At 44.3% G+C, this 120,948-nt stretch overlaps 3 protein-coding genes across 7 annotated transcripts in view; 2 read left to right on the top strand and 1 right to left on the bottom strand.

Annotated features, from left to right (window-relative positions):
• Nucleotides 1–30,671: 30,671 nt before the first annotated feature.
• MRRF (mitochondrial ribosome recycling factor) lies at nucleotides 30,672–83,552 on the bottom strand. Of its 2 annotated transcripts, XM_069476748.1 has the most exons (7): nucleotides 83,522–83,552; nucleotides 78,685–78,896; nucleotides 69,896–70,051; nucleotides 65,973–66,091; nucleotides 59,807–59,898; nucleotides 39,253–39,412; nucleotides 30,672–30,832 (listed from the first exon to the last, which is right to left on the bottom strand). In XM_069476748.1, exons 2-7 carry the CDS (start codon nucleotides 78,866–78,868, stop codon nucleotides 30,755–30,757), a joined length of 789 nt encoding a protein of 262 aa, XP_069332849.1. In that variant the 5' UTR covers nucleotides 78,869–78,896; nucleotides 83,522–83,552; the 3' UTR covers nucleotides 30,672–30,754. The 2 variants fall into 2 exon arrangements, with proteins under 2 accessions (XP_069332849.1, XP_069332850.1); XM_069476749.1 differs by lacking the exon at nucleotides 78,685–78,896 and having other exon boundaries at nucleotides 83,522–83,539.
• A 77-nt stretch (nucleotides 83,553–83,629) lies between these two features.
• RBM18 (RNA binding motif protein 18) lies at nucleotides 83,630–105,084 on the top strand. Its single transcript, XM_069476750.1, has 6 exons — nucleotides 83,630–83,746; nucleotides 86,944–87,072; nucleotides 94,780–94,906; nucleotides 98,047–98,133; nucleotides 100,129–100,214; nucleotides 102,870–105,084. Exons 2-6 carry the CDS (start codon nucleotides 86,960–86,962, stop codon nucleotides 103,027–103,029), a joined length of 573 nt encoding a protein of 190 aa, XP_069332851.1. The 5' UTR covers nucleotides 83,630–83,746; nucleotides 86,944–86,959; the 3' UTR covers nucleotides 103,030–105,084.
• An 8,915-nt stretch (nucleotides 105,085–113,999) lies between these two features.
• LHX6 (LIM homeobox 6) overlaps nucleotides 114,000–120,948 on the top strand; it is a 25,611-nt gene continuing 18,662 nt past the window's right edge. For 2 of the 4 annotated variants that reach the window (XM_069474621.1, XM_069474620.1), the window contains exons 1-4: nucleotides 114,000–114,300; nucleotides 115,461–115,532; nucleotides 115,910–116,092; nucleotides 116,437–116,558. In XM_069474621.1, coding sequence (XP_069330722.1) covers nucleotides 114,217–114,300; nucleotides 115,461–115,532; nucleotides 115,910–116,092; nucleotides 116,437–116,558 — 461 coding nt within the window. In that variant the 5' untranslated portion in view covers nucleotides 114,000–114,216. Of the gene's footprint in view, nucleotides 114,301–114,533; nucleotides 114,661–115,460; nucleotides 115,533–115,909; nucleotides 116,093–116,436; nucleotides 116,559–120,928 lie in introns of those variants that run through there. The other 2 variants (XM_069474622.1, XM_069474623.1) reach the window with 2 other exon arrangements.

Below are 120,948 nucleotides of genomic sequence, written 5' to 3'. Positions count from 1 at the left end.
CCCACTCTCTGAAGACAGGAGCGCTGGCTCTGTGGGAACCCCAGAGCCCCCAAAACCGAACCCGCTCCTGGCCACCCTAAGGACAAGGACTGGGTATCTCTTCAGGACACCCAGCACCCACACTCCAGAGTGACCTCACAGCTCTGTGGTTCTTTCCTGTTCCCATCCACCTGTCCCACAAACTCCAGAAGATGGCGTCTTGGCCAACCTCCAGACAGGCCCCTGGAGTCCTCCACTCTCAAGGAGCTCTCAGACGATGAGGGGACGCTCAGGAACAGAAGACAAAAATGGGGAAGAGCGCTGGGAACCCTCCTGCAAGGACTCACCTGCCCAGCTCCTTAGGAGGATCCCAATTCCCAAGTGCTGAAGGTCCCTAAACCACACCTGGCCCTGCCGCTGCCCAGCTGAGGCTGCGCTTCTAGGATCAGGCCTCGATTGACACGGTGTCTCTGGGCTGCCCACCCCCATCTTATCACCTCTTCTCCGACAGACCATTCAGCCCACCGTGTCTGCACCCCAGGTCCCTCTGACGCTCACTCACTCACCAGTTCACCCCACCCTGCTCTAGCTCCTTACTCCCGCTCACTTCCTCTGCCATCCTTCGGTTGTCATGCCAACCAAAACCATCCTTTTGGTTTTCTCTCACTCTCTTGGCATAAAGGGACACACAGACCTGGGTTTACACCACACTAGCTGTGTAGCGTTGGCTTTGTTGCTTAAATTCCTTGGGCCAGAGTTCCTTTGCTATAAAATGGAAGTCTTCTGTGAGGATTTTTTTTTTTTTTGAGACAGAGTCTCACTCTGTTGCCCAGGCTAGAGTGAGTGCCATGGCGTTAGCCTAGCTCACAGCAACCTCAAACTCCTGAGCTCAAGTGATCCTCCTGTCTCAGCCTCCCGAGTAGCTGGGACTACAGGCATGCACCACCATGCCCGGCTAATTTTTTTTTCTATATATATTTTTAGCTGTCCATATAATTTCTTTCTATTTTTAGTAGAGATGGGGTCTCGCTCTTGCTCAGGCTGGTCCCGAACTCCTGAGCTCAAACGATCCGCCCACCTTGGCCTCCCAGAGTGCTAGGATTACAGGCGTGAGCCACCGTGCCCGGCCTTTTGTGAGGATTTAACACAACAATGGAGGTGAAAATGCTTAGCATCCAAGTAAGTGCTCAGTAACTATTAATACTACATTTCCTTTTCCTCAAAGGCTACCGCCTGAGAGTTGGGTTAAGAGACTGAGAGGAGAGAACTGATCTTTGCTCTCCCCCTTCCTTCTCCTTAAAAGATCTTCCTGCCAGGGATTCATCCAAACAGAAGCCCTTCTCTGCAGGAGTGAAGATTCTACGGGATAGTGATTCTCAACTGGATCGTGCTTTAGCCTGGGAGGCATTTAAGAATCACCCAACCGCATGCCCATGTTTATTTTGGCATTATTCACAATAGCCAAGATATGGAAGCTACGGATAAATGGATAAAGAAAATGTGGAGTATATATACACACTGGAATACTATACAGCCTTTGAAAAGAAGAAAACATTCACAAAAGTGTGTATGGAACTGAAGGACATTGTGCTAAGTGAAATAAGCCAGGCACAGGAAAACATATGACTATATGATCTCACTTATATGTGGAATCTAAAAAAGCCGATCTCATAGAAACAGAGAATAGGAAGGTGGTTACAGAGGCCGGGGGGGGGGGGGGGGGGGGGCGGGAGGGGAAGGACAAGGATGGGGAGAGGCAAGATGTTGATCAAAGGATACAAAGTTTCAGCCACACTGGAAGGTTAAATTTTAGTGACCTATCACACCGCACGGTGACAATCAATAATGATGTATTGTATATTTCAAAATTGCTAAAAGGATAGATTTTTAAAGTCTTCACCACAAAAAAATGACAAATTGGTGAGATGATGGATTTGGTAATTGGCTTGCTTGAATCTTTCTACAATGTACACCCAGATCAAAACATCACACTGTACCCCATAAATATACACAGTTATTAATCAATTAAAAATAAATTAATAAAAAATGGAAAAAAGAATGAATAAAAGCAAAGAATCACCTTTGGGTATTTTCTTAAATTACACACACACACACACACACACACACACGTGAGCACATGTACACACGCAATGAGATGCTGATATTCCCTTCTTTCCGTGCCATCATGAGCCTCATTACTGATGGAAATGAAAAGTAATAAAAAGAAAGTGAAGAAACACTGAGACAGACCTTTTATATGACAAACCACCCCAGACTCACAGGTCTGCTTAGATCTCAGCTGTGGACATCTGCCCTCACCAGGTCTCTTTTTGCTGGAATCTCACTCCCCTTTCCTGAGACGCGCGCAGTTCCCGGATGTGGACTCCTCCTTACTACTGTCCACTAGGAGTCTTCTAACTTTCTCATTCAACCCAACCTAATTCAACGTAACTCGACCCAGCTCAACTCTCCTAAATTCAACTCAATCCAACTCAGCTCAACTTATTTCCACTCAACCTGCCCAAACCCAGCCTAACCCAATTCAGTCGAATCCAACTCCACTCAACTCAACCCAACAGACCCAACACAACCCAACTCGCTTTAACTCTATTAAATTCAAGCCAAAGCAACTCGGCTCATCTCCACTCAACCAAACCCAAATCCAACTCCATTCATTCAACCAGACTAAACTTAATTCAACCCATCCCGTCTCAACATGACATGACACAGCTCTGCTCTGTTCTATTCTACACAAACCAAACCAACTACACTGAACCCAACACAACATACTTCAGCTCAACCAAACCCACGCCTGCCCGGCTCCGTTCTTCTCCCTTTGTGTCTCCTCCTTCCTCCCAACACTAAATACCTTCCTCCCACCCCCACATCCCCACCCCCAGATTTCCTACCGTTCCCTAAACAGTGAGACGTACAGTTAATGCCTGATTTAAGAAAGAGGGGGAAATTTTCCTCTGGACTTTCCAACTCCTTGATCTTCTCCCAACCCTGCCCACATCCCCATACAGGTGGTGACCTTTATTCATCCCTAAAGTCACCATTTACCCCCACCCTCTAATGAAGCCCCAAGGCCATGAAGCCTCAGGCCTGTGCGGGCTCTCACCTCTGCACACACTGCGCCCAGGGAGGTGAGGTCTGGAGCAGATTTAGATTGGGGGGCAGGGAGAGTTCCAGTCCCAAAGGAGATTTGGTGGGCAGAAGAGGGACAGCCAGACCGGGCACCTTTCAGGGAAAAGCAGAGTCCGGCTTGACCTCCAGGAAGCCAAACACTCTGTCCCTGGCTTTTCAGCTCTGTCTTCCCATTCTCTACTGCCTGGTCCGCCTCCTCCTGCCTTTATCTCTCAGCTCTGGTCTCCGTATCTCTCTCTCTTATTATCTCTGCCTCTGTCTGTATATGGCCCGGTCTCTTTATCTCTGCCGTGGCCTCTGTCTTCCGGTTTGAGCATCTCTGTGCTGCTATCTCCCTCTCACCGGCTCTTCCCTCTCTCTGTGCGTGTGACTCTATTTCTGGTACAATCTGCTTCATGTTCTAAGCCTTTGCTGGGGAGTTGTTTCTCTGGAACAAAAATGCCTCTGTCCCTTCATCCCTCCACCCTTTCCCCACCAAGGGAACGACAGGTGAGCCCAGGCTGCCAGAGAACCACTTTGAGGCTGCTGGACTTGCCCGAGGCCTCCTGGGCCCAGAAGAAAAACAACTTCCCAGCCCAGGACATCGGCACCAGATGCACTAGGGCTGGAAGGGTATTTGGGCCAATCTTCACGTTTTATTGACAGGGAAACTGAGACCCAGAGATCGGAGGAGGCTTGTCCAAGGTCATTGGCGGAATCAGAGTGAGGCCCTCCTGAGGCTGGAGACCCCAAACTCTGAACCCAGAGTGGGGAGATTTGGGTATCGGGCTGGCTGGGAGGTGGGTGGGAGAACTACAGTGCCTGCCCCCAGAAGCCATCTCCATGAGCAGCAGTATCAGTCGTGCCCTGCCATCGCCAGCTCAGAGCAGTGCCGCCCTGTCAGTCTCTCTGTCTGGCTCTGTCTCTGTCTCTGGCTCTGTCTCTCTCTCATAGTAAAATGTATGCTCTGGAGGGTAGGAAGGAGGAGGGACAAGAAGCATTCTGGATGTCCCTCTGGGAAGAGTCATCCACCACTGACCCCAACTCTTCGCACTCCTGGGGTCGGGACCCCCGGCACAGTTCTGAGAGCTCCAGGAGGAAGCTGTCGTAGGCCCAGGGGAGAGGAGGAAGCAGGCATTTGGCCTACTGCAACAGAGCCGGCCATGAGGGCCAGGACTGGAGTGTGAACACACTGCATCTAGAATCCAGCCAGAGCCTTGGCCGCAGGCTCCCTGCCCGGCCAGGCCCAGCCACCAAGACTTTCCTGGTGGTGGTGAACCTTTGGCGGAGGGCCAGGACTGCATTCCTCCCCGGCCCCACCCGCCACCAGCCTCCTGGTTAGTCCCTGCTGCAGCAGGAAACAGTGCCCCGAGGCAGGCGAGGGCCGGGAAAGGACCCCTCACAGTTCCCGCAATGGGGCAGCCCCTCCTCCAGCCCAGAAGCGGGACCCCAGCTGTCCCCTCTGATCTGGAGGTGCCTCCCTCAGAAGCTCAGAGTTCCCGGGCAGGCAGGCGCAGGCCCGAGCCTTCCTCAGAACTCCAGGACGTCTGAAAATAGAAAAGGAGAAGAGAAGGCTAGAAGGCTGTGGTCTGTGTCTTGGGCAGAGCAGAAGCTGGGAGGGGGTGGGGTGGCACAGGAACTAGGCTCTGGGCCCGTGACAGACGCCACCAGGACTCCTGACCTGACCTCCAGTTCCCCCAGCCCCTTCTCTGAGTCCCCAGCCTCCCTCCGCTCTGCGGGCCTCATGTCATTGGGCCCAAACCTCCATTCAGCAGGCCGGAGACTGACGCCTAGAGAAGGAAGGAGTCGCCCAAGGACACAGAGAAGAAGCCAGAATACAGGCTCCTGGCCCCAGACCCAGGTCGTGCCCCAGCAAGCCCTCAGGATGGAGTCTGGGGCCCTGATTTCTGCCCCATCTGCCCAGGAGGTCAAATTCAGACATCCAGACCCCAACTCTGAGACTGCCCTGTTTCTCAGAACCCACAAGCCCAGCCTGAGGGCAGCCAGAGAGAGAGAGGCAGCCCTGAACCCGGGCTCCCTCCGCGGGGCCTTGAGAAGGCCAGGCCCTCCCTGCCCCAAACCTCCTGGCCTGCCCCTCCGCTGACCTCTGCCTGGGCCGCTTCTTCCTTCCCCTTTCCCCAGCACCCCCTCCCCACCCCAGCCGGCCCAGCAGTGCTGGGGGGAGACAGGGAGGGGACCTCAGCCCGCGCCTGGACCTCAAGGCATGCCAGGTCCCAGTCTCCGCGGCAGCTGTGTGAGGAGCTCGTGTGCAACCAGCCGTCAGGCCGACTTCATTCGTGGACACAGGAAACTGGAATCTGTCTCCCTGGCCTCTAACTGGCCCTGCCCCGGGGCCCCCACGTAGGTCGTTTCCTCTGCCCAATGGCTCCTCAGGGCCGGGCAGGCTGCGATCACGATCACGTTCTCTGCCAGCATAAGTGTGTCAAGAGGCTGTGAGTGCAAGTTCCTCCAAGAGCACAAGTCCTGCCTCCGCCCTTACCAGCTGTGCGACCTTGAGCAAGTCACTTCACCTCCCTACATGGCCGAGTCCTCCTCTCTGTCATGGAGATAATTACATGCAGGGTTTTGAAGGAGAAACGAGATACCGTGGCGAAGCACCAGGCACAGAACCTGGCATTAGGAAACACATTAACTGCCGTGTGAGTTGTATTTAACTCACGCTAGTTTTGAGCCCAGGGCCTCACGAAACAAAACAAATGTGATTTTGGGTGGGCCGCAGCTATATAGTCCTAAGGTGGGGGCTGGCCGTGCCAGACAGACCAAAAGTGCGACTCACGGTGTGAGAGCTTCAGGTCTTGCCCTATCAGTCAACCTGGAAACTGAGAACGACCACAAGGACAATCGATCAATCAATCAATCGGTCAATCGCGCCAACATGGTGAAACCCCATTAAAAACTCCCAACACCAAGGCTCAGGTGAGCCTCCCCAGAGTACTCCACACATGCTGTCACGGCGATGCTAGGACAATGGCACATCCTGATTCTGGGGGCAGAAGACAAGGGAAGCTTCAGCTGAAAGGAACCCTCCGGACTCTGCCTTGCACATCTCTCCCTTTGGCTGATCGTAATCTGTATCCTTTCCCTGTAATAAACTATAACCATTTTCAGTGAGTTTTGGGAGTCTTTCTACTGAATTATAGAACCTGAGGGTGGTTTGGGGACGCTCTCGACCTTGAAGTTGGTGTCAGATGTGAAGATGATCTTGTGCGAAGACTGCACCCTCCAACCTTGTAGTAGGCCCAAACTTAGCACACCTTCTTATGTGCTATTTCAGTTAACCCTCGCATTGACCTCTGAGGTAGACACTATTATCATCAACCCTGTTTTATAGATTGGGAAAATGAGTTAAGTGACCCGACCAAGTCACACAGTTATCAAATGACAAAGGTGAAATTTGAAAGCAGCAGCCAGGCACTAGAGTCCACTCCGGCAAACACCGCGCTACACTGCCTGACTAGGGGAGATGGGGTCAGGGGAACCAGTGACAGGTGGAGCTTGGGGGTTTGCAAGGGGCTGTTCCCAGAGGGGTTCCCTGGTAAAGAGGCTGAGCTTTGTCCTGGGGTCAACGGAGAGCCACTGATGGTTTTAAGCAAGGAGTCAGGTATCCATGGGTTCTAGCAAGGTCCCTCTGGATGCAGCGTGGACAGTGGGTCGCAAACAGGCCTGAGCGGGGAAAAGACTGAACGTGAGGCCGCTGCAGCAGACCAAGTGAGGACGACGATGTGGCCGGACTTGGCTCGTGGTCTTGGGGATGCAGAGCAGGGGACACATCCCATACCTGCCTAAAATGTAGATTTGGCATGACTTGGGGACAGACTGGATTTACGGCAAAAGGGAGTGGGAAGAGCCAAGGGTAAAACCCAGGCTTCCGGATTAGACAATAAGGATGCTAAGTCCCTGAGACTGGGAAAGACAGAAGGAAGAATAGATGTGGGATAGGACATACCATCATTAATGGTCCCAGAGTCCCAAAGGAGTCAATGCCCCAGAACAGAGTCACCCCCAGCCCATCAATTACCAGGACAGCGCTGCTACCTTCAAGCGAAGTGGCACCCGCCCTACCTCAGGGTGGCCACCAGGTGGCAGCATAGGCCACCTTTTTCCAGGGCTGACCGGGAACGCTGGCCAGAGCAGGGAGAAGGGAGCATCGCTGCGGGGATGCAGATTGGGCAGGAGACCACAGAAACTGCGCCAGGGGCCCGCAAAAGCGAGTTCCTGCCGTCAAGAAAGGCCCGATCTAGGAGGCAGGAGTCCTGGGTTCTAGAAACAGCCGGTGACCCGGAAGCAGGTGCCTGGCCCTCTCTGAGGCTCAGGGTTCTCCCCTTGAAGAGGGCAAGCCCTGCAAGGAGGCCAGAGCTGGGAGAGAGAGTTCTAGTCCATTCCCTGGCTTTCCATCCCCCAGTAGCTGTGGCTTTTAAACATATTTTTGGAGGCAACATCTTTTCTTACAAACAAAACCCTAAAAGCCCCCACCCGCAACTCCATCCTGCTTTATACTGTGTGTGTAAAACAGAGAACAGGTTTATACTGCTCTGCTCTGCTTGGAGTGGAAGTTGGGGACCCTTGCACGCCCACATAGAGGATAAAATCCAGACCCCTCACCCTAACATAGAGGCCCCTACCACTTCTGCGTCCTCTCCCACTATTCCCTGCAACCCCGTTCTCCCATTCACACCAGGCCATCTTTGCCCTGGGCTTTCCCTTGGGAATGCCCTTCCCCCCACCCCTAGATTCACACCTTCCTCACCCCTTAATGTCAGATCCCTTGTCACCTCTTCCAGAAAGGCTTCTCCAAAGCCCCTGATGGGAAGAGTGCCTAGCACCTGCTGTGGCCACACACTACAAACAAGTGAACAGCACCTCTCTCCTCCCTGATCCTGAGCACCTCCGGGGTGGGGACCACGCCCGATTCCCCCAAAACAGAGTGTATCCAGCCTCACCCAGCTGGGAGCTGACAGACCAGCCTCTGCCCCACCAGGCTTTACTGAACCACACCAGTGGATAGTTCACATTTTCTGGGCCTCAGTTTTCCCCTCTGTATAATGGGTGCTGCCAACATGTAATCAGGACTATGCATAGGATGAGGATTAGCTGTGTAATTTGGGGGGGGCCCAACGCAAAACGAAAATGTGCAGCCCCTTGTTCCAATAGTATTAGACACTTCAAGATGGTGAAAGCAGAGCATTAAACCAAGCACAAATCACACACCCATAAAGCCACCAGTGAAGGTTGTGCACTACACAAGGGGTCTGGAATCCTGCCAACTTCTGCCCAGGTGTGGGACTTCGTCAGCCAAGTTGCTTTTTCCTTCACTCAAGATCACTTGCTGCTGGTCACGCCGGGGTCCAGCAGGGCCACATCCTCCCAGAAGGGAGCACCTTTTCCCGAGTCAAACACAAGTGCAATACTGACCAGCAGGCACCCTGCCCGGGACTTCACAGCCCCACCATGTGAAATGTGTTTCCAGTCTGCTTGTATAACGAGGAGAGGGGGCCAAAAATTGGACACAAGAAATTAGAGACCAGGGATTCGCACAGAGCCTAGCACACAAATGTGGTCCACAAATGTTTGATAAATGAGTAAATGAGTGAATAAATGAACACTTAAGACATTTAAGCAAAGGCGTTGCAGAATTACAGCACTGAAAGAGACTGAGAAATCATTAAATTGGGTTTTTCAAACTATGTTCTTCAAAGCTGTAGGGACCTGCAAAGGTATGTTGGGGACAAGACCAGAGGACATGGGAAAGGCCAGGGCTTAGGGATCCGGTCCCCTGCCACCTTTTGCCCTTTATCTCGTATACTGGGCTTCCATATGCAGAAGCTTTTGTTTGACAAAGAATTCTGCTAGCTCAGGAAGGACAAGAGACTTGCCCAAAGTCACACAGCAGGGACTGGGCAGAGGGAGGCAAAGAAGAGGAATCGGAGACAGGAGGTCAAAGTCAACCTGGAACTTGCAGATGAGAGCGGGAGGCATCACATGCAGCGGAAGAGTGAGCATCAGAAACCGGAGTTTTATACCAGAGATGTGAAGTCAGGACAAACGGGAGGGTACAGATCAGAAGTGGCAAACCTCAGCTCAGAGCAAAGACATTCAAGGTCAAGTTGCAAGTTCAGAGGCTGAAGGTGGAAGCTCATCCATTGCCCTGTTCATTCAGCCAGTGTTTACTGAGCACCTACTATGTGCACATTTCCAGGCCCTGTGATACGGCAGTGAGCAAGACAAAGTCCCTGCCCTCACAGGGCTCACATTCTTGAGGTGAGGAGAAGACATAAACATTACTATTATATAACAAAATAAATGAACCAACTCGAGATAAGCGATAGGAAGAAAATTAAACAGGGTGAGGAGGCACTGCTGGTAGGTGGGCTAGTTCATGTGGGGTGGTCAGGGAGGACCTCCCTGAGGAGGTGACATTTGAGCTGAGCTCTGAATGAGATGGGGCCTGCCCCTGCTCCAGCAGCAAGGTGGGGTGTGGGGGGCGCAGGGAGGGGGAGCCGCCTGCAGACCCACACTGCCATGGTGAAGGCGGGCTGGGCAGGAAGTCTGGCCCCCTGTAACTGTATCCCCAGGAAGGAGGAAGCCAGGAAGGCGCTTTCAGCAGTCGTATTCATCAAGGCCGCTGCTCTAACCTCCCCACCCCCCAAGGCAGGACCAGAAGCTCCTCAGGCCCAGATCCACCTTCAGCGGCCCAGGGAGGAGACAGCGAGGGAGGGAGGATGGCGAGGGCGGGCCCTGGATTCTCTTCCAGACAATAAATGCTTCCAGGTTCCCGGGGAGCAGTCCGTGGGTCACAGCTGCATCTGATCTCAATTACCCCTGGTGTAGGGTTCCCGGCCGGGCGGGGGCAGGGTGGAGGCCATTTCCCCGTAATAAGAATCCCCTGGCCCAGTGGGTGAAGGCACCTCAGGGCAGGTCCCCACAATTTCAGGATGTAGAAAGGGGGTTCTCCCCAGAAGGAGAGGTCTGGCTGTGGGTGGAGGCAAGGGGCTCTGCTTCATAGTCATTTTGCTGTGTGACCTCGTGCCACTCACTTAACCTCTCTGGGCCCCTGTGGGAATGGTAAAGATTCAAACTGTTCCTTTCCTACCCTTTTCCCCCAAAGTGACAAGAGTACAGTCCAGGCCAGGAGGGCAAAGCTCAGCACTGTGGGCTGGGCTGGAATGGGATGGGATTGCTAATCCCTCACTTTTCTTAGCCCTCCTGCAAATACATCCCCACCCAAGATTATGGTGCCAGCATGGTCAGGATTTACATCTCGAGAAACAGAGCAGGGACAAGCCCCCCGTCCCTCAGCCTGCTTGGGCAAGTCACTTTACCTCCCTGGGCCTGGTTCTCTCACGCCCACTCCCACAGGGATGAGAGGATTCAATGAGTACCAAGCGTGAAGCCAGTTCACCCTGTAAGTGATCATTTGATCGATTCTGCAATCAACAACCACCACACAGATGGCCGTACCTCTAAGAAGGGGGGGAAACACCTGGGTTTGTAGAAATTCTGCATGACGGGGTTTTTGTTATTGATGACTTTGAGCAAGTCTTTCCCCTTCCAGGCCTCAGTTTCCCCATCCATAGAGGTGCCCACAGACGATGTTCCACCCAGAAGAGGGTCTTTTAGGCCTTGATTGTGGGCAGCCCGGTTTACACCAAGGGGCATCGCTCAAGTCACACAGGCAGGTTCCCTTAGCAGGTAAACCCTGCCCCCCCCCCCCCCCAATGCGGGGTCTCACGTGCACCTTTTCTTCCCTGGACGCGTGCCGGCTTGGGTTCTCAGCAGGGGCGGCCAACAGGACGGGAGAGTGAGGCGTGCAGCACGGGGTTCCCTGGGACGCGCTCCCAGCAGCTTACGTCCATTTCCTGGGCTCGGGCGGCGAGTCGGGATTCGAACCCGGGCCTGGCGGGCCTAGGGGCGGCGCCGATGCGGGGAGCGGATGCCGGGGTCAGCGGAGCGCCGGGCCGCGCTTCCTCGGGCCGCCCAGGCCGCTCGCCGGGCGCTGCTTCTCCTTTTATGTCCGCGGGGCCGGGAACAATGCGCCGCTTCCTGCCGCCCGCCGGCCGCTGCCTCCCCGCCCTGCGGCCCCGCGGGTACACGGGGTCGCGCCCGCCAAGGCCGGGCCATCGTAAATTACTGAATTATACGGTAGATTAAAAAGCGATACTTTATGGAGAAAAATAAAGAAGGCACTGTCGGGGGAAACTGAGGCTGTTTTAAACAGGGCAGCCATGGATATTTTAACACAAGGTAACAAGAGCAAAGATTCAGAATATGAATCACAAATATATACATCTCAAAAGTGTATACAGTATACCACCAAGTATATGTATTACACAAACACATACTCTGTGTGCACCAATGTACCTGTATATACCCCATGCATAAGCCCTGCACACACATATCTGCAATACTGGACCGTATGCATACATGGTATACAGTATGTATGTCCACCGCATGCATATCTAAATCTTTCTCTATAACATGTATCACCTCTACACATACATGTGTCCTGCTGTGTGCCCACGTGCACATTTAGGTGCCTGCGCCTTAGATGTCTGTCATTACCCCATGTACGTGTACAGAGCCCTGTGCAGCCCCGTATATATCACATCCCTCAAGCATGTGTTTTCCTAATTTCATAAGCCACATGTAAATGTGGTACATCCAAAGACAGCATAATACATGGATGTACATGCCTTGTGTTGTGTTATCATGTTAAATACGTATGCAATGCCCAGGTACATGTATCATTAACCTTATGTAAATGTATGTGTATACTATACATACCACACCTACACGTCTCTCTCACACACAAATATACTACATGCATATTTCCCACACATTCTCTTGTAGCTGTCTTATGTGAACCATAGTATTACTGCAAATAACAGCAATAACATTTACCGAGCACTTACTACGTGCCAGACACAGTGCTAGGTGGATTACCTCACTCAACCCTTAGCACACAAGCCTAAGCAACAGGTACTGTGCATTTAGCCTGGACAGTACCTATTGCAGCTGAAAGTTCACACTGCAGTCAGGGTGCCTGAGTTTCGGTCCCAGCTTCACCATCATCTAACCTGTGGGGGGCTTGTTTCCCCATCTTTAAAATGGGGACGATCATAGTACTTGGTTTTTAAGATTGTAATGAAGTCAGCGAGATAATGATGCATGAGAAGCGTGTAGTACGGTACCAGGCATGCAGTACCTGTTCAGTAAATGTTAGCTGTGATTATTATTGTCCACTTTATAGATGAGAAGTCAGGCTCAGAGAGGTTAAATGACTTACCTAAGGCCACATACCCCATAAGAGGAGGCGGTGGCCTTGATCACAGGTCAGTGTGACCACACAGGTCAGTGTGACCACACCATTCAGGCCCTCAAAGCATTCCACAGTACTGTCTCCGGAGCTCATGCCCCCAAGTCACACAATGGGAACAAATAACACACGCACACACACATGCGCACACACACAGAGGCTCATTCCATGCAGACTGCATATGCTCATATCTTTAATATCAATATATGCATCGCATAGCTCCCTAGTACCTACTGCATAGACATAAATTCATTCAACTTCTATATAATCAACACCTCTCGCCCATGTGCCAGGCTAGGTGCCGGGAGTACAGCGGTCAGCAAAACAGACTTGCTCCTTGCTTTCATGACACTCACAGACCAGCACACACCACATATATAGCCTGTACACACGGTGCTGCCGCGTGGACATTTTCCGTATGCAGGTAGCAGGAACATAGAGCCGTGTGCACGAACCACCCGCATGCCTCACTGAGGAATTGGCTGCGCTTAATCCACATAGACACATCTTATAGCACTGACACTTACCCAGGATATGTCTACCATTTGTACCTGTGCCCCACACATACAGAGTACGCACACAGCAAATGCATGTGCACCATGTACACCTCCTGTGCGTGGGTCATTGGCACCCTCCCAGTGTACGCACTTTCCTTAAGTCGTTTGCCCATAACCTGTGTACACATATTACACACACCCAGCCTGTGTGACCACTGTGTACCTGCTCCCCTGTCTACCCCACGCAGGCAGCTTAGGCGGCCCAGGCCAGCAACTCTGGGTGGGTCTGGCATGAGGGTGGGGGTCAAAGAGGCAGAACCCGGACCCCCATCGCAGGGGAGAGAAGGTGGCCCCTGGCTTCACGGCTGGCGGCCAGGAAATTATAGTCGACACCAAACCAAAGCAGCCTCTTCGAGGGCCAGGTAATCAGGCCTCTCCCGGATTCGGCCTGACAGCTTAAATGTTCTAATTCCGCCGCCAGGGCCCCCACTCCCCGACTCCGGCCTCGGCCCGGGCCTCAGCCCTCTGTGGTAATTAGACCCACGTTTTCATTACCCTGAGATTAGACAGGTCCCCTCCAGCCGCGGGATGCCCACAGCTGCACGGGAACCATCCCCCGCACGAATGCATTTACCTGATTATGGAGTTTATTTTATAGCAATTGCTCCAAAGCACTGGAGGCCCCCTTCACCCTACCCCCTGCTCCCCAGGCCCCAGAGGCCTCCACCAACCCGGGACAAGTGGTTTCTGCCTAATGTACTGGCGCTACCTCCCCCAGGCCCAGTGATCCTAGAGGCCCCACCGGCCCCCAGCATGGACTGGGTCCCCTTTTTGAAAATCACTTAAGGAATTTGGGGAGAGAGGGAGTTAGAGAGGACAGGGGAAAGCATTCCAAGAATGTTCTTCTGGGTTGCAAATGGGGGTAGTGGTGGAAGCTTCCTTTAGAGATCTTATTTCTAAAGCTGTATTTCATTTATTCATTCAACAAACACGTATTCAGTCCCTGAGCTAAAAGCAACACTATGGATGGGTGAGGGTGTTTGTTCATTTGACACCAACTGTGTGCCACAGAGGAATGTGTGTATGACCACGGCCTTGCTGGAGATCACAGTCTAGAGGGGGAGATGGGCAATTTTCACAGCATGTGATTCATGCTTAGGTGAGGGCTGCAAGCCCTGCAGGAAGACACAGAGTTAAGAAAAGGAGCTTGGGGGAGGGGGGCATTTCATGCAGAAGATACAGCAAGTGCAACAGCCTGCAAAGAAAGAGGGCCTGGCATGTCCCAGGAACTGCCAAAAGATTAATGAAGCTAAAGTTTGAGGTGTGAGGGGCAGAGGTATCACTTAAGACTGGAGGTAGGCAGGACTCCAATCCTAAAGGGCCTCGAATGCCATACTAAATAGATTGTACTATATCCAGAAGACATGGGAGCCATGGGAAGGCTTAGAGCAAGGGAAGGACCCATTGAACAGCATGTATGTCTTGAGCATTCACTGTGTGTAGTGGCTCCTCTTATCCCCACATCAAACCAGGAGGCCAATAATCCAGGCCCACAATCCCTTATCCACAAGAGTGAAATTCAAAAAGCTTCGGTGACCAAGGTGAAAAAGGTGCTTCATAATCTGATGCCAAAACTGACCTGAATTAGAGAGGCTGTCTGGGGTCTTCTCTTCACTAGCTAGTGGAAATATTCACATGTTTTGTTGAAAAAAAAATATGAATGAGTTTGATCATAAGAAATGCCCCAGACCCCACTGGGAGGTCATGCAGCATATGGGCTATGATGTGTATTAGACTTTAGAATCAGGAAAACTCTGAAACCCATCTGACGTCACAAGTTTTAAAGAAGGGACTCTTGACTTTTAATCTTTATTTCATAGCTGAAGAACTCGTAAAGCTAGGTTGAGTGCCCTACTCCAGAACAACCGCGAGACAGACCCGGGCGGTCTGGCCTCAGAGTCTGACTGCTGCGGCACACAGCCTCTCTTTTGGCTTTTGATGCACTCAAATGGGGTCCAGGCCTGGCCCAGGGGTGAGGGGGCCCCTGGGGACGAGAGGAGGCGCCAGCATTGCTCAGCACTGAACCTGGCCCCGTGCTAGCCCTGCAGCTGCATGCGCGTGGCTGGCCCCACTTCAGAGGTGGGAAAGCAGGAATCAGAAAGCGGCCTCGGCTTGGCTGAAGTCCTGCAGCAAGAGGGGAGCGGAGCTGGGAATGGGGCCCAGGTCCGCAGCCACCAGACCCTGCTCTTTCTACCTTTCTGGGGACCAGCAGATGAAGGCACAAGCTGGGCCAGGTGGGGCGAAGGAAACGAACCCCAGTAAAAGGCAGGTCCAGGTCAGGAGCCCCAGCCCCAGGCTGTTGGGCAGCACACGCGCTGTCCTCCAGGGTGACAGCCCCCACCCCACCTCCACCACCACCAGGGCTGCCTCGACCTCCCTTCTGGGCCTCCATTCGGCCTCCGTGCCCCGCTCCCTGCAGAAAGCCTGCCCCGATTCATCCGAGCCACACTCTACCTCTTGACATTCAGGCCTTTGGATTACGCCTTCTTGACTGTCCTCCATTGACTGAGAGTGTCTTTAGGCCATTTTGTTCACATGGCCCCACCTGCCCAGAGATGTGGGGGTCCCCCCTGGGGGAGGCTGGGTGATGCTAAGGGACCGAGAACCAGCTCTGGAGCCAGACCAGACCAGGGACAATGATTAGCTGTGTGACCCAGGAAGGTCGCTTTACCTCTCCAGATCTCAGTTTCCTCAACTGTGAAGTGAGTGTAATAACCTCCCTCATAGGGCTGTGAAGATTAAACGAGGGGATGCCTGTCACATGCCTCAGCACGCGGCCTCCCCTCATGGCAGCTGCTGCCACATCACTCCTAGCTGCCTGGTGCATTGTTGGTGCTCAGTAGGTTCTGATCACCCCTTTCCCTGCTACAAGGGAGGCTCGATTTGAAAAGAAAAAGAAAAAGACAAAAAGCCCTAGAACCCGGCCTTCCAGACTGCCAGGCTGTGGGGGTGCCACTTACCCTGCCCCAGGTCCCAAGGCTTCCTTCTGGGGGTCCTGACTGTGCGCGCGTACGGAGCACACAGGGGTCCCTGCTCCCTCTCCAGGGTTTCTCGCCCCCATGCGCTCGCTTGTGCCAGTCCTGACACCTGGTACTCCTTCTCTGTGCCCCGTTATGCACGTCTGAATTCTGCGATTCATTCATTATTTACTCAATCCTTTATTCATAACAAATGCTTTGTTGAATGTCTACTTTGTCCCAGGTACTTTGCCGTAAGTTAACCCTCATGACAGCCCGGCAAAGGAAGGAGTGTTGTCTGCATTTTACAGAGGAGGAAATGGGCTCAGATGGGTGAAGTCACTGGCCTGAGATGACCCAACTAGCAAGTGACACAGCTGGGATTTGGCACGGACCTAGCAGCCTCCAGAGCCCAGCTCTGTCCCCTCCACTCTGCACGTGCCAAGGCACCGGGTCAGAAAGCAGGTGTGACGGGGCCAGCAGCCGTCTGTGCCTGGGTAGGGAAGGAGAGGAGGCCGGTGAGGTGGGTGGGGACCAGATTTCGACTGGGTTGGAGGGACAGGTTCATTCTACCAGGCAGGCCCAGAGGGAGGGTAGGCAGGAGGGGAGCTTCCCAGGGGGGAGTTGCGACAGAGTCCAGGGCAGCCCTCCTGCTCGCTCCCCACCCCACCAGCCCCCTTGCCCAGGCCCGTGTGAGAATAGGCCTGTGGTGACCCTACTATCCGTGACCAGACGTGTCAAGACCACTGCAGCAAGGCTGCAAAGAGTTCAGAAACCAACCCACCCCCACCCTCCTCCTTCCAGGGGCCACAGCTGTAAGCGGGCAGCCTGGGGGTCTCAGACCACTCCCAGGGGCCAGCTCCGGGCAGCATGCGCATCTCAGAGCAAAGGGGCAGGTGCGGTCAGACGCAGAGAGCAGGGAAGTGAACGCGGAGGCAGGAGGAGGGGCAGGAGAGGAAGGGAACCAGGACACACAGGGAGACAGAGAGAGATGGGAGAGAGGAATGCTCGCAGAGACCAGACAGGAAGAGCCCAGACACCAAGCCAAAGCAGAAGGCAGACGCATGGGCAGCGTGGGTGGGTCCAGCCGGCTGGGGAAGGAGGGACCTTCGTCCTCAGGGGCAGCCAGAGGAACAGCCCCCAGCCCCCAGCCCCCAGCCCCCAGCCCCCAGCCCCCAGCCTGCAGCAGGAGACTCTGGCTTCAAGGCTGCACGATTCTGCCTCAGTGACTACCAGCACCTTGGGAGCCCCTGCTTCAGGCATCTCCACGCCGCCAGCCTGGGGACCTGAGAGTAGTCACGGGGAGGAGCCTGTGCCCCGGTTGTGGCAGCATAGATGCGCCTCACTTGTGCCCGCGGTGCCTACGGCCCTGGCCACTGCGGTGTCCTAGCATGTCCATGATGGTGACAGTAGCTCCAGCCCCTGACTGTGTGTGCATCCACCTGTCTCCCTCGGGGTCTGTGACCCTGTGGTGTCTGTGTCATGTCTGAGTCTACATTTGGAGCTTTTATAAAGGAGCTGCCCAAAGGAAGTGAGCCTTGGGCCGCGCAGGCTCTGTCCCGACTGCCCGTCAGCTCTCATGCCGCCCGTGGCAGGCGAGGGCTGCACGGCTGTTAGCCTGGGTCCTCCTCCTCCCCATCCTCCTCCAGCCTCGTGCCTGGTGCTGAGTCCAGGCCTGGACAGTGAACCGCGACAGCTGCCAGGAGCATCTGGAGGACAGAGCAGGCTGGGAGGCTGGAGGCTGCCTTCTTGGAGGGGGAGCTACAGGAGTGGGGACCAGCCCACAGAAAGGTGACTCAGCAGGGCACTGACACCGGCTGCTGACCTCAGGAGTCGTTACCAGCCCACGGGAGAAGAGGTGGGCTGTGGGCCCAGAGCACAGGGTCAGGGCCGGGGAGGGTTTCTTCAGGAGTCACAGAAAGCACCTTCTCAGCTGTGTACGCTGCCAGAGGGTCCCCGCAGGGAGGGAGCTCCCCACTCCCGGGAGAGAACAAGCAGAGGTTGCCATACCACTGGACAAGAACGTGGTGGGAAGGATTCAAGCACCAGATAAAGAGTGGTTTAGGAGGCTTCTGAGGCCTCATTCTGCGTGGTGAAAATATCCAGCCCCTCCACCCAGAAAAGAAGTAAGGAAATCAGGAAAGTGACGCAGGGACAACTGCCCCGGGCTCCACACTTCCCCATCCGCCTTGGGCTGGCATTTGGCTTTTCCTGATTGCCCTCGTAGCCACAGCTCCCGCCCTCCAGAGGGAACAATGACAGTGATGATGATGCAACAGCAGCACTCACTGGGTCAGGGCTGACATACAGCAGGAGGCACTGTCACAGCCACACCAGTTGTTAAAAGAGTAAAACATGTCCATGGCAGATGTTAGGCAGTCACTGCCCCAAGTGTCTTGAGCACCTCCCCACCCCAGCTGCCAGGGCAGTAACTCCACATTCCATTCTCTGCCCAGAGAGAACCTGGCCCACTCTGAGCACCCGTATGCCTCAGTTCCCCTGGAGGAACACCATCCTGAACAGGGTGCCCTGCCTCGGCCATACAGGCTGCCCACCGCGGGGCGCCCCCGCCTCCAAGACCCCTCGCCCAAAGCCTGAGCAATCAAGACTCTGCCTCCCTGGGCTGGTGCAAGTGCCCGCCTCTTCCCAGCCCCTCTCCTCGCTGCAAACCCAGCTCATTTGCATGTGGATCGTGCCTGCCACCATGGGTGCTGGGGTCAATTGAAACTCAAGAAAAGAGAAGAAATTTATGCAAAACTGTTGATTGCATTTGTATGTAATGAAATCATCCAATATTCATCTGACTATAGAATCTAATCTGAGAAGAGAACTGAAGGACATGAGTGTCACTGCAAAACCGTAATGAGCCACTGTAGTGATTAAAAAAGCTCTTGAGCCTTCTGAAAATCCAGGCAGAAATAGCGTCTAATCAACTCTGAATATAGGAGGCGAGATTGGGCTGGCGCATTGCGCACGGCCCGCCGCGGCGCTGGGGGTGCGTGGTAAACCCTGGCGGCCGCGGTCTGGGGGTGCCAATCGCCCGGCCACAATCAGCTGAGTCCTCGGCACACAAAGCAATCGCTGCCTCTCGCCACGCAGAAAGAGCCCAATCACAGCTGTTGTGGAGAGCAGCTTGAGGCTTCTACACCCACCGCAAAAGCCTCGCCTAAGGCCTCTTCTCAGTCCCTTGCTCCAACAGAGGTGGAGAGGGTTTGGGCATCTGGGACTGCCAAACCTGGACACAACTGCGGCCCAGCCAGCCCCAGGCAGGGCAGGGTCTGTGTCTCTCAGAAGCCCTGGCTGCTCATGGAAATGTCACCTCCTCCATGAGGCATTCCTTGACCACCCCATCTAAATTGGCACCCCCTCTCCCCTGACCCCCCTGCCACACACTTCTCTAACTCCTTACCCAGCTTTGTTTCCCTTCACAGCGCTTAGCTTCGCGGGGCATTGCGTTATTTCTTTATCTGTTGAATGTCTGCCTCTCCCAGGTAGACTGTGAGCTCCACGAGAGTAGGGGCTTTGTGTTGGTTTATGTGTCTCCGTGGAGTGTGGAGGACCATGCCTGGCACTTAGTAGATGCTCAACAAGCATCTACTAAGATGCTTAAAGATTTGCTGAATGGATAAATCCATTTCAGTGAGCAGCCAAATGTATTTATTTGTTCATTTGGCAAATACTTGTTGAGTGTACAGTGTGTGCCGGGCTTCGTTCTGGGCATTGACCATTCAGTGCGAGCAAGACAGTCCCTACTCTCTCAGAGCTCACAGTCTGGGCAGGACACAGACATTGAAAATGTTGCATAAAATCAGATGGGATGGTGTTGGGGATAGTCCAGAGGCTGTCAGTGGTACTAACCCAATCTGGGGAGATCAAGGAAGGCTGCCTGGAGGCAGTGGCATTCAGTTGACAGCTAAAGAATGTACAGGAATTAGCAAGGCCAGCAGGGTCTGGAGTGTCCCAGGCAGAGAGAATGAGTGGCCTGTGCAAAGTGCCTGCAGTGACAGTCATGGGTGGGGAGCTGAGAGAAGCCAGGGTGGCTGAAGCCAGAGCCAGGGAAAGGCTGGAGTGAGATAGGGTCAAACCTTGCCAGTAAGGCGTGGGGTTAAAAATTTTGGACTTTTTCCAGGGACGGCAGAGAGCCTCTGAAAGAGAGTGGCCCGATTTGCATCTGAAGAGTTCACCATATGGCGCAGAGGGCCAGCTATGGCGGAACAGACTGGTCAGGAGGCTGTTCAGTCATCCAGGCTAGGGGGAGCCACTGAAGGTTTTTGAGCAAGGCCAAGTCATGGTAAAGGCTACGTTTTAAGATGATTAATCTGACAGCAAGAGATAGAGGAGAGAAAGGGAAACCAGGTAGGAGCCAGAAACCAGCCTGACAGCCATTCATTCATTCGTGTATTCAGCATTCAACAGACATCTCTGTGTGGAAGTTGTCCTTCTCCGCATTCTAATTTATAGTTTCCAATCTGCTCTGGGTTTGGATAGCAAGTCACCTGCTACTAACATGGCTTTTAAAGTTGGAGTCGATAGGTCCTGAGCATCCAAGGGACTCTGTGGATCCTGAGGCTACTTTTCTTGGCATGGACTTTTTGACATCAAAGGGTCCTTGTGGACCGGGTAAGGTGGCTCACACCTGTAATCCCAGCACTTTCGGAGGCCAAGGCGGGAGGATCACTTGAGGCCAGGAGTTCGAGACCATCCTGGGCAACATAGCGAGATCCTATCTCTATAAAAAAAAAATCTAAAAATTAGCTGGCTGTGGTGGTGCACGCCTGACTGAGGCGGGAGGGTCAGTTGAGCCCAGGAGTTTGAAGCTGCGGTGAGCTATGATGGGACCACTGCACTCCAGCCTGGGTGACAGAGCAAGACCCTGTCTCTAAAAAAAAAAAAAAGAGAGAGAGAGAGTCTTTGTGAATCATTTGCCTTCTTTGGACCTTAAATTCCTCATCACTACAAAGAGAGAGCCCAACTAGCTGATATCTAAGGCCCTTCCTGGCTCCCCAAACCCTGCAATTTTATATCCCATGATGGCATAAATACACCTCAAAGCCCAGTGGCTTGAGACTCCCATGGCAAGGGCTGACCTGCTGTATGTCAGATTCCACCAGGCAGCCAGAGAAGCAGGAAGCAATCCAGAGATCTGGGTTCAAGTTCCACCTCTGCCACTCACTTATTACGTTGTCAGTGAATGAGTTCTTCCCCTCTCTGTGCCTCAGTACCCCATTTGTACAACAGAAGAGTTGCCTGGAATCAGAGAGCGCTATGACATCTCCACCACCTAGACACGAGACACCCCCACCACCTAACAACTCAGATGTGGGTCTTGGTTCCAACACTCACTGCCTCCTGTGACCTTGAGCAAGGCACTTAGCCTTTCTGAGTCTCAGTTTCCTCATCTGTAAAACAGGGGTAATGAAATCTAAGGCCGAGAGGGTTATGAGACTTCAATTAGATCAGGTGGCTCAGGGGCTAAGCACCGAGTAAATGTCCCATAAATGGTGGCTGCCTGGGTGTGGGTCTGGGACTGATGTCCTTTCTTCTCTCATCTCTACAGTAGCTCCGTTTTGCCAGCAACTGGGATTTACCGGGGGATGGTGGAATACTGGAGTTCTTTTAATCTGTGGCTTTGGGTGGAAGGAGCTAGATGCCTCTCTGCCCCACTGGGGAAGGCAGGGGGACACTGAGGGAGCTCTAGCTGGAGGTCTTGTTAGCAATGTGGCCCCAAACAGCCAGCTCTATAATAGGGCCCTGGCCACAGCAAACAAGACCTCCTCCTTCCTCTCCAAACATTTTTGAATAGCAGCTCTCTGCCCGCCTTCCCCCAACACACCTAGATTCCCATTCTAGAATCCACGCTTTGAATTTCAGGAGCCCCGCCTCCCACCTCCCCACCCCCTATTTGATTGCATGTGTTGAATCTGAGGTGTGATCAGAGCCTTCCTGGTTTGCCTCCTACTGTCGGGGATGGGAGAACTAGGCACCTCTGGGCACCACCTCTGTGCCGGGAGTCTCTGCCCTCGAGGGGATGGGAAGACAGTCCATTGTGGGAAGACAGTCCATGAACATCACAAGGGGAAACACACAAGGTGGAAAGTGCTTAGAACCCTGAGAGTTTGGTACAAGAAAAAAAAGGGAGACCACATCTGATTAGTGGATGAGTTCCTGGAAGACTTCCTGCAGGAGGTGGTGTTTGCACTGGGCCTGGAGGATAGCCAGGATCTCTCTCTCTCTCTCTCTCTCCTGGAAAAAATTTAAAAGTACCAGGGGGAAAAAAACCAGAAAATAAGGGTAACAACCACTCCTATTTTCAGAGCCCCAAATTAACGTTATGTCAAGTTTTCATATATATTTACATACATACACACACACACACACACACACACACGTCTTCCACTTACTCCCCAATGGAAATTACGAATTTAGTATGTATCGTTCACAATCCCAACTTTTAAAAAAAATTTATAATGCAAAATAGAGTCCAGAATAATTTTTAAAAGAATTGGTTTGTGCCTGTGCAATTCTAATTTATACAAACGATGCCATACTGCATATATGACCCTGCTTGCTTTTCCCTCCACCCATTATGTTCTGGAGGGCGTGCGGGGGGGCCTCCATTCTTGTCAAAACACATGGCCCCAGCTCACCATTGCACCTATGGACACACCACACTGATTTACCCCCAGAAGGGTGGGGTTTCCCTGGGTGGATGTAATCAGGGGAGACATTCCAGGTGGAGGGAGCGGCAGAGGCAAAAGCACAGGGATAGGAAGGCAGGGGGTGTGGTGGGGGCTGGCTGGGCTCCAGGGCCGGGGAGCACAGGGCCTGTTCAGGGGGGCAGGCGAGGCCCCAGGCCGGGAATCTGCAGTTGGCACACTGGACATCTGGGCTTGTGGGGACAGGCTCCCCCCACGCGGAGCCACCAGCATGCCCTCAATAATTCCATTTATCCACTCTCCAAGTCCTCCCTGGGGAGGCTTCTGTGACTCTTTCCATTAATTGTCTCATTAATGACCCACTGAAGTCAAGTACCCATTGTTCTCCGGGCCTGGGGCAGCCTCCCCGGCTTTGTCCCCCAGGGGGTTTGTAAAAGTCTTTCCTTCCCTGCTTTCCTCTGGCAGGCGTCCTTATCTAGTCTCCGCAGCCGGCAGCTGATGCGCCACTTCCTCCACCCACACCCTGCGCCAGCCCTGGGGCTGCCCAAAGCCACGGCCAACCGGCCAACCGTGCTCTCTCCTCCCTGTGTCTCTCAGGCTGCTGCAGTCGGCCAGCTACATCTGTGTGTCTCTTTCCACTGTTCTTTCTCTCTTTCTTTCAACGGTGCCTCTGTGTGCTTCTCCTCCTCGATTTTCTGTGTGTGTACTTCTCTGTTTCCCTCCATGTCTGTCTCTGGCAATCTCAGTGTCTGACTTTGTAGGTGTCTCTTTTGGAGTTATCTCTAGAGATGATACCGTCCTCCGTGAGTGGCTCTCTGTCCCCACAGTTCTTCTCTGTCTCCATGTCACTTGCCTCCCTCATGCCTGTCTTTCTGTCTCTATCTGCGGGTTTCTGTGCTTGTGTGCGTGCATGTGTGTGTGCATTTCTGCCTCCCTCCCTCTGTCCCTGTATCTCTGTCTCTATCTGTCTCCCCTTCTCCTCTCTCCGTCTCACCTCCCGCACCGTCCCTCCTCCCTTGTGGGTCTCTGAACCCTCCTGATTGACTATTGTCCCGTTTCCAACCCCTGCCTCGCCGCCACCGCTCGCGCACCCACGGGGGCCCTGACACCCACACGGGTCAAACCGCCTCCCTCTCCTGCTTCTCCCCTAGTTACAGCTCTGGCTTCCCGTGGATGACAGCCTCGGGGATGGCAGCGCTCGGAGTAGGCGTGGGGTCCCCTCGCTCCCAGACTTTGGGATTCAGGCATCTGTAAAGTTTAAAAAAAAAAAATGGAGAGAACCACCAGAAGGTGAACAACTCTTTATTTTTCTAAATGAGGATTTTTTTTTTTAGAACCACCAACTTCTTATCATTTCATAATAGAAAGAATATTTTAATACCAGAAACAAAGGTAGGAAGAATAAGATCTAAGAATATACACCGGTCTTTTAAGTTAAATAAATTTAATTTCATGAAAACATCTACTACACATCGCTTTTATTCATTTAGCCCCAGACAGGTGGAGACTTTGTCAGGGACCAGGCCCGGCTGGAAACCCCGATTCTGTGCCACGCCCGCCTCCAGCTCCCGCAGAGAAGCGCAGTGAACCCAGGGTAGAAAGGGCGAAGCCAGGACGGGGCCCAGCGGCTCCCACTGGCCATTCAGCACCTCAGGGGCCCTTTTCAGCCCCACTGGTCTCTTAGTTAAAATAATTCTTCATCTTTTTTTTTTCATTCTTTTTTACCCAGTTAACCTGTGCCTGGATCTTAGCTAAAATAATTTATAAGGCTGCCCACCTACCTGGGGAATCAGACCCGAGACCCCCTGGGTTCCAAGTCTTCCTGTGTGTGTCTTAGAGCAAGTAACTGAGCCTCCGTCCATCCTCACCTGTGCAATGAACAAAGTAACAGCCGGCTCCCAGAGCTGCCCACAGCACAGGCGGGGTCCAGCGCTCGTTAGCCACTGCTACCATCAGCACAGAGGGGCTGTGGAGCCTCATCTGGGACGAAGGCAGCTATTTGGGTGGAGGCCAGGGCCTGGGAAGGCAGAGAGTAGAAGGGACTCACGTCCTGCCCGGCCCGCAGGCCAGCTGTGGGCACCCCCCGCCCCCGTCAGGGCCAGCAGTCAGCCTGGGGAAGGGCTGCCGCACTGGGAGATTTAGGGGCTCTGGAGCCCAGCGAGGTTGCTTTAGGGAAGAGACCTTCTCCCTGCCTCTTCAGGGCCCCCACCCAGCACGCTCTGGCGTCCCAAGCCCAGGAACCAACATCCTGCCAGACACAGACACCCTCCGGGGGAGTGAAGGTGGAGCTTCTCATGTGGCATTCGCGGCTGCAGGTGCCAGCGATGGGGCACCCGGGTAGGAAAGGAGGAGTAAGGTAGATGCAAAGACTATGGACACCATGTGGTCCACAAACTCTTGAGGCAGCCTTAGCAGCAGGGTTGAAGGTCCCCTGGGCAAGCTGAGGTAATTAGAGAAACTTGGGGTTATTGATGTAAATGTGACTTGGTTTGTATCAAGGCCTGGCAGGCCCGTTACAATTGGACAAACACTTCCTCAACACCTGCTCTGCGCCAAGCACTGTGCTAGTCAGAGGATGCAAAGACTAAATGTGCAGGGGACTTTCTTGCCAAGGTCATAGGCCTCTGAGGTGGGGCCAAGTGCTCAGAGATCCGGGCGAAGCCGGCCTGGGACATTTGCCACGTCCCTTCCCTGGTAAGCACCGCTCCAGGGTGTGCCCAGAAAAGAAAGGAGAGGACCTGGTGACTCACTGGATGAGGGGGTGAGGGAGAGGGAGGCAAAGTGGCTTCCGATGTCCCGGTGTGGCACCCGGGTGGATGGCGAGGCCTTTCCCTGAGGGAGGAAAAGCAGGAAAGCCAGCAGGCCTGGGCGTACCCCACGCTGGGCGGCTGAGTGCAAGATGCTCGAGGCACATCAAGGGGAGATGCTCAATGGTACAGGCAGGTCCAGGGATCAGAAACATCAAGATCAATACAGGAGTGAGTCCAAGGAAGGACTCGGGACTAAGAAGGGCTTTGAAGGCTAGGTAAATTTGCCTGTGGGGTGAGGCAGTGCTTTAAGGGAGGCAAAGAAAAGAGCCTAAGAAAAGGCTTGGAGGTGGGAGAAAGCAGCAGAAAATTTCAGAAAAGCTAGTAATTCCATTTAGCTTAAGCACTGGTTGTATCAGGGTAGCCAGGAGAGAGACATCACAATTAAAGAGATACATCCAGCCCGGACTGCAGAAGTTAACTGAATGCCTGGGTGAAGAGTTTACGTAATTTGGCAGGCAACGGGGAGCCATTGAATGTTTCTGAACAAAAGAGTAATATGATAAAGGCTGTATTTCAGGTTGATCTAACTTAACAGCACAGGATGGATTAAAACAGAGACCAGAAGAAAGGAATATTAGAGAGAGACCTAGATTGCTAGGCACGCCTGTAGTCTCCCAGCTACTTGGGAGGCTGAGGCAGGAGGATCCCTTGAGCTCAGGAGTTTGAGTCTAGCCTGGACAATATAGCAAGACCCCATCTCAAAAGGAAGAGAGAGATCATCACTTATTTGTTCACTTAACAAACACCGAACCTCCTCTATGCAGAAGCAACCCTTCTCCTCAATCTAATTCCTAGTCCCTGATTTGCTGAGGGTTGTGACACCAAATCACTTAGTGTTAAAACCAAATATACAGAAAAAGTAGTAAGTAAAAAAAAAAAAAAGTAAAAAAAAAAAAAGAAAAAGTAAACTAAACATATCACTGTTATGAATAAATGTAAATGAGCTTAAGTCACTGATTAAAAGAAGTTTTATATGTACATAAAATAGAATACTATTCAGCCTTATAAAGGAAATTCTGATACAGTCTACAACATGGATGTACTTTGAAGACATTATGCTAAGTGAAATAAGCCAGATCATTTTTCTTGCTCCCTGGTTCTCTGATGTATTCTAGAGAAGTCTGCCAACGTCTCCAAAAGAGCTACCATTTCTTCAGTGTTTATCACATGTCAGGTACTATGCTGTTTTACACGCAGTCCTTTATTACTGTTTTATGAAAGCAAGACTTCTGCTTCTCTTACATCGCCTTCCAGGCCCAGAAATATGCTAGGTCCATTCTGAGTAAGTGTTCCGTGAAGACTTAGGAACCAAGCACACTGACAAGGACCCACATCAAAGTTAGATCTGGGTTTGAAACTTCACTCTAGCACTTACTAGCTGTGTGACCTTTCTGAACCTCAGTTTTCTCAGACATAAACACAGTAGTAATACACCAACAAGGATTGTTCAGAAGTTTAATTGTAATAATACATGTAAAGTGTCTAGCATGGTACCTGGTCACAGTAGGCATTCAATAGATTAGTCTGAGGTTGAGGAAGACCAGAATTTACCAGATAATCTTATGAGTCTTTTTTTTTTAAAAATCATCTTTAAATACAAATATCTTCCAATGCATTTGAAATTATTTTTTTAAATGTCATGGGATAATATTAATAGTAAAATAAGTTATGGTAGGTCCCCATTATGGAATACTGAATGGCAATGAAAGAATGAATTGTATCCGTATGTACACATGTGGATAGATGGTCATGATTGGTTTGCAGTTAAAAAAGAAATAGAAAACTTCAGACTATAGACAGAATAGTTCCCCTCCCTACTTTTAAAAAACTGTATCTGACTACAGGAGGCCGAGGCTGGAGGATTGCTGGAGGCCAGTAGTTCGAGACCAACCTGAGCAACATAGTGAGACCCCCCTCTCTGCAAAAAATTAAAAAAAAATTAGCTGGGCATGGTGGCACGCACCTGTAGTCCTAGCTACTGGGGAGGCTGAAGCAGGAGGATCTCTTGAGGCAGGAGTTCAAGGCTGCAGTGAGCCATGATCATGCCATTGCACTCCAGCCTGGGTAACAGAGTGAGACCCTATCTCTAAAATAAAAAATTATATCTGCACAGAGAAAAGTCTGGAAGGATATACACCTAATTCTAAAGGTGACAGGGTCTCACTCTGTCACCCAGGCTGGAGTGCAGTGGTGTGATCACAGCTCACTACAGCCTCAAACTCCTGGGCTCAAGTGATCCTCCCGCCTTGGCCTCCCAAAGTGCTGGGAATATAGGAGGGAGCCACCGCATCCGGCCGGTGAAGTTTTTTTTTAAATTTTTTATATTCCAGTTCCTTTTGTCATTTCCAACACACACACACACACACACACACACACACGAAAAAAAATAAAGGGAAAAAAAGTTCTCATTCTCTTTGGTCTGACTTTTTCATGGGACTTTGAAAGCTGTCGAGCTGAACAGAAGAGGTGGTTAAATCTTCTGGTAAGTGTGAGAATTTCCATACCCAGCTTTTTTGAAAGAGAAATTGCAGGAGAGAGAAAGGAGAATGAATTGCTCCGGCATTACTCATTACTCAGCATATCCAAACAGGTAGTCTCATTCTCGTCCCTGCCACTACGGCCTGACACAGAGGGTAACAGAGAAACTCTTTGATAAATGTCAACTGAAATAGAGCAATCAGCTGAAAGCCATTTGCTGAGCTGTCTGACTGCCCTGGGCTCGAGGTTTTCCTTTATTCATTTATCATGAGATACAGCTTTGGCCAACAAACACACAGGAGAGAAATTGTTGACATGTGGAAACCAAGTACAGAAAATCTTTCATTCCCCCCCACCCCCGTCTGTTCACCAAAGAAGTTTTTGTTTATTTAAAGACTACAGAGGATTTGGCTGTTAAGAACCAAATGCCTTTGGAGTGGAGTTACAACATAATTTATCATTTCCTCTGTTTATTAAAAAATCCTGCATCTTTGAGAAGCACATTTGCAGGGAGTGGGGGATTTCGGCCACTCATAAAAGATTGCTGCAGAGCCCCCTTCATGTGGCTTCCCTCAAAAGAGGCTCCTTCGTTGCTATTTCTATACCTGTTCTCCCCCCAGCTGCGTTCCAACCATGTGATGGCCACTAAGGGCTGGCGAATGAGGTTTGAAGACAGGTAAGCAAGGCAGGAGATTGTGCTACTTTCATCTTTGACCTAATTCTGACCTTGAACCCTCACGGCTGTTTCACAGCATATTCCATCAGGATAAGCAGAGGGCAGAGTGCAACCCTCATTACCTGTAGCACAGGACAGTCTGGGGAAAGTCAAACAGCAAAGAGAAGTTGGATGCTGCTTCAACAGAACTCGCCCTGGCCCTGCTGCCACCAAAGCGGGCTCCATTCTGAAGGCAGATACCAGGGAGAACTGGAAGGAACTTCCTATCTTTCTACCAAAGACATTATAGATAGCAACTTAGTTCAGTGCACTATGCACCCCTCAAAGACAGGGGTCACATCTCACCCATTTTTGTGTTCCCAGCACACAGTACAGTACCTGACAAACTGCTGGTGTTCACTAAATGCTAAGACAGGGAGCAGGATGCAGTGGTTCCTTCTAGGTTGCTGAACACGTGGAGGTGCTGGGAAAGTGGGGAGCCCAGAGAAGGCACGGAAGCTCTGTGCTCCTTCCCCGTACCTTGCCCTACGTACCTCTTCCTCGTCTGTATCCTTTATAACATCCTTTATAATAAACAGTCAACGTGTTTCCCTGAGTTCTGTGAGCTGTCCTAGCTCAAACCCAAGGAGGCGGCCAGGAACCCTGGGTTTTAGCTGGTTGGTCAGAAGTACGGGTGACCCGGACTCATGACTGGCTTTGAAAGTGGAGGCAGTCTGTGGGGCTGAGCCCTCACCCGTGGGATGTGACACTGTTCTCCAGGTGGATAGTGTCAGAATTGAATTTAATTATAGGCTACCCAGTTGTTGTGTGCGAGAGAATTGCTTGGTGTTCCACGTTGAGTGTGACAGTAGGGGAAAAAAATTTTGTTTTTTTCCTTTTACACTAGTGGGCAGAGCACAGGCTTTAGAATCAATTTGAATCCCAGCTCTGCCACTTGCTAGCTGTGTAACCTTGGGCAAGAAACCTCACCTCTCTGGAAATGACACTGACCATGAAAAATGAAAACCTCTAACACTTAGCAGCTTTGTTATTTTGGGCAAGTTGCCCAATACTGTCCAGTCTTAGTTTTCATACCTGTAAAATGGAGCTAATACATATCCCTCAAGTTCACTGTGAAAATTACAAATAATGCCTACAACAATATCTAACTCATGATGTCGATATTATGAATCAATGAAAAATTGGAGGGGGAAAAAACTAATTTAACCCAGTACCCAAAGATGAGCCACAACAAACCACTTGTCTGTCAAGCAATGGATGGTATTACATTATCAGGTGATTGTTGAGGACGAGGGCAAGTGTGGAAAATGACAGAAAGATGGTGTTAAGACCAGAAAGAAAGAAGAGAACTCAGCATTTGCTGGGTAGCTGCTGTGTGAAATTTATTCACAGCACAAACAGAAGAATGCCTACTATGCTCCAGGCATTACGCTAGGTTCTGAGGATATACAGACTAATTAGCAGAAAGAATACTTAGGGTTCAGATGAAAGCAGTGGACTGTGCTATGAGAGCCAGTATCAGGGGTCCTAGGTGAGGTGGGAAAGGAAGACCTCGCAAAGGACATAATATCCAAGCTGAAACCTGGAGGTGAACAGGGAAGGAGTAGAAGAGTGGGCCAGGCAGAGAAAAGCACATGCGTGAGGGTGACCCTGAGGCAAAAGTACTGTTCTGGTTGCTTCATATGCAGGTCTTTAGCTATCAATCCAGACCAATTCTGTCCTTTCTTTTGTGGTTGGTATTCTTTCCAATTTATTTAGATTTCATTGTTTGGTGAAAATGGGCCTCTAGCAAAGATGTCCAGTCACAGGTGAAGGCCCACATCAGTTCAAGCAGAGTTCAAGACTGGGGACAGGGCCTAAATGAAAAGGAGGCTCCTGAGATGAGGAGCAGGCAGTACTAAGCCTGCCAGTGGTCCCAGTCCCTTGGTGACATCACAGTCAAGGCAAATCCCAAGTAAAGGCCCTCTGGCAGTGTAGATATTCTCTGAGGGCCATCCACGCCAGGGGCCTGGAGCAGAATGGGGGAGGGCAAGGGGTAGGAGGAAGAGAATGAACAAGTCTGAGTGTTCCACTGGAAGGCTGGGCCTCACAAGGACAGCCTTCCGTGTGGATGGGGGCTGGGGGTGCCAATTTGCCACCCATGGGATTCACTCTGGAGTGCTGCTGGCCGCTGGTGGACTCTCATCCAAGGAGTTCTTTGGTCTTCACTGCCAGATGCCTGTCCAGCTCTGCAACTGTGTCATCGGCCATTTGGCTGATCTGCAAGAACACAAAATGAAACAGCCCGATAAATGGGTCTAGAAAAGGGTAGGGGGATAATACTCCAGAAATATGAAGAGGTTATCTGAGAAGTAGTAATAGTGGTAGCAGGCACTCTACTAAGAACTTTATATATACGTTCTTATTAATTAATTCCTAATAGCAAGCCCATGAGATAGATACTATTATCCCCATTTTGCAGATAAGAAAATTAAGGGAGTTAGATCACTTATTCAGGACATACAGCTGGCAAGTAGCAATATTTAATCCACAGTAGTCTGATTTCACAACCCAAAACTCTTACCTATTATCCATACAAAGAAGCCAGCCTTATCTGTCCCTTAATGTGCCTCTAGAATTTCCTACACCTCAGACATCTTGCTATATAAAGCCCTCACCTCATGCAAATTGATAATAAGACTATTAAGATACCAATAGTCAAGCAGAAGAAGAAATGCCTTGAAAAAAGACGAAGTACATTTCGTCAACAAACATGGAAAATTCAACAGACACTGAAGAAATGCAAATTAAAACAATATATAATTCAGGTATCATAGTTAGCAAACTTTGATGTTGTGTAATTTAATTGTAATATTCAATGACAGTAAGCTATGGTGAAATGGATAAGCTCATATATCATTGATAAAAATTCAAACTGATGCAAATGTTCATACCATTTAAACCCAAAATCTCTCAACTAGGAAATTATCACATGAATAAGATCTAAAAACTTTTGCTATACACAAAGATATTTATCTCGGCTTAATTTTTAATAATGAAAAATCAGAAAATCTAAAGTTACAGAATGGGGAAGTAGTTGAATACATACAGTCATTAAAAATGGTTAAGACTATTTCTTATGTATAGGGTATAAATATGAATAACGGTCTAGTATATATTTCTGAAATGTCTGAATGGTTTAAACAAGCATAGACTGCTTTTATAATCAGAAAAAAATTTTTTCAATCATGGTTCAAGATATTATTTATAATATGGAAACATGCTGATGTTATCCTTGAACTAGGGAAAAAGCAGGATACAAAATTGTATATGTATGTAGTAGAAATGATCTCTAAAATATGTAAACAAAAAACCTGCATATTTTTAACAACTGGAAGGAAACTTACCAAAATATTAACAGTGGTTATCTTTTAGTAATGGGAAGACAGGCAATGTATTATTCGTGTCTATATTCATTACATCCAGCTTAGGACCTAGCACATAGCAAGTTCTTAGGAAATATTTACTATGTGAATAAAGTTTTCTGTATTTTCTTATATTATTCAAATTCTCTACAATAAACAGGTACTCTTTCTAAGAATGAAAAACAACACAATTCAGTAGGTGCTGCAGCCTTCCTCCTATGTCTAATGGGACCGAAGGCAGGAAACTTTGAAGGCAGCAGTCTGATGCCCAGCATATGTGTGCTCAGTAGCATGGTGGCTGCTTGACATCTTTATGTGCAGACCGCAGGCCTTGGCTAGGAATTAGAAACTAAATACATTTAGAGTGGAAACTAAAAAGGACTGGGAGCAATTGGTCCCAGGCAGAGGCACAGCCAGGCTCTTACCATGGCAACTGCGCACGTTTCAGCTGGAAAAGCAAAGCTCCTAGGGCTGCCAGACACTCTGGCAAAGGGGCTGGCCTCAGACTGGCAGCTTAGTCCCTCATCACTCAGCTAGCCACAAACCCTTGAGATGCTTCTGCCTCTGCAGCTGCCTGGCATGGGTGTGGCGTGGTGCCTAGCAGTGCCACGGCACCTGCAGGCTGGCAGCCTGGGACAGCCAGGAATGAAGGCTACATGCCTCCTTTGGAAAAATGGCTCTGATGCTAGTCTGCGGGCAGGGATGGGGATGGGAAGAGGGAGAGTACCTAGGGTAAGAATTTGATAATGTGGGTTCTAGGCTAAATTCTCAGTGGTGCCAAGAAGTGGGAAGTATAAAAAAAAAAAAATTCTCAGTGGAGTAAAAATATGCAAGTCATTTTCCCACTTTGAGTCTCAGTTTCCTCATCTATCAAATGAGAATACTAGTCCCTTCCTTAGAGAGTAGTTGTGAGGTTTAAACAAAATCATGAATATACAAGCACATTTTAAACTGGTTATTTGCTACACAAATACTGGTTGTGTTACTATGATTTTTACTATTGCTTCCTGATTTCTTATCCAATTAATCAATCAATGAAAATATTTACTTTTTACCATAATATAGGCACAAAGTACCCTTGAAGACAGTCTGCCTGCAAATTTATCTTTTCCATAATCATCAGACTTCTTAAAATATCGATGATTAACACCACCACTACCAACAACGGATTCTACTTACTGAGTACTTACTGCACGCCAGACACTTGACTAAAATTTTACATGCATTACTGCACATAATCCTTATAACACATGAATACTATTAGCTCTCTTTAACATATTATAGACATTAATTTTACCTGATTAATGAACATTGATTTTACCTGTTTTGTCCTCTGTTACGTCATTCAAATCCAACTACCTCACATAACCTCTATTAAGCAGGTAGAACAGGTAGTATCCCCATTTTACAGAGGAGTAAACTAAGGCACAGAATGCTAACTCATCTGCCCAAGGTCAAGTCAGTGGTGTTGCTGAGCCAAGAACTCACCACTCTGATGGCCAGTGTGATGCTATTTTCTTTGTGGCGGTCCACAGCGCTGGCCTAGTCCTTCCTCATTCCAGGCATGCTGTTACAATCATTAACGTCACAAGGTTGAAGAGAGGAGTAGGATAAATACATAGGGTGAACAATTACTGAGGACCAGCAACCATATGACCCACTTTTAAGTATGTTGCATTATTTGGTCTTCATATCAATGCTGTGAGACAAGCACTACTGCTCACTTTACAGATGGAGAAAACAGAGGCTCAGGAAGGTGAAGCCTTAACAGCTAAGATGCAGAAGAGCTAGGATTTTAATCTAGGACTGTCTGACTCCAAAGCAAGAGCCCTTTCCATTATAATATGCTGCCTCACAAAGAGTATAACATCATCATCAACATCATCATTGTCACCATCATCACATTTGCTACTTACAAGTTCAGGAAAATGAAAGGCAGGGACAGAAAAAGGCGGATGGCAGGAGCACAGAGTACACCTCTGGGGCAGGCCTGCGTATGCGTCATCGTTCCCAAGGCCTGGCTCGGAACACCCACTGCCTCACTCAGTTGGTGGGGAGCCCTCCCTTCCTTCAACTCCACCAGCACCGAGCTCCCCCCATTTCAGAGCAGCTCTGTTTCTCAGAGAAAGGCAGCAGTGAAAGGATCTTGGCCAGAGTCACTGATGGCTTCTGCCAAGTGCTTTAATGTTCAGCAGGCCCATTTACAGCAAACTAAAGTGAAGGTGAAACAGCAGGCTGGCAGATGTCAGAGTCCTAAGTGGGAAGACACTAGTATTTCTTTAGCAGAGCTGGCCTGGACTTGGGGTTGGGAAGCTGGGGGGTTGTTGAGGGAATTTGGGGGTCAAACATGATTGCAGGGATAGGACCTACAAACGAATCATTTCATTCTTATATACCAAAGATGAAAGAAATATTTTTATAATAAAGTTTTTAAAAGTCTGACCTCGGCCGGGCGCGGTGGCTCACGCCTGTAATCCTAGCACTCTGGGAGGCCGAGGTGGGCGGATCGTTTGAGCTCAGGAGTTCGAGACCAGCCTGAGCAAGAGCGAGACCCCATCTCTACTAAAAATAGAAAGAAATTATATGGACAGCTAAAAAATATATATATATAGAAAAAATTAGCCGGGCATGGTGGTGCATGCCTGTAGTCCCAGCTACTCGGGAGGCTGAGACAGTAGGATCGCTTGAGCCCAGGAGTTTGAGGTTGCTGTGAGCTAGGCTGACGCCACGGCACTCACTCTAGCCTGGGCAACAGAGTGAGACTCTGTCTCAAAAAAAAAAAAAAAAAAAGTCTGACCTCAAAAAATTTTTGGAAAATAAAACAAGAAAATCTTGGCTGGTCCAATGGTAGTGGGTTATCAGAACTTATTAACATTAGTGTTACTAAAGTTGGTATATAACCCCCCACTGCTAAATTTGACTGCCTTAAAAATAAAATCAAAATTGTTCATAATCCCCTCACCTGAAATGACCACCTTTAATATATTTTGATGTGCATAAGCTGCCAACCCTATGTACATGTAATGTTTCTTTATAAAAATGAAATGACAATACTATTGTATAACCTCTTTAAGAAAAATTCCAAAAAAATTTACCATGTCTATAAAATATTTTTATAACTGTCTTTCTATATAGATTCCAATGAATATAAAACAATTTATTTTCCCACTGTCAGAAATGAGACAGTGTTCCAGTTTTCTACTATTACACCTAATACATCAATGAACATCCCTATAGATAAGATTCTGGACAATTTGTTTTGGATAAATTCCTAAGTCACTGAATCAGAAATGTATGGATTTTGATACATATTGCCATATTATACTCCAGAAAGGCTCTATAAATTTATACAAAGAAGAACTTAATCTTTTTACAGAATGTGGTAATAAAAGCAATAGTTTCAAGATAAGCAACATTTTAAGCTCACATTAAAAATTATAGCTTCAAGTGTTAGGGGTCATAAAAGGCAAACATTTTTTAAAAAACACACACATTCTAAAAACCCTGCAAGTGATTTAGGCAGTACATAGCAAGAACCTTAAAAATGAATTCCCTTTGTGCAGTAATTCCACACTTGGGACTCCTATCCTAAGGAAATCATCTCAACAAAGATTCATATATAAAGATATTCACTGCAACCTTACTTATAATAACAAAAAAAGTTTAAATAAACCAAATGTCCAAAAAGAGGGCTTATGAAAGTGAATTATGGGTATAACCACAACACGGACTATTTAGAAGCCTTTAGAAATGGCTGTTTACAAAGTTTTTCAAGGCACGAGAAAATGCTAATGCCTTTAATGACAAACAGAAAATTAAAAGCTGAATACAAAATTGTATATATACTATACGTTCTCAATCATGTTAAAGCTATATAGTTAAAAAAAAAAAAAAAAGAAAGAAGAAATATTCCAAAATGTTAAGAGCAGTTGCCTCTGTGATGTAGGATTATTGGGTGAATTTTTCCCCATTTTTTTAAACAGTCTTTTGTACTCTACATTTTCTACAATGGGCATACATTACTTTGATAATGAGGAACAAAAAGTAAATAAATTGTTAAAAACTGTTTGACGAGCAACAATCAGCTATAGCCTTGTTTATATTAAAAAAAAAAAAAGCAAAAAACACACACTAAAAACTCCAGTTTGGTACTTTCTGACAGGGAAAAAGAACAAAATGAAGTGTATACAAGGCTGTCCCCTGAATATTTTCCTGCCCAAACTTTTAACCACATGACAGTAGATGAAGTTATTAACAATAATGGTAAGAATTAACATTTAAATGTTATCTTCAATAAAGATTTTTGCACTGGAAAGATATCTATGATATACTACATGATATATAGTATGATTTTTCTTCTTGTAATATACACATGCTTAAAGAGATAACTTGAAGGTCTGCGCTAAAATGTTAATGGTCATCTCTAAGTGATGAGATTTCAATGACTTTCTTCATTCCTTTTTAAACATGCATTAGTTTAGTATCAGAAAAACTTAAGCTATTTTCACTTTGAAAAAGTAATAATAATCAACAGGATGAAGAACTGAAGAAAAAAATCTAATCTGAAGAGGATGGTGAAAAGCCACTGCTAATGAGTGAAGCCTTCCAGCAAGGACTTTGTCAAGAGTGCTGGTTATCTGATCATTCTTCCTTTTTCAAGGAGTGGTGGGCTCTGGTCCCTGAGGCAGATGCCCTGACTTGCTGAGTGAGGAGTGCCTGGCAGGCCCTAGAGGTCCCGGGCTTACCACCAGGAAGTAATGAAAGGCAAACTGTCAACTGTAGAGAGGAAATCCCCTAGGAGACAGACAAGGAGCTGGCCCAGCTGGAGCCAGGGCCCAGACTATTACGAGGCCTGATCAGTGCTCAGCAAAGTCCAGCCCAATCTACGAACTTCTCTTAGCTGATGCAGGGAAAGAGGAGGGCAGAAAGATGGCAAGAGGGGAGGTGCCAGGTATGCAAATGGTGCTTTTTAAGCATCCCAGGGAAAACCCTTCAAGGTAGAAATTACCAATCCCTTTTCACAGAACAGTCAGACTCTAAGGAGTCAAATAAGTTCCCCAAGGTCAAAGAACATGAAGTACAAAATTATCTTTTTCTAACTCTGGTGCCATTACAGGGGTGTATTATAAGGTTTCTAGGTCATTATCTTCCACATTTGCGTTTGTAGAATTACCTGGGGAGCTTTTTAAAAATAAGACATTCCTAGGCAGACCTACTGAATCAGAAAATGCAGGAACAGGACCCAGGAATCCACCTAAAATTCTCCCCAGGTGATTGCTGTGGCCGGCCTATAATTAGCATTCTAACTGTTGGTCCAGAAGAAGGGGAACAGCTAGTCAATTTATGGCCTCCTCGAGGGGTTCCCTAGTGGCTCTCCTTGCCTCTCACTCCTTCACTCCCCATCCTGCCTACACTCCTATTCAATCTTCCTAAAATAATGCTTTCATTGTGGACAAATAGGCTTTGGGAACTATCAAGCCCTTTATATTACATTAAATATTACTAATTATATCCCCTAAATACTGGTAAATTCATCTTCCTATTTCATTTCCCACTGGTACTACGCAGGTTCAGGCCATCAACACTTACTGGCTGGATTTCTGCAGCAGTCTCCCTGGTCTCCCTGCCTCCAGTCTTGCCCGCTACAATCCGTTTTCTACCTGGCTACTAGAGTCATCTTTCATAAATACAGATGTGATCTTCCCATTGTCTGGAAAAAAATCTTTCAAGAGCATTACTGTATGAGAATCACCTGAGATGCATTTAAAAATGCAGCTTCCTGGGCTGGGCATGGTGGCTCACGCCTGTAATCCTAGCACTTTGGGAAGCTGAGGCAGAGGATTGCTTGAGATCAGGAGTTCTAGACCAGCCTGAGCAAGAGCAAGACTCCAGCTCTACTAAAAATAGAAAAATTAGCCAGACATTGTGGTTCATGCGTATAGTCCCAGCTACCCAGGAGGCTGAAGAAAGAGGATGGCTTGAGCCCAGCAGTTTGAGGTTGCAATGAGCTACAATAATGCCGCTGCACTCTACCCAGGACACAGAAAGACTCTGTCTCAAAAAAAATATAGTTTCCTAGTCCCCAATCCAGATTCACTGACTCCCTCTCTGTGAATGAAGCCCTAGATACCTGTATTTTTATAAGCTTCCAAGTGATTATGGTACTGTGGTAGATTAGATATTGTTCAGCAAATATTCACTCCCTCCCCCAGACCTCCATGAACATATTTACTCCTTCCCTACACCAATGATACTGGGCTTGGCCTGTGTGACTTGCTTTGGCCAACGGGATGCGACAACAGCAGGTGCTTAAAATGTGCTCAAGTGGTTGGGCTCATGCTTTTGGCACCTGCTGTTACCATGAAAATATGCTCCGGGAAACCTGCTGACTTCCAAAGACTGAGAGATATATAAAGCAGATTTGAACCCAGTCCAAGATCTGGAGCCACTGAGCCCACTGAGACCAGTCTAGAACAGCTATACCCCAGCCAGCCCACAGAAATGAGAATAAGAAATAATGCTTTGATATTGTAAATCATTGGGTTTGGAGGTAGTTTGTTATGTAGCATTATTGTGGCCATAGATGATTAATATACATGCATAACCAATGTGGGAACTTCCGGATATGTTAAAGTTCAAACTCCTCAACCTGGGATAGATACAAGACCTTCTATGATCTGGCCACTCTGTTTTCTCTATTTATTCCCTAATGTCAACCTAGATTCAAGCCCCAATAATCTAACTGAACAACATTCTTTTATATCACTGTACCTTTGCCCATGTGGTTAATCCTTTCTCCCTTGTCTCTACTCCAATAGCTCCTTTAAGAGTTGTTTAAGTGCCACTATGCAGCACACTGAAAACAGAGGGGAGAGCATTGGCATATAGGCTCTGAAATCAGTCTGCCTGTGTCGATCCCATTCCTACCATCTATCAGCAGTGTGACTTTGGGCAAGTTATTTAACTTCTTTGAACCTCAGTTTCCTCACTACCTCCCTTACACAGTTTTGTAGAGATGCGGATAAATGAAGTAATATAAAGTGTTCAGCACAAAGCCTGGTACATAGTAAAAGGTCAATAGTATCTCATCCTCCTCCATGGATCCTTCCCAGTTTCCAGCACACAGCTAGGCCTAGAATAGATATGCAAGTTGATGCTGATCATGTGAATAAAAGACTTAGGGCTACTCTGCTTTAACTGTCCTCACTTCAGACATGAGCAAATGATTCCATGCGTCAGATACACAGACACTACTACATCTGTTGACAATAGTACCTGTTTCTCTATGAGCCTAATGGTGTCCTCTGAGGTCTTGTCCTTTGACTTCTTCAGCTTATTCATCGCATTGGTGCGAACCTTCCTTAAAGAGTCTTTGGCCTTGTTGGTGTGCTGTTTGGCCAGTTTCACCAGCATTTCCCTGTGCTCCCTGGTTACTCTGATAAGAGAAAAAAACACATGCAACAAAATCATTCTATTTGTTGTTAACTGTCAGTCAAGAATTTAACATCACTCTGTTTACCAGTTCAGCAGTGTGTAACTTTGCTCTCTGTCAGCTGATCTTCATAGTCCTGACACATGCCATGGGCACGCTCGAGGTCAAGAAGAATGCCTGGCAAGTTAGGCTAGGAGAGCCCCAGTCAGACTATTGTTTAAAAGCATGAGCCAGGGCGTCTAGGCCAACCTGGGCTCAAATTCCATGCCCCTTATGAGAAGCAAAACTGACTTCCTCTCCTAAGAGTTCCTGTCTGTCTAATGGGGATTGTATCAGCACCTGTCTTAAGGGGTGATATAAAGATTAAATGAGATGATGCATGTAAATCATTTAGCACTGACCTTGGCACATTTTAAGTGCTCAAAAAAAGGAATCAATGATTAGCTATCACTCTACCTCTTTCTCACCCATCTCTAAATCACTCAACATAAAATAAGTAGCAAGCTTCAGAATCTTCACAATTATTATAACAAATGACTTGTTAATCATCTCAAAACTGGCCAGGACACAACATGAGTCCCAACATAACATGTGAGAACCACTATACCAGTTAACTTCCATAAGGTACCCACGAGAGTGTCTAGCACATTATAAATGCCTAATAAGTGTCAGTTAACGACCTCATCATTAACAACAATGAACATATCCAGGGCCTACAATAAACCCCTGGGATATGCACTTTATACACTGATCCTCACAACCATATGAAGCAGCTATTATGATTTCTATTTTATATTTAATCATCACAAAAACCCACTAAAGTAGCCCAGCATGTTTGCTCTGCCTTCCTTTCTTCGTCATATACAAACTGAGTTATTACCTACAAAACCTGTATTGGGTGCTGAGGGTAATATGATGAACATGACAGACCTCTGTCTGGCTCATAAGAGACAAGACACATTTGCAATAGGGTGTCAGAAGTGCTGTGGTAAGGGAAGTCGGGAAGTATGAGGTGCCACAGGAATGCAGAAGACGCTCAGCATACTTACTGGGAACTGTCCGAGTTTCAGGTGGGTGCAGTAAGGGGAGACTTTCCTGAAGAAATGATATCTAAAATGTCATAGTCCTTAGGTCTGTTCACTAGCATTCTGGTTCTCATCCTTCCAGGCACATAGTAGGAATACATTTCCCCACCCCTTCTGAAGTCAGGCTAATAATTCATGTTGGCCAATGAAATGTGAGCAGAAGTGATGGGTGTCGCCTCAGGACAGAAGCTTTAAGAGGCGATGCGTGCTCTACCACATTTGTTTCCCTTGGCCACAGTACAAGTTGAGATAGAGCTTCCATCAGCCTGGGTCCCAGAGTGACTATGATAAGCAGCGCCCACCACGCAGCATGAGTAAGAACTAAACTTCTCTTATTATAAGCCTCACAGGTTTTGTGATTGCTTGTTACTGCAGCACAACCCCTCCTATCTTGACTAATATATTATATCACACTAGGACCTGAAGAGTTTAAGTGCAAGTTGCCAGTACTGGCACAGCAAGGGGGAATTTCTAGAAGGAAAGAGCATGCATAAAGGCTTTAAGCTGCAGAGCCCATGTTTCATTTGAGGAATTGGCGAGAGTACAGATAACAAAGGGAGTGACAAGAAAAGAGGCTGGGAAGCGATTTCATGGAGAGTCTTATAAGATTATGAACTCCATTTTACAGATGAGGAAAATGAAGCCCAAAGAAGTTTGGTATCTTATACAAAGTCAAACCCAGTCAAACCTAGGCTAGGCTGTCTCAAAAGCCAGCCTTATCTCAGATGACAAAATTCCTCCACCTCCAGGTCCTGAAATGGACATGCTCATGCTTCCTGACCCTCAAATCAATGTGGTTCTTGCCAAGGAAGGAAAATCCCAAATTCTGGGTATATGTTCAGTGTGGAATAGTAATGAGCAGCTGTTTAAGATTTAGTAGCATCTACCTGATGTATCTTCTCTGATGACAAAAAAAAAAAAATTAAAAATTTTTGAGAAAAGATAAGCTCTGAAGCGAACAGTTGTGTTATAAATAAATCCTTCTGGATTCAGCTACTTGAAGGTATTCTCAAAATAAAAATGACCCCAATTATTACCATTATTAAGCTCCTCTATGCCAGCTGAGTACTTTAAGTATATTACCTCATTGATCCTCACAACTCTTCAAAGTAGAGCGAATATCTCTGTTTCCAATGAAGAAACTGAGGCTCACAGATGTTAAGTGACTTGCCCACGGGCTTGAGTGACAGAACTGGGATTCAAATCCAGGTCTTGCTGGCCTGTATTCTTTCTACTACTCCGTGCTGCCTACCCCTTGTAATCTATTTCAAATAAATCATGCACTGCTGCCATTATTTCTGCTTCCAAGTAGAAAGCTTTTCAAAGCTAGTAATATGAAGCTTGGGACTGAAAAGGACAAAACCACCATGTCAGGAGTTTAGGGATTTGGATCAGATCTTGTTACTTTTATGGTTTTTAATTCATTGAACAAAAATCATGCTGACATGTTTAGGTCTCTTTTTTGTTCTGCCAAAGCATATGTCAGTATAAGGAAGGAACAGGAAAATTAAAACTTGATCCACTGATTCAAAAAACTTAATCCTGCTGAAATACTAAGAGGGGCAGAAAATAAATGAATCTAAGTCTGTAAGAAACCTCTTAAACTTCTCCAAATAAACCTTATTGAAATAATTCAATCTTGTATTTCATATGTAATTTGAAATAGGTATTCCACTGTTTAGAAAACCCTTAATAAAAGAAAAAACTTTAACCAACTTTTCTTTTCACATTGTTATATATATATTTTTTCTTATTTCGGCATATTGTGGGGGTACAAAAGTTTAGGTTATGTATATTGCGCTTGCCCCCCCACCCCCCTATTATATTTTAAATGGAGGAAAAAAACATACATTTTAAAAAATATAAAATGGAACTCAAAAAAATCTTAAGTATAAAAGGCTGTATAAAGAAATCATAAAATACATAATTTGGCCTTAGTAAAATGAATTATTTTGTATGTATTAATGCAAAAGTGACATTACTATACTATTAACACCAGTTTTTACATATAACAGTGTCCAATTATTATTGACATTGCCAAGAGTATTTCCGTTTCAGGATGCAGATACAGAGGCAATAACCAAAAAGATACTACAAGGCAATGGAGAGGGGAGTGCAGTGGTGGGGGAGGGGATGCTGGGCAGAGCAAGGGCTGAGAGGAAGAAGGGTACGTGTGTGCTGGTTCAGGGTGTTGAGCTGAAAGGTATCTAAAATGCAGGATCAGAAGCAGTCAGGGTGATAGCAAGGCACTGGTATGAAGTCCGACCAGTTTAATTCCTACAACTATCACTCAAAAGTTGACTATCCTTGGGCAAGCTACTTAGTATCTCTGAGCCTCAGTTTCCTTATCTCTAAAATGAAGATAAAAAAGACACCTTAGGCCGGGCGCGGTGGCTCACGCCTGTAATCCTAGCACTCTGGGAGGCCGAGGCGGGTGGATCGCTCAAGGTCAGGAGTTTGAGACCAGCCTGAGCAAGAGTGAGACCCCGTCTCTACTAAAAATAGAAAGAAATTATCTGGCCAACTAAAAATATAAAAATTAGCCGGGCATGGTGGCGCATGCCTGTAGTCCCAGCTACTCGGGAGGCTGAGGCAGTAGGATCGCTTAAGCCCAGGAGTTTGAGGTTGCTGTGAGCGAGGCTGATGCCACGGCACTCACTCTAGCCAGGGCAACAAAGTGACACTCTGTCTCAAAAAAAAAAAAAAAAAAAAAAAAAGACACCTTACAGGGTGACTGGGAGAAGCACACATAACAGATATAAAGTATTAATAAAGAGAGCAGCATATAGTAGCCTTAAACAAATGATAGTGTTTATGAATGTTTTAATCAAACACACTTAATTATTTCCTCATGAAAGAATGAGGGCGTCTGTTTCAGAAAGAAACATATTGTATTGTGGAAATATTTTCATTCCTTTCCAAACCAGTGATTAATACATCTGATCATCTCCACCTCACATTCATGGGGTTCTGTGAGTGTACAGTGGAGTTTACATTCCAGGCTTCTGAACTCAGCCGGCTGGTTCTGAGCACCCACTCTAACTTGGTATGCATTTGCTCATCAAGCCCTGGTTGAGCCCCGCCCCTGTGCTCTGTGCCAGATCCTGGGCCAGGCTGAGGAGCTCCAGGGAGGAGGCAGGCCTGGTCCAACTTTTCCAGAGGCTCAGTCAAGTGGTGGGGACAAACCTGTCAGCTCCTACTTAGGGTATGACTGCTGCTAGGACAGAGGGATGGACCTGCTGTGGGAGGAGAGTGCAGAAAATACAACTTTTCTGCCTTGAGATTTGGAAACTGCCTTGGAGATACACAGTAACTTGTTAGTTACAGAAGACAGATGGAAAAAACCATGATTCTCTGTCCGGGAGAAGCATGGTAGGAGTGGTAATGGTGGGAGAGTATTAGGCTGAAAAGGGTACATTGGGGTCAAACATATTCTGCAGGCCTGGACTTTTCAAATTCTTTTTTAGCCACAAAACCCTAGCTTCAAAAAAAACCAAGGCAGAGGCTCCGTTTATAAAACAGATAAAAAGAGACTACTCCAGTTGGTGTGGGGAAGAGCATTGGCGCAGGGGTGGTGCTCTATCTCAGGCTTCAAAGCTCAGCTCCACCCCTACTTCTGGGCCTGCCACTTTACAGCCTGAGTGACCTTAAGCAAGTTATTTAAACTCTCTGAGCCCTGGTCTTCTTATCTGGAAATAGAAATTAAAAAAAAAAAAAATAGCACCTCCCTTTCAGAGTTACTGTGAGACTTAGAAGAGATAATACATGGAAAGCATCCAGTATAAAGCCTGGTAGAGAATAAGCACTCAGAAAATGTAAGCTGACTTTCTTCTTGTTATTCATGTTCTAGGAACCCCTGAAGCATATTCGAATAATGAAGAGTTTATTCATGAAAGTTTTCATCAACATAAATGACAGGGCAAAGATCTAAGCTACAGCAAGATGACTTTTTGAGATCTGACTAGTAATTTTTAACATCTCACATACATTTTAAAATCCAAATGCTCCCAGAATATAGCCCTAAAATGTTCTCTTTTCAGGATTCACTCATTCATTTGATTCATAGCTTCATTCAATAGTTATTTCTGGGCACCTATTATATGTCAGGCACTATGGCAGAAAGAAGGAAGATAATATCAAATACATGAATTTACAGTCTGGCAAGGAAGGCAGTCATTAAACAAACACATGCCAAATTAATCAATAAATTATAGTTGTCATAAACACTATAAAGACATATAAAGTTCTATGAAAATAATTAACAGGGTATGGGAGTAAGACCAACCTTTTCTTTGGGACTCCAGGAACTAAATGTGGAGATATCTCTTTTTCCCCAGGTAAGAAGGATACAGCTACTGAAGGATCCAAAAAGGCTAGAGTACAGAAAGTAGAGGGTGAAGACTATCCCAAATGAGAAAGCTGGGGAGGTTGGCAAGGGCAAGACTATGCAGGCCCTTCTATGTCATATTGAGTCTAAACAAAATATGGAATAAACATAATAGAATATTATTCAGCCTTAAAAAGGGATGAAATTCTGATACATGCTATCATATGGGTGAATATTAAAAACATTATGCTAAGTGAAATAAGCCAGACTCAAAAAGATAAATATTGTATTAATATGATTCCAATTAGATGAGGTTCTTAGAGTTGTCAAATTCATAGAGACAGAAAGTAGAACAGTGGTCACCAGGAGCTGGGGAAAGAGGATTGAAGTGGGGAGTTGTTGAATGGGTATAAAGAGAGTTTCAGTTTTGCAGGATGAAAAGCATTTTGGAGATTAGTTGCATAACAATGTCAATGTACTTAATGCAACTGAACTGTACACTTAAATATGACTAAATGATAAATTTTTTCATGTATATTTTATCACAATTTTTAAAAAGTGAAAAAAAAAAGAATTCTAGTAGACTGTCCTAAGAACAACATGGAACCACAGAAGAGTTTGGAGGGAGAGCAGAGGAACTTGATCATATTCGTATTTTGTGTAGACAGCAATGTACAAACCAGATTTAAGCACATGGCAAGAGTCTGCCCAGAAGCCTCTAGGCAGGTAAATGGGAAGCTCAGGACCCACCCTGTTGCAGCTTCTTGGCTGGTGAGGAAGCCTTTTCCGCTAGGGTCAGAGAGCCTCCCAGCATAAGGCAGGGGTTTTGGCTTAGCTGGCAGGGTCACACTTTATACAAACTCTGCCAGGCAGATCTTCCAGTAACATCCTGGATGGGGGCCTTCCTGCAAAATTCCTTGAGCATGTTCCCATGAACAATGAGCAGAGGGCATGCCCCACTGGTAACTCACACAACAGAGCATCCCACTGACTGATATGATACTTCCTATTGTTTCAATGAGAATGGGACAAATGTACAAAGCTATACACCAGGTGCATATGAGAGGAAGCTATGCTCAGCTCAAGCAATGATAGCAAAAAACAATTATAATGCAACAGACATTCCACTTCTTTGGTCACTTAGAGGGGGCTTTAAAATGTGGAAAGGACATGCTTTTAAAAAGCCAAGAAGACCTGATTGCTGGAATCCCAGCTTGGCCACTTGTTAGCTTCAGAACTTTGAGTATGTTACTCAACTTCTCCAAACTCAGTTTTCTCATGTATAAAATGGGAGTAAGAATATTACTAAGAAGGTAGAAGTGAGGATTACATGAAATGATAAGTGGCAGGGGCTTGGCACACTGCCACTGCATATGCACTCAGCTTAATACAGGGTGGCTGTATTATTCTTAGGAAAGAATCTCCAGGACTTGGGGACAATAGAATATGAATGGTGAGGGAGAAAACAGTCAAAAAGGATCTAGTCACTTGGAGCTTGAGCTACTGAGTAGATGGCCAGTAGAGAGGGACAGAATGAGAACAGAACAGAGCAGCAGGAAATGGGGCCAGTGGGGACCACGAGTTCTACTCCAGCAGCTGGGGGAGAAGGCTAAGGGAGAAGGAAGCTGCAATTCCAAGGAATGGCATATCAAAGCACATTTGTGACAGTTCCTATGAGAGAAACCTTGCCCCCTCCTCCCTGGGCTTCTGGGACTCCCCACACCGCCCCCCCCAGTAGGAGCACTGGCCTGCAATCAGCAGCAGACAGATGCCCTGCTTTATTGTTTGCTGAAGGGAGCTGCCCAATGCCTTCGGGCTGCTGTCCCTGAAGGAAATGTTTTTGTTTGTATAGCCCAGCCAGATTTCCTATGCTTCTAGGTACACCACCCCCACCCCCGTTCCACTGGCCCGTCTTCCACCTACGTCTCATTAAGACATCAGACCTTCTGTAGGTATCCTTCTAGCCCAAGGAAGTCACACATTTTGGAAGGACCTCTACCTCCTGTGGTAATTTTAGTTCTCTCTGGGGACACAACTGACCACCTGCTTTCAAAGGATTGCCCTGCAGCGGAGGCCCGGTTAAACCAGACACGCCATCCTGAAATAAAGCCCCGCATAGCAGAAAGAGAAAGGTAGTTGTGGTCAGGGGTCACAGCTCCACATCTGCACATGAGTGACCTTGCTTACGTCACTTGTGGTCTTCTTCCCTGTCACCTCAAAGGATGGAAACCCAAGTCCTGGGATAGGAGTCCTAGGATAGGTAGACACAACTCTTGCCTCAGCTGCAACTTACATGCAAAAGAGCACAGGTTTGGTGGTCAAAGCAGACCTGATTTCCAATCCTAGCTCTGCCACTGACAAGCTGAGTAACTGTGGACATTAACTTCCTCTCTGAACTGCAAGAAAACTGTCTAGTAAAGCACTTAAGAGAACAGTCTCTGAAGCCAGACTGTCAGGGTTTGAGGTCCATATCTACCATTTCTTGGCTATGTGGCCCTGGGCAAGTAATTTTACCTCTTTGCCTCAGCTTTCCCATCTGCCAAATGTGTATAATACCATTTACTTAATTGGACTGTTGTGAGGATGAAGCAAGTTAATAAATGTGCTGGTACATGGTGATGTGTATTATGTTATTATTTCCTCAACTGTCAAATGAGGGAGACAAAGATGCTACCTTTCTCTACAGTGTTATGAGCAAATGAGATCTTTGCATATGTAGGTAGTGGACTATTTTAAGTTGTCTATGACATCGGTAATAAAAATAATGGTGATGCTTCCTACTGGGAGAAAGTATAGCATAGTGGCTACAAGCCCAGGCTGTGGAGAAAGAATGCCTGTTCTTTCACCTATTAACTGTGTGACATTAGATACAAAGAACCCCATTCCTGTGTGACTTAGTTTCTTTGCCTGTAAAATAGGGATAACAACATACTGACCTCAAAAGATTGTTATGAATATATTATCTAATACACAAATAGCACCTGGGACAGCAGTGAGCACACAGTGAGTGCTCACATTCATTTACTCCATGAACACTGATTGCATTATTGCATGCTTACTATGTGCTAGGCCCTGTTACAGGCGTCAGGAATACAGCAATGAACAAAACTGACAAAGCTCTTCCTCTCTCTTCTCAAAGCGTTCATATTCCAGGGAAGGAGAGAGAGAGATAGTAAACAAGTAAGTAGATAAAATGACACATAGTGCTATGAAGAAAATAAAGCAAGAGAAGGAGATAAGGAGGGACTTCATTATTATCATGGTAAGGGCCAACTTATATATGTCTAGTCATCTGACCCCAGTGTCATCTGCTCTCCTTCAATAATAAGATAACTAACAGTTGCGGGGCCCTTTCCATGTGCCAGGCTTTGAACTGATATTTTCCCCATGCATTAGCGCAGTGAATTTTCACAACACTCCTATGACATTAGTGGTAGTATCACCTGGATTTTACAGATTAGAAAAGCGGAGATTCATAACCTGCCGAAAGTTACACACCAAGTTCCTGGGAGACCTGGGATTTGACCCCAGTGTAGTCCTACTCCTGAATTTCAGGCATTCTGCTATACTTCTTCCCTTGTTGGTGCTAGACAAATCTAGCAGCTATACTAAGAATAGCATTGTTCTCACATTAACACCTGCTTAGATATACAATTCATTGCTACTGTTCCAGCTCCCCTACACATTCCAAGAGCAGTGGGGAGAAAGAAAGGGAATCTATGGAGGAATGCAATGGAATAGTGATCTGACCTGTGGTAGGCAACTGCTAGGTACCGTAAATAGGTGCATGACATAAGAGCGAAGAACTGGGGAGGGGCAGGAGAGGTCCTTTTGTGTGCAATGTTTGGATAAGTGTCGGTGGCAACTTTCTCTTCAGCCCATGCTCAGCTCTGGATTCCTAATTACACATCTTTGTGTGTTTCAGTCAGCATGTCTGTGCTGGGAGGGGGCCTCCATTCCACACACTTGGGATCTGCAATAGCAAGAGGCACTCCTAAAAAGCCACAGGCTAGGTGAGAGGCAACACTGAACAGGAGAAGACGGGCAATGCAAAAATTGTATGGAGGCTCACCTGGGGCTGGAAGGTAGAAAGAAACAGCACTAAAACTAATCCAGGAGAATGACTGGCCCTGTAAAAGCAGCAATGGCAAGCAGACGGTGGGAAGAAAAGGGCTGAAAAAGCAGCTGCAGTTGCTCAAATGCAGTTTGTGGCTGCCCCAGCTCAAGTCAGGTCATTAGGCATTCATCTCTGAGTTGTTTTCCTTTCAAGATCCCTAAAGGTCTGTATGTGTGTGAGTCGTGTAAGAAAAGGGTATTACCAATATTTCCTGGAATGTGAAAATTATGCACACTACCCTGTAACAAGATCCACAAAGCAATATAGCAGCTGGCACAGGAGGCCAGAAAACTGAAAGGAAGTAGGTTCTATGTCAGCAGCCCAAGGAGCAATGTGATAATACAGCAAGAATATGGGCTTTGGAAGCAGACGGATTCAAGTTTAAATAATGGCTCCTCCACTTACTAATCTGTGACCCTGAGCAAGTTACTTAAACTTGCTGATCCCCAGTTTCCTCATCTGTATTAAACTATCTCAAAAGGGTATTCTAGGCAGACAAAGAAAAACAAAACAAAACAAAACAATGAGATCACCATGAAAAAAATGTACACAGTAACTCTTGCAACACAACAACAAAAAAACAAGCAACCCAATTAAAAAATGGGCAAAGGACTGAAATAGACATTTTTCTAAAGAACATATACAAATGCTCAAGAAGCACATGAAACGATGCTTTATATCATTAGTCATGAGGAAAGTACAAATCAAAACCATAATAAGATACTACTTCACATCTACTAGGATGGTAATAATAAAAAATAAAAATAAGTGTTGGTGAAGAGATGGAGGAATTCGTATTACTGCTGGTGGGAATGTAAAATGTGCAGTCCCTGTAGAAAAGTTGGAAAGTTCCTCAAAAAATTAAACATAGAGTTACCATATGACCCAGTAATTCTACTCCTAGATTTACATCTTAGGAGAGAATTGAAAGTATGTCCACATAAAAACTTATACAGTAATGTTCATAGTTGCATTATTCACAATAGCCAAAAAGCAGAAACAACTTAAATGTCCATCAGCTGAGGAACAGATAAATAAAATGTAGTATATCCACACAATGGAATATTATTTGGTAATAAAAAAGAATGAGGTATTGACACATGCTACAATGTAGATGAACCTTAAAAACACTATGCTAAGTAAAAGAAGCCAGTCACAAAAGACCTCATATTGTGTGATTCCATTTATATGAAATGTTTAAACCAAGAAAGCTATAGAGACAGAAAAGTATTAGTGGTTGCCTACAGCAATCCCTTGCATGAGGTTTTAGGAGGTAAGTGAGGAGTGACTGCTAGTGGGTACAGGGTTTCCTTGTGGAGTGATGGTGAAAATGTCCTAAAATTGTGGTTATAGCTGGTTGCACACCTCTACAAATATACAGTACTAAAAACCACTGAGTTATACATTTTTCAATGGGTGAATTATATCTCAATAAAGCTGTTGAAAATGCCATTCACCTACCCAGTTCTCATCACTGAATAGTACTTACCCGCGGTAGAAAGCTTAATGACAGGCAGCATCCCTCATGGCAGTGAAGATAATGTTCCCCCATAACAGTTAACAATCACTATGCAGAAAAGGTCACAGGAGTACTCAGTAACGATGGCTGACTTGATAATGACAATTTAAAATACCATTAACTCTCATTTACTGAATTTCTTTTCTTTCTTCACTGGTGTCAGATCTGCACGGCAGGCCAAAGGCTCTCCCTGTCTACTCCTGCTGCCTCTTCCCTTTACCTTTCACAGGAGTTTCTCCCAGTACATCTTCACAAAAGTAAACATTGCTATTGTCTCATTTTCCAGATGAGGAAACCAAGGCTCAGCGCTCTGAGAGTTGAAATAACTAGCCTAAGGGCACGTAACTCTTTTTACAGTTTTCTTTCAGGGTTTTTCTGACTATAACCTTGGCTCCTTTAGCTATTAATTCTGGCTCTCCCTGGCTACACACAGCCACTCCTCTGCATTTAATGCAGCCTGGGGACCATCCTACCATGCCTTACCCAGCTTGCTCTCTCCCTGGAAAAACCTGGTCATCATGCATGAGAAACTGCACATCAGCATATGACAGGGAAAAAACACTTGAGAAAGAGAATTTAGGCTGGGGGAACTGTAACTCAGCACTTTTTATCGTTATCTGGGAAACTGCCTGGTCTGATGCTAAGTAGAATTCTCCTTCCTATCATCTCAGAACAAAGTCTGGGTGAAGGAGCCCAGTCCAGGCATAAGGTCTATCATCCCCAACATTGCCCAGAGGGAGCTGATGATGGCAATTAACCAACCATCATGAGGTCCTGGGAAAGAGTTCAGTGGGCTAAGGGTGCCAAGGACAGCCAAGGCCCCTCACCTTTGTCAGGAACATAAAGCAAATCTCACACTACAGGCAGGACTAGTCACTGGATTTTCTTATTTGGGATACACCTTCCAGGAGGTCTTGTTCACCATAATTCACATTCAAAGAACAAACCAAATGCTTATTAACAATCAAACTACAGTATTCCTGAGCAACTTAAATTCCAAGATAATTACAACATAATGACTCAACTCCTCCCACCTCTAAAAATGGAGGGAAAGATAAGAAAAATATGAACATGGGCCGGGGAAGGGGGTTAGTGGGAAAGAGAGGGAAGAAGAGCTTTAAAGACTAAAAGAGAAATCAGCCAACAGAAATAAAATATCATTGGTTTTACTCCCAACTAATCAGAAAAAAAGGATGTTTCCAAGAACTTAACCAGGGGGAATTAGATTTAAAAAATACTATAAGATAAAGGAATTAAAATTGATTAAGTACCTATGATGTGCCAGGTCTCACACTATGAGCATCACATATCATATCCTTCTACTCCTCAAAACCACAAAAATTATTCCCATTATAGATAATGAAGCCAAAGCTTCAAAAAATTTAGCAACTTGCCCAAGATCACTGCAGTGGGCATGGAGGTATGATGCTCAGATCACCCCCCAGAAGAGCCTGCTTCGAGGGGCACAGATGCCTGACAGTTTCCAGCTCCCACACCTTCAGATCCACTGTGACATTCGTGCTGAGGTCACGCCGAGGCCAAATTCCCTGTGCTGCTCCCAGCCAAGAACCATGCATGGCAGAGGTACTAGAGCCAGGCCACTACGCCCAAATGGGCCCCCTGTGGGGGCAGTCTTTGCTCAGGAACAGCCCCAGAGCTGCACTGCAGTGTCAGTCTCCTCCCCGGCAATCTTCCTCCTTTCCATTCTCCACCAGTGTCACACCTGCACCCTGTCTACTTCTGCTCCCTCTCCCCTTTGTCTTTTGAACATCTCCTGCAATACATTTCTTGCACATCTAATTCTGTTCTGGCCTCTGCTTCTCAGAAGACCGAAACTGACATACCCAGAGAATGACAGAACAGGGATTTGAACCCAGATCTGTCTAACTCCAAAGCCCTTGTGCTTTCCTTTATAGCACAGAGATGGACTGACTGATAAATAAATCACGTTGCTAAGTCCAATGATCAAGTCTCAGATCTTACCTTCCTTGACCCATCAGCAGGACCCAGCAGAGCTGATCATTCCCTCCTCTTTGAGCCACTCTCCTCACTAGGTTTCTAGGACCACCCCCCTCCACCACCAACTCTCACCCCCCTCCACCACCGACTCCCCCCTCCACCACCGACTCTCCTAGTTCTCCTCCTACCTCCCTGGCCACTTGTTCTCAGTCTCCTTCGCTGGTTCCTCCTCCTCTCCCTGACCCTAAACCCTGAAGTGAAGTGTCCAAAGCTCAGTCCCCAAACCTCTTCTCTTTATATCTACATTTAATTGCTAAAGTAATCTCATCTAATTTCATGGCCTCCCAAATTTCTCTCTCTAGCCCACACCTGTCCTCTGAACCCCAAGTTCATATATCCAACAGTCTATCTGACCTCTCCACTTAGATGCCCAGCAGCATCTCAAAATAAATATGGACAAAACCCGCTCTTCCCTTACACCCACCCTGTCCTCCCACAGTCTGCCCTATCTCAGTAAATGGTGACTCCACACTTCTAGTTGCTCAGGCCAAAAACCTTGGAACCATCCTTGAGTCCTCTCTTTCTAAATCCATATCCAATCCATCAGCAAACCCTAGCAGCTTTTCCTTCAAAACTTATCCAGAATTCAATCATTTCTCACCAACTCACCATTACAACACTAATCCAGGCCATCATCACCTCTTGCCCAGATTACTGCAATAGCTCCTAACTGGTCCCCTGCTCTCACCCTTACCTCCCTATAGTATAATTCTCAACATAGCAGCCAGAATGATCCTTTCAAAACCTAAGTTGTATCACTTCCCCTGCTCAAAACCCTCTAATGACTTCCTATTCCATTCCAGGTAGAAGCCAAAATCCTTGTAACAGTCTGTAAGACCTTACATGATTTGGCCGCCTCACTGCACTCAGACCTCATCTTCTACCTCTCTTGCCTCATGTATCTGCTACAGCCACACAACCCTTGTGCTGTTCCCTGAACATCCCAAGCAGACTCCCACCTCAGGGCCTTCGCTTCCTCTTGCCTTGGTGCTGGATACAGACATGATTTGCTCCCTCACATCCTTCAGTGCTCTGCTTAAATATGACCTTCACTGAACCCTTCGTGAACACTCTACTTCATATGGCACCACCATTACCACCCCTTCCATGGCATCCTTCATTTCCTTTCACTGACTTATTTTTTTCCACAGAGAGATGAACTAGTTAAATGAACTTCAGCAAGTTATTTAACCTCTTAGGCTTATTTTGCTCATGTATTAATATAAAAAATAGGAAATAATAGAATGAAATGAGGGTCCAGAACACAGTTTGCACTCAGTAAACAGTCACTTTGCTTAATATTATTATTGCCATGTAGTGAGCCAGGGGAGGCATTCAAATACAAATAGGGTTTCCTAAAAGAGCGATGTCAAGTTTGGGTCTGAGGACCAACGGAAGGGTCACTTGAATATGTTGCAGATGGTTGTCTGGTCCTGAAATATCCAGGTCCCTAAGAAGCTCAGCACTGTTACAATCAAGCACTCAGACAATCAAGCCGCAATAGTGACACCAAGGTCCCCCCACCACCACTTCCCACTGCCAGCAGAACAGGAAGTAAGGCCTTAGAAGGTCATTATAACATGGTTAGTAAAAGAGAAAAATTAAAATCAAGATATTTGACATTTGGGAACTATTAATGTTATGTATAAAATGCAAACACTACATAGCCTTTAAAAAGGGTGAGGAAGAATTCTCATCAAAGAGAGCAATGATACATTGTTAAGTTTAAAAAAACATGTATAGAACAGTATGTATAGTATAATTTCATATCATTTACAAGAAGAATGAGAGAGATATAGACATATCTTGACTTTGCATAGAAAAAAATCTATTTTTTTATTTTTTTATTTTTTTTGAGATGGAGTCTTGCTTTGTTACCCAGGCTGGAGTGCAGTGGCACAATCATAACTCACTGCAGCCTCAAACTCCTGGGCTCAAGGGATCCTCCTGCCTCTGTTTCCCAAGTGGCTGGGACTACAGGCATGCACCCAGCTAATTTTTTTCAATTTTTGTAGGGACTCACTATGTTGCCCACGTTGGTCTTGAACTCCTAGCCTCAAGCAATCCTCCCATCTCAGCCTCCCAAAGTGCTAGGATTACAGGTGTGAGCCACTGCATCTGGCAGAAAAAAAATCCAAAAAATCAAGGTACTAAAAATGGTTCTCTATGGAGAACAGGACGGAGGCACTTTAATATTTTATTTAATTCTATTTAAAATAAAACCAATGCAGACATTGATGAAAGAAGAGGAGGACAATCAAGGAGAGAGGCAACCTCAGTGGGGGATGAGTCAATCATATGTACTATTATCTCTTAGGTGAATTCATAATTTCCTTGTAGCATTTATTTAAAGCCAGACATGAACTCTGCGATCTCAAACCAAAGCAGCCCTATTCTAATTGGTGTGGTTTTCCAATTGATATTTGGTAAAACAGTGAGTAAGGGAATGTGTGTTTGTTTAGTTGTTGGTTTATTTGTTTGAATGATGATGTGAATAAGGTGGAGGCAGAAATCTGGTCTGATCAAAATGAATTTCTGCTCAAAACTTTTCAGGGCCTCTGATTCAGATATGAAAGACTAATATCCAAATACAGCTTCTATCAGGAGATAACAATAGGAAGAAAGGGAGTAACAAAGACCCCAATTCTTACCTTGCTTCTGCCACTTACTAGCTATCTGATATTGAGCATTAACTTCTATGACCGTCAGGTCTCTCATCAGTCAAAGGAGCCCAACAAGTCTCCTTCACCCTATAGTGCTATTACGAGAATTTGGGAAAAATCTGTAAAGCATTCAGCTCAGCACCTCCAGGCCCTTCACATCTAGTGTAGGTGGTTAATAAATGGTACCCAAAATGTGATTACATAAATAGGAAAGAAAATCAGAAGAAACTATTTCAGTAAATTTCGATTAATAGGAATGTTCAGGGAATCCATCCAGTTGACTGACTTATTTAAATAAAAGAACATTGCCAAAGGAGAAAACAAAAGCTATATACATTGTCAGCAGGGAAAGATATAACCCAGAGCCTCAAAAACTTGCACACAACCACAGAGAGCTGATTCTCAGAGGCTGTAAAAAAAGGACTTTGTGATAAAGACCACTCAGGCTCCAAGTCTGACCTGTTACTGATTTAGGATTTACCTTCTACCTACTTCTCAAAAAGATCAGAGGCAGATTATAGTAAGAGTCACATACTCAGTAGACTCATTTAAATAAGAATATAAGAATCAGAGAGGTGTAATGAGGGTGAGGTAGTAACCACAACTGAAAATAAAACTTCTGGGCATCCAGTGTTAAGGCAAAAAAGCAAATTTGCAGACTATCATTAGGCAGAGGAAGAATCATGATCAATCAGGAAAGGCAACTTTTCCTAGAAGTAAACTCAAAATTTTATAATCAGAAACTGATCCTAGTAATGTATGCTTCTTATTCCCCCTCCCCCAAAACAAGCTTTGCTGTGTTGGCTTCCTCCTCACAGCTTTGTCAATTACCAACTGTGTGACCCTGAGCCAATGCCTCACCTCTCTGAATCTCAGTTTTCTCATCCCTAAAAGGGAATGATGCTACTACCTATTTGTGAAAGGGAATGAAGGAAATAGCAACATTTGCTAGCATTAATTGGATACTTACTAAGCAGCAAAAGCCTCATGCACATTATCTCGCTGAAATCTCCCAATATAAGGCAAGTCTTGTAAATTATTAATGTCATTTCACAGATGTGCTATGAAGATTTGGAGAGGCTCAGACAGTTGCCATTGTCACAGAAGCTAAAGAGAAGTGCTGGAACTCAATTTCATGCTTATGTGATACCCAGGCAAAACCGAACCATTATACTTTCCCGCTTTCCCTGTATGTGTCAGGCACCCCACCGTTCCTGGTACAGAGTAGGTGCTCAACATATTAGTTCCCTTGCTCACTCATTCCTTTTCTCCTAAAATTACATATATACAAAGCTAAAAGTTCACTGAAATAATATTAGTATTTTATATTTATATATTAAATAGTTTCTTTATGGAAATCACACTATTTAATCTATTTTCTGTTTATCTCACTAAATCTCTGCCTATCATTATGTACTATTTCACCTATTTTACAAATAAGGAACTACAAGGTAGCAAGCAGCTAGGGCGATGTGCCCAAAGTCATATGGAAGTCACTGCCAAAACCAAATAAAAACCTCAGCTTTCTTACTTCTAAATCAACCTTTATCCTCTCACATGACACAGCCTCCATAATAAAGAACAGATCATTCGTTTTTTATCTGGAAAACTACCAAACATATAATTCAGAAAGGGGCCTCACTGACCCTACCACCTTGTCAAAGGGAAGAAAGTATATAAAAAATGAGGTTTGCAGGAGCAGACGGTTTTGGTCCATCAACTTTTTCTTAGATTACACCCATTAACCAAGCTAAAATAATGTAAAAATAATGTAACAGATCCGCATGTCTTTGGAAATTCAAGTTAAATTCACCGATCCTTCAAACTCACACACGTTGCACTAAAGGTGATTGTTAACTCCTCTGGGGCTGCAGCAGTGTGCATTATGTCAACCAGATCTTTTAAAGAAAAATATGTTACAAAATTGGTCCAAACTAAGAATCCAAATCAGCAACGAGCATTTAGCAGCACAAATTCATAGACCCACAGAATTCTGGAGCTTCAGAAGGGACCTGGCAGGCCTCTTCATCTGGTATATGAGGAAACCAAGGCTCAAGGAGGTTAAGTGGCTTGCCCAAGGTTTCATAGATAAGAGAGCAAGAACTAGAAAATAAACCTGCCGTCTACTATCTATTATACTTATAAATCTTGCTTCCAGTGTTCATGAATACACTTAGCACTTTCCAGAATTACTTATCTACACAGAGTATACAGAAGAAAAGTAACAGAAAAACTCCTAGAATTCAAATCCTGACTGCCACTTACTGGCCATATGATCTTGGCCAAGTCGTTTTTCTCCTGGTATTATTAAGAATTTATCTTGAGGCCAGGTGCAGTGGCTCACGCCTGTAATCCTAACACTTGGGGAAGCCATGGTGGTAGGACTGCTTGAGAACAAGAGTTCAAGACCTGCCTGAGCAAGAGTGAAAATAGAAAAATTAGCCAGGCACGGTGGCACACGCCTATAGTCCCAGCTACTGAAAATCTTTGTAATTCAGGTTTTTCATCTATAAACTGAGGTTTACACAGTAAGTTTCACAAGTAAGATGGAGGCTATATGAACAAGAGGCTCCATGAAGGCCAACATCAGGTCTGTACATTCCCAGCACAGAGCCTGGCACATACACGTTCTCAGAAAATTCACTGAGCAAATCAATGAACTTACCAAGCAAACAGCTACCGGACTTGAACTCAGTCTATCTGGTTCTTAAACATTAGTTTATGTTGTTCTCAGTTGATAAGATTCCAAAGTGCAGTGTTAATGCAGCCTCACACAGTACTGAGCACACAATGGAATAAGACAACCATTTTCTGGCCTAAAGGCAGGAAAAAGTTCAGTGGGGAAAGTTCCTGGACTCTCAGTGTTGAGATTAATACATTGTGTTAGCATTGGCACATTGTAAAGCTTTGGAATCAACTAAACCTGGGTTTAGGTCCCAGCTTTAGCACAAGCTATGTGGCTTCAGAAATATTACTTTACCTCTCTGAGCCTAAATTTCCACACCTGGAAAAAACCCTAATTTACAGGAATTGTATGACAAATGAGGAAATATATGTAAAAGAATGCAGAATGATGTGCAGTACAAAAAGACACTCCGTTTCCCTTCTAGTTATCTGGAAGCTTCATTCATTCATTTCACTTATGTCTTTGCTTAAATGTCACTTCCTTCCAGAAGCTCCCTATCCATAATAAAGTCCCCAAATCTCTCTTTCTCCTATCTTGCTTATTTTCTTCACTGTCCTTATCATCACTTGCCGTTACATTATGTATTTATTTTTCTATTTACTGTACCTACTAAATTAACAGGTAGGCCCCAGGGGACAGGGACTTTTTATTGGTTGTTCATTTTGTTTACTGCTATATCCCAACAATTAAGAAAGCACCTTGCATGTAGTTAATGCTTATAAATATTTGTTGAAAGACTGACCAAATTAATACAACACTTATCTGGGCCTTGCTATATGTGAGGCACTGTGTAGCATCTATTCTATGCTATGGAATCTGAGAAGATTTATGTCTCACCTGGACTGTTGCGGTTGCCTCCTGTTCTCTTTGTGTCCACTTTGTCCCCCTATATTCTATTTGTTAATCAGCAGCCACAGAGGTCCTCACGAAGTCAACATTGGATCAGGTCATTCCCCTGCTTAAATCCCTACAATGGCTTCCCATTACAATTGCAATGAGGCCCAGACTCCTTACTATGCCCTATAAAGCCTAAACCATCAGTCAATGGGGTAGGTCCAACCTCCTCTCCTACTACTCTCTCCCTGTGTTTTCGACACATTGGTTTTTCTCTTTCTCAAACCTGCCAAGGTCTTTTCTCTTTTTTTAATTAAAAAACGAACATATATTTTTATTCATTTAAAATTTTAAGTTCTAGAGCCAGGTGTGGTGGCTCATGCCTATAGTCCCATCTACTTGGGAGGCTGAGACAGGAAAATCTCTTCAGCCCAGGAGTTTGAAGCTGCACTGAGCTATGATTGGGCCACTGAACTCCAGCCTGCGTGATAGAGCGAGATCCCGTTTCTTTAAAAAAACAAACAAAAAAAAAAAACCACCAAAATACTTTAAATTCTATATATTTAATTAACAATATTCTGTCGTCTAAAATTCCTCAACAGCAAGGATTAATGTAAAGATAGCTACTCAAGGAATATGAGTTAGAGATTACAAGTGTCAAGGTCTTTTCTGACTCAGAGCCTTTGTGCTTGCTATTCCCTATGCCTGAAATGCCCCTAGGCTGGCTCTTCCTCATCATTTAGCTCTCAGCAAAAATGTTACTTTCTTAGAGTCCTCCCAGCTAAAGCTGTCCCTGCCACCATCACCCTCATCAAGTCAGTCTCTTTTGGATCCCATTGCCTTTTATTTCCTTACAGTATTTCATTATCTGAATGACTTTATTTAATTTGTTCAATTTTCCCAACCAGAATGTAAACTACAAGAGGACAAGGAAATTCTCAAACTTACTGCTGCATACCCCACATCTAGTACCTAATACGCACTCAATAAATATTTCTGAATCAATAAACTAGATCTCAAAAGATGTTTATCAGGATGAAAGGTACAGATAAGGTACCCTATCACCCTAACAGTATAGTAGGGTGTTGATTTCCATCCAAGGACAACCACCCCATTTCATCAAAATATGAATTTCAGCCAAACTTACTTGGGAATGGGTACCCGAATTAGAGTCCCTTCCACTTCTGGGTTCAGATTCATTCCACTTTCTCTTATAGCCTTGATAGCTGCAGCTGTACACTGAAAACCAGATCAAAAGGTAAACAGAATTAGTAAATAATTATTACCAGATGCAAGCCCTCTGTCGATAACTGGCAACCCATCTTGGCAGAACATGGAAACATTTAGTTCTGTTACCAGTAAGATCAGGAAGTTACATTGGTGTAGAGTGCTTTGATCAAGCTGAATAGCAAACTATGTCCACTCCTGGTACCAGTGTACTGCAGGAGGAAAAAAAGAAAGAGAAGAAAAACTAAAAAGAAAACAGCTCTGCTTCTTTGAAAAGATTTCAATGGTTTGAGGCAACACAGATCAAAACCACAATAAATCCTCAAGGGAGGGGGGCTGGTCTCTGCAAAGAGTGGTGTAAAGACAGATGAAAGATTTCATATGTTAAAAAATTCCAGTTGACATTTTACACTCAAAATATACCAGTGCCGATTTGGAATGAGTAAATAAATTTAACTCATTCACATCTACACTCCCACCAAACTCACTCATGTTTTGGAATGAGCAATGACTCTCTGCTGGCGTGTATGTTCAGGAGAGGGAGTATGGTATAGTAGTTAAAAGCATGGGCTTTGAAGTAAGAAAGATCTCAGTTCAAATCCCAGCTCTGATAACCATGTGACCCTGGGCAACATACTTGGCCTCTCTCAGCCTCTATTTCAAAACCTGAGACCACGGGGTATCCAGACCTCACAGAGGTAGTGAATTAACATAAGCAATGCATCTCCTCTGGGCCTGGCACACTGTAACACCCAGTTGAGAACAGTTATTGTGTAAACATATTATATACATTTATTATATAAAGGTAAGAATACATAAAACCCTCAAACAAGGTAGAGTTGATGGCATCATTTAGCTGAAGTACTGCTTTCCTGCCCAACATCCTTCAGGGGCTTCTCTGACAGGTTTGCTCGCTAATATGCCAGTTGACATACTGGTACACTGATTTCTCAAAGTGCCTCACCTCATACTCAAATTAACATCATAACAACACCTGGAATGCAATCCCAAAGGATAAGAAGAAAGCAGTGTGGAAGAGAGATACATTTATTGGCATGACAATGTGGAATTCATGAAAACAAAGACTGACATTTTCAAAAGAATTTTTAGGTTTGACTGAGCCAATTCATGGGACAGGCCAATTCTTGGCCTTGAGTTCCTCCCTAGACTTCCTGATTTAAATGAATGGTGGTTGATACACACCTATTTCACTTTTTCCCAGTGGTGGGACAGAAGGATTGCCTGAGGCCAGGAGTTTAAGACCAGCCTGGGCAACATAGCAAGACTCATCTCTACAAAAAATAGAAAAATTAGCCAGGTATGGTGGCACATGCCTGTAGTCCTAGCTACTCAGCAGGCTGAGTTGGCAGGATTGTTTGAGCCCAGTTCAAGGCTGAGGTGAGCTATGATCATGCCTGTGAATAGCCACCGTACTCCAGCCTGAGTGGGACCCTCTCTCTAAAAAAAATTTTTTTAAATGACTTTAATTCTACATCTATATGAGGTATTACTGTAAGGTTAAAAAGACAAACCAGAACTTCCACATACAGATGAATAATCAATACTCTTGGGAGGCTGTACACAGAATCTAATAGTGAGGCCGTTGCTGAACACATTGACTGCCACACAAAAAAAATCAGAAATTTTCCCTTGGGGCCACACTGTTTTTTTTTCCAAAATAGAATAAAAACTTCAATTGTAATTTAAAGGTAAACATAAATAGAAAAATGAAATTTATTGACTTGTATTCATTTAATCCCATGTTTTTAGAATTGTCAATATTAACTGTAACAATAAGAACATGAACAAATAGGATTTTACATATGCTTCATGTGGCCCTGGGGTCAAAACTAGAGTGAGTTAAATATAACTCTCATGGCAGTTAATGTGTTAAAATAGTAAATTCTTAAAATGGTACCTCTGACCACAGATTATCAGAGCTTGAAAGGATCTGGGACCCAAGCACAGCTCCTTCATTATGTAAACAGGGACTTGTAGGATAAGGTCACATCCTTATAGACATGCTCTTCTCTGACCGTCCAAGAGAGATGGTGTGAGTACCCCAACCATCATACTTCCAGTTACTGGCAGAGTTAAGAGAAGACTGAATGGAGATTCAGTCCCATGATGTTACTTTGTCTATATTTTTTCCAGATCCCTGAACTCAATAAATTCAGTAATTGTGACATAGGGGATTCGACTTTTTTTTAAATAGCCAAAAATAATTTGGAATTAGGTCTGGTGTATAAAGGGTATAGCCAAGGTAAATAAAAGAGCTGAATAAAGAAATGAAATTGATTTTCCTTTGCAAAAGAACTGCCATCTTGTTAATCACTACTAAACACTCCATCACCACCATCTCCCTTTCACAGTCTGGCACGTATTTCCACACAACCTTCTCCTGGAGGCACAAGAGCACCACTACTGACACCACCAAGTTGGGCAGGAACTATGTCTCAATATTTACATCTTCCCGGTACAAGGCAGAGTGCCAGGTACATAGCAAGTACTCAGTAAAAGCTTTCTGAATGAATATATTAATGATCAGGTTCAGATCTATTAGAAAAACTCATCTCCTTTACCTCATGTATATAACCCCTCAAAATCTTATTTTAACTTTTCTGTCTTTTCATATGCAGAAAAAAATGTGAATCAATCAATGTTTCACTTCTCAAAGAAACCTACTGAGAGAGGTAGTTCTAAGATATCCTAGATGTGTATTTGCTTTGACATGGTAGAACACAGAACCTCAAGGAATTAGTCATTTTCCCAACATGAGGTCTGAACTATTCATGGTTCAGACAAAAAGGGCATACATTCCTACAGAATTTCCATCTCTTGCCTTAGGCTTTATACCCTCACGGAAGGGATACTCCACAATATCCCAGGGCAAACAGATTGCTCTCAAACGACAGCACTGACCACCCGGTTGTGGCTGCTCAGAGTAGTGTACAGAGAAAGAGCGTAGACCCCATCTCGGGTCAGGCAGGAAAGAGTGTTGTGATCAATTAGCAATATCTGCCATTCCTATTCTTAAGCTAATCTATGCTAAAAAAAAAAAAAAAGATAAAACTTTTGTACACAGGTGAACAAATCCTTGAAAATTTGGATTCAAGTCAACTCTGTTAGTGCCATATCAATTACTGACCTTCCATTTTCTTTGTATCTCAATGAATCCCTAGAATGTAAGGTGTACAGAAACAGAAACCTAGTCTATCTTAATCACCAATGAATTCCCAGCACCTCAAATACAAAGTAATAATTTGCAAGGACTCAAACAATATGTGTTGAGTTAATGAATGAATGGTTAAAGGAACATAGGCTTTCATGTCAAACAGAGCCAAGATTTGCACATAGCTCTATCACAACGGTGTGAACCTTGGGGAGATATTTTACTTTACTGAGCCTCAGTTTCCTCATCCATAAAATGGAATAAATAATGCCTAATTTTACAGAGTACCTGTGTTGATCATATGAAACAAAACATGAGAAAGTGACTGGCAACACAGTAGACACTCAATATATGTCAGCTCTCCTCCCTCCACAAGAGCAATAATGGAGCCTGCAGAGTTTTGTTTTTTTCATTTGCTTTGCTTTGTTCAAATCATGCTGTGGTTTTTATTCCTTCTTTTCTTTCCCATCATTAACTCTAGCTGCAGGCAAGTTTATGGAAGGCAGCAACTATGTGTATCATTTATCAAGCAGGACACATGTTAAACAAATGCAACACAGTTTTCTGTCTTCAATGCATTTGAAAAGATTATGCATGCAAATCTGCATCGTGTCACTACAGCATGACACAGAAAGGGCTCAGATTTGGAAAGAAAGCCAACCGTATGTGAAACAGAAAGGAATTACATAAACACAGAGAAGCTTAGCATTTTGAAGCTATGAACCTGGGTACTCTATAGACGGCTTCTAAGCTGGAGGAAGGAAATACTTAGTTAGAGCTATTTGTTTAATATATACACTCAGTGAAATAAAGGAATTCAAAAGACAATGTAACTCACACTTCCTCACTCTGTCCCTATAAATAAACGAACCTCTACTGAGATGCCTGTAAAGGATTTTTTAGGACTCATGAAATTTCAACTTGGAGAAATGGCAAAGATGCTTTGGTTGAAAAATGAAGATATACTCTAACTTCCTAAGAAAAAATTAAGCTGTTAATATGTCCTCCTGCCTCATAAGATGCTCTGGTAGCCAATCAGGTGCTTCTTCTGTGAATGCCATTTGCTATTTAATAACAGAAGTGGCTGGCTCTAAAAAGCAATCTGCCTGATGAGATCCTCAAGCTGTGTAATTAGGAGGCTATTCCCTAAATTGGCCTGCAGTGCCTAGATGAACAAGGCGGAGAGGCCGCAGTGGTTCAGAGGGGGCCCACAAAGAGAAGAAGTGACAGTTCCTTTTCATCCATTTCTCTGCTCCTCAGTAACATGGAATGAGTGACTTCCTTTTATCAACCTAATGACAAATATTTATCCATTCAAGAAAAATTTACTGAGTTGCTTCCATGTGCCAGGCACTGTGTTTGGTGCTAGATACAGTGAACAAGTTAGACATGATCCCTACATTCCAATACAATCTAGTAAAAGCGAAATTGAAAATAAACATATAAATAAACGTATGACTATTAATAGTAATAAGTGTAATAAACAAAAAGAATTCTCCTGTATAAGAGAGCTTAATGCGGAGAAATCAGATGGAATAGATTAGGAAGGCTTCCCTGAGAAAGTGACATTTAAGCAGTGATCCGAAATACAAGTAGCAAACAGCCATGCAAGAGTGTTCCAAGCAACTGAAACAGTAAATGTGGAGGCCCTGAAGATGCAAAGGGCTTGGTGTGTCTGAGGAGCTGAAGGGCCAAGCGTCAGAGCAGTGTACAAGGATGACAGAGGCACAAGACTGGAAAGATTGGAGAGGCAGGTAGAGGCCAGATCATGCAGAGCCTTCTAGGCCACAGCAAGGATTTTAGATTACTTGAAGCCACTGACAAATCTAAAGCCGATCATTATATGAGCCAATACATATTTTCAAAAACTGGCTGCAGTATGGAGAATGGAGTGGCACAAGTGTGCCTGGCACATTAGCTATCTGATTTGAAAGAGTTTATTCAAAGTAAGGGCCTCCCCTTCTATCTCTAGCCTAGTTTGTCAAATCCAGCAGGTCCAAATTTGGTTTATGTTTCTGGGATAGAACTACTTAGAACAATCAGAACAGGAAGATTCCTTCACCTCATGTTAGCAGATAAGGAAACAGAGGCCCAGAGAAGCAACTTGCTCAAGATCACGCAGCTAATTGGCTGTAGAGATGGGACCATTCCAGGTCCTCTAGGACTCCCATCCAGGCCAATTCCTAGTGGACCAATAAGGAAAAGCTCAATTATATCTTTCTCAACTAGACTTAAAATCATAAAGCCTCAAGGTTGCAAAGACCTAATGCAACCTACCTTCCAGTCTTGGAAGCACCGTGCTCCGTGCAATACCCTACAATGGCCAGTCTAGTTTAAAAAAAATTCTGGGGGAGGGGGATCTGCTCCAAATACTAATACAGAGGTCACAAATTGGTGACCCTCAAGCCATATCTGGCCCATTAATATGTTTTATTTGTCTCACAGTCTTTAAAAAAGTGAATTAGTCATCAACATTTAAAGAACAAAGACCTCACATAAAAATCTGGGTCACTATCTTCTTCTGGAAATAAAAATTGTAACAGCAGGTAACACTGATCACCAGGCTCACATTTATGCCTGGCAATGATCAGCAGGAGCTGGGCAGAGGCACCTCCCTCAGAAAGGGTACAGGCTCCCCAGTTTACCAGAGCTCTCCCACGTTGGCCAAGCAAAAATCACTGCATGTCCATCATTGTTTTCTTAGATGGGGCCTGTTTCGGTATTCAAATTATTTGCCTAGCTTCTCTAGTATCTGAGTTTAACAGAAAAAGAATTTAGAAACACAAAGAAAGTTCTTCCTCATCCTTAAGTTCCCTTTATTATGTCTTCTCTCTTGTCACTTCCACCTCACCTGACCCAGCCTCCACCATTCCAAAAGAGACTACGGAAAGGAATTTTAGCTAGGCCACCTTACCTCTGGGAAGCTGGCCATATTCACCAAAATCAGCTGTGGCGACTTCATGGAGATCTGGCTTATTTGGTTTAAAGCAAGCTTCCCATCAGCAGTTACCACAGCAATATGATCAAGGGATCCTAAAAGAAAAACAGTTTTAGAATTCCGAAGGACCTTAGTAGCCCCACATCTAAGTCCTAGCTAACTCAGATTCAACTAACATTTAAGGACCCCTTATCTATGTGACAAAGCTGTTCAAGGGTCTTTCGTAGGAGCAGCAGTGTCATGTGTTTCTAAGAGCTTAAAATGCTGACAGAGCTAGGCTGGAATTCTTTACCAGCAACTAGGGTGGCCAGCCATCCTTGTTTGGCTGGACCTGAGGGTTTTAAGGGATTTCCTGTGACATAGGACTTTTAAAGCTAAAACTGGAAAGAGTTGATTACCCTCAGCAGCAACTTTGCCACTTACTAACTATGAAACCTTGGGCAAGTTACTTATCTTCCCTGTGCCTTGGTTTCCAACTCAGTCAAAATATAACTACCTTAGAGGTAAAGTAAGGACTGTAGCTAAAGGACTATAACTAAATATAATCAACCAAGTATACAATAGACACCAAAAAATATTTACAATGGTACCTCTTATTATCCCTTTTAGTTATTACAACTACCCTAATAACACTGTATCACTACCTCCACTTTACAGATGAGAGAGTAAGACTTGGGAAGGATAAATGGGCCAAGATCGTAGAGCTAACAAAAGGAAAGAAATCAAGAGCCCAGACCCAAACTCAGGTGTGCTTAATTCTGATTTCAATCAAGGCTCTTTCCTTTATACAAGTGGAACCCAAATCCAGCTGTATACCAGACTCCTCAGGGAGTTTTTCAAATTAGATTCCTGGGCCCCACCCCAGAGATCCTGATTCTATAGAGGCTTGGGATCCTGTGATTTGAGGGAGGCCTGTAATTTTTTTTTCGCTAGTTTCACCACATGATTCTGACACACAGCCAGATTTGAAGCCATTCCCTTATACCAACCTTGATTTTGGTACATAGATCCCCTTCAGAAACATGCCCATTTAAAACAAAACATAATTATTAACATTTCATTGTTATCTTGAATCTGATCTTTATCCATATCTGAATTCTGGAAAATCCTGGGCAAAAAATTTTCAGAAACCAAAGGAGGCAAGCAATAAAGCTACAATTACAAATGGAAAGGTGGCATTATTCAAACTCTCTGATTTCCTATGCAAATGAGAACTAGAGGAAAAACCTTACCATTCACAGTAGGAACCACTCAAGGATGGCTCATTCTGAGACACAAAAAGAAAGGAGGGGGGGAGGAGTCTTAAACAAATCAGAGTTACCCTGGCAATATGCTGTTAGAGCAATGTAGTACCATACTATGGCCCAAAGATCTGATTTGAAGTACTCAAATTCAATGTCATCTCAAGATAGAAGGTCACTGAAACCACTGGCCTCAACCTGGCAAAGTCCAGGAGGTATAATAGTAAAAGTTATTCTGAGAGTCAATGACCTGAGTTCAAACAACAACTCTGCCACTTCTAGATTGTGTAACCCTGGGCCGACCCCTTCAACTTTCTGGGCCTCTGTTTCCTGACCTCTAAATGGGGCATAAAATTGTACTTATCTCATAGGGTTTTTATGAGATTAAATGAAAGAGTGCACTTATGACAGTATCCCAATAAACGCTATTATTACTTTTTGACATTTGCCTGTATTTTAACCGAACTAAAACAATTTCTCTAATACACTCTATTCTCTCTTAACTCAGGACCCTTGCATAATTCTCCTTCTACTGAGAACACTTTTTCTGCTCAGATAACTCCTGCTCATTCTTTAACACTCAGCATCTAATCTCAGAAATCTTGTCTGATCTCCTAGGCTGGATTACAAGACCCCCTTGAGAGCCCCCAAGCATCCTATGCACACTTCTGTAATAATGATGATAGCCCATATTTACTGAACACTTCCTATGAGCAAGACATCATGTTAAATGCTTTCTATAATTCGTTTTCATTATCACAATAACCCCATGAGATAGTTATTATTACTTCCTCCATTCTATAGATGAGGAAACTGAGTCAGAGAGAGTAACTTGCCAAATGAACCTATCTAAGTAATCAACACAAAGAAAAGTGCTCAATAATGCTCTGATGAATGTATGCATGGACAGATAAAAGGCAAAGAGGATAAGAATGAACAAATAAACCTGTATCTGGACAACTGTTAAAAGATGTCAACTATCTCAAAGATAGAAACTGCTGGTAGAGAGATGGAAGTGTAAGGGAAAAGTGCCTGCTGATTCAGACAGTAATGAAAGACGATATGGAAGAATCTGGCAAAAAATACTAAGTTTAGCCTTTTTCACCCAGTCTTTTTACGGCCCCAAGTTCTACATAGAACTTTAAACAAACATAATCCTGAAGGGAAAGAGGCAAAGAGGAAATGCCAACAGGAGGCCTTTTGAAAATGGATCTTAATTCAGCCTTCCTGATTTGCCATAAAATCCTTTGCCACAGAAGCCCCAACACAGGCTTTTCAGTATGCAATTGTGGTGGTTCCCATTCCCTAAATCCATATCGACATAATGCATCAAATCCTTTTCCCTCAATCTGTCCCCAGCGAGAATCTCCCTCAGTCTCATTCCTGCCCCTCATTTTCTCAGAGGTTAACATTTAACAAATTACACTCCAACCTCTTTCCAGGCCCATCATCTTTTTAAGTTCAACAAGAGTGGAGCTTGCTGGCTAATTTTAAGTATCACATTTCTCCCTGAGCTCCTCTCAAACTGCTCTCTGGTTTCGGCTGCAGAATGTTAACAGGCCAGAAAGCACAGGGGAGACAGAGCACTTTATCAGTTTCATACCTAAAATAATAAGCAAGTTTAAAATAAACAGCTGAGAGAGATTGAATGGCACGCTCTACTGTCAGCAAAGGCAAAAATGCCCCAGTCCAAAAGTTGACAAATGATGGGAATGGTCCTCTAGTTTCACACTGGATCTCATCTCTGAGCTATGTTTCTGATAGTGTTTATAAATGGAGCTGTATATTTTTCATTTGGTTTTCTTAAGAGTGAGTTCATGAAATATTTCTAGTTTCCCTATGACCTACTTCAATCAAGATGTAAGTGGGAGCAGCCCAAGCTCCCACAGATACGTTCAGAGGGGGTCCCAGGCTCGACTCTAGATGATGACAATTTGCAAAAAGGCCAATTTAACAGCAATTGGATTTTTCCTGCCTGCTTGCACCATCAGCTGACAACTCACTTCTCCATCACATCTGCAAATAGTTCTCCTAGACAGTTCTGACATTTCCCACTTAGAAAAGCCACTTTCAGGAAGTTATTAACCCAAATGGAATCTTCCTGGTCAAACTCAGGGGTAGAGTAATGGTTCAGGTGGACAGGTTTGCAGCCAGTTGGTTCCCAAGAAGGGATAAGAACTGCCAAAGAGTACCAACCGGAAAAATCAGACCAAAGATGTCAGTTACTGTGTGACCAAATACTTAAGATGTTTTTATGGTAAAATACAAATATATAAAATATAGTAATAAAACTCCCATTTTTTTGAGAGTATATCTCCATGAGAGCAAAAACTATGCCAATTTTTGTTCACTACTGTTAATATGTACTAGCACACTGCCCAGTTCATAGCAGACAAATACTTGCTGAGTGGATAAATGAATGTAGAGTTAGCTATGTGCCATACACTGTGCTATAACCATTACATATGTCACCTTATTTAATACCCACCCCAAAAGTATAAGGTAGGAATCAAACAAGGAAACTGAGGACCAGAAAAGTAAAGTAGCTGCCTATAGTCACCAGTTAGTAAGTGACAAAGCCAGGACTAAAACTCAATTCTGCCAAAACCATGCTCTTTCCACTACACCCCTCCCCAAAACATTGGTTCAGTCACTAACCTGGTGAGGTCCTTATGTTGAGAGTCTTATTGAAATTATCCTTGAGTACTTCCGTTACAGACTTCATTTCTTCATCTACTTCATCCAAGTTGATTATATCCTCAACCAAGGCAGTGTTAATATTCACTCTGGCTTGGGACTGTCCTTTCCCCTTGGCTAGAAAGTCAACATTCAGTAAATAGGAGAATAGCCACAAGCAATTGTTTTAAAAGTTCATACTGTATACTGGGAAAAATGTCAAGTGCTGTAAATCATTATCACTGGCCTAAAAAGGAGCCTGTATTTACTGAGTGTCAACTAGGTACTCAGTACTGTGCTAAACACTTTCTCCGATACTAGAGAGGGCACAGGCTTTATAGTCAGACATCCCAGTTTAAAAGCACTGGCTCCAATGCATACTAGTTTGTGACATTAGACAACTTACTCTACCTTTCTGAGCATCAGGTTCCCCACCTATAAAAGAAGAATAATATCTATATTGTAAGGTTGCTACAAGGATACAAATTAAGTCATTCAAACACCTAAAAGAGCAGTATCCATATGGAAGAGAACCCACAAGTAATTAATTCCTTATTTTTCAGAAAAATAAACAGAAGATGAGAAAGGTAAAGTGACTTGACTAATGTCACAGGTCAGGAAACGGTGAAGTCAAGATTTGGTCCCAGATCTGCCTAATTTTACACCTATGAACTTTACATTAGACCATCTCCACAAAATCTAACTGGAGAGAAAATACATTAATACATTTAAAAATGAATACTAGAGGCCAGGCATGGTGGCTAATGCCTGTAATCCCAGCACTTTGTAAGGCCGAGGTGGAGGGATCGCTTGAGGTGAGGAGTTTGAGACCAGCCTGATCAAGAGCGAGACCCCATCTCCACAAAACTAGAAAAATTAGCTAGGCATGGTAGCATGCGCCTGTAGTCCCAGTTACTTGGAAGGCTGAGACAGGGGGATCATTTGAGCCCAGGAGTTTGAGGTCGCAATGACCTATGATGGCACCACTGCACTCTAGCCTAGGTGACAGTGCCAGACCTTATCTCAAAAAAACAAAACAAAAACAAAAAATGAATACTAGGACAAGGATATGCACAGAAACTGAAGGTTGGTACAGACAAAAGGAACAACAGTAGTTGAGAGACATTAAACACTACCAATGGTAATGACAATGGCTTATCTTTTAGAAATCAACAGTACTAGGAGCTGAATAAAATTTGATTTTATGTCTAAACCATCATAGTGATCTCTCATATACCTTCTATAATGTGCACATACACAGGTCACTCCCGTGAGTGATACAAATATTCTTGCACTTCTTAATAAGGGATGGGGAAGAAGAAAAAGAATTAAAATATTTAATATTATCTTACACTCTGTATTCATTAAACATTCAACAAACATGTATCGCCATTCATTTGATAAATTTTGTTAAACATCTACAGTGAGCTCAATCTTCTGCTATTTGTGTAACATATTATAATTTGCAATGCAATTTCAAGTACATTCTTCTCCTTGATATTCTAGATAGCTCTCTGTGGCAGGAAGAATAGAAGTTAGTATTGTCCCCATGTACACAGAAATGTGAGGCACAAGACATTTAACTGTTCTGCCCAAAGTAACCAAAGTAAGCAGCACAGTGATTTTTTTAAAACATTTATTTGCTCGTGTCATTATTGTGCTTGAAACCCCACTGCTCCTTAGTTAACAAGCTAATGGCTTACAATTTTTCAGAAATGAGGAAAGACATGGATCTTCAGATTCAGAAACACAAGTTTCAAACAGTATAGTAAAAGTAAATCCATACCTAGACATCTTGTGAACGCAGAAAACTAAGGACAACAAGATTTTGAAAAAAGCCAATGAGAAAAGACAAATTATCCCTCAAGGATCAAAACGAAATCCTTTCCAGGAACAACAACAGAAGCCAGGAACAATGGAAATACTATCTTCAACTTTAGACTTTTTAAATCAAGTATGCATGTTAAAAATTTAAAGACATGTCCATCAACATTAGAATGGATAAACAGTATTTATGAATGAAATATTATGGAACCATGAGAAAAAATGATCTATTAATACCACTACACAGAAGAATTTAAACGAATCTCAGAAACATGATGTCACGAAGAGGCCAGACACAAGAATACAAGACTGTACAGTACAAAAGTCAGATATAAGAATATATACTGCCGGGCGCAGTGGCTCATGCCTGTAATCGTAGCACTCTGGGAGGCTGAGGCGGGTGGATCGCTCAAGGTCAGGAGTTCGACACCAGCCTGAGCAAGAGCAAGACTCCCGTCTCTACTAAAAATAGAAAGAAATTATCTGGCCAACTAAAATATATATATAGAAAAAATTAGCCGGGGATGGTGGCACATGCCTGTAGTCCCAGCTACTCGGGAGGCTGAGGCAGGAGGATCGCTTGAGCCCAGGAGTTTGAGGTTGCTGTGAGCTAGGTTGATGCCACGGCACTCACTCTAGCCAGGGCAACAGAGCGAGACTCTGTCTCAGAAAAAAAAAAAAAAAAAAAAGAATATATACTGAACAGTAAAAAAAAAACAAAAACCAGACAAAACTAATCCATGCCATTAGAAGTCAGAATAATAGTTACCTGCAAGGGATAGAGAGTGGTACTTACTAAAAGGAAGTATAAAGAGGACTGTTGACATGAATATTCTGTTTTTTGATCTGAGTGCTAGTACACAATGATTTCAGTTTGTGAAAATCATTAAGCTGTACTCATGATAATTGCACTTTCCTATAGTGTTTTTCTAGTTCTATAAAAAGGTAAAAAGATAAATTAAGGGTAACCATCAAAAGAATAAGAAACAGAATGTGTATCTTCCAAATCAGCAGAAACAAAAAAAGGGGAATAAACAAATTTGGTTAGTCCAATAGAAAGGAAGAAAGCAGAAAAAAGGAAAAACAAATGAAGATAAAGTACAAAATAAATAATGCAAATACTCAGTGACTACAATAAATACATATGGACCAAAATGACTAGTCAAAAGTTAGAGATTCTCAATAAGATTTTTAAAAAATCTAGTCATATACATTATACAACATACAAGAGGTTTTAAAAATACGTAAGATCACATAAAGTTTAATGTGTAAGAATGGGAAAATTATAACCCTAGCAAATATTAACCAAAAGAAAGCTGGTGTAGTCACATTATCATCAAACAAAAAACATGTTTTTTTTGAGACAGTCTCACTCTATTGCCTGGGCTAGAGTGCTGTGGCATCAGTCTAGCTCACAGCAACCTCAAACTCCTGGGTTCAAATGATCCTCCTATCTCAGCCTCTCAAGTAGCTGGGACTACAGGTGCACGCTACCATGCCTAGCTAATTTTTCTATTGTTAATAGAGACAGGGTCTTGCTCTTGCTCAGGCTGGTCTCGAACTCCTGACCTCAAGCAATCCTCCCACCTTGGCCTCCCAGAGTGCTAGGATTACAGGTGTGAACCACCACGCCTGGCCAAACAAAAAAGATTTTAAGAGAAAATGCATTATTAGAAATAATGGGGACCACTTTAAAATGATAATAGAAACAATTCACTAGAAAGATATGTAACAATTCTGAGCTTACATATATCTAATAAGGCAGACTCACAATTAACAGAATTAACAGGAGAAACTGGCTGGGCATGGTGGCTCACAAACCTGTAATCATAGCACTTTGGGAGGGGAGGCTAAAGCAGAGGATCATTTGAGGCCAGGAATTTGAGACCAGACTGGGCAATATAGCAAGACCCCCATCTCTACAAAATTTTTTTTTTTAATTAGCTGGGCATGGTGGCACATGGTTATAGTCCCAGCTACTCAGAGGCTGAGATAGCAAGATTGCTTGAGCCTAGCAGTTTGAGGTTGCAGTGAACTATGATGACACCACTGCATTCTAGCCACGACAACAGAGTAAAACCCGTCTCAAAAAAAAAAAAAAGAAAGAAACTGATAAATCTACAATCATAATAGGAGATTTTAATAAATCTTCCTTGATAACTGATAAATTGAGCAAATAAAAAAATAGAAAATTTGATCAATACAATTAGTCAACTTGATCTAATAAATATATACAGAACCACACACCCAACGATAAGAGAATACACATTACTCTGAAGCACAGAGTTGAATCTTTATATGAAATTACCATGTTCCATCCCACAAAGCAAATATCAACAAATATCAAAGAATCTATATCACACAGAATATGCTCTCTGACCACAGTGGGATTAAGCTAACCACAAACCCACCATATGCTTGAGAAACTTTAAACATTCCTAAATAGTAAACACTCAACAGACTAAAGAGAAATGAAGAGAAATTTAAAAATGACCATCATAAAAATGCCATATATCAAAAACATGTAGGAAGCACTTAAAGCTGTATTTAGACAGAAATTTATAGCCTTAAATGCTTAAAAGAAAGGAACAAAGCATTATTCACAATAGCCAAGATATGGAAACAACCAAAGTGTCTGTGGACAATTAGGACTATGGTTAATAATATTGTACTCAGGATTTTTGCTAAAAAAGATATTAGATGTGTGTTCTTGCCACACACACCAGAAAAGAACAATTATATAAGATAATGGATGTTAATTTGTTTGACAGTAAGTAACCATTTCACTATATGTATATCAAAACAAAATGTACACCTTAAACATATACAATGAAAAAAAAAATTTTTTTTTTTTGAGACAGAGTCTTGTCACCAGGGTAGAGTGCCGTGGCATCAGCCTAGCTCACAGCAAACTCAAACTCCTGGGCTCAAGCAATCCTCTTGCCTCAGCCTCCCAAGTAGCTGGGACTACAGCTACATGCCACCATGGCCAGCTAATTTTTTCTATTTTTAGTAGAGACGGGGATCTCGCTCTTGCTCAGGCTGGTCTCGAACTCCTGACCTCAAGCAATCCTCCTACCGTGGCCTCCCAGAGTGTTAGGATTATAGGCATGAGCCACTACACCTGGCCTACAATGAAATTTTTAAATGAAAGAAAAGAAAGAAAATAGCAAAGGCCAAAAATTAATGAACCGTCCAACTCAGAGTATAGAAAGAGAACAAGTAAATAGAAGAAAGTAAACAATAAAAAGCAGAAATCCGGCCAGGCACAGTAGCTCATGCCTGTAATCCTAGCATTCTGGGAGGCCAAGGTGGGAGGATCACTTGAGCTCAGGAATTCAAGACCAGCATGAGCAAGAGCCAGACCTCACCTCTACTAAAAATAGAAAAATTAGCCGAGCATCATGGTACATGTCCATATGCCTAGCTACTCAGAAAGCTGAGGCAGGAGGATCACTTGAGCCCAGGAGTTGGAGGTTGCAGTGAGCTATGACACCACTGTACTCTACCCAGGGCGACAGAGCGAGACTCTGTCAAAAAAAAAAAAATTCTCATTATCATTAAGGAAATCAAACCTATGATTTAAAGTCCACATACACACATGCACACACACAAACATCAGATCCAGATGATTTCATAGGCAAGTTCTATCAAACATGGAAGGAACTGATAATCCTGATTTTTTATAGGCCATCCCATTAAAAGAGAAAGAGAGATGCACTCCCCAACTCACATAATGAGGCCAATATAGTCTTAACATCAAAATCAGAGAATAATAATACTTAGAAAGTCATGCCCATCAATATTAGAAAGTTACATTAAGGCTAATCGAGGAGGAAGAAAAAAAGGCTAATCTCACAAATACAGACTCAAAAATTCTAAACTAATAATAGCAAACCAAATCTAGCAACATAGATACAGATTATGTATATCTCCCATATTTGTAGGGCTCACACCAAGAATGCAAAAGTGGTTTAACATCAGAAAAAGGTATCGATGTTGAGTCACCACATTAATAGATTAAAAGAGAAAAAAATATGATCATCTCAATAAACGCAGCAAGAGCATTTATTAATTCACTTGATTAAAATTTAAGATTCATTTGAAACAAAACTCCTAGAAAAACAGGGATAGAAAATATTAATATTTAAGAGTCTACCAAAAGCAAAGCAAACATAATTCTTGATATTAACATATAAGAAATTGGTCCCTATAAAGTCAGAAATAAAACAAGGATGCCTCTTACCATCAATCACATTTATTCAAATTATACTAGAGTCCCTACCTAGCCAGTGAAAGGGAAGAGTAGAAGGGAAAGAAACAGGAGGGAACACATGTACACATATGTGCATCAAAACACATGCATAAGAACGTTCACAGTAGCACTATTTGTTGTAGCTCAAAACTGGAAGCAACCCAAATGTCCATCAACTGTGGAATGAATACCCAAATTGTAGTATATACCTCCAATAGTATACTATCAGAAAATAAAAATACTCAAACAACGGCTATATGTACAACATGGACAAATCTCACAAACAGATTGTTACTGAAAGAAGCCAGACACAAAAGAATTCACACTGAGTTTAAAAAGGACAAAACTAATCTGTGGTATTAAAGTCAATATAGTGGATTATCTATCACCATAGCGGAAGAGTGACAACTGAAAGGGACATGAGTGACGCTTCTAGAATACAAGTAACATCCTATTACTTGAGCTGGGTGATGGTTACATGATCATGTTTACTTTGCAAAAATTCACTGAGCCATAAACTTACAATTTAAGTATGTACTTTTCTGTATATATGTTATAACTTAAAAAACTTTATATATATGTATATACAAAAGTGACAAAAATGCTGTGATACCCTAGAAATAAACCTGATTAATGAAATGTGCAAGGAGTGGTGTCATGTGCCTGGAAGCCCAGATACTCAGGAAACTAAGGCCGGGAGGATCACCTGCACCCACCCCAGAGTCTGGGACCAGCCTGGGCAACATAGCGAGAACCCATCTCAAAAAAATTTAAAAAAAAAACAGAAATAAAAAATTATGCAAGATCTTTTTGGAGAAAACTTGACAATACAATCATAAATTTCATACTGAAGAGCAGAAAGTCAGGAAGAAAAAGTATGTGCGTGGTGGGGAGATTTGTAGACTTTATGACTAAGATTCAGGCAGTAGTGCAGGGTGAGTGCAGCAATTTAGTGCAGGGTGAGATAAGTAGTTCAACAAAATCAAGAAACACAGAAACAAAGGCATACATGCAAAGAAACAACATACAACAGAGGGGGCATTACAAACCTGCAAGTAAAGAATGGGCCAATCAATAAATGATGTTGGCACAACTTTTACCCATATGCAAAAGAAAGTTAAAATTAGATTTCTTACCTTACACCATATTCAGAAATAAATTACCTTGGGATGGGGAAGGATTTCTTAAAGAAGACACAAAAAGTATAATGACAAACAAAAGGACTGAAAAACATGACTACACTAAAACTACGTTCCACAAAGACTAAACAGTAAAAAGCAAAGAATATACCTGTAATGTATACAATCAACAAAAGATTAGCACCCCTAATATAGAAAAAATCCAATAAATCTAAAAGAAAAAGTCAAACAACCAACTTCTTAAAGAGGCAATCAAGACGACAAAACCAAGTAGCCCACAAAATATGAGAAGATGCTGCTTACATGCTGTAGTTAATGTCTAGTGCACTAAAAGACTGCAATGCTACAGGCATCAGGAGAGTCCCAGGTTTCTGGTTCTGCCACTATTAATAATTAGATACGAATACAGGCAAATTTCTCACAAATGTACCTCAGTTTCCTCATTTACAAAATGGTAAGATCTAGATTCACTAGATAATTATAAGGATTTCTTCACTTGAAAAACCGTAATTCCTTCAATGGATAATTATTAGGATCAAATTAGTAAATGTATGGGAACTTTTAAAGAATATAATGCAACATGCAGATCAGAAGTTACTACTATTATCACTATTAACAGAATATACGTCTTCCAAACATTAATGTTCTTTCAGCAACTTGTTAATTTTCCCATTAACAGAAAGGGAAAGATCTATATGAAATCAAAAGAAGAAAGTCTGGGAATACATTCAGCGGCATGTATCTGGCACTATCTTTGGGAGTGGACTCCCTGACCCACCACTACAAACAGCTAGTCTGCTTGACAATTTTCTGTCACTCATTCAACAAAATTTTTGAATACATACTACATGTCAGGCTCTGTTAGGTGTTAAATAAAATAGACATAGACCCTATCTTCATCCAGCCTAGCACAGAAGAGAGATAACAAACAATAATCAATTTTACAATTAATTATTAATAATTAACAACTGCTGTTCTAAGTGCATCAAAGGTAAAATAATAGTATGCATGAGTGCAGGTAACAGGGGACCTGACCTAGTCTAAGAGGTCAGGGAAGGCTTCCCTGAGGACGTGGCATCTAAGCTGATACCTGCGGTACATCAAAGTCTCATTCTTGGATGACACAAGCCATTAAGATCATCCATCTAAATCTATGACTCTAATATCCCAGTCGCCCAACAATCTGCTGGTTTTCATTACACTTCCAACATCCATCTTCCCGTAAGGAGAGAATATGGTGATCCCAGCCACAAGCATTCTGGTTTGCTTGGCACTTACAGCTCTAATTCTAAATATAAAAGAAATTAGGCATTTTCTGAGCCACCAAGAATACGAATGAGACAGCATGGTAATGAGAAAACAGGCCCAGGTGCCAACACCGTCTCTGCCACTGTGACCTTTTAAGCTAATCAACTGACCTATCTGAGACACCACATCCTCATGTGGGCAAAAGGAGAAATCCAGTGCATCTCTGGGATCCCTGCCAGCTATGATAATTCAAGGGCCAAATATAAAAAAGGGGCAAGGAGGGAGAGGAGGTCATATGTCTCTACCTTTGGCTTTCTTGGTAGCAAAATGGCGGACTGGGACAGCTGAAAAGCCTATATATTGCCTATGGTCGTGTTGTCTTTCACTCACTGTCTTCAGTGTAACTTCTGAAACAGGTCTGGTCAAGGCTGCAAGGTAATTGCGAAAGGCAGGGTGGACCATGCGGAAGCACTTTAATCCCAAGGCCATGACTGAAGACAATCCTTGGGAATATCCACTAAAAAGAATAAGACAAAAAGGAGATTAAGTAAAAGAGACCCTATTGCAACTTCAGAAAATAATTCGTATGAATTATCAAGCAACTCCTATACACTAAGCTATATACTAGGCAACTTAAATACATTATCTCAAATCCTTCTCCCAACAGCCCTAGAAGGAAATATTACTAGCCTCATTTAACAGAATGAAGAAACTGAGGCTCACAGAGATTTATTTGCCCATAGTCTAAAGGACTCCAAACTCATGCTCTTTCCACTGCACCAAAATGCATGTTAAGCAAATGTGCAGACTAAATCTTTAATGATGCTAATTAAACCCTTATATGTGAAAAAGCACAAAATCTTGATAAAGTTTAAAGAGGGAGAACAGAGGACTAGAAGAGGACTTTAAATTTTAAAAAAAAAAAAACCATTTCAACAGGCATAAAATGACTGGAAAATTCACACGACAGCATTTAATTAAAATTTTCTTTGGTTCCTTATGCACTGATTACCAATTAGAATGCACTTTAATGTAAGTATAAAGCATGATTGAGGTTTGAGGTCTTCCATGGTATAGAACTAAAGCTCTGGAAAATGCCACCCTCCACTGTGTTAACACAAGTTACACATTATACTTCTGAGGTCTTTGACCATGGAAAGATGCTATCGCCTACAGGTACCTCTAGGATAGAACACAGTCCTAGCTAGCTGACAATGCTTCTGCCAGGAATCTAGCTATCGCTCAGCTAAAAATTAAGAACAATTAGCATCAAAAACCTGGAAGCTGCTAGCTTTGAAAATCAGTCCCATCCCTCATTAAAAAAAAAAAATCCCATCCTAAAATTTTGATGCAATATAATGGAGTGAACAATAGCTACCATCCAATCCCAGCTCCACCACTCAATACAAAATCTCCCTGTGCCTTGATTTCTTCAACTGTAAAATGGGGATAATTATGCTTATTTCTTAGGGTTGGAACTAATTAATGAGATAATGCAAATAAAATACTTGGCACAGTGCCTAGCAGACAGGAGCCCAAAAAATGATACTTGTTGATAGCTATCACCTTTCCTTTGAAAAGACTTTCATGCTGGTGGCAGATACGCTAAAGAAAACTTATGTCATTAACGATGTGCAAGGTAGCCTAGAGTCAGTCAGAACTGAATGCAAATTTCAACTTTGGGCAATTCACTCTTCATTTCTGGACACTACTTTCTTCATCAATAAGAAAAATAAACCTGATCTTACATAAAATGAAATAGTGAATGCAACAGTGAATGTAAAACACCTAGCACAGTGCCTGAAATATAGCACCTGCTTAATAAATGGTGGCTATTACTACCATTATTTTTTTAAAAAAACAAGCAAATGAGTAGTATAAAGTCCAATAATTTCTCCTAGTGGAATTTTTAGTATCAAGGGATGCTAGAAGTCGGTGATCAACATACAAAGTCTGCAAAAACAGATCTGGATGAAAAATGAAGGAATATTTTTTCCTCTTCTTCTTTAATTACTATTATCAATAACTACCATTAATTGAGGTCAGCCTGGGCTGTTTGCTTTACCCATATTATTTCATCTAATCTTCTCAATAATGCCACAGAGAAAGTATAATAATGCCCATTTTACCAATATTGAAACTGAGGCTCAAAGAGATTAAGTCACTATCCAAGGACATGGAGTTAATAATAGCCCAGACCTATTTCATCAGAACTGCTCACAAAAGTTTGGCTCAGAGTGAAGTTTCTATATCTAGGTTTTTCCCTAATAAAGCCAATGCCTAACTCATCCTTATAACCAAATATGGCTGTAAAATAATGTGTAGTTTTTTTAGTTTGGGTTTTTTTTAAATCTACAGGGTCTCAATCTGGCTGCTCCATTTAAGACAGGTTTCCTGGTGTTCCTGTTGTGGGTCATAATACCAACCCACAAAGAAACAGGAAATCAAAATGGATTAGAAATAAATAACCTTTGACAGAAAACGCAGCACCCAAAAGGAGACCCAGTACACATGAACCGGAAGACAGCTCTATAAATAAACCACATTGCTGAAATACTTAAGCCCTAGATTTTAATTGCACAGAAGTCAGGAAATTTCCAAGTGGAAGTTCAATAAGGCCATCCCTTAGATTCTTTACCTTAAGGACGTACATATTAACATTCAGTGCAGCACAGATAAAGAATTAAAGTTGAGGGAAGAAATTTGTTATGAGCTCAAGTAGTTCCTAACAAAATTAACCTATACACAGAAGCAATGTGGTGGAAGTCTAGGCTTTGGACGCAGTCTGGAACTGGAATCTCAGTTCCCCCACTTCCCAGCTGTGTGACCTTGTCAGCCTCTCTGAGCTACAGTTTCTACCACATTGTCATGGTGCCATCAAGGAACCTTAAAAAAGGTAATTATAACAACAATAGCTAATATTTATATAGTGGTAACTATGTGACAGAAACTATTCTCAGTGCTTTACATACATTAACTCATTTGAGCCTCAAGATAACCCTACGAGTACTATGATTATCCCCATTTTACAGATTAGAAAACAGAGGCATAAATAAATAATTTGCTTAAGATTCGAATTCAGGCAATCTAGCTTCAGAGTCTGTGCTCTTAACCACTACAGTATACCCTGTACCTAAAACAGTCAGTATAGTGGGGCTTGGTGGTACATGTTTATAGTCCTCACTACTGGGGGTGCTAAGGTGGACTACTTGAGTTCAGGAGTTCAAGGCCAGCCTGGGCAACATAGCAAGACCCTGTGTCAAAAAAAAAAAAAAAAAGTATAACACAATGCCTGGCATCTAGTAGGAGTACAATAAATAGTAGCTATTGTAGTATCCAACTGTTGAAATTTTTTTTAAAACTACTTTAGAGACACATTCTTTTTCCAAAGTTGAGAGTCCTGTTCTTTCTTGGAAGTATATTTTAATTTTGGAAAAAGCTAGATGGTGAACTCAAAGTCCTGGCTTCCAGCAACCCCTTCCAATCTAGCTGTACACTAGCTCATAATATGTACATTTTTACAAATATGAGTGTGCACACACAGGCCCTTTTTGAATATAAAATATTTTTACATGATTATCTTATTTCATTCTCACAATAACCAGAGTGGTGATTACCACTCACATTTTACAAGAAAAGCAAACTGATCTTTCATTTCTCAAATGCTCCTCCTGCTCCAGGGTCTTCAAACATGCCATTAAATCTGCCTGACAATCTTCCCCCACCCCTTTTACTGACTGCCACCCATTTTTCTTTCAGATGTCAGCTTAACCATCACTTCCTCAGACAATGCCTTCTTTGGCCACCTCCTACAACCGACCTAGGGCAGATGTCCTGTAGTACACTCATAACACCCTGTACTTCATCATGGGACTTAATTGTTAACAACACAAGCTAATATTTGTATAATTGAGTATTGTCTAATTCCCTCCATATGACTAAAAGCACTACAAGGACTAGTCTATGGTTGTCTTGTTCACTGCTGTACACCAGTGCTTATCACAGTGCCTGAACCCAAGATATTGTATAAATGTGACGAATATACGAATGAACATTCAGAAAGATTATGCCCTTGCCCAGAGTCAAAATGCTGGAAGCAGAACTGGAATCTACCTCTCCAGTGGTCCTTTCTGGGCTTCCCAACACTGCCTCCGCTCTCTTGGTTTGCCAGATTTTTATTAGAGACTGTAGGGCATGTTCTTTTCTAAATTCAGTGTCACGTCAATAAAGGTTGTTATAGTTATCTGACTATACACAGAATCATTATGTCACTGGCACAGCCAAAGAAGGAATAAGGCACTTTAACAGGTGGAGAAAGAGCTTTTGACTAAGGCATCGGAGAGCTGGATTCCAATATTTCTACCTCATCGCCCCCTGCCATCCTCCCGCCACCTAGGTTTTGTTTCCTCAACTATAAAACGAAGGGGTCGGCCGGGTTTTCATCCTTTCCAACTATAAAGCTCTCCGAGATTCTGGGAAATGCAATAGGTTGTTAAAGGAAAAGGCACCAAGCTTAGAGAGTATTCGGGAAAGAGTCTTGGTTCCAGGACTCCCTAGATAGGTGACCTTAGATTGATCAAACTCTAGACCTCAATCTCATTTGTAAAACGTAAATGACAACACTGTACGCACTGGGTTATGTAAATGGAGAACTACTAAAATGCAACTGATTTGCCACTGGGCAGCACAGAGAAGTGGTTAAAAGTTCAGGCTTTGGAGTCAGACAGACCTACGTTTAAATTTAAGCTCTATCATATGAGCCGCGTGACCCTGGTAAAAATTATCTTTTTGAGCTTCCGTTTCTTCAACATGGCAGATAATAATAGCTACTCCCAAGGGATTGTTCTGAAAATAAGTGCTCCCGTTAAGTAGGGTGCTACTAAATAGCGGCAACTATTTAGTAAGTACCCCCCGTGCCCACCCCGCATCCTCTAAACTCCTAGCTGGTGAGTCCCGCCCCCATCCCGTGAGACCCGCTCTAAAGCCACAGATCCCGCCCCGGCCGTAAAGGTCAAGCCGGACTCGAAATGAATGGGTCAGGGGCGGTAGTCTGGTCCCCTGGGGTCCCACAGAGGTCCTTGAGTAAGAGTGTCTAGTACCCGGACCACACGCGCGCCTCGAGGCCCTGTCAAGGACACTCACCAGCTATCGCCCGGGTTACTAAAGAAAGACTCGTGCGACGGCGGCGGCGGCGCCGGCGCCGGCGTAGTGTCGTCACGGGGGCGGGGCGGCGGCGCAGGCGTAGTGCGTCACGGGCGGCCTGGCAGCGGGCGGTGTTGAGGCGGACGCATCGAGAGGTTTGGTGGTTCGCGGAGTCGCGACCTGCCTTCGGGGCATGAGCTGAGGGCACAACGCCGAGGCCACGAGGTGAGTCCGGCCGCGACGTGTCCCTGTACCTCCGGGCTGGTCCCGCGAGGAGGTCTTAGAAGAGGCTGCCCACGCAGGACGGCTTCTCAGGCCCCGCCCCGGATTGTCCCGCGGCTGGCCCGGAAATAACAATCCGAGTAATGACCCCTCGCCTCTGGGAATTCGCGGCCAGGAATCGGAAAGCCGGGTTCTAGGCTTGGCCCGGCTGTTAGCTTTTAGGATTAAGTGCCTTTGCTTCTCTGGTCTTTAATTTCCAAATTAAATTAATTTCCAGATGACTTCCTGCTTCCTGGGTGGTTGCAGCTCAGCTGGAAGGATAGATGTAGAAGCGTTTTGTGAACTCTGTTAATCTAAGGGATTGTCGCCATTGCAAACCCAAAGGGTTTGCATGTTGTCTCGATCTTTTATTACACTTTATCGTTCCTCAAAAAGCCCTGTGCTGGGCTGTCACCGATATTGTCTTATTTAAGACTCACAGCGATTTCATGAGATAGGGATACTTGTTCCATTCTAGGAAGGAAGAAGAAACTAAGGCTGTGAGTAGAGAAGTAGCTTGCATCATTTAGTAAATATTGGGCACCAACCATAAGCCAGGCATTGTCCTAAGTGCAGGGAATAGAACCATGATCAAGACATTCTAGTGAGAGAAACAGAAGACAAAATATTAAATAACACATTGAATTAGCATTATATGGGAAGAAAAAGGTAGCTGTGCTGTAGAATAACAAGGGGCTCTATTAGGGAAAACTTTTTGTGGCAAGGACACATAAAGGGAGATCATGTGACTTGCTAAAGACACAATAAGTAGATACAAAAGCAGGGTTTGAATCCAGATCCTCATATACTGCACTCTTCCCATTGAAACATGATGCCTTTTTGTGGTATTTTGTAGCTATTCGTATTATTGCTGTTTTTATGCACAAGAAAATGAGAAGGTCCTGTCATTCAAGTCACAACTCAAATGTCATCTCCTTTAGAGAGTTCTTTCCTCCACTCAATCTGAAGTAGTCCAACCTCATGTCACGTCACCCTGCTTAATTGTTTGCAGCATTTATCACAAATTATATCTTGTTTGTTTTCCTTTTTGTTTTGTCTCGCTCACTTTCCAAATACAAGCATCCAGAGGACAGGGACCTTGCTTGTTTACTGCTCTGCACAAACTAGGCAATGCCTAGAAAACAGAAAATAATTTTTTTTTAACGAATGATTTGTTTAAAAACAAGGGAAAAAGAAAAGCAAGGAGAAGACAAAATGTTTCTCCCCTGTTTACAATCCTGGGATTCTGTTTATGCATGTTTAACCTTTCTCTCAGGAGGTTTAAAAGCAAGAGCTATAGCTTATTCATTTTTTCTGTTTTTAGTACATAGCCCAGGGTTTACAGTACCTAGTTGCTTGTCATACATTGCTGAATATATTGAAGATGTGAATAGGAAAGGAAGAAAATACCCTCACGTGCTGGGAGTAGAGAAATGTGTTCAGCAATTACCTAGGGACTGCATGTGCTAGGCTTTATAGGGTGAGATGAATAAGAGGTAATGGCAGTGTCAATGAATGTCAACTGTTTTTTTTTTGTTTGTTTGTTTTTTGAGACAGGGTCTCACTTGGTTGCTGGCGCTAGAGTGCCGTGGTGTCATCATAGCTCACTGCAACCTCAAACTCCTGGGCTCAAGCAATCCTCCTGCTTCAGCCTCCTGAGTAGCTAGGACTATAGCTACAACCCACCACACCTGGCTAATTTTTTCTATTTTTTGTAGAGACAGGGGTCTTACTATGTTGCTCAGGCTGGTCTTGAACTCCTGGCCTCAAGTGATTATCTTGCCTCCGCCTCCAAAAGTGCTAGGATTACAGGCATGAGCCACCGTGCCCAGCTGAACTGTTGTTAGTAAGACACAGTTCCTGCAGTGCTGACTTCTGAGGCACTTCTGAATATATAGGACCCATGTGTTCTCTAGCAGGGATTTCTGAAGTTTGACACAGCCTACCATCTTCCCAGGCCCTTTATCTTTTCTTACTCTACCACATTATACATTTATTAAAGCTTTATTTTACATCTGTCATCTCATTTTTGGTCCTCTTGGGCAACCTTATGTTATAAGCAGGGCAAAATTTATTATTTAAAGATGAGGAAACTGAAGCTCAGAGAGAGGCGATTTCCAGTGGAAATGCCACAGTTTGAAAGCAGGTCTTCTGACACCAAGCTTTCTACTCTTTCCACTGCTGTCTCTATCATAACTCTCACTCTTTTTGGCTAAAGAGTAGTAATAATTTAAGCTAACATTAATTGAATGTTTCCTAGGTACCATGCCCTGTTCTTAAATGCTTTAGGTGTATTAACTCAGTGAATCCGCACATATTAATAATTTTATGATGTATTATCCCCATTTTACAAGTGAGGAAATCAAGGCAAAGAGTGCTTAAGTAAGTTGCCCAAGGTTACTTACACAACTAGCAAATGGCAGAACGAAGTAACTAAGGAGGAAATTAGTCTCTTCCTCCCAGTCTCTCACAAAATACTGGCCATGATAATAGCTAGTATGTGTTGGTTACTTCCTGTTAGATACAGTGTTGAGTGATTTTTTTAACGTGGTATCTTTAATCTTCACAACCACCTTATAAAATGAGAACTTTATCTCCGTTTATATATACGAGGAAACTGAGGCCTAGAGAGTTCAGGTAATCACCAAGTCACACAACCTACTTTCAAACCCAGTTCTAACTCCAGAGTCTAAGCACAGATTTCCTATATTGCCTCTTTCCTTTGCTGTATGGCCTCTTCCATGAGGAAAAGGGATGTAATGCTGCTCTTCCCTACCCGTCCCCTTTAATGCTGTTAAGACTCACTTCCTGGTGGTTTCCAAGACTTATTTTGGGTGACAGTTGTTGAACTGTAGTATCATGTAGTAATAGAGAATTTGGCCTTCTGCCCAGTCAGCCTCTGGCTTCAGAGGAGGAAAACTTTAGTTTCTCCACATAGAACCGCGCCCCTTTCACCTTAAATGGCAGCTTCTACGCTCTGGCTGCCAGAGGAGCTGTCCCAAGGGAACTGATTCTGGGGCCCTGGTTGTGGAATAACTGAAGCCTTTGAAGGACTGCCCAGAGGGCATGCCCTCCTTGAATAAATGTTTGTTGAGTTGAATTTGAAGTCTCATGTTCACAGTGTTACTCTTCTCCTGCCTGAGTGTTCACGTTTCCTTTAGTATTTCCTAGAGATTGATGGAAGCAGAAACTAAAACTCTTCCCCTGGAGAATGCATCCATCCTTTCAGAGGGCTCTCTACAGGAAGGGCACCGATTATGGATTGGCAACCTGGACCCTAAAATCACAGAGTAAGTCTAAGTCACCTTAATTCACTAGCTACAAAATTGGGATGTTTTGTGGTGATGATATTCGGAAGAATTTTCATGGGATATAGGATATATTTTGACCTTTTTATGTTTTAATTTATTTTTGAAGGAATAGAATGTTATTAACCTGTTGTTGTGTCACTTTTCTTACATTTGGACTCTGCTACTGCAAAGACACAGACTTGAGTGTCCTTTAAACCATATACCTCTTTTTTCCTACTTGTTCTTCCGTATCCAGCTATTTGAATCTTTATACCCAGTGGCTATAGGGAACTAATTTCTAGAATCAACCTTGGGCATTCTTTTGTCCCAAAATGAAGGAACAAGCAGAAGTCTTGGTACTTTTGTACACAAGCAGACAGGTAACACTTGACTATAATTCAAGCGGCCACAGAAGCATGGTAGGTGGGAATTAGAAGGGATCTTAGAGAGCATCCCAGTCCCTTTGGTTTTCATTCATTCATTAAATGAGTGCCAAGTGCCATGCTAAGCAGTTTTCAGACCTTTTAAGAACCTGTCTTAAAAGTAATCAGAAGCTATATATAAAATAAAAGCTCAGAGTCGCTCTGATTAAGGGAGAGAATAGGTGCACCCAAAGCCTTTTGTCAGCTGCCACCCTTTCTTTGACAATCCCTGTTGAGGCTCTGGAACTTCGAGGGCTCTATGGAGCACACTTGAGAACCTCTGAAATGTTGCATCTCTTATCCTACAGTAGAGGAAACTGAGGCCCAAGAAACAGAAGTACCTTGCCCACGGTTGCAAAACTGATTGAACTGTCCTGACTTCTTGCTCTTTTCCATCACAGCCATTATAGTGGAAAGGACTTTCTTGGCAGAGAAAATTGAGAGGTTTTGTGATAGGGGAAGGCAGGGCTTGGTGGCAGAGTAGGATGAGTGGATTAAGCTTTATGGGGTCAATGCTTAAATGGAATGTGGAATATTCCGTGGAGTATGGAATACATCATCCATCTTAGAAGTTATTCTCTTTGGGATAGTGTTAGAGGCAAGAGGAGAGGAAATGGGGAAACCTGCTCGTTTGGGTCTGGGATGAGGGAGGTATATGTGAGGGTTGTGATTAGTAGAAAGAAAAAGGGATATAAACCTATAGATCATGACAGAAAGTTTAGTTCCTTAAACTTGCTCAAGCACAAGTCAGCTAAGTATAAACACATTTGGGTCCCTGTAGAAATTGGTGGTGTTTAAGATGTGTTGTCCACATTATGTTACCTTGGTCACAGGGACACTAGAATAGATTGCATTTATTTATTTATTCAGTTCATGGCTTTGAGGATAAGTGTGTGAATCTGCCCAACCTCTCAGTTAATGTCTCTTCATCAAAGAAGCTTTTTCCAATATCTAAAACCCAAACTATTTGGGATGCTCCCAAGAGTGTTTTTCCATTCCCACCTCTGCTTGTCTGCATGGAAATCTAAAGCATGGAAACAATGTTGGCTGTGTTGGCCACAGTTCTCTGTAATGAGACCCTTGTTCTACTTGTGTCCTCGACAGGAAAGTTCAAATGAGCATTTGCCACCTCAGCTTATGTCATAAGTTGGAGTATGTGAATGTTTTCTTCAGTTAGAGCATTAACAGGAACATTGTATCAAAACTTTCCCGCTGATATCTCTGCTCTTTTTACGTCAGGCAGAAGGTGGACATCAAGTACTAACCTGTAGATCAGGGTATGCTGGCTAGAAGTACTCATGCTCTCGCTGTGGCTTCCCCACTTCCATTTCACAAAAAACCATTTTTACTGTTTTTCGTCTATGGATTCCTCACCTTAGGACATTTCATCTCTCCAACAAACTGATTTATTAAATACTAATACATTTCTTTTTAAAGACATAATTTACTTAATTACACAAAGAAACCTGACCTTTTAATAAGGTAAGTCTTACGAAGGTATATGATTTCCTTCTAAGTTTTTGAAATATGTAAATTTCTGGATCATGTTTCTCTCAGGGTAGGTAATGGTGAGCCTAACATTCCCAAACATTGACAGATTACATGATGTAACTTATTTGTACATATGGCACCTGTTTTGTAGTCCAATCTCAGAAGTTATTAGTTGAATCCAAATCTCAAAACTTCTAATCATTCTTGACAAAGTTTACAGAGCATCCTCCAGTTTTCCCAGTTAAACTTACCCTTCACCTCCAGATTGCTGCCAATTCCTACTATTTCCTCTTCTAGAGAGCCTTCTTATCTTTCTTTCCTATGTATATCCCTACTCTCTACCACCCTTCTTCCTGACCTCTTTATAAACTGATTTGAATGTCCCTCCTGTTCAAATGTTCTCTTACCTCTTCTTAGAAAACAAAATATTTACTGTCAGGAATGGTTATGGGAATATGTAAAACAGCAGCAGTTTTAAGAAAAAAACAATAATTTTCCATTCAGTTTTTTAGTTTATTTTGTAATTAGTTCTAGTTATTCTGTGTAGTGCCTGTTGGTTACTAATCTGAGTCCTGCTCAAGTTACACTAGGATACCTATCAGTCTCCTCCCTACAGAATATTCATTCCTAACTGACTGTCTAGCACTCTAATATTGTGCTTCTTTTATTTGTGTTCACTCTGTGGACACAATAGTACTGCAGTACTGACCACTTTAGGGCTATGCTAAATGCCAGAAATATTTGTATGACTAAATCTTAGAGATTTGGATTTGAGGGGGTGATGACACACTCTTGTTTATGGAGGTAGCAGATTCCAAACCCATGTTCTTTCTATATTCTGATTCCTTTCAAGTATATTATATCTAATATTTCTTACTGATAAAATGAGAATGTTCAACTAAGTGATCTGAACATTTCTTCTAACTCTAATATTGTATGAGTTCCTCTTACATGAGCCCTTAACAACTTTGTGAGGTAAGTGAAACGTTTTTTTCCCTATTTTATAGGAAGAGTTAAATGAGTTGGCTCAGTTTACTGAAGTAGTTAATAATTAATTTCCCACTGTCTAATTTAGTACTCTTTGCACAAATATTCTAGTAATTGAACATTTATAACCTCAAGTGCCCTAAAGTGTCCTAGAATATTCTAAATTTAAAAATGTGAGGACTTTTAATTGTTGTGGAACCTAATTTAACTGTCAGGGTAAACAATACCTCAAAATATCATTGCCTGTGCCTTAAACAGAGAAACTGAAAAAGTTTATGTTCATAGACATTATCAGTTTTCCATACTGTGGTTTCCTCTAAAAAAGTTAATACGGGCTTTCTTTTTCAAATATTCAGTGTGCTGTGTAGGAAGCCAAATTAATAGCCACTGCATTATGCACAAGAAGTAGTCTGAGAGAGAACAAAGCCAGTAGAAATTCTAAGAGAAGGAGCATTCTAAGTGGAGGGGAAATCATAAATAAAAGTATATAGGTAGGAATGAGAAAGATTTTTATGTGTAAGCAGAATATCAGGAAGGCCTTTTTGAGTTAAGTAGAGGTTGAATACGAAATGAATATGAAAATAGTAGTTGAGTAGATAGAGTATTATCAGGTTAAGACAGAGTTTTTAAAATTTGACAGGTTTGAACTTCATGTAGAAAAGACTCATTGTGGGTGTTTAGCAGGAGACTGACATCATGGAAGTGATGTTTTAGTAGGGAAATTCCACATCAATGTGTAGGATGACTTGAAGGGACAGAAACTGAAGATGAAGACTAGTTGGGAAATACTGCTATAAACCAGCCCTGCTAAATAGAGACAGTGAACTTGGAGACCAGTGGGTGAGTCTGAGACATGAAGAAAGTGATTGAAAAGCAGTGGATAGTTGAAGATGATCCTGCGGTTTCTTGCCTGAGGAATGTAAAAGAATCATGTCAACACTGACCAGTGGGATGGCTGGCAAGGAGCACCAGTTTGTAGGGGGGAGGGTGGTTTGGGGTGTGTTAAGTAAACTTAAAAACAATGGAGAGTCATTCAGGTGAATGTCCTGATACAGACTTTCAGGGACAAACTAGGTAAGCTAGAATGCAAGGGACAATAAATGCATGAGCGTGTGAGAACAATGTGTTTATCCCTGAAGAAACCCATGTTTCTCTCTCAGCCCATTCCTTATTTTTCCTTCACTGTCCATGCTTCTTTCCATGTTTTGGTTTGCAAGAAACAGCCTTTACTGTTTGCTTACTTAAATTGGAAACACAATAAGACCATTTAATAACGTACATAGCATAGAACATAAAAACCCTCCTCATAATCTTAAAAAATTTTCTCTAAAACAAATTTTACACTAAAAACAATCTTAAATGTCATTTTATGGGCTTCCCATTACCTACAACATGAAATTAAAATTCCTAGCTGGGCAAGGTGGTGCATGCCTGTAATCCCAGCTACTCAGGAGGCTGAGACAGGAGGATTGCTTGAAGCTAGGAGTTCAAGGCTGCAGTGCACTGTGATCACATCACTGTACTCCAACCTGGACAACAGAGTGAGACTCCATCTCTTAAAAAAGAAAAAAAAAATTCCCTAAGCACACAACATCCTTCACAACCTGTCCTCTGCCTACCTTTCAGCCTCATCGTACTGTCTACCCCCTGCTCTTTTCCAGTGAATCAAACACTTTTTCACCTTTATATCTTTGCACGTGTATTCACTCACACTGACACATTCCACTCATATATCACTCCCTTTTTTTTTGTCTGAGACAAAATCTCGCTGTGTTGCCCAGGCTGATCTTGAACTTCTGGGCTTGAGCTATGAGCTATCCTCCCGCCTCAGCCTCCTGAGTAGCTGGGGTTATGGGCATGTGCCGTTGTACCCAGCTCTAGATCTCCTTTCATGAAGCTTTCTGTAACCACCACCTTTCCTGCACCCTTGGTCTTCCTCTTTCTGTGGTGCACATGTACATACCTCTTTGTGCAAGTATCACACTTTTTTGTAATTGTTTGCCTACGTGTCTCTCCCCTAACCAAAATATGAGGTCCTTGAAGGCAGAAACCTAGTTTTATTCACCTGGATAGTCTAAGTGCCTAATTGGTTCTCAACACATAGTCGATGTCTGTTTTAACATTTGCATAGTTTAATTATTAATGTGCCATTAGTCAGGAAGTTTGTTTTAAAGACTCATTGCAGAAAACACTGATTAAGTTACAGAAATGGGGTGGGGTGGGGGACGGCTGGTGAGCTAATTCTCTAGCTCCTGAAGGCTGCAGAGCACACATCTCATTAAGTAAAGCAAGCCTCTGCTGAGTAGTGAGCTCTCCCACACTTCAGCAGCAGATAAAAGTGCTTGCAGATGTGAAAGCAGGATCCTTCAGGCTTTTTTCGCTATCAGAGCTTGCAGTCCCCATCTCCAGGAAGCAAAATAGTAAACATTTCATTCCTTTTGTTTCGGTGTTCCTATAATTTCAAGAAATTATCAGACAAGAAAAGAAATCCTGGAGAAGTTGAAAGACACAGACCTAAGCAGATGTTCCTGGAATCTTAAGGTCGCACTTCTCGGGCAGAATGTGTTTGTTAGCTTTACAAAGAATAATCTGTCGGCATTTTTTTTTTAAGTAAATTAAAATTCATTTCTTAGGAAATGCCAATCACATTACCTTCCTGCTATTAAGCATAACGGAGCTAATGAAAAAGATGACCAACCCACAGTAGCCCTTAGATTGTTTTTTAAGAATGGGTTTGACCCCCCCATTCTAGGGCATCTGACACAGTGTTAAGGTTTGAATGGGTATGGTAAGTAGAACATGCAGCTGTGAACTAAAGATCCTGGGGGAAACTCTCCTAGCCCATCTGTGTATCTGAGAGACTCACTGTTGCCGTAAGCCTATTCAAAAAATCAAGTAAAACCAGAAGTTTACACTTGAGGTGTCTCCCTTTCCCCTGAAGAATCACCACCTACATTGTCACTAGTGACTGAGGTCTCCTGATGAAGTTGGGAATTTAGAAGGCAGGGAATCATGGTGGTTTTCTCTTTCAAAACAGGTCCAAACACTCCGGGAGGCCGAGGCGGGAGGATTGCTCGAGGTCAGGAGTTCGAGACCAGCCTGAGCAAGAGCGAGACCCCATCTCTACTAAAAATAGAAAGAATTAGCTGGACAATTAAAAATATATAGAAAATATTAGCTGGGCCTGGTGGTCCATGCCTGTAGTCCCAGCTACCTGGGAGGCTGAGGCAGAAGGATCACTTGAGCCCAGGAGTTTGAGATTGCTGTGAGCTAGGCTGACGCCACAGCACTCACTCTAGCCTGGGCTACAAAGCGAGACTCTGTCTCAAAAAAAAAAAAAAAAAAAAAAAAAAACAGGTCCAAAGACCAGATTAATAACCACAATATGCCTTGGGATCCTTGCATCCTGCCCCAGTACTAAACCTGTATAATGTCTTCTTGTTCCTTTGTGTCAGACACCTGATCCAATATAATGGACGTGCTTGTTGATGTGCATTAGCATCAAATTTAGTATAGCTTATGATCCATTTCATATCTTTCTGCCTCCCAAAGGAGATGCTTGCTCAAGAATGAAATCTTGATGAGTTTCTCCTAGAAAACAATGTGAATATAAATGTGGCTATCACGGCAACTTTACTGACTCCCTGTGGGGTAGAATTCCCAGTAATAACAGATTTAGCATGTGGGCTGATACCTTTTTAGTATCACAGGGACAGCATTGTTTAGAGAAAGCCTTGACTCCATTTGAATAGCACAGAGGATGCCAGGAGGAAGGCCAAAGGAAAAGGAAACGGGAGAGCTGTTGGTTTGTCTCACCCTTACATCAGATGACAGGAAGTCAGAATTGAGATTGGCCACAGCAACCTGTTAAGGCCACATCTGTTTGAATAACTTAAAAGCTCTATAGAAACCAAATAAGTTTTAGAGTAAGGAATCCAAGAAGAGCATGAGAGACAGAGTGGCGAGCAATAGCTTGGGGTGAATATCCTGCCAGGAATAAATTCTTCCGTGACCACCTGTATTCTTTACTTGACTGTACCTCAGAGTATAAACTGTTGAGGCAACTAAGGCTGTATAATTACCCATGGCTGGATGATTTATAGGACTGGCCAGGTTCCCCTGCCCTGTACAAGGCTAGTCTCAGTCATATAGTGGTTCCACATTTTCCTAATGTTCAGTCACATCAGGGATTGAAACTTCCAAGCACTTATAGAAGTGTGACTAGCTGTGGTTTAATTTTTGGCAGTTTCTCACAAGTGCAATTTGGATCTAATAATTAACTACAAAATCTAATAGGGAAGTCTTCCGGGACTGTTTTTTTGTTTGTGTGAATGTGTATGTGTTTGATACTTTGTTTATTTTTGAGAAAGGGTAAGATTTTAGCCTTTGGAGTGTGGGGGTGTGTTTCTGATGGAGTTATAGTTATTCACAAATGCTGTTTCAATGCCAAGAAATTAAAAATAAATAAATCGACACTATTTTTGAGCTTTTCTCCAAAAGAAAAACAAATGGTACTTGTGGGCCAGACAGCTGTTTGTAAGGTGTGGTTTTTTTTGTTGTTGTTTGGTATTTTTTGTGTTGGACAGACGCATAGCCGCATAGCCGTGACAATTCTAGTTCCCATTCCAAATAGAGGCAAACAATTCCGTTTGCCAAATAAACTAACACAGCAGTTTGGAGGAAGGCACAGGGCGGGGGCGAGAGATTTTATCCCTGGGGTAAATTATCTCCTGCTTTTATCTAGCACTTCAGGCTGAGTAGCCAACAAAATTCTGGAGCATACTAATGGACTCTTCTTTTTCCACAGATACCACCTCCTCAAGCTCCTCCAGAAGTTTGGGAAGGTAAAGCAGTTTGACTTCCTCTTCCACAAGTCAGGTGCTTTGGAGGGACAGCCTCGAGGGTACTGTTTCGTTAACTTTGAAACTAAGCAGGTAATTGAGCTTCTTCCCCTGATCATAGTACTTCTCAACCTCTCATAATTATTCGGGCATCTCTCTTGACTACTAGAATAGCAGTTCCTTATGGGCAGGAACCATGTCTGATTCATCTCTGCGTATCTTACACTGAGTCTTAAAAGAGATCCTCAGTAAACAAATAAATTAGGGAACAGCATTCAAAATTTATCCTCCCTTGTCTCAAGGTTTAATGTGACAGACTGACTACTTTTCTGATGAAACGCTTTGAGTTGTCCACACTGAGCACATGGACATCCCCCTCCCCATTCTGTTTGTTTCTTCCTTTAGTGGCTGGTCGACAAAGCCTCCTTTTCTTTCAGTAGTTTTGCCCTGTGGTATAGAAACCTATCTGGTGAGCCACCCACGAACTTTTTTTTTTTAGTTTCAGGGTATTACAGGGGACAAACATTTTATTTACATAAATTGCTTTTGTACCATTTGAATCAAAGTTATAGGTGTGCCCATCCCCCAGATAGTGTGCACTGTACCCATTAGGTGTGAATTTACCCATCCCCTTCCTCCCCCACAAACTCTTTTGATTTCTTAAAAATGTACCTTTCTCAGTGTTTCAGAACAAATGCATATAAATTTTAATAGAGAGGAAGAGTACATTCAGCTTCAACCATGATATATACGTGTATCTCCTTGTATTAAAATTTAGTCCTTGGAGTGGAAATGCATTGATAAATTGAATTTGAATGTACTAAATATACAGATGCTGCTTAATACGCTCTATAACTTTATTCATCATATATAAGAACATTGCCTGGTTATTGTTTTATTAATAATAATTTGTATGAGTGCTTTTCTTATTGTAAAAGTAATATGTGCTTATTATAGGTAAAAATATAGATAACCAAAAAGGGAAATTTAAATCACTTAGGCCAAGACCCAGAAAGGATCACTGTTAATATTTTTAGTCATATATCTTTCCAGCCTTTTCTTCTGTCTTCACATTCACACACACAAAAACACATATACAGTCTATAACACAAAAATAGAATCATATTATCATGTTTATCACTCAAAGTATATTAAAATTTTTCTTCCATTTAATCACATCAAGGTAACATTCTATATCATGATATTGTGGTTTCACTGGTGTTTGTATGTGTATGTGCATGTGTAAAATCATTGATCTTTATCAGAGATTTGTGCATGTTATTTTACGTGACTTAGATTACAGTTAAAAATTAATCAACATCATTAATAGAAGCTATTTGACTAATTCCCAATTGTTAGCTATTTGAGTTTTGCCTAATGATTCACTAGTGTAAACATCACACTAGTGAATATTTTTATAGCCCTAATTATGTATATGTTTAATACATTTTTGGAAATAGAATGGCATCATCAAAGGCCATGCATATCTTTTCTTAATACAACTTCCAGTTGCCTTCCAGAAATGATATATGAGTATGTTCTGAAATGTATGAGAGTATCATTTGTCCTTACCAGTGTTGGATATTTTTTATTTTCTCTAATTTTTGTAAATATGATAGGCAATAAGTGATACATTGTTATTCAATTTTTTTTTTTTTTTTTGAGAGAAGTGAAAGAATGCCCTATAGGATTAGCAGTCTTAAATACTTTATTCTTCCTTAGTGATAGAGTGTGATGAGAATTCTTGCAGACAACTAAAATCAGTGGTAATGTTGGGGATAGATGTTGCTTTAAAAACACTGAACTAAAAGTCACAAAGCCTAGCTTATATTTCTGGCTCTTTTATTTATTAACTTTGAGCAAGTCTCTTAACCTCTTTTGGCCTCGATTTTCATCTAAAAATGGGGATTAAAAATACACACGCTTCTTACTTTATAAGAAGTTGGAAGACTAGATGAGGATACATAAGGAAACACAGTTGGCATTTAGTAGTACTATTGAATACATGAACTTTGAAACAATGTACAGAGATAGGAAATTATTTTTTAAAACACTATCCTCTGCTGGCATCTTATCACTGCTGATACGTCAGAACTAATAGAGTGCCTTATGAATTCTAATTCACCAAGTGAAACTTAAAAGAATAAAATGTTGCTTCTTCGTCTCTCTAACTTGTGCTGTAGTGGGGCAAGGATGGCCAGGGAATAACCAATGACTTACACATGTGGGTACTCAATAAATATTTGTTAAATGTCATACTGGTGAGCTCTGAAGGAACAAGAGAATCACAGGTAAAACCAGACTGGAACGCCTACTGGTATTACGCCTCAGTCTCATATAGACTCTCCCTGCTCTCTAGGACACCTTAATCCTCTTCTCTTCCTCAAGGGCTTCTTCACCCTCACTAAACATGGGTTACACTTGGCTGAATGCCTCACGGTTACCAGTGAGGCAAAGAAGATTTGGCAGGATGGGAAAGTACAGCCAGGTTTCCTGGGAATGACCTAAAGTGACTATTTTCCAGCTTCAGGAATTCCTTTCAACCTTGTTGCTCCTGTATCTGATGGGGAAAGGGTCAGGGAACTTTTGGCTCTGAAGACCAGGTGCATAGATTGACTCACACAAATACCTTGCTAACAGTCTCTTTGAGTCACTCCTGATTTTTCCGGCCTAGTTTCCTTCACCCACATATCCTTTGATGCCATTAATGTTCCTCATTCTGGATCCAGGGAGTAAGCCCTAGTCCAGGATATAGTTCCAAGAGTCCCTAGAGGGAGGAGTACAGTTTCTTGACATAGTAGATGCTACCCTAACTAATGGAAGTGTGTAGAAAGGTATCACCTAATAGGAACAGTACTATTAGCTGACATTTGTAAGTGCGTACCCCATGCTCCATGCTTTACATGTACTGCTTGAGTCCTCACAACCACCACTGAGGAACAAGTATTATTATCAATATTTTACAAGTGGCAAAGCTAGAGACATTAAGTGACCTGCCAAATAGCATACTGCTAGCAAGTGGTGGAGCCAGGATTTGAATTTTTGTCTCACTTTAAAAAATTAATATCTTTTTTGCTATTCTGCCTTTTTAAATTATAAACTCTTGCCAATTATTTACCAAAAGCAATTTGGTTAGAAACTGACCCAGCAAAGCTAGCAAGGCCCTGTCAAACTACATATAGCTAGTTAAGCACTTGAAAGTTTTTATTAACATTTGTCCCTTTCCTGGACAGGAAGCAGAACAAGCCATCCAGTGTCTCAATGGCAAGCTGGCTCTGTCTAAGAAGCTGGTGGTGCGATGGGCACATGCTCAAGTAAAGGTACGTCTGAGACGCTAGAGATGCTAGAGGGACAACATCAAACCCCATCCTAAGCGAGTCTTCTGAAAGACAGTTGTCCACTTACCCATTTGCATCCCAGCCTTTCACATCTGGAACAGCCATAGTTTGGTCTCCTACTTGTATTTACCATGTGTGTTGCCAGATTTTTCTTTTGAGAAACATCTCAGGAGGGATTAAGTTCCTTCGTTATTTCTCTCCACATGCCCACAGATCCTGTTTTTGATTGATTTTTCCATGTGGCTAATGTGTATACTCAGACCTCTATCATTTTTTTGGTGGAGGTTTGTTCTTTGGAAGAAAAAGGGTATTTATTTTTAAAATTAGTTGCTTCGGGCATTATTAGACTCTTCCCAGCTTTTGGAGTCTGTGGAGAGTTTGAATTTGTTTATTCTAAATACTTGAGAAGTGAGTAGTTTGTGTTAGTGCTTAAAGCACAGGCATCTCCTTATTCCAGAGATCTTGAGAATTTTTAGGGTGTGGGTTTGTGGGACTTTGCAGTGCCTACATTGTCTCCAAGCCCTGAGAAGTGGCAAACTGCCCTATTCATTCTGTAGTTGGTCTCTCGGGGAGAATGCACTAGAAAAGCTGTGGCCATTAAAAAAAAAAAAAAAAAATGAATGGCATTCTGTTCCAGCTAGCATAGAAGTGGTAAAGTGTGTGGACTGGAGCAGTCCCAAGAGTTGATTCTCCTCCTTCTGTAGTGGAGACTTGACCTGCCTGTGAAAAGATTTGTGACAGTGTTGGAACTTAAATGTTTAGCTATATGAGCTTGGTTGTGGATCAGAGACACTCTTCCCGCTCCCAACAAGCTGCCCAGTAAAGAGTCACAGAAACTAAACAGACATTTAAACTCTATGTCCAGGCTAAAAAAACAAAGACACTTTGGATCCTTCTTAGTATTTCAGGTAATCACAGAGCCTTCTTAATTTCTAGGACACATTACCTTAAAAATAGAAACAAGGAAAATTACCAAATATTTTTTTACTCAGAATCAAGTCTCGTTTGCCAAACTGACTGTCGTTTTCTCATTCTGCATCTCATTGAAAAGGCATGCAAGAGAAATCATCCTTCATTCCTGTCTTTCATTTGAGAGTCTCTGTGCCTCAGGGTTCTCTTCTCCTATAAATTTTTTTGACCAGACGCTCTTGATTGCTCTTTTATATTATATTTACTTTTTATAAGAAGTATATAATTATCTGACATCAAGTTAAGCTACTCCTTTACTGTATAATGTTTTCAGCAACTGAAAGCCATTACTACTTTTATTCTCCACTCAGGCCTGTTAAGAGTTGAATATTATGGCCAGGTGTGGTGGTTCATGTCTGTAATCCTAGCATTTTGGGAGGCTGAGGCAGGAGGATCACTTGAGCCCAGGAGTTCAAGACCAGCCTGGGCAATAACAAGACCTCGTCTCTACAAAAAAAATTAGCCAGGCATGGTGGTCCGTGTTTGTAGTCTCAGCTACTCAGATGGCTGAGGCAGGAGGATCACTGGAGCCTAAGAGCTGGAGGCTGCAGTAAGCTGTGATGACGCTGCACTCTAGCCCCGGCAACAAGGAAAAAAAAAAGAGTTGACTATTATGCTTGGTACTTTGTAAAATTTAAAGTGTTTTCAATAAAACAAAATAAATATTGTAAGAGATAATATGTGACAGTTTAAAGAAGAATGTAAGAGGACAGCCCTGCTGTGTATTTGTGCCATCTGGGGATTTGAAAGTTGAAATTACTTTCCTACCAAATAAGGAGGAACTGATGTCTAGTTGGAAGCTGCTTCTTAACTTCTTTTTCTAAACTTACAAGTTTTAGGCCAAAACTATATGGATTTTTGCATTAATTCTAAAGATAAAGTAGTCTTAAAATTGTCTAGAAACATACTCGTGATACACTAGTGGCATTAGAGTTTCTGAACCCATGCACTACAGTAAGGGACTGGTTTCTGCTAAGGTGAAGTAATTTCCCTTTTTCTTACTTTCAGAGATACGATCATAACAAGAATGATAAGATCCTTCCTATCAGTCTTGAGCCATCCTCAAGCACTGAGCCTACTCAGTCTAATCTAAGGTAAGATGGTGTACTATAGAAGGACACAGTTATTCAAGAGCTTGAGCCATTTCTTCATTCCACACCTTCATTCATACCAAAGTGAATCTTCAGACTCTTAACTTAGAAAAGAATCACTAACTTGACATGAGAGAGAGATTCAGTTAATTTCCAGAATGTATACATTTCTTCCCCTTTCATCCCCTTAAGATCATGTACTCCCCATTTGTAGAATTAAATCATTCAAAAAGCCTGGGTGCAACTACTGCACACCACGCCTTGTGCTCGGCACTGGGAATACAAAGATGAATCAGACACAGTCCTTACCCTAAACACAGGCATTTTAATAAGGCCTTAGGTCTCTTTGGCATTTGTTCTTATGCACTTAATTCCTTCCCAACGATGAGTTCCCTTATACAGAATTTTAGTTTGCAGATGTTTAATTCTATGTACTATGGCAGCAACTCTAGGTTTTGGTTCTAGTTTGTGTGAATTGTTAGTTACTTCTTTGGAGTTAATTCAAAGCAGGGAATCTAAGGGTTGGGTAGAGAAAGGGGAAGTGAAGTAGATGGTTGAGCAGAAGTAGAAGGGTTTGTTTTTGTTTTGCATTGTAGCCTAGGGAGAAATTTTGACAGTAACAGTAATAACAGCCAGGATTTATTGAGCTCGGTTTGAAGCAGGCACTATGCTAAACACTTTACACGAAGTATGTCATTTAATTATCATAAAAATTCTGGTAAAAGTGCTGTTACACTCATTTTACGTATGAGGAAAGTGAAACTTAAAGAGTGGTGAAATACCTTGGCTGAGGTCACACAAGTAGCAAATAACAGAGTCAAGGTTCAAAACCGGCTCTATTAGACTTCAGAATTCAATCTTATAGTTACTATTAATACTATTAAGAAAGCTATTAAGAAAAGCTCCAGGCTGTAAATGCAGGAATGTAAAAGAAGCTAAAGCCTGTATGTACCAGGCTAGGGGAGAAAAATATGTGATGGAGCATCAGTGATACATCAGGATCAGAAATCAGCAGTTAGAACGTCAGGAAAGCAATGCCTGTTGGGTAGAGGACCAGGCAGGGGGAAAAAATGCCTTTCTTGTATGTTATCTGCACCAAACAAAACAAATTTACAAGCATCTCATTAAACAGCAGGGGGAGATGGTCCTGAAATGTTTTCAGGAGTGGTAAATTGATAATTAATTTTATAGTTACTCATTTAAGTTTAATATCATGATATTTCTTAATGTTATGCTGCCTTTATTGTTTTAAGCTCCTGGGAATTAAAAAAAAAAAGTTATGACTTCTAGATTCACTGGGAGCTTCTTATATCCATGTGCTATTTTCCCAATAAAATTTGAACCTCCTTGATCACAGATTGGTCTCCATGGCAATTTTCATAAACGTAACTCCTATTAGGAAGGGATGACTGCATTTTATGCTTGATGGTCTTCATGTTACAATGAACATGTCTTTAGTTTCTTATGATTAATGTTTACCACTTGTTTACAAGATAGCCCAGTGTTTTCCATCTATTTTTTAATCCAGAGGATCTCAGCTTACATCTTTCTATTAACGTCTCTGCCTAATTAGATACGATTATTTCACTGTGACTCATACTGAATGAGTGGCTGGCTGTCCTATTAATGGAAGAGGGGCCAGAATGCATCTCAGCAATACCTCAGTGTTCTTTTTGTTGTAACTTAGTTTTTAAATTGTTTGTCCATGTAAATTTATGGGGCATGTGCAGCGCAATGTATACGTTTTGAGAATCTCTAAGAGGCTATAATATATGTGTATATATATATATATACACACACACACACACACACACACACACACTTTCCAAAGTTTCTCTCATTGGCCATAGACTATTGACAGCATCAAGAATGGAAAATAAAGGCAGCCATAGTCCAAAGGATACCCACTGCCTGAGTGCTTTGCATTTGGGTCTGGGGATAGCAATGACCTCGATCAAAAGCAAATCCCTCACAACTTCTCCAGTGTCTCCTCACCCTCTCTGGGCTGTTCCGATCCCAGCCTGATGGAGAGGAAAGAGCAAGGGTTTTAGTGATAAACTGGGTTGAATCCTAGCTCTGCAGTTCGTTAGCTGTGTGAACCTTGGGCACATCTCTACCTCTGCATTTGTTTCTTTATCTGTAAAATGTGGATGGTAACCGTTATAGAATTATTACAAGGATTAGAAACAATACGAGTAAAATGCTGGGCACTGTGCCTAGCTCGTTGTAAATACTCAGTGAATCGTAAACTTTATTAATACCATATTTACCTCAGTTTCATCTGCAAAATAAGAAATACAACATACCTTATAATGTCGTTTTTCAGTCCTACAATAATTACTTTTAGTGCCTGCTCTCTACCTAGCACTGAGGTGTTAAATGGTGTCTAGTCTGAAGAGTAAATGTAAAGATACGGGAAGTACTCCTAACATATGTCTGGGCTTATATTAAAAACTTAATAGATGGTTCAGACTTAATCTCTTTCTTAAAATGAGAGCATTTGTTATTTTTGTCTTTTATATACAATGTTTAAATGTTCGTATTATGGTATCTTGTTTCTGCTCTGATATGCGTGTAAGAGGCACAAGCAGATGAAATATACAACTGTTTTCTGAATGTACTTAAGTCTACTCTGATCCTCCGCTATCCTTTTTTCAGTGTCACTGCAAAGATAAAAGCCATTGAAGCAAAGCTGAAAATGATGGCAGAAAATCCTGATGCGGAGTATCCAGCAGCGCCTGTTTATTCCTACTTTAAGCCACCAGATAAAAAAAGGACTACTCCTTATTCTAGAACAGCTTGGAAATCTCGAAGATGATGGTTGTGAATTAGTGTAGCGGCCAAAGCAAATTGGTCTCCACATCTGAAATCCTCTACCTTTGTACTTTGTAGATGTGAATGGTACTACCCAGCAGAGCACAGTCACATGTTAGAGTTTGGTAACATAATGTTTTGGATGTTCTTATGGATGTCTCTTCCCTGAACTATGTGTGGAATTGAGTGTCATCCAGAATAAATAGGATTGTGTCCCAAATTGTGATTTGAACCCTGGGATGCTCTAATTGGCTGGTTTGTTTGGATTTGTAACTCCAGAAACATTCTGTAGTGTGCCAGAGAGAAAGGCAAATATACAGAATGTTATTATTTAAATCAGGAAACTGAATGTATTAACATCCATTTTTTTAAAAAATTGAGCTTTTTTCTATGCTCACATGTCTTTACAACGTGAAAAGTAAGAGACAAGGAGGGGAGTGAGAGACATTTTAAATCATGTTCCGAACTATTGTTCCAGAATTTACTATGAATCCCTCCAGTTGGACTAGAAAAGAAAGTTCTTGGCCAAAGGGAGCTGGTTCTTTGAACAAATGTTGTAATAATCTGTTTAAGAATTATGCTTATTATTTCAAAATCCCAATTAGGAAAACATGGTGTATATCTTAAAATTGTTTGCATTGACAAAACTGTAGAATCAAATTTAGCATTTTATACCACAACGGAAGTTCTGTTTGGAAATCCAACTTTTATTCTATAATGATCATATTTTTAAAATCTAAATAATCCTGCCTTCTATAACACCAAATGTTGTTATTAATGTGGAAGTTTTAAAATTGCACTTTTTGCATGAGATTGTTTTTATAGCATGAGAATGTTCTATTTGGAATTGTATCATGGTCCAACTAAATAGAAAAGGCAAAATTTCTTTAAAACCTAAACATTGCTATAATAGTCACTGTCAAACATATTATTTTCTAATCGTGTAGAGGTCTGAGTAGAAGAGGTTGCATGATCTTGTGCAGGATGAGGAGGGGACATGCAGTAGGCACAGAGAGTCAATGGAGCAAACACTACTCAGGCACCAAGATTATAATGACCTCATGATGTAGGTAGTTTTAAAAGACTGCATGACTTGAAAATGATTCTTCTAGAACGTACTTCTTCCTAGTTATTTTTGCCACTTTGAGCATTCTAAATATAACAATATAGAGAAATAAATAAACCAACAGATTTAGGAGTGTGTCTCTTCGGCACAGTTTTGGTCATTTTGGTGCCAAGTTTGACAGACTGTTTCATTGGGCAGCACCATTGCTCCTTTACCAGGTCAATCACTTTGTTATTCCAGGTGCCATTCCTGGTGATTACAGACTATTTGCCACTATTGTTCCTAGCAAGAGGAAGCTTTCATTATAGGAACTTAAGTCTTCCCGTGAGTATAAATTTAATTTAAGACAGTTGAATCAAAACTTCAGCATAGTGAGGTTTCAAAATGCACAGAACTGTTCAGAGAGATTCTTACCACTTTTCCCAAGGTTAATCTTTTTAGATAGCTCTAAATGTCAAATACTTTCTGCATTTATTAGCTTTGTCTATCTATGATGCAAGTAACTCATCTGGGGGATAGTTCAGAGAGGTGGGAGCACTGTCTCCCATTTTTCTGGTGACTTCTTGGAGGTTAGAAATCACCATTTTATCCTTAAGTCCTCAAAGGGGTTCTGGTGGAGTAGAACTTCCTTAATGCAAAATAGTATTCTATTTTTAATAGGAAACTTTGAAAATACTTAGAATTATATAGAGTTGTTTCCTTTAGAAACCAGAGCTATTTATTTGTATTTAAAGCAATGTTTATTATTTGTACTAAGTCTTATCCCTCCATGTAAATAAATGTAAGACAGTGTCTGTGTGTTTTATCTTCTCTCATCCGTTTACTGAAATAAATGGCCAACAGCTCTCTGGTAGGCTTGTTGCCACTGAGGACTGTGGCCAGTGTGTCCAGGTGGGGTGCTGCTTCTAAGTGCCTTCTGTGCAGAGGGCTCCGGCTAGAGAGTCTGCCTCAGAGGCAGTTCTCCTCACCCTGTGTGCCCACCCACCTCTGTTGTTAGCGATGAGATAAGAGACCAGCTGTTCTCATTGCAGATGTCACTATTTGGAAAAAAGTTAATGGAAGTCTCCGCAAGTATCATACCATGTTTAGTCTCTCTTTCAAAATAGGAGTTTCAAAAGAATAAGTGTGTGTATCGTAAGTATGCTGAAAGTCTGATGAAAGGTTTGTAAAATACAAGTGTTAACTTGGTCAACTCTTTGTTTTGAGTACTTTAAGTAAAATTACTTTGGTTTGCTGGCTAATTATTTTGGTTTCCTAAAATTACTTATAATTTTGATTTATACAAGGATGAAGAATTAAAGGAAATATTCAGGAGAGAGATATGAAATATCTTCTTAATCTCAGCTCCTATTTTATCAAATGCAAAATGTAACCGTAACCAGCTGATTTTCTATAATTGGCATCAGTATTGGGGAAGAGAATCACATGAGGAAAGATTTCTCAAAGCATGTCAAAAATCAATAGCGCAAGTTTTATCAAACCAGGTATTCTATAGCCGTGTCCCTTGATTATTAAGGTATGCACAGTTAATTTCTAAATCAGCAAAATATCTGTATTTTATACTACTGTATAAAAGAAAAGGATTGTCTCACATGTTAAACATACCCTGTGTGTGATCATTTATGTTCCTAAAATATGATTTGATCCCAGCATATTTATCCGTGATTTCTCTTTTTCTCTCCTCCTATCTAGTCCTTCGATAAATCCTGTCAACTCTACCTTCAGAATACATATTGAGTCCAGCCATTTCTCACCACCTCCAATACTACCACCATTTTTGTTCAAACCACCGCCATCTCTTGCCTGGACTGTTGCAATACCTTCCTAATTATCTCCCTGCCTCCTTACGGTCCATTTTCCACACAGTAGCGAAAGCAATCCTTTTAAAATTCTTTTAAAATATCATTCTCTTCCCAGTGGTTTTCCATCACACCTAGAATAAAATCAGAGGCTGTAAATCCCTAAATGGCCTGTCCCTGACTACCTGTCTGACCCTGTAGCCTACTGTTCTGCCCTTGCTCTCTGTGCTCCAGCTGCACTGGCCTCCTTGCTAGTCCCTAAATACAAGGCCTTTACACAGCTGCTGCTTTTGCCTGGAGTGCTCTTTCCCCAGGTAGCCACAGAGCCCACTCCATTTGATTCACATCTCTGCTCAACGTGTCTTTTGATCAGAAGCCAGTCCCTGGCTTCCCTCTTAAAATTATAGCCCTGTCACTCTCCAATCCTTTCCTCTTCAGTTTTTAAATAGCACTTATCACTACCCGGTGTTATATGTAAATGTATTTTCTCTTTTCATCAGAATGTAAGTTTCATGTAAGCAAGGAGGCTATCACTGCCATATCCTCAGCATTTAAAACAATGCCTGCCCTGTGTGGTGGCTCACTCACAGCTGCCTGTAATGCTAACACTCTGGGAGGCCGAGGCGGGAGGATCGTTTGCGCTCAGGAGTTCGAGACCAGCCTGAGCAAGAGCGAGACCCCATCTCTACTAAAAGTAAAAATTAGCCGGGTGTGGTGGCACACGCCTTAGTCCCAGCTGAGGGAGGCAGAGGCAGGAGGATCAGGATCGCTTGAGCCCAGGAGTTTGAGGTTGCTGTGAGCTAGGCTGACACCACAGCACTCTAGCCTAGGCGACAGAGTGAGACTCTGTGTCAAAAAAAAAAAAAAAAAAACACACCAATACTTGGTTTGTAATACATGCTCAGTAAGTATTTGTTGGATGAAATATCAGAATCCTAGTATTTGAGAGCTGAAGGGCCTTGAGAGACCATTTCATATAGCCCCATCATTGTCCAGATGGGAAAGATGGAAACCCAGAGAGACAAAGTGGCTTGGCCAAGATCACATAGTTAATGGGAGGGCTTTAGGTAGAACCCAGGCCCAAAACCTAGTCCTGTGCACGTTGCTTCAGCAAACTGGCCTGTGCCACCTCTTCTGCAGCCCACAAGCAAAGAATGTTTTTTTTTTTTTTTTTCATTTTCAAGTGGTTGAGAAAAACAGCCAAAAGGATACCCTTTTGTGACACATGAAAATGATAGGAAATTCAAATTTCAGTGTCCATAAAGTAACTTTTATTAGAACACAGCCATGCCTGTGCATTTATATATTGTCTGTGGCTGTTTTTCCCCTGCAATAGCAGAGTTGCGTAGTTACAATGTAGACTGTGTGGCCTGCAAGCCTGAAATACATAGTGTCGGTTCCTTTACAGGAAAAGTTTGCCAATCCCTGCTCTAAACTGTACTCCATTACTGGAAATGCCTTTTCTAAACCTTTGTGGTGTCAAAACTCTGGTGTTACTGCAGAGAATAAATGCAGCAGAAAGGCGACAGAGTAACGTACACTGAATTGTGGTAGTTGCTTGTTCAGTCTCTGACCACTTACACATCTTTTAGTATAAGAAACTGGCTATCCAAGCCCTAGTAACATCACTGTGCCACCTAAAACTATAAATGTGGGCTAAATCCCCTCATTGTGCATGTGAGGAAACTAAGGCCCTAAGAGCTCTGGCATCAGGTATGCCTGAGTTAGACATCTAGTCCCAGCTATGTGAGCAGATCAGCCAGGACTCTTTCAGTTCAAGTGACAAAAACTCTACTCCAACTACCTTATGGTAGAAAATTTATTGGCTCATGTAACTGTGAAGTCCAGGTGTTCAAATGATATGGTCAGGAATCTGTCTATCTCTTGATTGTGTTTTCCTTTGGGTTGGTTTCATTCTCAGGCAGGCTCTCCTTAGTGGTCTCTGGAGAGGGACTTGAATCCCAGGTTAAAAAAAACAGATCTGTCAGAATTTATCCCAGGACACGAGTCTGTATCTTCTTTCCGCCACATTCAGTCTTACTTGGCTAGGATTACTGATTGTACAGAATGGCATTTTACTTTTGATGTGCCCTGTGACCTTCCTAAACTAGAAATATAATTTAAAATTCAGCCCTCAAAAATAAAACAGAAATTGAGATTTCCTCTTCTGAAAACAGGCGTCTTCCATTTGGGAAGCTTTCTGGTGAGTGACCTCATCAGAAGCAAAGTTAGTCATTCCTCAAATGTAGCCTGGGCATCTGCCACGCGCCAGGTGTGGCGAGCACAGAGATGATGAGGTGTGGGTCCTGTGCTCTGCAACGCGCTGTGATGAAGGGAGACTCAGGAGCTGCGGGACACAGAGGATGGGCACCCAACCAAGCCGGGAACAGGAGGTGAGGGCAGAGATGATTTCCCGGAGGAAGCAACACCTGAGCTGAACAGTGAAGGCTGTTTAAACATAAGCCAGGCAAAGGGTTTAAGAGGAACCTTGGAGGAAGAACAAAGCCCAGAGCGAGAGAAATGGAGATTTAATTATAGGAGGAGCTAAGACACTTCCAGATACCTGTACCCACAGGATAAGCCAGGTTTATGAAAAATAGATATAAATACATATCCCTAACCAGATTAAACTGCTTATACCCCAAACACAATGGAATCTCCCAGATCCCCCTGTCCTTGTACAAGATGTCCTTGCCACCTGGCAAGTCCTTTCTGCCCACCCGTACCCCACCATTTGTCTGACAGATATCTTCCCACCCACCCTATTCCCCCAAGGCAGTTAATTGCCTTTCTGCTTCTTAAAGACCTGGTTCCGTTTTAGCTCCTATCACTGCATATAATGTGCTTTATGATTTAAAAAATGATTCTCACTGAAAATAAGATGAGCCTCCCAGAAAGCAAATAAGCCAACTCTCTGAGTTCTCACGCATGCGGCAAATCCTGGCTGCTGTAAAGTCTCATCCACTCTCATGGCTTCAGCTGCCATCCCTGTGGCTGATGTCGCTGAAATTCCTTTTCCTAGTTCCAGCCTCTCTCCTCTGCTCCAGACCCATATATCCAGTTCACTACTGGGCACGTCCACACGAGCATTCCTCACAGTTTATATTTGGAAGTTGAAATTCCGCAGCATGCTGTCGAAGGCTTATCCCAGTCTAGCCTACTTGTAAGCTTTGTCTACCCTCTGCTAGAAAAACATCACTGAGGAGGTTTCATGTGTATAGTGTGGTCAGGGCAGAATTCTCTGAAGGGGGAACATCCAGCCCCTTCAGGATCCCCACTTAGCTAGTGCCGTCTGTGTACTCATTGCAGCCTCTGCTTAGTGATGACAATGGCTCTGGGTAACAACACATTTATCTTGCAGATACATTTTGGTGTCTTGGAACCATCACAGCACTTTTAAATGGATTCTCTGTTCATTCCCATTTTATAGCTGAGGAAACAAAGGCTCATAGAGTTTGTCACTTGCCTTGGGACCCACAACCAGTGTGTAACAGAGTCGGGTTATCAACTCAGGCTACCTGACTCCAAACCTGGGATCCATAACTGCCCTGCCATGCTACACCTGCAGAGGCAGGCTGCTGCTTCCCATGGGAACGCAGGCTCATAGACCCAAGCTTCCAAGATGAATCCAAACTCCTCAATTTAACACTCAGCCCTCTACAATCTGGGTCCTACCTACCTACCTCCCCAGCCTCATCTTCTGACGTTGCCCCAATAAACACTAACTGGGCACCCACTCTTCATCCTGATCCACCTCCCCTCAGCCCTGGCCTGCTTACTTATCCTTTAGGACATCCCTGAAAGTTCACCACTGCTAAAATGTCTTTCCAGATACCCCACCTGCAAGCCAGATTAAGTGCCCCTCCTCCTCCTTGCTTCTATAGCGCCCTTGGTAGCACTTGCCGCACTGCACTGCGTTGCTGGCTCTCATCTCTCTCGATAGACTGTAGGCTGCCCATGCAGGGACCAGGATGGTTTCCTTTCTTTCCTGGCCTCACGTGAAACCCAGCTTGGAACAAGAGCCTCATAAACGTCTGCTGACCTGAATTTACTCAGTGGATGTCAGAACTGGAAGGGGACTTGCAGTGACTATAATTGTTCACATTTGCAACATACTTTGAGGTCCAAACAGCCCTTTTATGCTGATTATCTTACTTATTCCTCTGAGATTGGTATTATCCCCATGGTTAAGGAAACAGAAGTTCAGAAAACTTAAGTGACTTTTCCAAGTTCACCCAGCCAGGAAGTGGCAGGGCTGGGATTTGACCTCAGGTCTATGTGACTCCAAGGTTCTCTCCATCACTTCCCGGATCATCTGATTCGAATACATACGTTTTATCAACAAGGACACTGAGGCCAGGAGAGGTAAATTGCTGGCCTAAGGTTATGCAGTCTGTACCCAATTCTGTGCCCTTCCCTCAAACAGGAAATGCCCAGGAAGTTGGCAAGGTGAGGACAGCGTCCTGGGCTGAGGAGGGAGGTGCTGCCTGTGTCTCTTCCCCGTTGCTCCCTCCCCATTTGTCACAACCTGAATGTTTAAATTTTGTATTTAGTATTTACTCTGAAATGGCTTTCATCTGATTTCCCCCTTGCTCACCAATTTAGCTGTCAGAGCGAATAAATGTGAAGCTGGGTTCGCAGCCTCCCCCAGCTCACATTACCTTCCTAGAATTACTCCCCAGCGGGGCGGAACCGCTGCTGGGGGCCTCCCACAGAATTATCCAGTTACTAATGAAGCCTCTTTTCAAACCCAAACCTTGGATCTAGGGGGAGGATGGCAAATTCACCTCGGAGGACCAGATGACTACATCCTGTTTAGTGACCAGGACAGAATTAAAGTGAGAACTAGATGCCATTCTACATGTATAGTGCTTATGACATTATACATGTAGGGTGCTTGATACAGCTTCAGGGGTATGTAAATAAAGCTATAACATTTTTAAAAATATTAGTTTTTAATGTATAGTTCATTGTCATCCCAATTCTGGAAGGTAAGTATTGTTATCCCCATTTTGCAAGTAAGGAACTGAGGCTCAGAGAAGCAGTGACTTGCCCATAGTCTGTCATAGGAAGAAATCGAGTATCCTGATGGAACACACTAAATTTGCTAACCCTAATTTTGCCAAGGTCACTCCTATCTGGACTCTTCTTCCTGCTGGACTCAGGAGTTGTTGGAAGAGAGATTTCTTTTCCAAAGCAATTTCATTTCTGTACTCTTTGAAGTCAGGCAAGCCGTGGGCTGGGATAATGGTTCTTGTGGCTTCCTTAGGTAAGTTATTCAGGAGAATACTCAGTTACTTGGTTAATTTATGCCCTGCCTACTCCATAAAGAATTTGATGTTGCACCTAGTAGAATCACAACCAAAAAATTCATCTAGTCCATGCCATAATGATGGCAGATGTTTATTGGTTGCTTGCTGCGTGCAGCCCTTTTACTTGGATCATTTGCATAATTTTCACAACCATAGGAGATGGACTCTGTTATCATCCCCATTTTACAGATCTGGAAACTTCGGCTAAATAAGTAACTAAAGAACGTATCCAGGGTTACCCGAGTAATAAGGGGCAGTGTCAAGATTGGCACCAAGGCAGTTGGTGAATCTTTATGCTTCACCACTGACTTTACTGCCTCTTATTCTAGTTTTGGTTATCTGAGCACTTAATCAGAATTCAGGAGCTGAACTGTGTAATAGCTAAGAGTTTGGGTTCTGGAGTCTGAGTGCCAGAGCTTGAAAAGGGTCACCTGTAAGCTTGTTTCTGCAACTATAAAAGAAGTATAATAATACAACGTCTTTGTAGGGTTGCTATGAGGATCAAAGAGGATGATGCATGTAAAACACAATGCTTGGCACATAAATGCTAAATAAATAGTAGTTACATCATTATTATTATCACTCAGGGGGCAAACGCTTCACATTCCTCCTCATCAGAGGACAAGAGTTTGTTTATCAAGCCTCTGAACCTTTGTAGCCATCTCTCCACCTGGAATACTTTCTTCTCTCCTTTAGACCCATCTAGCTCCTGATTCTCCCAGCCCCCAGAGGGAGGAGGAAAGGGAGATAAAAGGTCTCATCTTTATTCCCATTTTACTGATGAGAAAGTAGGCTGAGCCCATATAATGTTGAGGGGGGAGTCATATCCAGGTCTTTTCACAGATAATGTGAAAAGTGTGTGTGTGTGTGTGTGTGTGTATGCAGAGAGGAGACATGGTAGTGTGCTTAGCCTAGAAGTCAAGAGTATGAGCTCTGATGGCAGATGAATCTGGTTGTGAATTCTTGGCTCTGGCAATTAGCCATGTGGCACCATTTTGGACATGATCTCTCTGAACCTCAGTTTCTTCATCAGTAAAATGGGCACCATGAGAGAGGCTACCTCACAGGATTACTGTGAAAAGAAAATGAGGTTATGATTATAAAATGCTTAGCATTGAGCCTGGAACGGTTGAAATGAACTCAGATGTGGTAGTTGGGATTATTGTGTGCAAATGAGATACTGGCTTGGGGGGGGGCGGTTGTTTCTGTGGCAATGTCTGAGGGTGCATGTGTGTGACACTTTCACATTGCAATCTGTTTTCTTAGTATAAAAGATTAGGGTTCAGAGAGAATCTCTTTTCACTCCGAATTTCTGTGTCTAAGAGCAATAAATGACTGTAATGCAGGGGGTGGGAGACAGCTCCAGCTGTCTCTGTACCTTTGTGCTTATAATTGAACAGATATTTGTATCTTTTGAGGATACAGGTGTGAGTCTTTAGTACTATGCTGGTGTGCAGACATCCTTGCCTATCTGTGTCTGTCAGAATGTGCCTGTGCGGATGCAGACTGAGGCTTTAACTGTTGGGAATCCTGTGTCTGCAGAAGTGTGTATGCTGTTTCTGCCTATAAATGGTTATTTCGCCATCTGTAAGGATGTGGGTGCATTTGGGGGTGTCTGAGTAGAGAACATGAGGTTATACGTGAGTTTGCAGATCTGTGAAAGTCTGTGCTCTCTGGAGTGTGGATGTGTACACAGTTAAAGAACAATTGTGTGGGGGTGTTTACCTCTGGGAATGAGGGCGATTATGGAGGTGATGGTACGTGTGATGGGGTGGGAATGGGCTGTCATGGTATCTATGGGCTGGACTTAAGTCTGAGTGTGTATATTTGTTTTTAGAAGAGGATGTATATTTACATATGTCTCTTTAGGCTCAGTTTGTGTGTGGAGAAGGGGGCTGAGGCTGCAAATGTCCACTTGTGTGTGCTGTAGGGTGCTAGTGTGTGTAAGGCTCTTTGAGTTTGAGGGTTCTGTGTCTGTGTGCTTTGGGGGAGGCATCTCCTGCCTTCCCCGCCACTGTCATTATCAGTAGAGCCCCTAGTGAGACCCGCATTAGACTGCGTGGTGGTTAAGTAAATCCTGAAGGGAAGGAGGATGTCCCAAAGCAATCCCTCCCAAGAGAATTCAGGGCAACTACCCCCCTCCTATTAACACCGCTCTCCCACCCAACCCAATTCCATGCAGTCCTTAGAAGCTGGTGCGCTCTTCGGTTGTTGTGGAGCAGAGGTACCTGTGCAGGTGTGTGAGAGTATGTGTGGATGCCTCGTGTCCGTGTAAATGATGTGCACAGGCAATCATTTGCATCAGCGTGTACGCAAATGTACCAGGCATGGGATTGCATCAACAGAGCATAATGTGTGACCTCCTATGGAGTCTATCTCCGCACATGGTACAGCCATGGGTCCCTCTTGTACCTGTGAGTGGGGGAGTGTCTGAGGGTGATGGGTGCCCCTTGAGGGAAGGGCGGTAGTGAGAGCTGTGTGGATGTGTGTCCGCCGGTGCCTTTGTATGTCAGCGTGTCTCTGAGTCTCTCTACCGACAGCTCTGAGTTCCTGTGTGTCTCTGTGTCTGTGTGTATGTCTCTGAGTCTCTGCCTCGTTGTGTGTGTCTTGCTCTCCCTTGGAGGGGAGGGGATTGGTCACGCATGACTCATCTTGAACTGAGCGGGGTTCCAGCGGCAGGGCGGCCGCCGCCGCAGCTGGAGGGGGAGGAGGACGAGGAGGAGGGAGAGGAGGAGGAGGACTACCAGGAGGGGGAGGAGGAGGAGGAGAAGGAGGGGGCGGGGGCCTCTCCAAGTTTGTCGGGACCTTCTTCCGAGGCAGCGGCGGCGGCAGCCAGGGAGGCCGGGGCTGCTCGCGGGCCGGGGGCGGGGGCTGGGGCCGGGCCCGGGACGACGGGGCCGGCGTCTCCGCTCTCCTCCTGCTCCTGCAGCAGCCTCCGCTCCCACTGCGGCCGTGGCCCCCCTCGGCGCGGCTCTCCGCACTGCGCGCCCGCCGAGCCCGCCGCTCCCCGGCCCATGTACTGGAAGCATGAGAACGCCGCCCCGGCGCTGCCCGAGGGCTGCCGGCTGCCGGCCGAAGGCGGCCCCGCCGCCGACCAGGTGAGCTAGCGAGCGAATGGCGAGCGGCCGGGCCGGGTCCGGCAGGGGCCGGGACCCCGCCGGGCCGGGCCGGGTGGCGGGCGGCGGCGGGGAGGAGGGGTGCGGGGGTGCGCCTGCGAAGTGTGTGTGTGTGTGTGTGTGTGTGTGAGTGTGTGAGCGCGCGCGAGCGCGAAGGGGGGGTCGCGGAAAGCAGGAACACATTATGCAAATGTTGGAGGAATTTCTCAAAAAGCGATTTAGCAAAGACACAGGCGAATCAAGAGGAGGCGAGGCCGGTATTGTCCGTCTGAATAGGCGCTGATAGCGCCGATGCGCCGGGGGCTGTGCGGGCGCAACGCTGAGAATCCCGACGCTGGGCCGGTCCCGGGCGCGCCGAGGGCTGGAGGGTGCTTTTTCCTCCTCTCGGACGCCTCTCTTTTCCCTTTTTGGTCCGGTTTCACCCCCGATCTCTCCTCCCATTTTGTTCCGGGTTTCCCTCCGACCGGCCCTCGAAAGGCGCCTGAATCCGTGTCAGTGTAGCCGCTTCGATTCCGCGGCGCGTGTCGCGCGGGCGGGCCGATGCTCCCGGCGCTCCGGGTTTTATTTTCCTCAACCACCCACCCCCATCTCCTTTTTATTTTCTTTCTTTCTCTCTTTTCTCCTTTTTGCATTTTGTGCCGAGAGGAGGAGAAGGGAGCGAGGAAGGGGGGTGGGTGGAGAGAGAAAAAATTCGATTTTTAATTACTACCATTAAAAAATCAAATTTGCAATTCTTTGGGCGGCCTGATGGATCTCACTGATTGACAGTTGGAATTGACACTCTGGCTACCTCTTATCTTGGGCATTCACGACAATTTCTAATTGCAGGTAGTTTGTGTGTGTGCGCGTGTTTTTTTTCCCCCTCAGAGGCTTGGATTGCAAGGGAACTAAGCGATTACTTCAAGAGCCACGGGTTAAGTGCAGGGAAAGGGGGAGAGAGAGGGAAAAAATCCAATCCAAATTCAAATTGCTTCATTAGAGAGACACCGCTTTTGTGGGGAAGGGCTTTAAATGCCCACTACAAAGTTAGGACTCATTGTTCGGCGCCGGTTTATATAACAGGCGCGGGGAGGCGCTGGGCTCAGGCTGCGCGGAGCCAGTTCAGCAGCCGCCGCCGCCTGCGTTCCCTCCCCCTCCCCCAGGTGATGGCCCAGCCAGGGTCCGGCTGCAAAGCGACCACCCGCTGTCTTGAAGGGACCGCGCCGCCAGCCATGGTGAGTCCATTTGGCCCTGCCTTCGGTCCCCTGTTCCCTGGCGGCTCGGCCCTGGGGACCTGACCAGGCTTTCCGGCCACGAACCCCTGCCCATGCGCCGGGGGACTCCCGGCGGGCGCCGCCCCTCAGAGCCTCGGTTTTCCGGCCGGGAATGTGGGCTTTGACTGCTCCCAGCACCCGGAATGCGCGTGGTGAAAGTTGGAACCGTCCCTTCCTCTACAACAGGCACTTCTAGTCCTGTCCTTCAGTCTACCGCGCGGTGTCCCGGGGAGATTTCGTTGTCAATTGGTGCTCAGGGCCCCAGATTTGTCTCCGAGACAGCGGCAACTCTGGGCGCCCGGCTCAGCGCTGCGCGCTCCCTCTCTCCTCTGTCGCAGGCTCAGTCGGACGCCGAGGCCCTGGCAGGAGCTCTGGACAAGGACGAGGGTCGGGCCTCCCCATGTACGCCCAGCACGCCATCTGTCTGCTCGCCGCCCTCTGCTGCCTCCTCCGTACCGTCTGCCGGCAAGAACATCTGCTCCAGCTGCGGCCTGGAGATCCTGGACCGGTATCTGCTCAAGGTGAGACAGGGGTAGGTGTTGTGAGCCTGTTGGCGGGGTGTGGGATGCAGCCCAGGGAAGCAGCGCCGGCGCCAGGTCCACTTAATTCCAAATGCTGGCTCAGCTGCTGCCAGCCTGCGCGACTTTGGGCAAACCGTAGGGTCTCTGCGCCCCAGGGTTCCGTCTGAGAAATGGGAAGAGTTTATTTCTATTTCCCTGAGCCTCAGTATTACAGAAGAAAAATAGGGGAGTCACATGCACCTTCTGAGCTCCCGCGGCTCTGACAGCAAATGGGGCCGAGGAGGCTGGGGCCGGGCGAGAAAGAGGCCCCGCTGAGCCGACCCCCATCCCCGCCCCCTCCCTAGGTCAACAACCTCATCTGGCACGTGCGGTGCCTCGAGTGCTCCGTGTGTCGCACGTCCCTAAGGCAGCAGAACAGCTGCTACATCAAGAACAAGGAAATCTTCTGCAAGATGGACTACTTCAGGTAGGCTGCGGCCGCCGGGCCAGCAGTGTTGTCGCGGGCAGGCCCCGGGTGCATTCGGAGGCCACCTTTGCGGCATGTGGTCTCGGCTCCAGAGCTCCGGCGTCCCGAGTGCACCCCGGACGCTCGGCGCAGACCCAGCCCGCCGGCTCTCAGCGTCGCGAACCCAGAGCTCCAGGCAGATGCCTGCACAGGCTCGGGCCGCGATCCGCTTCCTGTTCCCGCGGTCCAGTGGGTTTCGGTCGCGTCTCTGGATCCACCTTGGGTCCTGCCTGAATCCCAGGCTCCAGTTCTGACCTCCAGCGCCTAGGTCGAGCTCTGACGGGGACTCCCCGGCTCTGGCCCCGACCCGCTTGGACCCCAGCCACCATCTGGCTGCATTTCCAGTGAGCTCCGGCTCTGGGTTCCAACCCTACTCCGACTCCAGTCGTGCTGGGGTCTCTCCCGGGCCGGACCCTGAGCCGGGCTCCGGACTCGTGCTCTGGCTCCCCCGGGCTCCGCTCTGGGTTCGTGTCTGGTCCATCCCCAAGCACCAGCGCCGCAACCGTCTCGGATGGATCCTGTATCCAAGTGCCTGGTCCTAAGCCCCAACCTCGGTCTCCGGCTCCGCCTCAACTCATACCCCAGCGTCGCTGAGTGTCTCATTTCGAGTCTGGGGTCCTGCGTGCCCTCCAAGTGCCTGTTCTCGTCCCAGCTTCGCTGTTGTTTCCTGCTCCAGCTTTAGCCTCTCCCCGGTCTAGGCTCTGACTTTGGGCCACCGAGACGGGAAGGGGAAGAGTCAGGCGCCGCAGCCCAGAGTCCTGGGTAGGATTACTTTGGGCTGCGCTCGCCGCCAGTCGCGTCCTCCGGCTGCGCTGCCGCGTCTCGGCTGCCTGCTTGTGCCTTGCTTCTAGCCTTGCGGCCCGGGCCTGACCCGGTCATGGGGTCGAGGTCACTGCGAGGTTAGGGGCGTGCAGCGTCAGTCTGCCCACCTAATCCCAGCGGGAAGCATGAACCAGGCCTGAGGCCTGACCACTGGGCCTGTGGAGTCCGAATAGAGGGGTGTAGAATTGGTTCCTGGGAGGGACGCCTGTTCCCAATTGCTTTCTCAGGAAGTGGAGAAAGCTCTCCCTTATAACCACCTCCACACCCCACAGACATCCTTCCCATCCTTGCATGGGAAGATGTCATGGCTTCAGTCTTCCTGGGTAGACCCCGTGCCCCAGAAAGAGCCTCTGAGAGTCAGGGAATATGGTGGAAGGCAATGCCGCCTCCCCTTACCCCTGGCATTGGAACCTCCAGGGACCTGGAAAGAGAGGACCCTGAATCTAGGAGGAAATCTCCAGCATTCTGAGCTGGGTTACTCTGAGGAAACCACGGAAGGCATGGTTAAAGAGGTGGACTCTTCCTTTATGTGATGGGTGTGAAAAAGTGTGCAGCTGGGATGGGTGTGTGGGGGGCTTGACCAGGTGGCCTAGGACTCAGCATGCAAAGAGCATGTGTGTCTGTATTATCTGGGATCTGTGCATGGTGCTGGGGAATGCATCACTGAGCAGGGTCAGGAGTATGTGGATAACATGTGTGTTCCATTATGGACAAACATTTGTCTTTTAGTTCAAGTGTGTGTGTATGTGAATGTTGAGACTGTGTGTGTGTGTGTGCGTGTGCACGCATGCAAGGTGGTCAGGACAGGATTATATATGGACCAGGATTGGAGGTGAGAGGCTGTGGTGGGGTGAGGGGATTCTGAAGCCCCATCATTGCCCACCCCCACCATCTCCTCTGAGAGGGCATTCCTGCATAAGGCCCAGACCCCCCCCCCCAGCCCCCAGCACTGAGTGATGAAGGGCATGATGTGAATGTGTATTTGAGGATGTGGACTGCTGTGTGTGTGGTCAGAAGAGGGTTATCATGGTGCAGTGTGTAACCAGGGTGTGATGTCTCCTCCCACTGTCCCATCTGACTGTTGGTTTGGCCATGGGCAGGAAATGGAGGTTAGAGTCACCGTCTGGCCACCTCCCTGCTCTAGGCCTGACTCCAGTTGGTAAAAAACAAGCCAGCTGCTGCTTGGGGGCTCCTTGGATCCATCAGCTACCAGGTTCAGGGCTCCAGCTTGTGGAACCCCGCAGGATGGTGTCTGGGCTCCCCCGTAGAGTAAGTCAGGGCAGTACCTCTCTCCTGGTGACAACAGACCTGGCAGCCTTACTTGACACTTGCCCAAGTTTCTTCCCTGCTTCTCCAGCTCCAGCTCCTGCCTATGCTGGACTGAGCCTACTTGAAAGCTGTGCTTTACCAGACCTTGAAACTAGTCAAAACTCCACTGTTCAGAGCCTCCACTCATTCCAGAGTTCCCCTTCCCACTGCAGCGGGGTAGAGGGTAGGGTGTGCAGCCACTGTGGGAAAAGGCAGGAGACTGGGCTTGGTCAGGCCAACTGTGACCTTGGACAAGTCACTGAATCCTTCTGCCCTTAGTTCTCCCTTTCTGGGGCTATCTCTTTGAGCTGCCAAGGAGGCTGCTGTTGAGGGAAAGTCTCTGTAAACGGTCCCTAAATGGCAGTCGGTATGAATGGGCAGTTGGTATGAATGCCTCAATTATTGCCATTGTCACCATTGTCAGGATGGATACTGGGCACAAGACTGTGATGGCATTTCCCCAGGCAGCTTGAGGATCAGGGCCTGCCTGAAGGGATGGGGCTGAGCTGCAGGTTCTGAGCATTAATCCTTTTCCTGTGACAAGAGCCCCAAAAGCAAAACTAAATTAGATTTCTGGTTAAGAAAATGGAGGCAATAAAAGCTCACATTCTCCAGGTTGAGGGTAGAATTGTGGCTTTTCCGATCATTTTCCCCCATGCCAGGTCTCCCTGCAGGCATAACCCATCCCTGGCAGCCCCACCTGTAACAAAAATAATAAAACCCACAAAAAGGGGAAGAAAAAGCCACTGAGGGCGCCAGGCAGAGACTATTGTGTGCACTGCACTGCAGCCCAGGCTCTGGGTGGCTGCTAGGAGGAAGCTCTTCCTGGAGCAAGCGTGCATGGTGGCCTGGGAGGCAGTTTCCCTCTCAAGAGCTGGAGCTTGGGAGGGGTCATGTGCTGAGATTCTCTAGGCTTCTGGTTCCTGGAGCCCAGGGTCAAAGGTCTGGTGGGAAGTGGACTGGCTGCTCTGCCCAAAGAGAAGCCAAGATCTCCCAATGGGAGGGGGGAAGGGAGTGGCTAAGGCCCCATGGAGGGGGAACCTGGGGGTCCTATGGTCCTCTAACCTCTGGTCTTTCCCCCCTGGGAAGGGTGTCTCCTCAGTTCTGTCCCCTATCTTGTCCCTCCCTGACACCCTCTTATGGACCCTCCTTCAATCTCCATTGGCAAAGCCAGCATTGTTGGCTCAGGAAGTTAGAGGTTAGGAAGGAACTCCAAGTTCACCAGGGAGGGGGGGCTGCAGAGCATGGGGGGAGTCAGGGAGGTCCAGTGCTCTTCCTGACTTATTTGCATTGTTGGGAGGGGTTGCTTCTCCATTGGCTACGTGTCCTTGGCTAGGCCACCGGTACTCTCTGCCTCAATTTCTCCAATTCACACTCCAAGCAGGATCCTCACCAACCCTTAAGGGCTCAGCAAGATCCCCACCTCTCCTTGCTCCCTGAGATTCCTGGAAGAAAAGAAAATTGGAGCCAAAGAAATGCGATAGGCTTTTAATTTCTTCATTTTCTTTTTAAGACGATTTTTCTTTCTGTCTTCTTCCAAGAAGTGAAGTATATGCTGGGGGGAAAATAGTGTGCCTTTCCTTGGTGTTCACATTTCCATTGCCCCCAGACAGCTTCCCATAGTCCCCTCCTGCCCACCTACCTGCAGCTGCTGCCCCACAAATAGGACACGGCCTGATCTACAGTGCCCTCCTGGCTCCCTCAGGAGCATTGTGCCCATTGTAGAGTTAGACAGACCGATGCCCTGGGAAAGTGAAAAGTGTCCTGCCCAGGATCACACAGTGAGAGGGAACATGGAAGAGGCGCTGGCAGGGATGAGGATATCCATCATCAGAACATATGGGCTCTTCTCTAAGCCACCAACTGGGTTAACTTTTACCTGCTTTATCTCGTTTAGTCCTTAGGTCCACCTGTGTGTATGATACTCTCATAATCTGCACATTATTGGGGCGGAGTGGGGACTGAAGCCCTGAGAGGTGAGGACACACAGCTAAGTGGTAGAGCCTGGATAAGTCCCACGATGCCTGACTCCACCATCCATGCCCCTTAATACCCCCATACTCTTCTATAGGTAAGATATGCCTGCCACCTGTCTGCATCCTGGGGTGGTAGAATGGCAAAGACCTCCCCCCCCAAGATTCCCTGCTCAGTTTGGTTGGCTTCACACAGGGAGAACCCACTGTGTGCTCTACTGTGTAACTCTCCCTGGGTGGCCCTGGAA

Source organism: Eulemur rufifrons, chromosome 7 (genome assembly GCF_041146395.1).
Source record: "Eulemur rufifrons isolate Redbay chromosome 7, OSU_ERuf_1, whole genome shotgun sequence".
Classification (NCBI taxonomy): Eukaryota; Metazoa; Chordata; class Mammalia; order Primates; family Lemuridae; genus Eulemur; species Eulemur rufifrons.
The sequence above is the reverse complement of the archived record's forward strand: the minus strand, read 5'-3'. Positions and strand labels throughout refer to the sequence as shown.

What these genes read in the sequence shown, in the direction of transcription:
- MRRF (XM_069476748.1), bottom strand. Translation starts at nt 78,868, where the DNA reads ATGGCCTTGGGATTAAAGTGCTTCCGCATGGTCCACCCTGCCTTTCGC. An exon ending in TGCTACCAAGAAAGCCAAAG is followed by an intron (nt 70,052 to 78,684) that starts GTAGAGACATAT and finishes TTGACTTTCTAG; the next exon opens with CCAAGGGGAAAGGACAGTCC. An exon ending in ATTCGGGTACCCATTCCCAA is followed by an intron (nt 39,413 to 59,806) that starts GTAAGTTTGGCT and finishes TTCTCTTATCAG; the next exon opens with AGTAACCAGGGAGCACAGGG.
- RBM18 (XM_069476750.1), top strand. Translation starts at nt 86,960, where the DNA reads ATGGAAGCAGAAACTAAAACTCTTCCCCTGGAGAATGCATCCATCCTT. An exon ending in CTGGACCCTAAAATCACAGA is followed by an intron (nt 87,073 to 94,779) that starts GTAAGTCTAAGT and finishes CTTTTTCCACAG; the next exon opens with ATACCACCTCCTCAAGCTCC. An exon ending in GGGCACATGCTCAAGTAAAG is followed by an intron (nt 98,134 to 100,128) that starts GTACGTCTGAGA and finishes TCTTACTTTCAG; the next exon opens with AGATACGATCATAACAAGAA.